The sequence below is a fragment of the Cryptomeria japonica genome, chromosome 3 (assembly GCF_030272615.1).
Source record: "Cryptomeria japonica chromosome 3, Sugi_1.0, whole genome shotgun sequence".
Classification (NCBI taxonomy): Eukaryota; Viridiplantae; Streptophyta; class Pinopsida; order Cupressales; family Cupressaceae; genus Cryptomeria; species Cryptomeria japonica.
This window is the reverse complement of record NC_081407.1, coordinates 527,280,041-527,424,219: the sequence shown is the minus strand read 5'-3', so window position 1 is coordinate 527,424,219 and position 144,179 is coordinate 527,280,041. Positions and strand designations below refer to the sequence as shown.

General features: G+C 38.0%; 1 protein-coding gene across 1 annotated transcript; it reads left to right on the top strand.

Moving 5' to 3' along the window:
• The first annotated feature begins 30,869 nt into the window (after nt 1–30,869).
• Nucleotides 30,870–141,570, top strand: LOC131075073 (ubinuclein-1). Its single transcript, XM_059217539.1, has 9 exons — nt 30,870–31,261; nt 39,589–39,684; nt 39,893–39,985; nt 40,118–40,194; nt 105,250–105,901; nt 106,947–106,979; nt 140,918–141,017; nt 141,139–141,248; nt 141,445–141,570. The coding sequence occupies exons 1-9, from the start codon at nt 31,106–31,108 to the stop codon at nt 141,568–141,570; spliced, it is 1,443 nt and encodes a 480-aa protein (XP_059073522.1). The 5' UTR covers nt 30,870–31,105.
• Nucleotides 141,571–144,179: the final 2,609 nt, after the last annotated feature.

Here is a 144,179-nt window from a genome sequence, read left to right as displayed (position 1 = left end):
ACTCGGTTAAGAGTGTATACAATAGTTTTGACCGCTTCTCTCCAAAACACTTTGGATACATTACTCTGTAATAACATAGTTCTTGTAGCTTCAACTATTGTTTTGTTCATTCTTTCTGCAATGCCATTCGGATGTGGTGTCCTCAGTGCTGACATCTGTCTCTTTATACCCCATTCATCACAATACTTAAAAAATTCATCAGATGTGAATTCACCACCTCGGTCTGATCTTAAACACTCCAAGTTCTTACCTATTTCCTTCTCAAATAGAGCTTTAAATGATTTGAATTTATTAAATGCTTCTGATTTCTCTCTTAGAAATGTTACCCACGTCATTTTAGAATAGTCATCGGTGAAGATCATGAAATACCTATCACCATAATAACTCTTTGTTCTCATAGCGCCACAAAGATCAGTATGTACCAAATCTAAAACACTCTCAGAAATACCATTCTTTCTCTTGAAAGAAATAGAGGTCATCTTACCGATTTGACGATCTTTGCATATCACACTATTCAGTTTGATTAGTTGTGGTAATCCTCTTACAACACTTGAATTTCTTATCTTAATCAGATTATCAAAATTAACATGACAACATCTTTTATGCCATAACCAACTATCATCCATTCTTGCAACAAGACAATTATTAACATTATTGTTCAAATGGAATAAGTTACCTCTAGTTTGCTTCCTGATAGCAATCAGTTCACCATTACTTCCAATAATTCTGCAGACTCCACTCTTAAATTCAAGCTAATAACCTTTATCATTGAGTTGACCAACACTTAAAAGATTGTGCTTAATACCATCAACCCAAAATACATCATCAGCATTACTCTTTACATTTAGAGAGATAGAACCTTGACCTTTCACCATGCATGGAGAGTTGTTTCCAAATCTAACAACACCTCCATCAAATTCATTAAGGGTTATGAACTAAATGAGCTTAGGACTGAACTGCTAAAGGATCAAAAGGACATAAGGAGTGCCTTGGATGAGGGAAACTTGCTACTTAGAAAAATCTGTCAACCTCATTTGTTATGTGATGATGTGCTAGCCAAGAAGCAACAGCTTCAAATGGACTTACAGTCCTACTTAAGCACATTCAAGAGTCCTTACGACTCCTTTGCAGCATATGGGCAAACCATTCACCGATTCCAGATCCAGTCAGCCAAGATAGAGCAAGAGATCAGCACAAGGTCTAGGGATTTGCAAGAGCTTCAACTGGTATTACTTCCACGACTGCAAATTCTCCAGAAATGTTATCTGAACCTGGATGCCCTGACCATCACAAAAGAACTGAGCATAATCTTCTTCTCTAAGATACTGAACTCCAATTTGATCCTTTTGTCCTTTCTGCAAAATAGACCTAATTGAGTATGAATGGCTAAGGACGCTAGGTCTTCTATCTTGCAATCAATATAATCTGAAATTCCTTCTTCGCCAAACCGGTACTGAGAGGGGGGGGTGAATCAGTACAAACACAAATACAATCCAAAACTGGTTTGACAGCAAACACTCCAAATGACTAATAAATAGAGATACCGGTAGAATAGAGTGCAACCAGTAATATCCAGTATAGCTCAATCAGTCATGAACCGGTCAATCATTAAACTTTTCTCTTAGCTCAATACCACATTATCATAATATTCACATGCATGAACTAGTAGACTTAACCATCAAATCTTCACAACAGTGAGTTCAATATGTTTTATAGATAGGCATAAAACATAGAACCTTCATGTGCATAATAGATAAAACAAAGCATCACAAGACCAAAGCATCACATATGACACACATATTTTTCACGTGGAAACCCAACTGGGAAAAACCATGGTGAGGATGAATACCCACAAGCTGCTTTTTGAACTCTTTAGAAGTCCGCTTTGTTAGGAGCCTTGTCTGATTAACATTACAATAGGTTCTGGTAGGAACCGATCCTGTTAGGGATCACCTGGTTAAGGGATGCCCGGTTAAGGGTAAAACCCAGTAGGGTCACCTTGTTAGAGGATTTTAAGATCTCAATAGATGAAAGGATCTCCTAAGCTTCTCTAGCTTATCAGAACTCGTTAGCTTCGAGTTACCTGGTTAAGGGATTTGAAACAAGCCGGTTAAGACCACCCGATTTAAGGGATTTTGAATCAAGCCAGTTAAGGCTACCCTGTTAGGGGATTTTACAACTGTTGAAGTGGTTAGAGATCAACAGGTATTACAATGATCTATTGACAGCACTCAATGCTAATGCAGATCTGTTTTGGCTCCTCTTCACCTTCTGCACATTCACTTTGCAGGTATCTCTTCTCTCCTTTGGTCTGACAAGAATCACGTATCACTTCCCTTGGATACACACTCACAACTTTTGCCAACAACCTCAGACAAAAACCTAACATCGACCTTATAGGGAACATACAGGTCGGTAGCAAAAACCCTAAACCCTAGACCTGTTAGGTTGAGCAATTCAAACGGTTCGATCCAGACCGTTGAATCATACTGCATTAAATGCACCAGTCTTGAGTTGATCTCAAGACATTCTCCATCGTCCATTATCCACCATTTTCATGGTGGCTGATAACCCATCACGCATTATCACCATTTGACATACTTCGTACATTCTCGAGGTAGATAGGAAAAGTCTTCTTCATGCAAGATCCTTCACGCGCACAGAGCTTACTTGGCAACACGATCTGTCCTCCATCATACTGCTAACTCATCACACAAAGATCACCGATTGAGTCACACAGACTTGAGGTACTCCAACCGGAAACCCCGAAGTGGAAGCTGCCTACCAACCGGTAGTCATACAGTGCTTCCATGTGTCGGTTCCATAACTACATGCCGGTTCACCTTGAACAAATGTGCCGCTTCACTTTGGCATATACTGGTTCACACATATGTCGGTACCTCTTTCTTCACTTATCACATGTGCCAGTTCACACTATGTCTCATATTGACATCAATGACAACATACAATATCATATGCCGGTTCACATAAGGCTCATGTCGGTTCACATAATGCCAACAATCTCCCCCTTTGGCATAAGGCTCATGCCGGTTCACATAATGCCAACAATCTCCCCCTTTGGCATTGATGGCAATATACAAAAGATATCTTCTCTGCTTCACATCTTCTCCCCATTTGCTACAGATATCTTTTCGCTTCACTCCTTCTCCCCCTTTGACAACAATGCCAAAGTGGAGGTACAATCATCACTGTTTCATCATGCTGCTCCCCCTGAGGAGTAGCATCCTTAAACACACCAATCAACCAAAGATTTGTCTATCCAGTACCTAACTAATGTGGAACACTCACTTTTAGTTCACCTCCTAAAGGGGCAATACCCCTAATTCACTTCAACAATGCACAAATGTTGTCTTTGGGAGAGGCTTGGTGAATATGTCTGCTAACTGCCCCTTACTGGACACATGCTCCAGTGCAATCTCTTTATTCTAAACCTTTTCCCTCAAGAAATGATACTTAAGCTCAAAATGCTTGGTTCTAGAATGTAAAACCGGATTCTTTGATATATTGATAGCACTTGTGTTATCACAGAATATACTTACCAGTTCAGATACAGGGATCTTGAAGCCTTCTAGTACATGCTTCATCCAGATTGTCTGAGTGCAGTTCATGAAAGCTACAACATACTTCGCTTCCACTGTAGACTGAGAGATACAACTCTGCTTTTTACTCATCCATGAGACCAGTCTACCACCAAGAAAGAATGCACCACCGGTTGTGCTCTTCCGGTCATCCACATTACCAGCCCAATCAGCATCTGTGAATACTTTCAGATTGAAATTATTGTTGTATGGGTACCACAATCCATAGTCAATTGTTCCCTTCAGATATCTAAGAATCCGCTTAACTGCACTCAAGTGAAATTCTCTTGGAGTTTTCTGGAACCTTGCAGTGATGCCAACTACATGTGCAATATCTGGTCTGCTATGCACTACATAATGCAACTTACCAATCATTGATCGGTATTCCTTCTCATCAACCAGTGCGGAATCATCCTCCTTTGTCAATTTGCAACCGGTCACCATCGGTGTACCAACCGGTTTGCTATCTTCCATGCCAAAAGTCTTCAACACCTCTTTGACATATTTGGACTGAGTGATGAAGATTCCATCTTTCATCCGTTGGATCTGCAGTCCAATGAAAAAATTAATCTCCCCTATGAGTGGCATTTCAAACTCTTTCTTCATCTCATTAGCAAACTCATGACTCATCTTGTCATCTCCTCCAAAGATAATGTCATCAACAAAAACTTCACAGATCAGAATCTGATCTTCTTCAGACTTCAAGTAGATATTGCTATCTTCACTTGTTCTTTCAAATCCAATCTTCACAAGATGGGAATGTAGGCGCTCATACCATGCCCTAGGTGCTTGCTTTAGACCATATAATGCTTTATGTAGCCTGCATACCATGTCACTGTCTTCAGATAGGGTAAACCCATCTGGTTGCTCAATATATACCTCCTCTTCAAGTACACCATTTAGGAATGCAAATTTTACATCCATTTAATATACCTTGAATCTCTTAAAAGCTGCATATGCAAGAAGCATACGAACTCCTTCCAATCTGGCTACAAGGGCAAAGGTTTCCCCATAGTCTTCACCTTCTTCTTGAGCATATCCTTTGCATACCAATCTGGCTTTATTCCTAATCACTGTGCCATCCTCATTCAACTTATTTCTGAACACCCATTTGGTGCCAATGACATTTTTATGCTCTAGTTTGGGTACCAAGGACCATGTACCATTTTTCTCTATCTGGTCAAGTTCTTCTTCCATTGCCTTGATCCAGTCTTCATCTTTATGAGGCTCTTTGAATGACTTAGGCTCAAGTTTAGAGATCATACATAAGTTTTCTCTGATCTTTCTTCTAGTAAGGATTCCTGCATCCTTATCACCTATGATCTGCTTGGGATCATGATTCAACTTGACATATCGAGGAATGGTCTTAATTGGTTCTTCTTGCTTTTCTTCATCCTCATCTTCATCAGTATCAACATTCACCGGTTTAGGAACACTGTAACTGGTACTAGGTTGAATGACAACTGGTTCCCAGAAGGTTGCAACCGGTTCATTTACAACTTGCTCACTGCCGGTTTCCTCAGTCTTCTCAGAGGATTCATCAACTTTTACATTGATGCTTTCCATAATTCTCTGAGTCCTATTGTTGTAGCACTTGAAATCTTTACTCTTGGTAGAATATCCTAGAAATATTCCTTCATCACATTTAGCTTCAAATTTGCCCTGATGTTCACTCCTCTTGATGTAACATTTGCTACCAAATACCTTAAAGTAGTTTACCACAGGAGTCTTACCGGTCCAATACTCATAAGGAGTTTTGTCCTTACCCTTTTTGATGAGTACCTGGTTCATAGTGTAAACTGCAGTGCTCACCGCTTCTCTCCAAAAGGTGTGAGCAACCTTTCCGTGGATCAACATAGTTCTAGCTACTTCAACCACAGTCTGGTTATTCCTCTCTGCTAGGCCATTCTGTTGTGGAGTCCGGGGGGCAGACAGCTGTCTCTTGATGCCAAATTCTTCACAATACTTGTTGAATTCACTGGAAGTGAATTCCCCTCCTTGATCAGTTCTGAGACATTTGATCCTTTTACCACTTTCCTTCTCCACTAATGCTCTGAATGCTTTGAATTTTCCAAAAGCTTCAGACTTGTCTTTCAAGAATGTGACCCACATCATTCTTGAGCAGTCATCAGTGAGAATCATGAAGTACCTATCACCCTGCACACTTCTAGTTTTCATAGGACCACATAAATCAGTATGCACAAGATCAAACAAGTTGTCAGCAGTGAAATATTTACCTTTAAAGGTTGAGGAAGACATTTTCCCCAATTGACATTCTCTACACAAGGTATTATCCAGTTTGCTCAGCACCGGCAACCCTCTAACTGCCTTGATCTTACTAGCCTTCACAATGTTGTCAAAGTTCACATGGCAAAATCTCCTATGCCATATCCAACTATCATCAAGCTTAGCCATAAGACATGTACTTATATTTGCATTTAGATGAAATAGGTTACCTTTAGTCTGCAAGCCGGTGGCTACCAATTTACCATCTTTACCTTTGATTCTGCAAACTCCATTCTTGAATTGCAGAGTGAGACCACTGTCACTTAACTGGGCAACACTTAGAAGGTTGTGTCTAAGACTATCAACCCAGTACACATTGTCAGCACTACTCTTTCCATTCAAAGAGATGGACCCTCTGCCTTTGACCATGAAAGGTGCATCATTGCCAAAGCGAACCACACCACCATCATACTCTTCCAAGGATAGAAACTTGCTCCAGTCACCAGTCATATGGTGAGAACAGCCACTATCAATGATCCACTCATTTGAATTTTCAAATCAGGAGACAAGAGCCTTCTTGTCTACCACATCTTCCTTTACAACAACAAACACAATGTCTTCATTCTCTTCATCTTCTAATTCCTCATCTGTGACACCTTCATCAACTGCCACAAAACAATTTCTCCAGTTTCCTCCTTTGAATTTCTTGAACCTTTCTGGTTTATCCTTGTTGTCACTATTAGGATAGTTCATAGCAATATGTCCTATCCGATTACAGGAGAAACATTTCAAAGGAAGCTTACCTTTGTATTTACCGGTTCCTTTTGGAAATCTCCTGGCAAGAAGAGCTTCAAACTCCATCAGAAACTCCTCATCCTTCATTTCTTTGTTCTGATTAGGTTTCCCACTAGTGCTAGCCTCTTTTCCTTTTCTGGATGGTATAGTAGAAGCTTTAAAAGTTGATTCTATCTTTTGAACACTACCATCAAAGCTGTTCAGCTCATAGGCTGTCAACTTGGCTATGATGGAGTCCAAGGACGCCTTAGACTTGTCTATTGATCTCAGCTCCTGAATAGCAGCAACCCTTATTGCATAGACCAGCAACAGGGATATCAGGACTTTACTGACCACAGTGGAATCTTCTATTTTGCCACCTGCACTCTTTATTTCTCCAACAACTATTTTGATTCTTATTCCATACTGTTGGATGGTCTCTCCTTCAACCATCCTCATGACTTCAAACTTTCCTCTCAAGCTCTCTTCCTTAGCCTGTTTAACATGCTCATCACCACCATAGATATTTTCAAGAGCATCCCATACTTCTTTGGGATTTTCCTTGTCCTGAACATCAATAAACTCAAGGTCAAATAGACTACTGATGAGGGCTTCCATAACTTGCCCATTTTCTTGTATCTCTCTCTTTTGGTCATCGGTGAGAGTACCGGTAGGAACAACATATACATTTTCAACATAACTCCAGTGTTGAACACCCATGCTTTTGATGAATATCTTCATCCTATCTTTCCATATACCAAAGTTTTCCTTGTTGAACTTTGGACCTTCCCTCTTCATCATTTGGCTAGGATCTTTTCCTTAAGCGGTTAAGCTTACAACACAGAGGACCTGGAAAGCTCTGATACCAATTGATAACTCAATGATGAACCACTAGTACCAAACCGGTACTGAGAGGGGGGGGTGAATCAGTACAAACACAAATACAGTCCAAAACTGGTTTGACAACAAACACTCCAAATGATTGATAAACAGATATACCAGTAGAATAGAGTGCAACCGGTAATATCTAGTATAGCTCAACCAGTCATGAACCAGTCAATCATTAAAATTTTCTCTTATCTCAATACCACATTATCATAATATTCACATGCATGAACTAGTAGACTTAACCATCAAATCTTCACAACGGTGAGTTCAATATGTTTTATAGACAGGCATAAAACATAGAACCTTCATGTGCATAACAGATAAAACAAAGCATCACAAGACCAAAGCATCACATATGACACACATATTTTTCACGTGGAAACCCAACTGGGAAAAACCACAGTGGGGATGAATACCCACAAGCTACTTTTTGAACTCTTTAGAAGTCCACTTTGTTAGGAGCCTTGTTCGATTAAGAACATTACAATAGGTTCTGGTAGGAACCGATCCTGTTAGGGATCACCCGGTTAAGGGATTCCCGGTTAAGGGATTCCCGGTTAAGGGTAAAACCCGGTAGGGTCACCTTGTTAGAGGATTTTAAGAACTCAATAGCTGAAAGGATCTCCTAAGCTTCTCTAGCTTCTCAGAACTCATTAGCTTTGAGTTACCCGTTTAAGGGATTTGAAACAAGCCGGTTAAGACCACCCGATTTAAGGGATTTTGAATCAAGCCAATTAAGGCTACCCTGTTAGGGGATTTTACAACTGTTGAAGTGGTTAGAGATCAACAGGTATTACAATGATCTGTTGACAGCACTCAATGCTAATGCAGATCCGTTTTGGCTCCTCTTCACCTTCTTCACATTCACTTTGCAGGTATCTCTTCTCTCCTTTGGTCTGGCAAGAATCACATATCACTTCCCTTGGATACACACTCACAACTTTTGCCAACAACCTCAGACAGAAACCTAACATCGACCTTATAGGGAACATATAGGTCAGTAGCAAAAACCCTAAACCCTAAACCTGTTAGGTTGAGCAATTCAAATGATTCGATCCTGACCGTTGAATCATACTGCATTAAATGCACCAGTCTTGAGTTGATCTCAAGACATTATCCATTGTCCATTATCCACCATTTTCATGGCGGCTGATAACCCATCACGCATTATCACCATTTGACATACTTCGCACATTCCCGAGGTAGATAGGAAAAGTCTTCTTCATGCAAGATCCTTCATGCGCACAAAGCTTACATGGCAACACGATCTGTCCTCCATCATACTGCTAACTCATCACACAAAGATCACTGATTGAGTCACACAGACTTGAGGTACTCCAACCAGAAACCCCGAAGTGGAAGCTACCTACCAACCGGTAGTCATACAGTGCTTCCATGTGCCAGTTCCATAACTACATGCCGGTTCACCTTGAACAAATGTGCCACTTCACTTTGGCATATACCAGTTCACACATATGTCGGTACCTCTTTCTTCACTTATCACATGTGCCGGTTCACACTATGTCTCATATTGACATCAATGACAACATACAATATCATTATGTCTTCATGCCGGTTCACATAAGGCTCATGTCGGTTCACATAATGCCAACAATCTCCCCCTTTGGCATAAGGCTCATGCCGGTTCACATAATGCCAATAGTGCTTAATACCATCAACCCAAAATACATCATCAGCATTACTCTTTACATTTAGAGAGATAGAACCTTTACCTTTCACCATGCATGGAGAGTTGTTTCCAAATCTAACAACACCTCCATCAAATTCATTAAGGGTTATGAACTTACTTTTGTCTCCAGTCATGTGTGAGCAGCCGCTGTCTATAATCCACTCATCATTATTCTCCATATGAGATACTAGTGGCTTTTTATCAAACAGTTCCTCCTTCAAAACTACAAACACAATTTCTTCATTATCATCTTCTTCTTCTGACTCCTCATCGGTCACACCTTCATCTATTGCAACATAACAGTGTTTCTTTCCCTTTCCTTTGAATCTTCTAAATTTTTCTTTCTTACCAGTGTTAGGTCAATTAGCAGCAATATGACCAATTTTATTACAAGAGAAACACTTCAAAGGTAGCTTTCCTCTATACTTACCATTGCCTCTTGGAAATATTTTTGCTAACAGTTCCTCAAGTTCCATCACTTGATCTTCATTTTCTTCATTTCCCCGGTTACTTCAATGACTTGTCATGCACTCATGATTTTGACATATATCTTTTCCTTTTCTAGCAGATGAACCGGTAATAAAAGCTTTAAAGGCAGATTTAGTAGATTTTGTCACACTATTGTCAAAACTATTTAATTCAAAAGTTGTAAGCTTACCGATCAATGAATCAACAAATTACCTTATCCTTTGAAATAGATCTGAGTTCTTGGATTGCCGATACTCTAATAGCATATTGAGGTTGAAGAATTCTGAGCATTTTGCTTACTATTGTATCATCTTCTATTTTGCCTCTAGCACTCTTAATGCTGCCAACAACTTCTTTGATTCTCTGACCATACTGTCCAATATTCTCTCCTTCAAGCATTCTCATGTCATTGAACTTTCCTCTCAAACTTTCCTCTTTAGCTCTTTGAACATGCTCATCTCCTCCATAGATTGTCTCTAACTTTTACCAAACCTCACCTATAGTTTCCAATCCTTGAACATCATTATATTCTGAATCAGATAAAGTACTTACAATAGCTTCTAGGGCTTGCATGTTATCTTGTTTTTCTCTAAGTTCATCCGGTGTCAAGAGAGTAGTGGTAGGAGCAACATATGTCTTTTCAACTTGCTTCCAATATTGTGCACCAAGACCTTTAATGTAGATCTTCATTATGTCCTTCTAGATCTTGTAGTTATCCTTGTTGAACTTGGGACCCTCTTTCTTCATCATCTTGAATTCCTCATAATATTTTCCTCAAGTGGTTAGGCTTTCTGCACACAAAGGATTAAATCTCTGATACCAATTGTTAATCCTATAATAATCTGGTTAATGTTGAGAGGGGGGGTGAATTAGTATTAAGACCAGTTCAACTTAAACTCAAAATCAAACTTATTTAAGCTTATCTCAAATCTGAAAAATATCTCAACTTCTGTAATCAGATCTAATAACCTCTTTACCAGATTTGCTTAACACATTAATCAAATCATTTACCAATACTTTCACCACCAAAGTAATCATATAAACTTGATCAATTACCAATTCATTAACCTTATCAATAAGATAAAAACTTTCTCAAACAACTTCTTATCAGTACCGGTGACTTCTGATAAACTTTTGATAAAACATCATAACCGGTTTCTCAGAAATAATGCATGAAATGAAATATAAACAAGAACATCACATGAAAAACATTCCATGCATGAACACCATAAGTTTTTGATGTGGAAACCCAAATAGGGAAAAAAACCATGGTGGGAGTTGGCACCCACAAATATGTGTATTCTTTCGAAGTATGCCCTGTTAGGAGCTTAGCCTTGTTAGAAGCTTACAATACACCCAGTTAAGAGAAGAACCTATTAGGAGTCACCCGGTTAGGGGATTTGTCTTGCAACTCGATTAGGAACTTGATGATATGTTAGGATCAACCTCGTGAGTGGATTTAACACTCTTTTGAGAGATGCCCTGTTAGGGGACTTAAATGATTAAGGCCTATTAGAACCTACCCAGTCAAGGGATTTAACTTGCTGCAACTGTTAGGGAATAACAGTAAAAAAATGATTTGTTTTCTTGCACTTCTCTCTTGCTTGATTAGATCCAATTATACAAATCACTTTGCAACTCTTAGGTAGAGTACACACTTCACTTGGATGGCTTAACACATTCTCTAAGACCACTGACTCAATAAACATTAATTATGTCTACAGAAATAGCCATCTCAATTAGGTTGGCCACAAAACCTAATTACATCAATAATTTATAATAAGATCATAAAAGATCACCGTAGATCGCTATCTAGATCATAACAACAAATTACAATGCAATATCAATCGTTGATTGATCATAACTCATCACAGAAATCCGATTTGTATCCTCAAAACATTCTCTAAAGCATTTCGCTGGTTTCAAAGAAAATCTTCCTTGAATCACGCTAAAATAGCTATTAAATCTTTCACGTGGGTTGTGTCATGTTACCAACTTTAAGTAGATTCAATGTCGACCACCGTCATAACATAAATAATTACCGGTTTGAAGATTTCTTCACCGGTCCTTAAACCCTACTAAAACCTTAGCAAAACTTCATCAGAAATTGAAACACGCCTTCTGGTAATCATCACAAGTTCCAGTTCCGGTCACATACATCTTTCCATCATACAAGTTCACCATCCAAACCGCAAATCACCAATCATTGCCAATCGACCGATCCAATCAAAACAATTATGCTTTATCGGTTAAAGTCCTAATTCACAGACTTTAGATCACTGCTAGTAAACCCTGTCTTCCGATAAACCAAATCACTTAGATGATAAAACAAAACATCAGGAACATCAGGAACATCATTTGCCAGCAATGACAACACAAATAACTAATCATGTCATATATTCATAGAATCTCAATCTCTTCATCAAAAATAGACTTCTATCCTTTACCGGTGCAGTCATCCAACTTCAACTGCATGACTTGATCTGCATCACTTATGCCAAATGCCAACAATTTTCCCCAAAGCCAAAATTCACAGTCTTAGTAGAAGATAATTCACCCCTACACATTGCTTTGTTGAAAGGAATCATCTTCAATAATGAATCTTTGTCATGCACAACCATGCAAGGCCTAGCTAAGAAAAGAAAAATACACAAATCAAACCCACAAAAGAAAACACTCATGAATGAAACCAAGGGATTCTAACTAGTTGAAGCATAGGCCCCCATTACCAGGAATAAAACAACCCCAAATCACAAAGGAAGTAGCCACAATGAGCAATAAAACCCCAGAACACAACCAAGAACACCAAAACACCGCCTTCTCCCCACAACATGACACTCTCCCAACCAAAGCACTCAAAAACACACCTCCTCCCCATAGAAAAACCAAAACTCAGAAGGAAAAACAATGGCTAGGGTTTGAAACCCTAGCCCACAAAATACAAAGAGTGCCTCTCCATCTTACTATTAATCAAGATTATCAACTTATAGAGTTTTTTGATTTTATTAAAGAAGATTAAAAAAGTAAGGCCAATTTTTAAGCTTTTAAACTTCTCAATATATTAATTATAGATTTAAAAAAAAATATTAATCCATCTATTTCTCACTAATCTTTATATATCTTAGATTTAAATATTTAACTTAAAGAATATTTTACTTAAACGGGAAAAACATTTCAAATAACATAACAATTTTGAAATTTTCTTTAAATAAATAAAATATATTATTTTTTAATTATTCTAATTTTTTATTTAATTAATAAAGAGGTTTGATTTATTAATAAAAAATTAATAAAATTGTAATTAAATTTGACATTAAAAAATGAAACAAAATCTTCATTTTTAAAGAGAAAACTCTTTATAAAATATCGAGGAGGAGGGACAATAAATGCAAATAAAGACCTAAAAATTGCCCATAGAATATTCTATCTCTCTTTATCTTTGCATATATCTCTCGGGCTCTTCTCTCTCTATATCCCCCTATTTCTCTCTCATTCTCTCTATCTCTTTGTCTCTCCATTTCTATTTGTATATCTCTACTCTCTATTTATTTGTATGTGTTTATCTCTTTGTCTCCCTCTCTTCCTCTCCCCCTCTATATCTTATGATATCTCTATCTCTCTCTATTACTGTATCTCACCATCTATATCACTTTATACCTCTCCTCTCCCCCTTCCTCTATGTCTCTTTATCTCTTCCTTTGTATCTACATATCTCCTTCTACCTTCCTTTCTCCCCTTTGTCTCTAGACATGTCTCCCCCTTCTCTCTTCCCCTCTCCCTTCCTAGATCTCTCTATCTATATTTATTTTCCTCTCTATCTCTACTTATCCATATTTGTTCTCCCTTCTTTACTATTTTCTAATCTAAACTGACAACACTATTGGTAGGAACTTGACACATTGCATCTCTTGTCAGATGTGTGTTCTATTATAAATTAGCTTTGACTTCTCTTCTCTTCTCTTCTCTTTATTAGTCGCCAAAGTAGAAAATGTTTATATAGTCAACATGGAACCTCTGCAAATGGAAATGATGGTGATCTTCATACCATCTCTTTTTTATATCTACATGTGTCTAACATAAAAGAGTTCTTGGCATCTTACAAGACCCTTGATTGCATGCCATTATTTAGGTAGCTCTACTATAAAATATGATCAAATTGAAGAATGTGTATCACATGAAAGAAGGAAAAAAGGGATCAATACGTGTTATTAGAGATATTATGGACACGGTAGAATATATAACCCTATTTTTTTAATACCAATAATTTTATTAGAGGAAAAGAGTGTTTTTGTACTTTATTGAAAGAGTGAATGAGAAAAATCCTTAAACATTGAAAGACATTCTATAAACTATTTTTATAGTTGACTCATTTGTAAACAAATTTAAATTTGGGAAAATAGTATGTTATAGTTTATTTCTAGCACAATAATGGCCACTAACTTGTTTTGGGTAATACCAATGAAAATTTCACACAAATTGAATCACTTCCTCACTTATAATTAACATTATGCATCATTCTATTATTGGCATGCCACGAGAATATAACAAGGCTTGAATCATCTAAATCCACAATGAAACCCTAGCAAATTATTTCCCTATGGAACAAATCAACTTCAGGTTGTTCTTTGTTAGTATACCAAATGGACATAGTAGTGTCCCATTTTTCTTTTATATGTTAACTTTTCATAATTAGCTCATTGATGAAGACACTTGACATATAAGTGAATGCCTCATAACTAATATTTTTTGTTATTCTATTTATATTGTGAGAAATTAACGTCACTATAATTTAATCTTTGTGAATAATTTTGTATAAATGTTTCCCATAATATAGACATTGAGTATTTAATATGGCCAGGAACAAGATTTTTTGTGTATACTATGTCATATAGGTTATGACATGTTATAATTTGATGTTAAAATTATGGGAATCTCTTCAACTATATTTTGATGACACGATTTTTATCTTCCTTGTTGTAATCATGAAATTTGTACACCCATAAAATTTTCCATCTAGTTTCAATACCTATTTTCATTTAATATCTTCATACAGTGAAGACTCATATAATATCTTAATACATTTGGTACATCTAGCTTCAATACTTATTTTGAAGTTGTCCTTCCAAAATAATTGGTAGAATATTTACTATTATTCTAAGTTGCATTACAAAAGATTCATAAGTGCACTAGTTTGATCAAAGGGAAGGAACAACATGATTTATCTCAAATTAATATTTAGAGGTATTTGATGAAGGATGAAGGATATGCCCTATATTGCATTGAGTATACTCCTAACTATAGTATACTTGATAAACAAATGCTTACTATCAAAGTATCATAATGATAAACATGAAATCGTCTATCTATCCATAAATAAATGATGAAATATTTATCTATAGAATGTAAAGTCTACTAAATATGCATGATTAAATTCAAATTTGATAAATTTATCATTAGCATTTTTTAGGAAATCAAAGACATTTGTTGTTCTATTTTTGTGTTTGATCCATTGTTTAATCATACTATTATGAAAAATAAAAAACCTTATATTTATCATTATAATGGGTGGCTATTTCCCTAATACTCTATTCGGGGAGCAAGCTAGAAAGAATAGCTCACTAGTTGCTTAAATTTTTTATGGATCATTACTATATCTTAGTAGAATGACAACTTTTTTCTTGAAATAAGAATGGCAAATTATTCTTTCTTATTTTTATGAAAATATTGTATAATCTCCTTCTTAATGATAATAATTTTACCAATACTCACAATGAATATGTGGAATACTCTATGCTCATTGAAAATGAAGAATACATATAAGTCATTGTGTTTTTTATTATTCCTACAACATGAATCATAGTTTCTTGATTATTGTGTTATTAGATTATTTTGGTGATTCTTTTACAGTAAATCTACCATAGACCATGTCTTTAAATTAAATGGTGAAGGTGTTATTACATGGATAGTGCAATACCTTTTGTTGAACACACCCGAAGACTAAGAGGGTGGGTGAATGTCTTTAACAATACTTTAACTATTTAATTCAATTAAAAAAACCCTAAATTGATTAGCAACAATGAAAGATAATACAATGAACACTAATGCACAAGAGAACACTAGATTTACGTGGAAAACATTAACAAGGGAAAAACCACATTGAGAAATCTCACACTATATGAATAAGTATTACAATTTTTTTTAAGGTTCATTGCCTAAGGAAGCACACTGCTTCGGGAAGGACTTACTTCCTAAGATTCACTATCTTAGGGCAAGATACAAAGGTCTCGTTAGGGAGATTCACTATCTCAAAGAAGGATACATGAAAATATGAATTACAATGAAGAAGCCTTCAACAAACATCATGGTCATTTAGCCACATGTCACATTGTGTGTTTTCATGCCTTGTCTTAGGATGATACTCTCACATTTCTAGTTCTCTATGTTGATGACTTGTTGATCATAGGGAGTCACTCATCCACCATCAAGGCAGTGAAAAATGCTCTAGATAATAGATTTTGGATGTCAAACTTGGGTCTTCTGCATTACTTATTGAGGATTGAAATTACTTAGTCATCTTCAAGTATCTTCCTTGGACAACCCAACTATGCACTTGATATGCTCTCCAGATTTCACATGGTTGATTGTAAGCCTGCACCGACTCTATTTTTATCAGGGGTCAAACTTGAGGCTAAGTTCTCTTCACCCTTGGTTGATGGCACTTTATACTGACAACTTGTTGGGAGCCTCATCTGGGTGCACCCATAATAGTGGGTTACACTTTTTTGGACACAATAAATTGACTCTTTTGTCCAAAACAAAATTTTAGCCACATTTGATCAAAACCCCCTTTCAATCAAATCCAAAAACACATTCAATAAAAAATTTGTATTAAGGGGGTTTGATAGAAAGGGGGCTCGATCGAACCCCTTTCTATCGAACATATGTTCTATTGAACCTCCATGTTAGAGATCTTCCCCCCAAACTCTCCTGGTTTTTGCAAATTTCTAGCCTTTAAAGCTCAAATTGGGGGCTCAAATAGATGAATTTTGACAAACCCAAATGCATGATAGTAGTACTCAAAGCGAGCTTTCCAATGATTATTATTTTAATATATATTGATTTTATTATGATTTTTTTTTAAAGATTAACTAAACATAGGTTTCACACCATATATCAACTTATGAGTTCAATGATTACGAAAAATAGTAAACAAGTGAAAAAAAAATCTAAAAAAAATCTATGCAATAGGTATTGAAGTCCTCTTTCCAACAAAAAATAATAATTTTGATACACACACAACAAGTTACGAGTGACCAAATGAACATATGTCAAAATTATAGTTAACTCGACTTCAAAAATTCATAAAATATAAAATATTAAAGATAATGCAATGAAACCGATTGCAGACATTATATATGGATGTTACAAAACTAAATTCGAAAGAATCACATTCATATCTATTTTAGAAAAAAAGTTATGCCATACCAAATGAGTATCACTCTTTAAAAATGTTGTTTTTTGTAAAAACCTAGTTTTTGAGGGAGATAGAAAAATGGAAACAAATTGATTCCAAAAAATTTCTAAAAAATATATTTAGAATCTAAACACAAAATTCCACAAATCACTAGTTCACATCATCTATAAATTCCTTACGGTTTAGCAGTAATAGGTGTCCGAATGTGAATTTATTTTTATTTTTTATTTTTATTTTTATTTTTATTTTTATTTTTATTTTTATTTTTTATTTTTTATTTTTTATTTTTTATTTTTTATTTTCTGAAAATGAATATTACAATGTCAAAGTTGGCAAAAAAGTGTAACCCACTATGTAGGTTCACCCATCTACTTAACTCATATGAGACCTGGCATTTCATATGTTGTGGGCATGGTCTCTAGATTTATGCAGGAGCCACATGAGTTGCATTGGAAAGCAGCTAAGTGGATCCTTCACTACATTCAAGGTACTCATAATTTAGGGATTCAGTATGCAGCAGGTGTAGATATTGACTTGGTGGGATATACAGATTTAGATTGGATAGGTGGTTCTCAAGATCGCAAGTCCACTTCAGGGCACTGCTTCTCACTTGGTTTCAGTCCAATTTATTGGTCGAGCAAGAAGCAGTCTACAATTTATCTTTCATCAACAAAGGCTTAGTATCGAGGGGTAGTTAATGCCACCACCGAGGCTATTTAGCTTCACTCAATCACCTAATCCAATCCAATCTTGTTGTGTAGTGGAGATAATTCCACATCCATATCAAGGACCAATCCAATCAAGCGAAGGAGGGGCACATCCTTGGCTTCATTAAAGGTCCAATACGAGGAACAAGAGAGACTACATGTGAAGGTATAATGGGTTGCTTCATGTTTATTCAAATGCTTTATGTGTATTTTGATTGAAACTAACCATTGGCTTTCACATTTGTTTTCCCTTGGTTCGGGATTCATCCTACAATGTGATAAAATCACTAATTTTGCTTAATTACCATTACATTAGGGAAAGATATGAATTTGATAGATCTAAGCCTAATAGACCAAGATTCTAATCAAATTCCAAGACTCCTAAATGGGGCTCTTATTTCCCTAAGAATTGAATTGAATTTGAATTATTGAAAGATTAGAGAAAAATAGTGAGTTACTGAAGCAATTTGATAGAAACAATAAGCTACAGTCGTCATACAAAGCCACAAACCTGGATCTAAGTAGAAGATGAAGGTTTAAATCTATTTCTAAAAATTTGGCCTTATTTTTTAGGACCGTTGTTGTGGTTTCCTTGGTCCTCCAAAATTTTCATCGTCCAAAGAGAAACCTGTTCGTCTCTATGAACCGTGTCAATCCTCTGAAACACACCTCTATACCTATTTTGGCACACAATGAAAAAGGGAAAATTGTTGGGAATAGGTGTAATGTCCCCTTTCTACACATGTACATAGAGATCCCCCCCAAAAGAAGAAGACCCCCCATAAGAGGAATAACCCCCCCTTAAATAGAGAGAGAAAGAATGAAGGACTAAGTAGCCCTTCTTGAAGTAGACACTTGTCACATCCTAAGCAAATATCAAATCAAGGAACTTGCTTTAGATGAAGGGTTTGGTGAAGATGTCCATAGTCTTCTTTGATGTAGAACAATACTTAAGATCAATGATATCTTCCTAAATTACCTCCTGAATGTAGCACATATGTATCTCAATATGTTTCATCTTCTAGTGACGAAGTGGATTTCTGGAGATCTGGATAGCACTATAATTATCCCAAAAGATGATGGTAGATTTTCTGAATGGAATACTAAACTCAGTGAGAATATTCTAAAGCCAAATATGCTCAGTGCTGGCATTAACTACCCCTCAATACTTATCCTTTGTCGATGAAAGAGTGGTTGTAGACTGCTTCTTGCTTGACCAACAAATTAGACCGAAACCAAGTGAGAAGCAGTACCCTGAAGTGGACTTGCGATCTTGAGAACCACCTACCCAATCTGAACCTGTATATCCCACCAAGTCAATATCCACGTCTGCTGCATACTGAATTCCATGATTGTGAGTACATTGAATGTAGTGGAGGATCCACTTAGCTGCTTTCCAATGCAACTCATTTGGTTCCTGCATAAATCTAAAGACCATGCCCATAGCATATGAAATGTCAGGTCTCATTTGAGTTAAGTAGATGAGGCTCCCAACAAGTTGTCGGCATAAAGTGCCATCAACCAAGAGTGAAGAGCACTTAGCCTCAAGTTTGACCCCTGATAAAAATGGTGTAAGGACCTGCTTGTCCTAACCCTAGTTAAACCAAACTTAAACTCATTGTTTTAATTAAAAATTAAATTAGAAATGATTATCAACATGCAAGTAATAGATAAGTAACTGAATAACCATGCAACTCATAAATAACATGTAGAAATTAAATGTGCATGCGAAAAATAACAAACTAAAATTACGCATGAGGACCGAATAGAATGCAAACCATAATTAGTTAAGATGTTGAGTTATGTGTGCGCATATGTAGCGTAAATCGTATGCATAAAATTATTACAAATTAAATTAACATGCAAAAAATCATAATTAAATAATCTACAAGATAATTAAATCTGACCATGCATGCATGCGTAAATGAAAACTAATCTAAGAAAGTAAATCATGCATGTTGGTGGGTTAGTATGTTAGTAGCTTTTTTTCTTCTTTTATTTTGTTAGTTACATTGCATGGTGACTTCCTGTCGCTTTACATCAAGCTACCTTATAGGTCCTTTTTCATAACTTCTACATGCAACCATTCTAGTCTTTACAATGAAATAAAATATACATCTTTAATTATTACATAAAATTTTATCTGGAATCTCTGACTTTCTTTGTCTCCAGATGTGTCGCCTCCGTTTGACCTGGATAACCTCCTCTTGCAAACCGGATGATAGACATATGACCCAGGCGTTTTATCCGCCCAACCAAATGAAGCATAAGCTTCCCGGTGCTCTTGATAAGCTCTCGTCCCTCACGACAGAGTATCCTAGCAAGCTGGTATCAACTGGTAGTAAAGGAATCCTGTGCAATCATGTAGAACTAACAACCCATCCTGGTTGAACTAACTACATGTGTTATGGTAGGGAGATAAATAAATAAATAAATATGATGGCCATCATTACCCAATTGGGGAGGTGAAGAAAATCACCCTTCCCTAGTTAGCCCATAAACAAGCACTCTCGTTCCATAATCATCCCTCATAGACAGAAAAATAATTAACCCTCTGCGGATTAATGTCAAAATAATATTATTATATGTTTTCTTTATAAATTTTTATAAATTTTCCCTTTATAATATAATTTCCTCAAATCAAAACTAAATTTTAATATTTTCAATAATTCTAAATTAAGAATCTCTATTTAAGTTAATATAATATTTAAAATCAATTCCTAATATATATATTAAATATTTTATTGCTTTTATTCTTTTCTTAAAAATTCTTAAATCAATCTTGAAGTTAGAATTTACCACTATCAAGACTTTCCAAATACAGTCATAATGCTGTAGTTGTTTATTAAAAACCCAGATCCCAATTTCTCTGAAATTTTCACAAAACTTAGAAATATGTAAAATGCAAAAACCCAGTAAATTTCCTAAAAACCCAGTTTCTATGTTTCAAGATACATGGAGTAGAAGGCGTTGACAACATAACTAGCACATCAAACAAACTAGCATTTAATCCACAATATCCAATTAGTCTCAGCAACAAAACAATACCAGTCAATCGATTTCATAGATAGAAGTCTTGTGGTAAATAAGAGATTAAAAACCTACCTCTAACAAATTTATTCCTTGTACTTAAATTTTTAATCAGAAATTATGACAAAAGGGACAATTTTTAAAGGAAAAGATCAAATTAAGACTTAAATAAAATATGTAAAATAAATGAACCTGGCTGTGAGAAAGAAGAATCTGAGACGTTTCCCAAATTTCAGACAATCTCTTCAATCTACCTTGTCGACTTCATAGCAATCACACGAATCAAGAAGCTCAAAAAGAATTGGAATGAATCAAATAAGAGATTTATCCCTATATTTATAAATATGAAATTCTCTAAAAATAAAATTTAACTGATTGCATGATTAAGTTCTAAAAATAAAACCAAATTTTTAATTATAAAATGCATGATTAGAAGTCACAAAATGATTCTTAAATTAAATCACAAATTTGTTAGCATGATTTTAAAGAAAATAATCTACTAATTTAATTATTTAGTTTTCATCATGCCTTGCATGTCATCTATATTTGTTTTTGCACAATAAATTTTGCATTATTTATTTTCTTACTATTTACTCATGCATTATATCTCGCATGTCCAAAATATAATTTATAATCTTGATTATACATATATATTTAAATTATTTTATTAATTAATATTTTAATAAATTCCTTGAATTAATCCCCCCCTTTTTTTATTAGTCCTCTAATTATTTACAAGATGTTATCTCTTTAAATAGCTTTTATTTATTTTATAATTTAATTGTCAAATAACTTATTTTTTTTTAATTGCTCACTTTTAAATAATTATATTATAATTAATTTCTAGCTTGATTGTAATATTAAATACTTGTATGTTTAATAATTTATCTTTATTATTATTTTAATAATATTATTCTATCATTTTATATTAAACTCCCTAATTTAATTTACTAATTGCTTATCTAATTGGGTACTTTGCACAAGGTTCCAATACTTAGGTTGCTATAGGCGAGCTAAAAAAACCCCTCCTCGGTCATATGTCTGCCTTCGACGATTAACCTGCAACTTACTCCAACTCAACAAAAGGTCGTCAGATCACGATAATAAAATGCATTATTCATATTATCAGGTTTAAATCTAATTAAAGAATTAATATCATTAATGATCATGATTGAAAATAATAATTCATCATCATTAAATAACGATATTATAAAATAACTAACCATCGTTAATGTCATTAAACCACAAAATACCATCTAACATCATTAAAAAGCTAATCAAATAATTACGTGTAAAATGTCGACAGTATAAGTATCTGGCATAGTAAAGTAAATCTAACTAGGGTCTAAGTCGGGTCGTGACAAATGGAGTCAGTGCAGGCTTACAATCAACCATGCGAAATCTGGAGAGCATATCAAGTGCATACTTGGGTTGTCCAAGGAAGATACTTGAAGATGACTAAGTAATCTCAATCCCCAAGAAGTAATGCAAAAGACCCAAGTCTAGCATTAGAAATCTATCACGTAGAGCAGTTTTCACTGCCTTGATGGTGGATGAGTGACTCCCTATGATCAACAAGTCATCAACATAAAGAACTAGAAATGTGAGAGAATCATCCTAAGACAAGGCATGAAAACACACAATCATGACAAGTGGCCCAATGAGATACAAGGGTAGGTAGAGGTAGGGGGAGAGGAAGAAACAATGGAAAGAGCTCAAGAGGCAGAGGTCATGGCAATGAAGATAGCTCCAGGCGAGCATACAACCAAGAGGGAGTGAGCAACTCTCAAAGTAGCTCCAAACAAGGCAGGAAGAATAATAGTTCAAATCATAGGTATGACAAGAGAAATGTAGAATGCTTTAACTGTCATAAGTTTGGGCTTATGCAAGAGATTGTTAGAAAAAGAAAGGTAATCATTCAAAGAAGAATGCTAATGTGGCTGATGTGAATCTGGTTGAAAATAATCAGTCCACAACTGTCATCATGTGCAACATTGGTGAACAAGGTAGCCTTGAGGTCTGGTATTTGGATAAAACTTGGTTTCAACAACCACATGAATTGTAATGAGATTTTATTCTCTTTTATTGACAAAAATGTCAAGTCTGAAATAAAAATGGAGTTTTGTAGGTCTGAGCAGTAGCTACTAGACATATTCACTAAGCCATTGGGGAAAGACAATTTTGAGAGCCTAACGAGAAATCTGGGTGTGGTTACTTTAAACGAATGAGTTCCAGACAACTTAGGAAAAAGGGGGAGTGTTGGAATTTTTTTTTGTCCTGAGCCTGCAGGTCTGCACCCCATGTATACTCTGGCCTATCTGTTAGGAGAGCTACAAAAAACAGTCTGGAAGAGATTGTATTGGGATCTCCATTCCAATAGCTCCTGACATGAATTGCAAAGACTGCAGAGAAGTTAATGAGGTAGACGAGATTTTGAATTTTGAATTTGGGGGGAATTTTGAGTGGAAAAAAAATGGACAAAAAGGGAGAACGTTCTCCAATCAGGTTGAGTCGCAAAGAAAGAGTTCTCTAGTAGAGAGAAGTGCAACTCCAGAGTGAGTGCAGAGAATTTAGTTAACAACAACAACCTGTGTGTGTTTTGTCAGTTGAGAAAAGATAGCTCTTGATTGTATGGTTTGTCAGTTGAGCAGTGATCGGTCTTGATTGTAAGTAGCTCGAAGTGAGCATTGATTTGTAATGAGCTTTGTGAAGCTACAATAGTGTGTAGTTGAATGCAGTTCTTGATTGTTGCCTAGTTTTTTGTAATCAATAGATTTTGTGTTTTAGTTTGTTTTGTAAATCATTTCCAACTTAATAGAAAATAGAAAGTTTGCATGTCTCCTTGTGTGTTTTGAGTTTATTTTTTGTGGGTTCATTCTCAGCTGTTTGGGGATTGAGACAACTGTCTCTGTGTGTTCTTGGGTCCGCCCATCTTGAGGATTGCATATTCTCTACAACTTAGGGACCTCTATCCGAATTCAATTGTAGGCAAGAGATAGACACAATGAGCCTGATAGAAAAAGACATGGTGCTTGCAGAACTTGACAATGAATAGCCAATACTAAAAAGTACTAAAAAAATGCACTTGATTTTTGGGGAAATCAAATCTGAACCCAAATAATCTTCAATTTGCAGTTAAAAAGAGTTTTACGGGATGAGAACTTTGCAAAGTCTTTCATTCAATTGGATACAAATTTCTACAAGGTGAGAATGCAAAGTCGTTCATTCAATAGAATCCCAAACAAAGAATATAGCACTAGTTTCTTCTACTAAAGTAAAATGAAATAAAACACAACAATTAAATGTTCTCGCTGTGTACATATTCTCCCCCCAAAAAACTAGCTGCAACAAATTGATGTTAAATCCACTGTTGTTTGAGCTGAACTGGCGCTTACTTTGCCATGGAAGAGAAAACTTTAGCTCTATGCGAACATAAAATACCTTGACAACAAAATTCATAATATCATCAACCAAAATATTATTTCTTAACACATCACTCTCTAAATAACCCAATGGCCTATTTCTCAGAGGGTGTTTCCTTGGCCTTCCCCTTTTCTTAGCAGGGTAAAACTTGCTTTAATATTAATAGCCAATTAATTGTTATCGTAACCTGAGACTGGCGAACTTCCTGAAAGATTGCATTGAAGCTCCCCCCAAATCCCTTTGAATCCTTCGTGGGCTTTTCTTACAAGTTTAGTTTAGATTTTAAAAAAAATAACCGCTTTCCTCTAGCAATTGTTTGAGAATAATTGCAGGTGAGGGTAAATGCATATCTTACAAGTTTAATTTAGATTGAAATTTTTTTTATAGGCGAGTGTTTCTAATTTTTTTTTTATTATTATTGAATATTATGAAGATAAAACAAATCAATATTAATCAAAAAGCAGGGATCCATATTTGCATAAATCTTTGAAACCTTAAATGCAAATATATAACAGTTTAATTATGCCTAAGAAGTACCTCATATGAGATTGGCAAAATCAATTTATCCATCAATGGTCCATGATGATTGAGAGAGAGTGCAAGATGATTGCACTATCTTTAATCATTGATTCACTTTCCGTCAGTGCATATTGATGTTTCCCCATCGTTGTCCCGTCATTGCCTACCCACTCAACACGAAAAATGCACGCATTCACAAGTTCGCTCCTCTTCTTTGTTTCATTTTTATTGTACAAATCCCTTAATTTATTGAATCATCTCACACTTGGCGCTCGATATGCCTTTCACTTTAATGGTGTGACTATTTGATGTGTAAATAATTAAAGTTTCTCCTCGTTTTATAAACCCTCTTCCGTCTAGCTCTGCAAAACGTATTTAGTATCTCACTGGCAGCATAAGCGGTTAATAGATAGAATTTCCTAATTGGTTCACCCTTGACCATGTCCTGATGGGAGAAGGGACCGGTGGCAGTGGGAAAGTATTATTTAAATTTTAATAAAGTACAAAATTAGTATTTTTTATTTAACTATTTATTAACTTAATAAATTTATCTTTTACTAAATTTATTATTATTTTCTTTTACTTATTCTTTTTATTGACATTTAAATTTGAATTATTTATATTTTTAATAATTATACTGTTTTTGATAATAAAAGTAGCCAAAAATGAGGGGGCTGACCCATGGGTACAATTAAAAGAACAATGGAAGGACCATTGTTAAATAATTGTACTGTTATTAATAATTATATTATCTTAATTAATTATAGTTTTTATTATATTTTATATTTTTGTTGATTAATTATATTTTTTATACATAATTTATTAATATTAAAAATTTAATAAAGTAAAAAATTAGTATTTAATTATTTAAAAATTTATTAAGTTAATAAATTTATTATTTACCAAGGTTACTATTATTTATTTATTTTTATTAACAATTAGATTTTATATATTTTGACTTAGCATTTTGTTTACTTTATTTTAATTTTTAGTTCAGATTTAGCTTTGAAATTTATTTTAATTTTTTATTTCTATTATATAAAACTTACAATAATTATAGATAAAAGTTATTAGTGGCTATTTAATTTATAATTATTTATGTCCTATTAGATTTCAATTATTGTAAAATATTATATTTTGAACTTTTTATACAATATTTCTATATATTTTATAAAATTTAATAATATTAAATATTTATGTTCATAACCAATTTTTAATTATTTATATTATGTTTTAATTATTTATTTTATAATAATAGAAATAATATTTCTTTACGTAAAGATCTTTAAATTTTTTTAATAAAGAATGTATAGATACAATAGAACAAATCAAATTAAATTGAACTTAATATGGTTGTTGGATATACAAATAAATCTAATGTTAATATGGTTGTAGTATGTGATTATCAACACACAAAAAAAGTCATTCTAAGGATAAAGGTTGTATATGTCTAGGAGGCCTTGACCTCATAATGTATCAACATTCAAGGACATATAATCAAAATAGTAAATAAGTACAAACAAACAAGACAAAAAAACATGTTGTAACTTAGTAAATATTCTACAAATTCTAGCTTACTAATTAATAAAATTGTGAATGACAGTCTAGACATAGTTACAAATATTGGAAATGTTTTGAGGGAAATGGATATATATGGAGAGAGATAAAAAGAGACAATAAGAAATATAGAGATAAAGAGGGAGACAAAGAGATATAGAGAGTATATAGGAAAATATATCCTCTCTATATATACGTATCTAACTATTGCCCCATCTCTCTCTCTCTCTCTATATATATATATATATATATCACTTCCTATATTTGTATCTCTCCATCACTCTATCTACCCTCTCTCATTGTCTCAATCTTTTTATCTATATTTCTCCCTTGCCCTCTTTCTCTCTCCTTCTATCTCCTCCTCTCCCTACATATTTATCTCTCTCCCTCTTTTCCCATATATCTCTATCTTTGCCCCTCTCTCTCACTCTATCTACCCCCTCCTCTGTTTCCTTGCCCTCTCTATTTTTCTACCTCTATTTCTCTCCCTATCTGTACCTATCTTTATCTCTCCCTCTCCCTCTACCTTTATCTATTTCTCTTCTCTTTCCTTTCTCCCTCTATCTTCATCTCTACCTCTATCTTCTTCTCTCCCCCCCATATCTAGATATGTCTCCCTCTCTTTATCCATCCATCTCCCTCTCCCTCTTCCTCTTCCTATAACTTTATATCTATCTATTTCCTCTCTATCTCTTTCTCTCCATATTTCTTCTTCCATCTCTCCCTGTATCTTTATCTTGTTATCTCTCCATCTCTCTTACCCCCCATCTCCATCCATCCATCCATCCATCCATCCATCCATCCATCCATCCATCCATCCATCCATCTGTACTTCTCTTCACATCCCTATCCATCTCCATCTTCTTCACTATCTCTATCCCTTATCTCAATCTCTTGGCCCTCTCCCTCTCTCGCTTGCTCTTCCTCCTTTTATTTCTTCCTCTTTCTATCCCTATCCCCCCCTCTCTCTATTACAAGCATAACATGTACATATTGGTAATGGAGTCTTATTATCTTCCTAGTTTAAAGGTTGTGCTTCAATCATTCTTAGACCCATATAAGTGAATGCATAATTGATTTCAAGCTATCACCTCTCCATTTACACTTTTTTTTGTACAAACAACATCGCTTTCTAAATGGCCTATTGATTGAACTCATGTACTCCACAAATATATGCAATAAATAGACCAAAATTTTTCCTTTCTGACTTTCCACACTTCTTCGGCGTACCCATTGCACACCAAGGTGCAATTGGTAGTTTTAAGGTTAATATGGAAATATAATGTTTATGTTCTTTTAAACAGTTTCAGTTTCATATGATAGTTATTTAAATATTTGATTTCATATAAATTTTTTTGACTCACATTTAATATTAAAATCTCTAGATTAAATTGAATGTTAGGCACATGCACAAAATCTTGTCTAGCCCTAAAACCCCTTTATTTTAAGTCCCACTTTTCATTTATAATGAATAGATTTAAACAACAACTATAGGGAGATTGGTTTCGTCTCATTTTTTATGTTTAAATCTATTGTGGTTGGACTCGGTAAAAGTTTCTACAAAACTTTCTCCTTTTTTCCCATCGACATCATTGAAGCACACCACAATTTGTGCAAAACCATGAGCTTAGTCACAACTTCATGGTTTACAAGTGTAGGTTTGACATTCATACATTGCAACATTAACCAATTTTTCCATTAAGAAATTAGTTTTCCACAATCCATAATCGTTATTGTAGTTATTTCTAGATTAGACTGTGTATGTTTTTTTGCATCAAAGTTTCATACACAATCTAATCCAAAATAACTATAATAACATTTTTTCTATGTTATAAGAATACATTTTCTCACGTATAATTCCTTTTCTTACCGCAGACTTTCACTTTTTCTACCTAATGTAATTTTAACATAGCACCAACTATACACTTATAATTTTATTTCACTAACTTCTTGTCTCAATGTGTAGGAAGGGAAAAATGAATAGGCAAAAAACTCTTTACAAGCTCATTCCATACTGACAAAAGAAATCATCAAGTACAAAATATTTGCAATTGAAAAGTTTACAATGCTTTCCTTCAATTAACTATAAACAAATCTATAATACAAACAAGGATGCAAAGCGTCAAGTTCCTACCATTAGAAGAATGAGAGTAATGGATAGAAATAAAGAGGAAGAGATAGCTACATATAGATGGAGAAATAAAGCTACATGTGGCACTATGATAGAAGGATACAGAGAAAGGGGTATAAAAAATAGAGAAAGGGACTCAACTAGAACCAAAGAGAGATAGGTAGACAAAGAGGAGAGGGGGGGGAGGAGTGAAGTTATTGTTATCAAATTTTAATTTAAGTAGTGAAATTGAATTTAAATTCCTTTTTAATATTTGAAAATGAATATTACAAAATTTTAGTTAAAATATTCTCATGGTTGAAAATATTTATTTCTAATTATTGAAAATGAGTGTTAGTAGAATATAAATAATAATGTTTGAAAATTTTATCCATAATTCAACTAAGATTAAAAATTTATTAGAAAATTTATATAATATGTTGATTGAGTTATCATGTCACTATATACATTGGAAGCTTTGTAAATGGATAAAAAAATTAGGTGGAAAACCTAAAACCATGCTAGTAACAATTTTTCCTAAGGTCCGTGTGTTTGAACCAATCACTTTAGAAACAAAATTATCCCCAATAATAAAATTCTACAATATAATAATTTTAAATTAAATTAATTAAAAAATATTTACCATTTTAAAAGAATCTAATTTTAATAACTAACAAAATTTTATTAATTACCATATTAAAAAAATATAATATACATATAACAAAAAAAATCTCTTTCTAATCTCTAACAATTGTAATCAAGATATATAGATTAAACTAATTTATAAATTTAATCTTTCAATTGCTTAAAAAAAAATTATAAAATGAAATTAAGTTAAAAAAATTGAAATCTTATCTAAAATTACAAATTCTTACTTTGTAATTATTCATTTTTAAATAATTATCTTTAAAAATTTTTCTTCAAAATATTTTAATAAAAAAATCGTTATAAAAATCAATATTAATTAAATATCCTTTAAAAAATTGATTTGTTTATTAAGAGATATAATAATTCATACATTAAAATATATTTTTATTATATTAATTAAATTAGCTTTTTAAAAAATTACTTTCAAATATTTTGTGTTGTAAAACTTAAGTGCAAATCTTTAATGAGTCTCTAAAGATTTAGATTGTGGCATCTAACTACATTAAAAACAAAACCTCAATGACCAATTACTATTAATATAAATGCATGTTTCTAATTAAAAAAAATACAAATTACTTGCATATATTTTTTACGGTGAAATCAATATACTATGTAAAATATTTATACAACAAGAAGTTAAATGAAAGTGTTATTATTAATTCGTTTTATATTCTATCATAATATATCTTCAATACAATCTAATACAATTGACTATTAAAATAAAAATAAATAAATAAAAAATTAAGATATATATTCTAAATCACATATTACTAATTACTTAAATCTTCAAAGAAAAAATAATACATTAAAATTCGATATATAATAAATTATTTAAAATTATAATGTTATAAATATAAATCTTAATTTAAAATATTTTTTAAATAATTAATATTCTTTTCTATATAATTATAAACTTTTATATTAATGTTTAAAAATAATAATTTTATATTCTAATTTTTAATACATATAATTATCATTGTAAATTTTTGAATTAATGTTTAAAAATAAATTATATTTATATAATAATTTGTATTGACTCTTAAAATTCTAACTCTAAATACATATGTTATTTTAAGTTTTGATCTGAAATTTATTAATTTCTCTTAAACAAATAATAAAAAGAATCAATAAAATAAGATTCTTGTTTTTCTCAACAATCTATTGTACTTATTCATTTATTTCACCTAGCCCATCGATTGCATAATTTAAATACCTAAATTTATTTTACCTAGCCCATCGATGGCATAATTTAAATACCTAAGTAAACTTACATTTTATTGAGTCATATGGCAAGTTCTTAATGCCGTGTAAGACACATGGAATTTAATGTTGTACTTTTTCCTGAACCGTGGTATATTTAAAATAGTTCCTCGAATTTTTTAACAGTTTTTAATCTTTTGTGTCAAATTTTGGAGGCTTACGGGTACGTCAATTAATTACAGTGTTTGCACAATATACTTAGAAAAATAATAATTGCTTATCGTTACAATGATTAATAGCTATTTAAGAATATGGTGGATGCATAAATATTCCTGCCATGAGAAAAACTAATAATTTTCAAATGTTTGAAAAATATTGTATTTATACTAAAATATATAAACAACAAATAATATATTTTTTAAACATATTAACTTCAAATGCATTTCTCTATCCACGTAAACCTTACACCCCCCTTTGGTGCAGGTGGTAGTTAATTACCATTTTTTACACATAACCACTTCACTTGTATGATAGTCATCGATCATTGCATTAAGGACACCTGTTGATCAAAATGAGTTCATTGCGAAGGTAAAAAGTTTCGAGGCACGCAATTTTTTCGTACCTTAAAAAATTAAGCCACTCTTATATGTCATCCAGGAGCCGAGTGAGCTTAGTTAGTCGAGGGGAAGGGACAAAAAGGAAAGAAGTTTGGGCGCGCGCTGCAGAGCGAATGAAAAATTGTTACCGCAGCGAGGGGCGAGGGTGGAGGGCAGAGGATTTCGGGCTTTAAAAATGGAGAAAGAAAGGAGAGGAACTTTTCGGCAGCGGTTTTTCATCGATTTGAGGGCAGGTGAAACGAATGTTATTTCCTGGAAGAAGTTGCTGAACAAGAGGGTCGTCACTTCTACCGTTGAGGAACCTCAGGCTCAGGCTCAGGCTCAGGCACAGGCACATCCATGTTACCGCCTTTGCTTGGCCTTTCTCCTATTAATCAATATCCAAGCTCTCTGCATGTTCCACTTTTCTCTCTCCATTTTATACAAACTCTATGTTGCCGTCTTCTGCTTAACACATTGTTACTAAAGTTGCGCAAATTTCCAAACTTGAAAGGTGCAGATTCAATCCAGAGAGCTTGGAGTGCATATCCAGCTCAACGTACAATATTTCTGACAGGGAAATTTGCGCAGCTTTAGGCAATACTAATTTTAATCAACAAGCAAAGCCAAACGATTTTTGTATCTTTCAGTTTTTGTGCTAGGATTTGATAATTGCTACTTCAAAATAATGGAACTGCGGTTATTTGTTCCGGTGAAATTATTAATGTAAAATTCACCACACTCAACGCGAGTCTAAACGACAAAACCATCATACGATATACAAATATCCAACATAAGAAAGGGAACGTGTGATATTGAAGCCATGATTCCACCTAAAACTTAAGTATGTTGGATTTCTAGTGAATATTCTATTGGAAAAAAAGTAAGAAATTGGAAGACCGGAATCAATCCACGTAGATTTCAGTTTGACTTTGGATTTCTACTCTAGATATCTTACTAGATCAAGAAATAGTAGTGGGAAGGAAAAGGTAAGTGTAGTTTTGAAAGTATAGAAGTTGGAGAGACTGGTTCTGGTACTAATCCCGGTAGATTTCAGGTTGAAATTAGCAAATATACAAAGTATTATTCCTTTAGGCATCCTGCTAGATTAAGTATTTATATTTCCGAGAAAAAAGTAAGTATGATCATGTAATAACAAGATTGAGAAGCATGCTAAAGCATTGGGGTGGCAAATTTGGACGCCTGTAACGAGAACAAGCAAAATTGTTTAACATTTTTTTTTATAGTTAAATGAGGGTTGTACTGGGCCTTGCAGAGCGAATTTAGAAACAACAAATACTGTTATAAAAACAACATGACCGGAACTTAATTGATTTCCTACATCATAATTGACTGTTCAACCAAGGAAATAACCAATGATTACGAGTGCCATCTGAATTGAATTTAGGTGTAGTTAACAAAAGTTTATAGAGAATTTATGCTTAACCACTGATATGGAGATTTGCCTAAATGATACTCTAAAAATCTGATATTATGCAAGTCATGGTCCTTAATGATATGACATAATTTTACCTATAAGAAAATGATAAAAGTAAAGCCTACAAAAAGAAAAACATACTGTAATCGGCAGTTACACTTCATGACAGAACATGCCCAGCCAAACACACAGCCAATCAGTCGTTTAAAGGAAGTCAGTTGGGGTAAGGCTGAGAGGGGAGCAAGGAGTCTCTTCATGTGTCTTTGGAGTCTGTTCATGGGATTTGAGTTTATATCTCGGTTTGCAATATTTGCGAATGTGCACTCGATTCCCATAACCGTGATTGTTCAAGTCATATTGGGAATTTTACTCCCGTTGCACTTTTCCACTCATTGCTAAAGTCCTTCTAAATCCTAAAAACCCTTCTTTAGTATGCAAATTGGGGTTTCCTATCGCATAAGGACGGTTTCCATTTCTACCATTGTCCATGCTATCCTTGTTTCCTTGCAAATGCCTAAATCAAATGGGCTTTTGTTTAACTTAAGCACCTTTTCCTTTTTGTGCAAATGTCAATGTCTTTACCAAAAGTCCACCATGCCCACGGTAAGCAGAGTCTTGTTTAATGTAGCACTATTTCAATTGGTGCTAGTGTTCTTGCTAAGCCCACTTTCCTATTGATGGGATTTCACTCCATTTAAGCACTTTTTCTCTTTTGTCTTAAAGTACTTTCTAGACCAGCTAGTGTGCCAAATGGGGTTGCACTTGATTTGAGCTTCATTTGTGTTTCGTCAAAATGTTCCTTGAGACCAAGCTTACTCACCTTGCTATTAATAAATGAACATTTTCCTTATGTTCTGAGTGATCTTCCAAACTTCAAAATCTTGTAGAAATACTGAACTCAGCATAAGTTTTGGCCCTCACTTTGATTTCATATCAAGCCACTTGACTTCCTTTCATTTCCCAAACATTGTGGATACCTTTGTGACCCATTTGCATTTCTCTCCTGTGCCCTAGCCACTATTTTGTAGACATCTGAGTAGTCAAAGGGTGAAGATGGTTTGCCATACTTTCAGTGGACTTTGTGTATGATAAAAGTAAATCATTTAAGGAAGAAATTGCAGAGAGTAATAGTGTTTGCTTCATGGATGCTTGTTTGAATTTAGTTTTTGCTGGTTTTGTCACCATATTCGATTTCATGGTGCTTTCTAAGTTTTGAATCTTGACAAGTATTTTTGAAAGGTTTGTGCTTGCCGATCTGGAAAATTTATCAATGTCTAAGTGGAGAGTTTAATGACAATTGCCATCCAAGAGTTTTGCTACGGGGTATTTCACTTTTGTTTGTATCACAAATCTTGTTCAAGATTCAACAATTTTTTGCCAATGTTCAAGCTCATTGATAAACCTATACTTGCAGCTTGGATTTGCGCAAGAAATCTTGGTTGCTTGTGGGTTTTCATTCTTTAGTTTTGTCTTGAAAGCTTGATGGCTTTATGAATTGAAGTTGGGCAATTTCAAATGGGTTTGAACTCGTGGGATTTGCAATTGTTCTTTCTTTAAGCAGCTCAGCAGATTTGAAAAAGGTATTGGAATTTCAAATTACATTTGCACAATTAGGATCCATTTGCACCAATTTGTTGGTAAATTATGGTTTCCACATGTGTTGTTCGCACAAAGGTACTCAGAAAGCCCAAATCCCCAATAAAGTCTATAAAGTGGACTTTTCACATGTATACGCACCTCAAAAGCCCACCTTCATTGTAGACACAAGGTTGCTTTCCAATGATAGAATTGGATTATGGTTTGAACGTTCATGACATCTAGACAATCGCAACATTTAATCCTGATATAAATAAATTTGTCATCAACACACCAAATGAGAGAGCTATCAAATGGTGGACAAGTAATGCTGTCATCCATGAAAAGCTTATTTATGCCAGCCTAGCAAGAGCAAAACACCATAGGTGATGTAAGCTTGCCGCATATAAAGAAATATGTTACTTGTAACCTTCATACAAACCATGAGGCTAAAACTGTCAGCAGGTGTCCAGGATAATGAAAGCGAGAGTATGAACAAGATATGTTGATTTGAGGGTGAAGTTAACGAATGCTAGTATAATGACACCATGACATAATATTAATGGTAGAAAACTTGCTGGTCTTTGGAGTTGCTTATGAATGTTTAGACATATCATAGTACAAGAAGAAGAATGATCCACATTAGTCCAGAAATGGGCTTATTGTAGGGGTAACTCAAGCTGAAGAGCTGAAGTGGTCATGAATTCTGGAAAAGAATATTTATGGAGCTCTATTGTTTGGTAACGTGTCTCCTACTTTGGTTAGTTTTGCAAATTACTCTTTAGAATAAGAGTGATATGCTGATTGCTAAGTTGGCTGCTGCAACTGATGATATTCCTATGAAGTTTGATGTAAATAGATGTCTAACTTTACATATATGATCTTTGCAAAAGGCAAAATGGTATAGGGAAATAATTATAGGAATACAAAAATTTACATGATTGCAATGACATACACAATTTTGAGGCATATAGTACTAAAGCAAATCCAACTGTTATTTAGATGAATGTTTAGATGATAAGAGAGGAAGTGATCATGATGAAGAAGATAGCGTGTAGTAAAGGATATAAATAAAAAGACTCAAGTTTGATAAAGTATTTTTAAAATACTTTAATATGTTATAAAGTCGAATGAGTTATAAATATAAAGTCACTTTATTTATGTCAAAAGTATTTTAAAGAAAGCCCTAACTAATTTCAAAGTTAGTTTTTTTCCACATATATTTAGGACTTTGTGGTACAATGCACAAATTTTGTAAGGAAAAGGAAATTGGAGACTCAGCTCATTTTTGGAGGAATATGAAATTGGTCCAAGAGTTTCCCACCAACAATAAATTTTGACCTCTGAAATGAGCTTAGGAAGAAATTGTGCATCACATGTAAGGAGCCATGGACCCCAAGCCATAAGTGCTTTGAGAAAAGTCAAGTTCGTCATTTAGAAGCGTATTCAGCTGATGAATCTGAATCAGAAAATTCAGAACAAAAAGCTGATTTGGAGGAGAACGAGGAGGAAGAAGCACCTAAAGAGTCTGAAGAAGAAAAGGAGAATGAAGCCACCCTTGTCCAGCTTTCAAGTTTTGAGAAGAATCCCTAGCTGATGGGAAGAAGGTGGTGTTGAGAGAAATGTCAAATTGAGGTCATCGTGCCATTACATGCAAAAGGATGGAGAGTTTGCTTTGCTTTGGGCAAGTTGAATGGGCAGCCCAATGCCATCATGCCTACCATTACTCAAGAAGAGAAAAGAGAATATCATCCAGAGGTGCAAGCATTGTTGACTAAATATAGTAAGGTCTTAGTGGCATACCACCTAGGAGGCCTCTTGAAAGAGGTATTGAGCATGTCTAGAAATAACTTTTCTTTTCTAACAACAAATGATAGTTGAACATAGTCGTAGCTATATCTAACCACTTTGAACCATTGATTAGCTCCCTAGGAAAATCTAGCTATGTGATCTTCGTTTTCTTCTTCTGAAAATATCTGAAATTTGAATTATATTTCTGGATTTTGATTCTTTGGCAATATAAACGAGCTAATATTGATAACTTGAATATTCTGATTTTTTTTTTTAAGCAACGAGGGTTCTATTGGGGCCCTCTCTATGGATATATGATAATCAATTACATATACAATGATGAGTGTCAAAAAAACACAAACCTTATTTTAGTGGCATTGGTTCAACATGCAAGCATCAAACAAAATCTTGGCCAAATGATAAAATTTTAATAGTAGTAGGCTAGATCATCAAAAAACACCAAAAGACAACAAAAAACTAAAAAAACCCTTTTTTAAACATTTACTTGTATGTATCCTGTCTGTAAACCCCGTTTCTTGTTGCCACAACCCAGATTAGTATTTTTTGGACCACTACCTCTTCAATTCCTTGACTACCACAACTAGACATTGTACCAAGATAGACAACTCTTAATACTATGAACTTGATACCATGGAAGACCTCAAGCCGTTATTTTGTAGGTTCCCATTCCTTGAGCTGAAAGATGGCATCATGAAAGCACTGGAAAGTTCTAGGTGACTGTGGTTGTGAGTGACCATCAAGTTCTTCACAACTTTACTTAAATATTGTAGTAAGTTTTGACCTCCTGCACTTCTCTGTACATTTGATAGTCTCCCAATGAGCAAGGCTAACATCTGCCATGGACATTGTGGCTGACAAACCTTTAGTTTCTTCCAACCAATTCTTCACTTTTGGCAGAATCGTATTACAACCTAAGATTTCCATGAGATATTACTGAAGTAGCCAGCATCTACGCTTCATTTAGAAACACCACAACTAATTGTTGGATAAAGTCCTCATGAATCGAATATTTTTGGACCTAAGAAACCCAAAATCTCCCAAACCCGAGCCACCCATGATGGTTTTGATGAAACTAGATGCTAACATGTCTTTGTGGTGGAAGATTAGAGCCAACATTTGGTTGAAAACCCTACCATTACACAAAGGGCCTTGAGGAGAGGCTTTGAGTTGTGGATGAGTGATAATAACACAATAACTGATAGCTTGCAAGAGAGGAGAAACCAGATATGCATTGAATCAATTCTTCTGCCAAAGCCTACAACCAACAAACCAAAAGAAAATACCTAGGAGAATCGTTTGGCACCAACCTTAATCCCTTTCTCATGCATTGACCATTAATACCAATGTTTTGGGAATGATGGAATGAACCATGAAAATAATGGGACGTTCATCCCAATTCCAAATTATAGAAGCTTTGGAAATGAACGTTGAGTGTATTAAAATCTCAAACATGGCTCAAATGCAACACGGATGTGGCATGTTAGTATTCACATGTTGTGGCATAGGCAATATTTTTTATTTTTAAATGGAGCCATGGTGGCTTTATAACCACCATTTCCTCCAAGCCCAACTAAAATTTTGGAGTGTACTATACAGTGCAGTAAAACCTGTCCAACATGTCTGTTGGCCAGGTCAGCTGCAATATTTACTTCTCTATAATAGTTTGATTATACACTTTCATCAAGTGACTTCTTGATATTGATCTCTTCCTTTAAGAGACTACAAAGCTTCTAGTTGCAAAAAGCTTTGTGTAGGCCGTTATTAACTTGAAGTGACTCCCCTTCAACCATAGGTTTCTTCAAACTAAATGAGTTAGCTTGTGATAAACTAGTAGTTATTGCTTCCCATTCAGCCTCATTGGTCATGCAGTTGCCCAAGAAGAGCAAGGTGCCACGAACAAAGTAAACTTTTCACCCCAAATGGTGAACTCATCATCCATCACAATGAGTTGATCGTAGAAGCACCATCAAAATTTACCTGTAAGTAGACCTTCGGGAGCCTAAACCAAACAGCCAAGTTCTTTGCAAGGTTTTTTTTTCTATACCAATTAACACGGGTATTCTAAATGCTAAATCAGCATACATATTATTTGTAATAAATTCCTTCCCTGTATTTTGGAACCAAAATTCATATCATTCCATCCTGTAGCATGTGAAGAGATCTTTCCATCACCACAAATGAGACAAAAATGAAGCTTGGATGCAAAAGTTGTGATAAAACGAATATGTTGGAAAAATAATGATTTGAGAAACATGACAAAAACCCCAAATGTCCCTTTGCAAAGTAAAAAATCTAGTTTTTGTGCCCTAGAAGTCCTTTAAAGTAGTTATTATTCCCTTGGGATTCCATGCATCCTTCTTTGGAGGTCCTTATATTGTTTCAAAACCATAGGCATGTGATGCCAGAAGTTTTCATTTCAAACCCCAGCTTGGGAAAATTAAAATCATTTTTTACATTTCAACAATTGATAAAAACACCTGTCATTGCTAGCACCCAAATTTGGAGATGACTTAGTTTTTCTTTCAAACTTAATGGTCCCTGATTTTGAGGTTGTTCTTTTATTGTTAAATCCTATATGTGTCTTGTAATGATGCTGAAACAACTCTCTCTACTCTAGACGTCCCTCTTATGCAAGAAAAGGCTTCTTTTGCCAACTAGGGAATACTCTGCTTTGAAATGTTGTGCGATGATGGCAACCTTAACACAAACCTTTGACAAAACTCTTTTTGAAAAACCCTCCAATAGAAAGGGAAAACTTCTTCCTGGTTATCTGAGCAAGCAAGTGTTTTGTGGAATGATTCCGGGTTTTACCTGTCTTCTTTGTAACAATGGAGAGTCTCCTCTGTCATTAGTATTTTCCCCTGTTGAAAATTGTACATTTGCTGATATGATGATACTTTTGCAATTTTAATCAAAATGGCCCCATACATCAAAAGTTTGTGTTCGAGGGAGGAGTTTCAATTTTTTTTTACCTTTAGAAAAATGTTAATTTTTTTGTACTTTATAGACCAAATATGCATGCTTATCGCAAGATTGATGAACCTACAATTTTCTACTTTTCTGATCAAAAGTGCATTTATGATGGATATTTGTCAATTTTGCATATTTTTTTTGTGTAGCTCCCTATTCAAATGTGCTCTTTTTACATTTGGATGCCATTTTTTGAAATTTTTGAAGAACATATCACTAGAAAGACTGAATGTGTATCTTGGACACATGCGATCATATTAGGATGACCTTGCTTCATGTCAAGGTTGCTCATCAAAACTCTTTTTGGCCAGTTCATTCTCAGATGGATATCATTAGTATCTGTATTGGCACTTTTGTTCTGATCAATCAGATTGCTGGTACTTTTCTAGCTCCTGAATTCAATACAAACTAGTGCACTTTCTTCATTTTTTCTGTCCTATTGGTTCTACTGGGGATTCCTTTTACCATGGGCCTCATGATTGTTTTGTAATACATGGCTCTGTATCTACTGAATTACTCAAGGTTTATCTGATTGGATTACCCTTTTGAAACAAGATTCTTTTGCTTCTTAGATCTAGATCTAGGTTTAGCTTCAGGTCTATTTTGTTTGTTGAAGTCTTTTGGAAATCCTGATTTGCTATTCTAACTTGTGCTTTGAGTCTCATAGATGTAATTTGGTCATTCATGGACATAATATCATTATTTATTTCACTCCCTTCCATTTGCTCTTTCAGAAAGATGTTATAAAATGACAAGCAGTAATAAAATTTGCTGCTTTTATTTCATATAGAAATTCATATATTAGCTTTGTATAATATACAGTGTGCTAAATTCAGTTTAAGAAGAAAATGTGTATTTAACTAAGATCAGTTGGAATGCTGCAGGATTGCATTGGGGATTCAAAATTACAGAAGAGTGACCTTCCTCCGCCTGGTAACCGTTTTAGTGCTGTTATTGAGAGGATTGAACATTTATACAGGGTGATATATTTGAATCCTCCACTTTTATGGATGCATTTATATGAAAAAGTGATTACTCTCTGCCTAATTGTGTGGGGAACAGTTTTAAGTGCAAATATTTGTAAATGCTAGGCACTTGCAAATCAAAGATCTTTGTGGAATTTGGTTGGTTTTTTCTGCTAAAGTTCTTAAAGAAACCGGTGAGTTGATTTTGGTGTTAGTTTTGCAGGGGGATTCAAGCAGTCATGAAGAAAAGCTTGATGATGTACCAGATGATGACCAGTATGACACAGAGGACTCTTTCATAGATGATGAGGAACTGGTATGTTTTAGTAATATATTTAAGAGTTCATGATTCCAGTGTTACTGCGTATGTGGCAGTTTCTAAATTCTGCCTTATAAGGATCTATCTGTCTGTAAGATCAAAGATTTTAACTATTTCTTTTTCTTTTAGGATGAATATTTTTCAGTAGAAAAGTCAAAGACAAAGCACAGCGGTTTCTTCATCAATAGAGGGAAATTAGAGAGAGTGTAAGTTTTTTCTTTTTTCAGTTATTAAATATATATTTTTAATATTGTATTTGGCCTTTCTTTTGCATCTGAAGGGCTTTGCTTTTTAAGACATTACATGTATATGTTTTGTCTGCACCTATCATAAATTGACCCATGGTTTCTCCTTTTGGGAAGACTGTGGACAAATTCTAATAGGTTTGTGTGAATTTTGTTATCGATTTCAAGGATATAGAAACAATGCACTGATGTCAAAGGCATATAAAAAAGAGTCCAACCATTGATTATTAAGATTAATGTCATTGGTCTATAATTTTTCTAATGGAGAAATAATTTTGTGTCATCCATTACTGAATTTATGGAGATAGTCTTCACACTCTGGCCACATTTGACAGTGCATTTTGATGAACTTCAGAGTAAGTCTAAACAGAGATATTAAAATGATCCAAAAGTAAGCCGTGACTACAAATTTGTGCCGTGATAAAGTAACCATGAAAAGATGATTCGCATTGTGGATAAAGCAGTAAGATGGAAGAAGACGATACACCCATAATAAGTATCTCGATTTGTTTTTGCTGTAACAAGTTTATGTTTACTGATAAAAGTAATGAAGTCAAATCAAGCCACTTCAGATTAGTGAGTCATTATTTGTGATGGAAGCTTTCAGCAGTGATCCAAAGATATACACAGAAGACAGTGATTTGGTTGCTGTGGCTCTTGCAAATTAACGTGTGCTCAAATTCTTAAGAGTTGATCAATACACAAAACAAGTAAGTCTTATGGCTCAGGTGTATATTGGATATGATTCCTATCAAGAAGAATTGTCCAACAATTAAAATAAATAATAATGATTTGTTAAAGACTGTGATCAAGTAAAAGAACGACTTCTAAAAAAGATTGTTTAATAAGTGAAGAGATACAATTCATAAGAATTAAAATGGTAGGACTTGTTAATATATGAAAGGTTGTGATAATTAAGACGCATTCTTAATATGTTTCCAAAAGATACGATTTAAGGAACAAGTTGTTTATGAAATTAAGGTTGAAATGTCATAACCGATAAAGGTGGGTATGTTTTGAAAGAATACAACCTAAGTTGCCAGATTCTTCTAGAAAATCGCAGGGTCCTGGTTTGGTTTTGTCGGACTTTTGGTCTGTAATAAATTCACTCCAAATTCGTCCAGGGTCCCGAATTTGCCCTGTGGGTTTGCCGAGAAGGACCCGGGGCGAATTTTGGGGAATTTCCAGCGGATTTCAAATTCAGCGGTAGAACCTGGGCCGAATTTTGGTGATTAAACACGTTTTTTAAATTTTTTTAAAAGTTATTTTATTGCCTATTTTGGTCAACTCGACCCTCCAACCCTAAAATAGACCACTAAAAAAGCCAAAAAGGTAAAACATGTCTCATTTGTGCATTTGTGAATGAAAAGGAAAACTTCTTGGCTCCACTGCTAAACTTTCTTGTTTGCTTGCCATTGCTGAAGGAGTGTTGAAGGGTGATTGTTGCATTCTCTAAGCTGGTTTGTGAGCTATTCCTACGTGGTTGTGTTGATGTGTGTTTTACGCACATATGAACACAGAATAAAATACCAAAGTATTTTACCCTCTCTTGAACAAAATCACCTCAGATGCTAAATATCTGATCAACTAAGATGATTCCAAGGTTTCTACGGTCAGTTCTTGACATGTGGGTAACTCAATGGCTTGATGTGATATGCTATTTTGACTTGAGGACTTACATAATTGTTCGGATCAATCAATCTTATCATGGATTTGGAGTTGGAATTTGTGCGAGAAAACAGGGATTTCATCGGGATAAAGTACAATTTTGACTTGAATCACCTCCTAGGAGCAAGAAAATAACCCCTAAAGGACCTCTTGATGCTTAGGCATGAAATATCACCGACTTATATTCATTTAAACTCAACTACACTCAAAATCCAGACTTAGACACAATTAGGATCACCTAGACTTTTAACATTTTACACGCACTTGATCCTATTCAAAATTAAAAAACCCTAATAGCACTTAGGCATGATCATATAAAAACTTGAGACTCGAGCATTTGAAAGCTCAAAATTGCCACCCGACTGCCAAAACTCTAAACTAACACAACACAAAAAGCGAGAAAGAGGGGGTCCCCGTTTGCAATGGGGTGATGTGGGAAAAGATAATAATCAGACTTACACAGCAAACCTATGACAGTCATATAGCAGATTAGAGGAGTCATTCATAAACAAAAGTTTGTATAGAGGTTGGTGCCTCATTTTGGGTGAAGTTGGTGATTCATATCTTGTAGGTTGGTGCCTACATTCGAGTGGGAGTTGGTGCTTCTAGTGGGTTGGTGCTCACAAATCAGTTTAAGGGTTGGTGCCTCTAGTAGGTTGGTGCCTACAAGTATTGTAAAAGAAAACATCATATATATGTATATAAGAATTCATCCTCATTTAAGTTTTCCTTAAGTTCTTGATGTTCAATGTGATGATCCAGCATATGCACTGAATAAGTTTGCTAATATATTCTTTAAAATTAATGCTCTTCAAGGTTATTGTGAAATCTTTTAGGATATCAAATATAAGCATGATACATTTAAGCCTTAATTATTTTTTGTCAAGTTCACGATCAAATAAGAATTTGCTTGGTGTTCCAGTTGGCAATAAGGATATCTCTGATTGCGTTGATTTGATTTTTTAAAAAATGTTGGAAAGGACGGGAATCAGGTTTATTTTCAATTGCTTTGAAATTGGTGTATACTGGCACAACAAAAAATAATGAATTATTTGTAATTTTCATGTAGAAGCAGTATTCATAGTTACCCTGATGGAAACCGGATAGCACAATCAACAGAAATTTTGAGTTCAAATCAGTTGCATACAAATTGATGATTTTGTTATTGCCAGACTAGAGGGAATAAGGACAAGATAATGGAAAACTTTAAAGTCACACTCACTTGCGATTCTTTTGTTACACCTTTAATTGCAAATGCTTAGTTTATTGGGTGGTACTAATCCAATTCCACCATTTAATTTGGGACTAGATAAATATATAAGAACTTGGAGCGGTGGTGGGCTTGTTGCAGAACATGACCTTTATCATGCAAATCTCTACTTTGGTCTTTGTTGGATGTTAATATAATTTGTTTCTTTCTTATGGGGTCTTCATTGGCCCTTTTCTCTTAGCTCAATTGCTGGTTCTTTTTATCAAGGGGCATTATTTTTATATGAATTTGTATATATTGACTTTTCTATGGCTTATTACCCTCTTGTTATGTATTTTGTGCTGTTAGTTTTAGTTTTAAATGCTTTATTTTTTAGTTTTAGGCATTGTTCCTAGCACGCTGTACTTTTAAGTCCCTGAGATGTACTGGCAATTTTTTTTGTTTTTGACAATTGATTGACAATATGCCAATACTGATATATATAGTTAGCAATACTTGTTGATTTGTTCAACTACATTACTCAAACCGGATTTATTTAGAAGATTGTTGTTTATGTTCAATTGTCAAACTACCAAACAATTGTGTGTAAAAGGGAATTGCTATTGTTTAGAGTGGACTTGAGAATAAAGGACTCACCCCTGTTTTTGGAGTGAACGTGGAAATAAGGAAGACATTGGTTCATCAAGAAAAAGATTTAAGATTTCAAAAAGATACCTGGCTGCCACATCTGCCACCAATTGCACCTCTTTGATTAACTGTCCTGTCTGTATGCTGGCGGCAGCAGTTGTGAAGACTATCAGAGGTCAACTTGCTTCATTTGCAAGAGTTTTTTGTTTTCACAAGAGCTATTTAAAACACTTTCATTCCAGCCAATAATAAAGGTCAAAATTTATTCCAGTTTGCAATATTTGTGGATTTGTTCAATCACATTGCTCAAACTTGAATCTCTTCATAAGAGTGTTGTTTATGTGCAATTGTCAAACTGCCAATAGACTTGCTAGAAAAACATGTTTTGCTCTATTCTATTGACAAGTAATGCATTCTTTGATGCATTGGAGGACTTCTCCCTTGAGTCCTCTCCAAAAGAGCCTATCCCTAACTCGCTAATAAGTCTTGAAATATCCTGGGTGTGACAAGTAAGGGTGTATCATGGATAACCCTCAACGCTTTGCTTTTGTTTATTTAACTGGGACTAAATAGATCTTATCCTCGTAGAGGATGAGATCATCCACCACCTTATACCTGTCATTTTGTATTTTAATTTCAAGGATATCATTAGTGAAGTCATTTTTTGCATACATTGCTATTATCAACATTTTCCAATCAACGGTTATCATAGACATAGAACATAAATAACATTTATTAGATAAACTTTAAAGCATCGACTACCACATTATTTTTTCTTTTTTCATATTCTATATCAAAATCATAAATTTGGAGCATGCAACCCACTTTTGTGGCCTGTCATTTAAGTCCTTTTGGTTGAGGAAAAATGTAATGTCCCCGATATAATTAAATAGTCAATTTAAATAATTTATTGTACGGCCCCGTACTTAATAATATCTTTCGGGCCCTTTTTATTAATTAGTTATAAACTTTTTGGTGTCGGCCCGTTTGTAACCCTTCGAGAAACTTCCCGGCGCCCATTTATAAGGCCGAGTTTGGCATTGTTGTAGGCATGGTGAATTTGATGTTTTCTTTGTGTTTGCGAATTCCAGCTGTAGTTCCGTTCTATTGCAGTTTCGGAGGTGCAAGATCCTCCCTATTCTGTATTTGCAGTTTTAGTGGGAGTACCTCCTCACCCTATTCTGCTAGTGGTTCAAATCTGTAATGCCTTCATTTGAAGATACATTTGTAATCGAGTTCTAGATGAAATATATGTCCTCAGAGTTTTTCTGTGCACTAAACTAATATAAATATATATATATCCGAAGAGTATATCGCGTGTAACTTTGTTGCATAATTTGAGTAGTAACTTTCGATGGTTGGCAAATTACACAAGGATCAAGAAATACTTATCCTGCCAAAGGTGTAGATCTGCCGAGAGTGAGACCCACCGAAGGTGTAGTACGCCGAGAGTGAAACCTGTCGAAGGTGTAGTACACCGAGAGTGTAATCCAGTATGCTGAGAGTGTAATCCTGCCAACAGTGAAAACCTGTCGAAGGTGTAGTTCCATTGAGAGTGAAACTCGCCAAAGGTGTAGTATGCCGAGAGTGTAATAAAGTACATTGAGAGTGTAATCCAGTATGCTGAGAGTGCAATCCTGCCGACAGTGAAAACCTGCCGAAGGTGTAGTTCCGCCGAGAGTGAAACCCGCCGAAGGTATAGTACACCGAGAGTGTAGTCCAGTATGCCGAGAGTGTAATCTTGCCGAGAGTGAAAACCTGCCGAAGGTGAAATTTGGGTACCGTGCGGTTGGGTACATTACAGTGGTATTAGGGCCTGTAATTCTACCAGCCTGTCGGGTAGTGGATGCAAAGCGAGCTCAAAGTATACACCAGAAGGAGATACTGTTCTATGGATAGAATGGGGGATCCCGATGCTAAAATCACGACATTGTTGAGGGAGCTAGCCAGAAGTCAAGCTGAGCTCAATGAAGCTATGGTCAAAGGGGAACAACGACAAAAACTCGTGGAAGAGACATTGCAAAAATTGGCAGATGGTAGAACAAATGGGGAACACAATGGACATGGCGATAATTCCGTCACGGGAAGGTCTAACACACAACGCTCATATTCTCGACCATTGATGCCGACATTTCCCCAAAGAACAGAAGCCCCTCGTAGGGAACGAGAGCCCACTTTTTAGGAGATGCAGAGGCAGTTGAGACAAGATTGGAGAGATGCGGATCTTGAGGGGGATATATCCTTCAAGGATTACGTAGACCTACGGATGAAATATTCGGATGGCAGGAGTCGTGGCTACTACAATGATGATATCAAACGGAAAATTGGCAAGATACACTTATCATCCTTTGATGGGATCGGATCAACGTCTGTGCGAGCATGGGTACAGAAAGCAGATACCTACTTCCAGCTCAACCCAATGCCTGAGGATGAGGCGATCAAGTTTGCAGCGCTTCACCTGGAAGGAATCGCTCACGAATGGTGGCATCACGGTATGGTCACTCTCGGTCACGATCAAGTAACTTCATATGTCGATTTCACGGAGAGACTTATAGATCGCTTTGATGGAAAAGATCCAGAGCTCAACTTCAAGGAATTGGCTCAACTGAAGCAGTTTGGATAAGTGGACAGTTACATTATAGAGTTTCAGAGACTGTCAGTGCTGGTGACAGACATCTTGGAAAGGAGACTAGTTGTGTTGTTCATGGATGGGCTGATGGAACCTCTGAAGGGTTGGGTACATTATAGTGGTATCTTCAATAGGTATGCCTCCATTCAAGGCACTCTATGGTTATGAGCCTTCGTCATTTGTAGATTTGGCATTAGGTGATAGTCGTGCACCAAGGGCCAAAGACTGGCTACAGGAGAGCTTGGATATCCTGAGGTCTCTCAAGGACAATCTAGAGAGGGCTCAGAATCAACAAAAGATGTATGCCGATCGACATAGGGTAGAGCGGAGTTTTGAGGTAGGAGATTTGGTCTACCTCTGGCTGCAACCGTACAAACAATCTTCCCTAAAAAGAAGTGGTGCCGAGAAGTTGAAGCCACGCTTCTATGGACCTTACAAAGTGGTTCGAAGGGTGGGTGAAGTTGCCTACGAGTTGGAACTTCTCGAGGGAAGTCGGATTCACAACATTTTTCATGTCTCATGTGGTTCAAGGGTTTCAACCCCAACACGCTCATTGAAGCGATTAAGAAGGCTCATGACATGGCCACCTCATCTTCTTCCACCAAGAGTTACTCGTATGACAAACCACTCCTCGCCCCAAAGGAAAAAGACAACAAACCCCATTTGAAGAAGCCATTATTGGATGAGGCCACAAGGCAGGAACTTAGGAGGAAGAAACTCTGTTTTACCTGCAGGGAGCCGTGGAAACCAAGGCACTGATGCTTAGGCAAGGGAAAGATCCACTACATTGAAGTGGTGTCCGACGACGAATAGGAGACTGAGGAGGATGGTCAACAAGGCACTTGTTGATGTGTCTTTTGTACATGACCAAACACAGAATAAAATACCTAAAGGTACCTTATCCTCTCTTGAATAAAGCTTCCCCGAGTGCTGAAGATTTCGCAGAAGGATCAATCGGAGCAGCTCCAAGGTTCTGATATGTAGGTTCTCTACTTGAGGATAAGCACCAGTGGTCGTTGTGTGTGCTGTTTCATCAAGGGGCCTTACGTACTTTCTAAGAAAGCTTGTTCTTGCAATTACTTTTCAATGAGGAAACTGGATTTTCCTAATATTAACTAATGTTTCAAAAAAAAGGCAAAAGATAGGGGATTCAAGAGGGCTATATTAAACTAGGCCTAAGAATGACTAAATGGAGAGTGATCTTGGTGAAACTCTACCAATCTCAGTATTGCCAAAGAACAACAACTCTACTGGAATCGGTGCTATCTTCTAAGGGATTTCAATGATTTTCGAATCATTAATAGAAATGGATACTATCAATAAGATACATACCAATATCCCAAATAATGATTGAACTCTTAAACTATTTCAATATCTCCAGTTGACCACACAAGGCATGCTTACAATCAGTAAGGGGCTAGTGGTTTGGACTATGAGTTTTACCAAAAGATCAAACACAACATTTGTGACTCAATCTAACTCTAAAATCTGAGTACTATCTCCACTAAGAGTGATTCAAGAAGATAAACAACCATGTAAAAAGCCAAAGATTGCAATAAAACACCATAACTTCAATATTTCATTGATCTCATAGCAAAATATAACAACAATTGTTCAACTTTCTCTCTTCACTACTTTTATCTCTACTGCTAACAATCTTATTCTTCTTCTCTCTTTTCTCTAACTCTTTAAAATGAATTGAGTGAGGGCTTATATAGCACTCTCAAATACAATGAACGACCTTGATCTAAAGAAGATCAAAGGCTGAGATTTTGACACCTAAACCCTAATTAGGGTTTGTTACAAAAATGACCCTATTTAGATAAGTACTATCATTTCATAGCCAATAGAAATTGGCACAAATAACGAGGAAACATAGCCCAATAGGAATTGAATTGCGACATCATTTCATAACAACTTTTCATCTAGAATTTTGTTCCCTTTTCTATGTTCTTTTCTAGCATATTCAATGAATCTGGACGTAATCCCTTCAATCTCTGCAATGGGAATCTCATGCAGGTTCTTCATCCACTCTTCCAAGTGAAGGACTTGATCAAAAGCTATGAGAAGGGTCATCTCCCATCCATGCTCTAGTTCTTTTGTTTTCTCAATCAGGAACATAGTAGCATACATTTGATCTCGTTGCTTTTCTATGATCATGTTCTCCTCTTTGCAAAAAATAACCTTGATCCTGTCTTCCAATTCTTGGACATCCACATCTGTTTCGATCTCTATCCTTCTATCAAGGATTGTACATAATACATCAAACACCTTATCCTGAATAGGATGGATAGTATCCTCTACTCGGCTGCATCTACTATTGATGTCCTCAAGTAGAACTTCCTTCATTTGGAGCAAAGTTGACCATTGTAGAAGATTATGGGTTCCTCCACCAATTATCTTCTCTTGTGCTAAAACCTGTCTTGATGTCCTTCTTACCATTTGTAATACAGGGATGACAATATCTCTAGTATGAGTGAAGGCATCCACAGTCACCGCTAGGTTATGAATGATCTCAAGGACTTGCATAGCTCTGTGGATTGTCTTCATCATTCTTGCTACAAATTCCATGGCTACTTTGTAGGATTCATCAATCCATGTACTCATGAGTTGGGCTAAGTTCTTCATCTTTTTTGCCTCATTTATTGACTCAGGAGGGAGTGCCTGCAAGGGTGAGATTGCTGGATCCTGTCTTCTTAACGGCTGATTAAGGTGGCTAAAATAATTCCTCCAAGCGTTAACCTCCTTTTCCAGCCTTTTATTCTTTTCCATTTCTTCCTTTAGTTTATCATTAATTGCTCTCACTGAATCGGTCGCTTCTTCCATGGCTTGCTCGGAGGTAAGTGGACCAAGATCAAATGTCTCTAAATCATATTCTTTTGCCATTATCTCATCCTCATACTTGTCTACTGCTGGTGTAGCTACCTGTATCTTCTTGGATCCTGCATCATCTCTAATTACCTTTGACATCTTTGTAGCCTTCTTCCTTTCGATCTCTTCTTGAGAGTTTCCTAGAAGACTTTCCAAATCAAATACTTGCTCTTCATCTTCAACCACAACTACCCTCATAAGTCCTTCTTTTAGCCAATCTAGAATGGAAGATTTTCGCTCTCTTACTTGTATTTCCTCAGGCAAAGGTCTCTCGGCTCTGAAAGGAGATGTTGCTTCATCATCATTCTTTTCTTCTTGTTGCTCATTAGCGCCAACTTGGAGAGGAAGAGACCGACTTGATGAGTGCTGAGGTGTTTGTCCTTTGCCTTGTTTATCATTCTGCACTGTGGATTCCATAGACTCATCTACTTCATACACCTTCTCTCCTTGATCCTCTCCTTGGCCTAGCTCCTTTTCATGTCTAGAAGAAGTACTCGATGGATGATCAGGATTCACCTTTTGTTTCTTCTTGGATGGTTCTCTCTCTTTTCAGGTCCCTCCTTCCTCTTTGACCCCTTGGAATGAGAAGTGTTCTCACTTACACTCGCTTCTCCTTCTGTTCTTGCTTCTAGGCTGAATGTCATGGCTACATTTTGTTCCTTCAATTTTTGATGTTGGACATCTACCCATGTGCAAGTACAATTCAAAACTGGGTCCATCAATGCTCTTAAGTCTGCGACTTCTTGCTCATTCTAATCTATCTCCACTTCTTTGTCTTCCTTCTCATAGGATGATTGGAGATATCTACCACTGTCTTGTGCTTGATCGGCTACTCTATAAACTTTACATTTCTTGATAAGATCCAAGGGTAATCTAGAATGCATCTTTCTTTTCACCTCCACATCATCCTGAACATTCATCCATAAGTCCTCTACTTGAAACACATGTCTGTACTTCTTCCCAATTGTTTCTTCCATATGACCATGAGGATCAAAATTCTCTCTTGAGGCAAAGGATGTGAATGAATACAGAGATAGTTCCTTTTCTGCATCTTCGGCTGCTTGAGAATTAGGACACACTTCAATTGAATTTCCCAGTGAAATAGGTATGGGGATACCATTCCCATGCTTATGTCTTGATGCTTTAGCACAAGCCGCCAATAGTCTAGTCACTTCAAGTAATATTATTCTATCCATAGGATACCTTGGCAACATATAAGGAGGTGAAGGACATCCATGGACCCTGATGTAGGTGAATTTAGGAAATTGAATGAACCATGCACCATGTTTCTTCATGAACTCCTGTGCTTCTGGAGATAGTCGTTGGTGAATCCCTCCTTGCAACGTCCTAGTGATATACATTGTGAAGGTGTCATTGACTAGCTTGTAGTAATTCTTAGGCGGATGATGCAATTGAGCATAAGAATCACATACTCTTATCTCTCCTATCCCTCTCCCAACGACTCCTCTATGTGGTAGCCCTGCATACTCAAAACTTCTGACTAAAGAATATATAACATATGAACTCATGTGGAATGACCTAGTAGGGACTAGCCCTCTCAATTGCACATCTAGGTTATTGCTAATAATTCTGGCTCAGTTGAACATTCCTTTTCCTTGGACGATCACTTGAATAAAGAAGAACATCCACTTGTCGAAAAAGAAGGCTTGAGAGGCACCTATAACCGGATTGAGCATGGTTATCAAGTCTCTGAATTCTTCTTGGAAATCAATTCTGTGAGGCGTATTGGGTATCTTATTCAAGCGAGGCCTACTCTTGAGTAACCAATTCTTATTGATGAAGTTCAGATAGGTATCAGGGTCATCCTCATAGATAGACCTAGCCCCTTCTAAGCTCTTGTAGATCATATCTCTCTGTTCTGGAAGATGAAAAGCTTCACTTATAGCTTCTTCTGAAAGATAGGTGAGGACAGTTCCATCCTTGGCTACGATTGTTCTTGAATGTGAATCATAGTGTCTGGCACATTCGATCATTAGCTCATGACATTTGACTGCGGGAGGGAAGCCTGCGGCCTTGATGATGCCACTCTCAATTATCTTCTTAGCTATGGGTGATGGCTTGCCGATGTAGGGTGCTTCTCAAAACTTCTTCACATTGAAGTTCCCTAAGTTGGTGTCGCCAATACTGCTGCATTTGGAAATGATCCTTGTCTCCAAATCGTCATTCTTTTGATCTTCTTTAATGAGAGCCTGCCGGGTAGCAGATCCACTTGCCTTGGGGATCGCCATTTGCTACCTACAAAAAGGCTTAAGTTAGGTTTAGGTATAGTATCCTAGATAGGTGATTGGAGATCTTTCAAAGAAACAAATGAATCCTCAATTTGAAAATAAAATGATAAACCACTAAAATTATGAATTTTCGAATTGACATCACTGTTGACGTGTATTTTGTACACTGTCAAACACAGAATAAAATACCTAAGGGTACCTTATCCTCTCTTGAGTAAAGCCTCTGAATGCTGAAGATATCGCGAGAAAGGATCAATCAGGGTGACTTCAAGGTTCTTCGTTGTAGGATCTCTACGTGTGGATAAGCTCTCTGTGGTATGATGTGATTTGCTGGAATCACAAGGGGACTTACACTTGATGACTGAACTTCTGATTTGCTTTGAATATTGCTGGAACACAGGATTTTACTAGCTTTAAAAAAAAAGGAAAAAAAGACGAGGGCGAGGAGAGGATCTAATCCTAATACTAAGAATGTAGGAGCAATGAATGATCTTTGATGAAATTCTAACTAAGTCTTGTTTTGACATCGCTGGACCATCTCCACAAGGTTAGTGCGATCTTCGAAGGAAAGCTTTATGATGTTCAAATCATCACTACAGGCATAGACACCATCAGGTTGATGCATATCAATGAAGAAGCGACAATTGAAGTTGAGCTTAAGCTGAACGATTCCAGTTGACTATGCAAGGCAAGTCTGCAATCAACAAACTGCTAGTAGTATGGATATACGAATTTCACCATCAATCAAGCACATTTCTTCCATTTATCTAATCATCTACCATCTAGGATTGAAGATTCAACAAGAAACCATGCATATTGCAAGAAACGACACACTTCACCATTACTTCAATGAACATGGAGTTTGTTTACAATCAATGGCAACAATTTCTTGCCTTGTCCTCCTATTCTACTCTAATTGCTAGACTAATTCGCTATTCTAACTACTCTCTATTCACTAACTCCTTTCTAACTCTCTAACTTACTTTCTATTGCCTTTACAAATGAAGAGCTGGGGCTTATATAGTGTCCATAATACAATTCGATGGCTAAGATCAATTTGAGATCAATGGCCAAGATCCAATAATGAAAACCCTAATTAGGGTTTGTTACAACCATTACATAACATTTAATGCTCGACCAATGAAATAATTGTATTAATTGGACACATGTCTTCTCTGGAAAATTCCACCAATGAATAGCCGGGGTAGGTACATCGGAGTTTGTGCCACCTTCCATGAGTTAGGTACATTGAATCTGGACATTGTTGAGGTGGATCAATCCGACTGGAGGAGTGATGACTGGGATGCCACCTCATTTGACACTTGGTTGATACTCAATTTGGTAACGTTGAGAAGTTAGCCTTAATTAATTCTTCTGGAACTATCTGCTTCTTCAACGAACCCTTTGCTCTGACTTCTTGTGTCCTTGATTTGCAGGATGATGATGTACCTCGCCTTGGAATACTGGACTGGAAGAGGTTGCCCTTATCCTGATGATGCTGGATCGAAGAAGGTCGTCCTTGTCAATGCTAGACTGGAGGAGGTCGCCCTTATCCTTGCTTGATCTTCTTGGAGGAGACCGTCCTTGATCTGGCTTGATTTTCCAACTCCGGGATCTCCATTTGATGCCTACACAAAATATTAAAGTTAGTCTTTTGAGCATCAAACCTCAAAGCATGAAATTTAAGACCTTTCAAAGGTAAAACTTAAGATATTAATTTGAAAAAAGTCATGATAAATCAAGAACTATACATTTTCAAATTAATTATGAATGGAATTTGGATCTTCAAGACTTAGACTTTACAAAATTGCAATGGGATCACAATAAGTCTTGAATAAGAACTTCAAAAATGATTCTTCATACCTTCCCTTGAGTATTTAAGTACAAAACCTTGAAAAATGAAGGAAGAGGACCGGATTTTGTTGGGCAAGATTTATAGCCCTCCCTTGGATGAAGTACGCCTCCTTTAGCCTTCAAAAGAGCTTCACCTTCCACTAGCTTCTCCAAAATCTGGAAATTCGCCTCCAATCTAGCAAGAAATTCGCCTCTCCAATAGCCTTCAAGATGAATTTCGCCCTCCTTAGTCTCCACACTTAGTAGAAATTCGCTCCACTCCAGCTAGATTTCGCACCTTCAATTAGCTCTCCAAATTCGCACTTGAAAGGATGATTGAATGATTTGAATGATGAAAAAACACACCTCCAATATATAGAGCGCTCACCTTCCACTTACCCATTCCATGCATGCCTAACTCATTTTTGCAAGGCAAAATTGATTCTCCAAAGATTTTCGCCCTGGTCCCTTGGAGAGGGACAGGAGCGATTTTGCAATTTCAAACTTATCCGTCCTTTGCTAGCCTTCCAAATTATCTTCAACGGGCTAAACATGCCTTATTCCATTCATTTCAATCACAAAACTTGCTTTGTCCTTGCAAAAAAAATTGCACTTTTGGAAAATCGCTCTGGACCTTCAGCAAGGGACAAGAGCGCCTTTTGTCATCTTGGTATATTTCCTTGCTTGTGGACCACTTAAATTATATTCAACGCACAAATCATGTTTTCCTTAATCTCTTCAAATCATAAAATCATTTTGATCTTGCAAAAAATAGTGCAAATTTGAAATTCAAGCTCTGGTCCTTCAGTGAGGGACAGGAGCGAATTTTGTCTTCTAGGCCAAAATGCTTCATCTTTTATCATGAAATGTCTTGGCTAGGGAAGATTTCATCTTGTTTCACGCTATGAATAAAAGTTCAAGTCCAAGAAAGGTCTAAAAATGTGTATATAAAGAAAATCGCTCTGTTCCTTCAGTGAGGGACAGGAGCGAAATTACCCCTCTAGGCAAAAACTCCATCATTTCATTGCTTTAATCAAATCTGGATGCTTTATCGCGTTCATTTCGTCCTCCACCATGCCTTTGATGTTTCAATTTAACCAAACAAGGTCAGGAATGACTCCAATAAGCTTTTTCGCCCTGGACCCTTGGTGAGGGACAGGAGCGATTCGCCTTGGACCTCCTGAGAGGGTTAGGAGCGAAATTCGCTTTGGATCCTCAGTGAAGGACAGGAGCGAAATTTGACTTTTTGAACTCTCTATCAGGATAATTTTTATGGAATATAACATTTAAGTATAAATTCTTATACTTTAAGTTATATTCCATATATACTTTCAGGATGTTTGAGAGTGGTTTCAGACCTCCAGGAGTTATATTGCAAAATCTAGTTTCTGGAGGTGTTTCAGTTTCCAGACTTAGTCAAATTTCAAGATCAGGACATTCCAGACTTACCCAAAATTTCAGGATCAGGACTTTCAAACTTGCTATCCATGTGATCCCCTTGGCGACACTCAAAATGCAAAGGCCAACTGACAAAACCCTAAAAAACCTAAAGAACAAACCCTAGAAAGCAAAAAGCAGGGGTCCCCATTTGCAATGGGGCGATGTGTGAAAACGTCACAACAATCACCTACAAATCAAATTAGATTATTGAAGACCTAACCTTAAGAAGATTGACATAGAAATTTGAATCAGATCTTTAATATACCTTCCAAAATCAGATTGTACATACCTTATCCTTGATTTCTAATTATCAACCTAAAAAGATGGATAAAAAGGGAGATTGCTGCTAGATTTGCCTTCCTTCCAAGTGATATTCAAAGGGGGTTAAAAGCTTCAGGTCTCCGCTTCAGGTTCGCCTTTGCAGATTCAGGCCTTGCCTAGCCTTCCTAGATCAGATATTCGTCTACACCTGCTGCAATTCGCTCCTCCAGTTCTGCTCCTAAAGTTCGCTTAGGAAGAAAGTATGAATGTGTTGTCCTCATTTTTGTTTTAAAAAATGAAGGACCATTCCATGAAATTTTTGTGAAAAAATGAAAATTTTTACTCTATGGCATGCTTCTCGAGGCAGAATTTCGACTAATCCTTAGACTGGCTTAATCCTCAGTCCATCCTCGAACTACGTTTCGAATTTCATCGCATTCTGGATTCGTTTGCTATGCCTTTCCTTCAATTTTGGGTTTTTTCTCCCTGATTGCAGGTGGAGAATTTTCCTTGAACTGCAAGTTTTAATGATTTTCATTGTTTTGGTCTTTGTAGGAAAATTTTTAGCTTATTACATGTGCACTTTATTGAAAATAAAAAACTTGCTTTTTATTTCCCCTTTGTTGTTTTTGTTGTTTTTTGGCTTTTTTAGTTAAAATAGGGATTTTTTGGTTAAGTTACAAGTAAACTTGTAATTCTTTCCAAAAACCCCTACTTTAATGGTTTTTACATGTAATAGGGTTTTTAAACCCCTATTACATGTGTGCAAGTAAATTATAATTTGTTGTGGGGATTTTATTTCCCCTTTGCAAGTGATTTTAAACTTGCATCTCTCTCTAAAAATCCCGATTTTGCTTATTAAGTGCATTTTTGACATTTTAAACTTGCTATTTGGTCAAAAAATCCCGATTTTTGCTTTATAGTTGAAAAAGTGACAATTTTAAACTTGTTATATCCTCCAAAAAACCTGATTTTCATTGTTTCATGCAATTCGAACTTGCTATTTGTTCCCAAAAACCTGATTTGCAAGGAAAAACGTTTTTTGAGGATTTTTAGCAAATTTTTGTGGAGAATTTGTTGGAGGAAGGCGTTTCGGATTCCTTCCTATTTTCATGCATTTGTAGACACTTTTCACGCCACATGGAGGTTAAGTTTGCTGGTTTCTTGCTTTATAACAGCAAACACGTTTTTGCCAAAAACCTCGTTTTTTGCCATTAAAGATGCCACGAATCAGCAAACTTATGAATTGTTTTGGCTTGGTATGCTAAGGCGTAGAGGGTAGAAGGAGATTCAAACATCTTTCACGCCATTTCCCTTGCATTTGTTGCCACGTTTATATATGTAAGGCGTTTTTGCAAAAACGTGGCTAGGGTTTGGCATTGTGGATTGTCTCTATTTATTGGATTATTTTCTTCATTCCAAGGTTGATTGCATTTTTTGGAGAGGCATTTTTCAGTTTTATGCAAGGTTTGTTTTCCTTTCTTTCTTTCTTTCATTTTCTTATTTTCTTGTTTTCTTTGTTTTCCTTTCTAGTTGTAATTTTGTAAATATGTTGTTCTTCCCCCAAAAATCGGTTTTGTGAGAGAGATTTTCCCCTTGATATGAAATTCTTGAATTGCAATGTTCTTCCCCATTTTCCCTCTTTACTTGTATTCGGGATTTTAAATCCCGATTACAAGTTGGATGAAAATCATTGTTCTTCCCTTACGGTTAAAAGAATTTAACCATTTTTGGTTAAAATTCCAAGTTGAAAAGATGTGAAATACCCTCCCTTTCGAAATCGGGTTTTAAAAACTGGATTACATGTTGAAAAGTTCTTCCCGTTTTCATGAAAATGACATTCCCGGATTTTCCCCTTTCTATTCATTCATGTTTCCCATATCCGTACTTTCCATTTTCATCATTTTCCGCAAGTCTAATTCTCATTTTCCATCCATTTATCCATTTGCAAATTTACAAGTGTACTTGCATTCGGGTTTTAAAAATCCGATTGCATGTATGTTCTTTCCAACTTGTATACTTGCAAAAATTTCCCCAAGATCCGAAATTGGTCAAAGTCAAGATTTTCCCATTTCCATTTATTTCCTCTCTTTCTCTCACAAAATCGTGAAGTTCAAGGATCGAAGTTTTTCCCATTTGAAGAAGGAAGAATGTTATTTGCAGCTGAATATGACGTTGCCTTAACACTTTTAAGTCTTCATCACAGTATTCCAGGTTTTCAATCAATGTCAGATTTGTCGTCATCTCCAGTTCCAAAAAAGATGAAGTACAAATATGACAAGTATCAGAATGAGGTTGCACCTTCCCAAGTGTCTTCCCCTTTGGATCATATCAGAGACATAGAAATAGGGCACGTGGATATGTCAGAGTTTGTCAAGAGGGTGGAAGATCCACAAGATAACAATATGTAACGGCTGTTGGACAGCCATATCCATCATGCATCTTCCTTCCCGGTAGCTGCCCTAGAACCTGAATTTGTTTTGGCTTGCGCCCATCATTTTGACAAGGAGATAAGAGTCATCAAAAATGATGATGGTGAAGCAATAATCCGCCTTGATGTAGACACAATCGAGAAGGTCTTCAGAATACCTCCCGCACCTGTTTACATGGAAATTTCCAAAGAAAGTGCAGCTGAGTATTACGTGAAGAGAGAAAAAGATTGTAAACGACATATCAATAGGTGGATCCAAGATCCACGAGCCTCCTTCTCAAGGTGGGCTAAGTTGTACCGCTGTAATTTCAAATGGGAGATAGGAGACACCATAACCCTTCTCAGCAGGATGATGGGCCTTGAACATTCTAATGTTTTTGAGCCTTGGATGTACCAGTTCATCATGTTCATAAGGCAGTCTCATCATATATCATGGGGAGAAGTCATCAGCGATGCCTTGTGTGAACAACTTGCAGCAGTCCCTTCCACCATGACTTTCTACATGAACTCATATTTGGTATACTTGGCAGCATCACTTAGACACTTTCCAGGTCTTTCTACCAAGGGTAATCGCTCACTTATACCAGTTTTGGAATATTATGATCAGTTGCCTTTGAAACCCAGTAGACTGCATTTCAGAAGAGTCCAAGATGCATTCTTCGGTTACTTCATGTGTCAGTTTGACAGAACTCTAAGGAACAAAAGGGTATCAGATGAGGCATGGGAAAGGGTGAGCAAGTATGGATGTTTGTTTCTACAGTTCCCCACCTTTACCTAAATGAGAATCGGATGCTATAGTGGTCAACCATATATGCTTCCTAGATACCCAACTGATAAGATCATTCTTATGGAGTTGGGAAGACAGATCATGGCTGTCCACACTCATCAGTCTGCTAGACACAAGGTTGGAATGGGGATCTCTACAACAAACCCATTAAAAATTGGCCGGTATTCTCTTGTCACATCCGTTAAAGCTAAGGCCATGGAGACTGAAATGCAGGAAATTAAGCTCAAAAGGTTTAAACCTAGAGCTGATTTTGATTACCGGGGTATGAAGGACAAGATCAAGAAATCCTTTGTGCATGTGCTTCGCATTGAAGACATCTGGGTAGATCTATGCACAGAGGTAGAGGTTCTAAAGATGGATTACTGTAGGCTCACTGTTGAGCAAATTGTTGATTTGAACTTGGTGGATATCCCACAAGGGATGATTGATGATGGGCACGTACTTGATCCTGAATATATTTCACGAAGGGTTGAGGAAGCTCCACTTCCTTTAATCCAATGGTCACACAAGGAGTGCATATCTATTCTTGAGAGATTTCAGCCTATCTTGGCTAACACCAATGCTTGGCTGAAAAGTAATGCTGTTAGACTCATAAAAATCAAGATTGGAAAAGAAGATGATTCTCCGGGGCCTCTTGGATGTAAGTCTGAGATTCAGGTTGACAACAAGGAAGGTGCATCATCTTCGGGCACAAGGATCAAGTTGCGAGTTAGTAGGGCAGTAGTGCTTCCTCTTGAGGAGACGACAATTCGTGGGAAGGAAAAATAACGATTTCATGTTCAGGTGGTTGATCTAGATAATCCAGAAGAAGGGCAGCAATCTGATGATGCTCCTAAGTCTCCAGTTTCAGACTCACCTCATGAGATTCTTCCTCCAGTTTCCATTGAGACGCCCCTTTCTCCTCTTGATTTGCTTGTGGATGAATCTCCTCAGAATGCCATTCCCATTTCAGCATACGAGCCACCTCCTGATCATCAACAAGAGAGTGTGTTGGAAGTTCCTGAGGATATTCCTACTTGTATCCAGTTGTCAGAAATTGATACTTCCACTTCTGATTCTAAAGAGTTTATGAGGCAATCTACATGCCCATTGGTAACTGAGCAAACCGTGGTTGCTGTCCAAACAAATATTCCTCCCAGGATGACCACGGTTATTCAAACAAAAATTGCTTCTCCTTTGCCTACAGCTGCTACAGAAGGAGAATTGATGGCTTTACCTCCATGGCTTAGTTCTTTTACTCCAAAGAGGAAGAAGCAAGAAATCTCACCTGATGCCTTTGATTATCAGCAACTAAAACAATCTAGATCTAAGGTTGCTAAGAAGGCCAAGACTATCTCCAGAGTAATTGTTGACAGCAACAAGATGAAAGTAGTTGAAATTGTTGAACCCATTGCGGATAAGCCACTTGAAGAAATGTTGGCTGCTGATTACAAAGTTACAAGGATAGAATTGGGTAAGCAAACGCATGAGGTGATTAAACATGATGCTCAGTTTTCCGTAGCTTCGCTGGTACAACGATGTGATGAACTTCTAGCAAAGAAAGACAAGCTAGAAGAGGAAAACCGACAACTTATGGCAGCTGTTCATAAAATCACAAAACCTGCTGCTGAAGGGAGTAACTCCATAGGTTCTTCTGGTTCCCAAGAATCAATTCGTGGAGTGGAAAGGGCTGCTCAGAATGTACAAGCATTGGATTCCTGGGTTGATCAACTTCATGATCTATGTGCATAGGTGATGAAAGACATTTTTCAGATGATGTCTAAGTTGGAAACCATTGAGGAGAAACTAGATCAGACTTTCGATACTTTCAAAAAGAATCTGGAAAGTGTTGAAAATAGTTTGACAATCTGGCGCACCATGCCTCAATAATAGTTGAGTGTTCTACAGGAGCATGCCATCATCTCTTCCAGGGTCATGTACTTGGAATTTGAAGAGCTTTTGGAAAACAAGGCCCTTGTTCTTAAATCCCTCATTGAGGAGATCGGTGATGCAACGAGATTCCGAGGTGAAGTTTTCCGAGATATTGTCTCACATTGTGAAAGGGCTTCCTGCAACATATTAAGTCAGGATGGAGACCTAATTCCAGAAGAAGAAGTTCTTGCTGATTTACAGATGAGGATACATAATGAATGGAGGAGCGAACAATTCTCGGCCGCTTCAATTCAAATGTTGATGAAACACCAAATCTTTTTGCATAAAATCCAGTCCATCCTGGATAAAAACAACTTTGCGCTCCTCCGATGTCATGATACTATTGTGAAGACCGTGGTTGTTGCCAAGAACACCCATGAACCGGATCCCGATGAACTACAAATGATCATCCAGAAGTTTGAAGGATTCGTGTCTTCACGTGCTACAACTTAAGTGTTTTTCAACACTTAGTTGTATTTTTCCATTTTTGTAGTCTTTAGTTGTAGTCTTTTTTTTGACAAGCTACATGTAAAAGTCTTCTTGTAAAATGCAAGTTAACTCATTACTTGCACTTTTGTAATTACATGTAAAGCAACTACAAGTTGTGTTCAATTAGGACTGTAGTTGGAATAAGTCTTAGTTAGTTATTGAATAAGTCTAGGTGGTTGAGAGAATCTCTCAAGTTAGTTAAGATCCTCCCACCTTTTTCTCAAGGCTCCTCTTCTATACATACTTGAGGGGTCTATTGTAATTTTTATCTTTTGGAAAGCAAGCAAAAACTCTGCCAAATTTACAGCAAAGAAGTTTTTGAGCTTTCATGTGTGAATTCAAGAATTGAAAGGAATAGAAGGAAATTGCTCAAGCTGAGTCTTTGTGCTACATACTTGAGTTTGTGTTCTATATTATCTTTCTTGCAAGTGTTTCTTAAAGAGCTTAATCACATCTGATTTGCAGTCTTTGTGCTGCAAGTAGTTGAGGTTAATATAGATTAAAATAAATATTTTGTTGAGAGAAGCTGCAAGTCTTTGTGCTTTCACTTGTTCTTAGGAGAATTTAGGAGTAGATTTTGTGAGAAATAGCTGTAAGTCTTTGAGCTTATACTACTTCCCATGGTTTTAAGTAGAAAAGAATAAGATATCCCAGTCTTTGAGCTGTTATAATTTGTTCTTTATAGCATTAGTATAGAAAAGGGTAGATAGGACTTCACATAATCAAGTCTTTGAGCTTGATATTGCTATCCCGTCCCGAAGAAGTGACGGAAGTCTTTGCGCTTTCAGGAAACTTTATTTCCTTTCTCTCATTTCATTTTGAAAGTGGTTACTGCTGTTTATATCAAATCGCTATCCTTTTCTGTGAAGAGAAAAGGATATTGTCTTTCTTGAAAAAAGAAGAAAGATTGCTGTCCCATCCTATTTTATTTTCAAAGTTATAGTTAGATAGGGGGAGCCTTCCCTTAATTAGGATTGTTTTACTCACACGCTGTGGTTGAAACCACAATTTTGTATATTTTCCCAAGTGTACAAAATTTTCAACCAACAGAATGAATGATTAATGCTTGCAAAATTACTTTCCTTTATATGGCGCTTTCATCCTTTTCCCCAAGAGGCCGACCTCTTAAATAAACAAATATAATTTAAAAAATTCATCTCCAAGGTGGCCGACCTAGCAATAAAGCTTAAAAAAATATAATTAGGCAGCAAAGAGTGAATTTTTGAATTTTAAGGCTCAAAGATCAATTTTAGCCCATTTGACAAGTGTTTAATCAAGGCGGATTTGCATTATTTATTCAAAGTGAGGTTTGATTAGCAATTTAGGAGAGGAAAAATATGTCTTGAATGTGACCTGCTTGTGAATCTTTTGAAGAGACATAGGCAAGTCTAGGAGATGTTGAAGTAGTCTTCAAGATTTAATGTTTGCCACTTTACTCCATTCACTCCATCTTTCCATTATTTCACCATTTTGATCCTTAACCTCTTAATGTTTTTGCCATCATGAACTCATAATTTGCCTTCAATCAAGGTGAAAAAATAAGAATTCCAAAGGACTTCGCCCTGGACCCTTTGGAAGGGTCAGGAGCGATTTTTATGATTAGGTCCAAATTGCATCATTTCTTTACTCCAAATTGCTCCCCAAGGTAAGCATATACTAGTCTTATCTCTTCCAAAGCCTAGGGATTCATATTCTAGCCTCCATTATGAGCAAATTATGTGATCTTGAGAATTTCGCTCTAGACCCTTTGGAAGGGTCAGGATCGAAATTCATGTCTTGCTTGTTTTCTTTCACTTAGCTTCATTCTCTATCCTTTAGGTCATTAAGAACAAGTCCTTTGGGCTTCAAACTTGATTGGGAATGCACTAGCTTGCAGTCTGGAGCAAGGAATAGTGTCTGGTGAAGAAATTTGCTCTGGACCCTCTGGAAGGGTCAAGAGCGATTTTCTTCCTTTAGTTTGAATTCTACTTTCTTCTTACCTTACTTAGTCATGCTTTTCACCTTTAGATTCTTCTCTCATGAAGACAACACTTGTTCTGTCCTTAGGAAGGCCTGAAAGGGGAAATTCGCTCAAAACCATGGCCAAGGACAGGACCTATTTAGGATTTCGCTCTGGACCCTCTGGAAGGGTTAGGAGCGAAATCCATGTTCTAGCTCAAAATATTCATCATTGGTGGCCACAAGCCATTCAAAGGCATGCCTAGGGGTATCTCCAAGCTCATTTCACCTTGATCAAGGTTTTTCTTGACACAAAATTGGAAGAAAGAATAGATTTTGGGAATTTCGCTCTGGACCCTTTGGAAGGGTCAGGAGCGAAATTCATGTCTTGAGCTCATTTCTTCATTTTTTCAACTCCAATCCACCTCAAAAGGCAAGGACACATCACTCCACTCCCATCAACGCCATAAAAATCAAGGATTTGACCTTCTCCAAGGGGAAAATAGGTGTTTTCAAGAATTTCGCTCTGGACCCTTTGGAAGGGTCAGGAGCGAAATTCAAGATTTAGGCTTGATTCTTCATTCCCTTCGTCCTCATTCACTTCCTAAGGCAAAAACATGTTGATTTACTTCCAAATATGCCCAAGGAACTAAGATCTTGGTCCAATCAAGGAAGAAATGGGTGTCTTCTTGGAATTTCGCTCTGGACCCTTTGGAAGGGTCAAGAGCGAAATTCATGATTTAGGGCAAAATCCTTCACTCCTTCACATTCCATCACTTCAAAAGGCAAAGACACGTCCATTTACCCCCACTATGTCCAAGGAACAAGGCTTTTAGTGTAAACAAGGAAGAAAATAGGTGTCTTCTAAGAATTTTGCTCTAGAGCCTTTGGAAGGGTCAGGAGTGAAATTCATGTTCTAGGTTGATTTCACACTCCATTGCCTCAATTTTCCTTCAAGTTTGATCAAACTCACCTCTCCTCACCACCATCAAGTCTATTTGCCATCCACTTAGCTCAAAATCCTCACTTTTCAACGTCTTAGGCAAAATAGGGGGTCAAATTGAGGATTTCGCTTTGGACCCTTTGGAAGGGTCAAGAGCGAAATTCCTACTTTAGGTTGGTTTTCACTATTCCATCACCTGAATCCACTTTTCAAAGGCAAGAACACATCAACGTCACTCCAAACATGCCTTAGAAGTCCAAAACTTGGCCATAACAAGGAAGAAAATGAAGGTTATGTGAATTTCGCTCTGGACCCTTTGGAAGGGTCAGGAGCGAAATTCATCCTTGAGCTCGTTTTACACCTCCTTTTTTCCTTCCATGCCTTGGACATAACTTCTCAAGCCTCCTTCAATCATCATCCAGCTCAAATTGGCATTCATTTGAAGATTTTGTGAAAAAAATAAGGTCTTATATGAATTTCGCTCTGGACCCTTTGGAAGGGTTAGGAGCGAAATTCTTCCTTGGGCTCAAATCCTATCTTCATTTTTCAATTTTCTTCACTCAAACAAGTGTTTTGCCTTCACTCAAGCCTGGGAATGGGTTAGCACCTAATTTGGGTCAAGGTGGAGTGTCTTGTAAAGGAATTCGCTCTGGACCCTTTGGAAGGGTCGAGAGCGAAATTCCTATTCTTGGCTCAATTTACCTTGAATTTGACTCGACTTTGCCCCAGTCTCAACCCTTTGATGCATCTCCCTTCATATCCTTGCAAATTTGCTCAACTACTATTTGACTTAGGTGATGACTTGGTCCTCTATGAAATTTCGCTCTGGACCCTTTGGAAGGGTCAGGTTTGAAATTCATAATTAGCTCAAGTTTCTTGACCTTTTCCACCCATTATGCCTTAAATTCACCTCCTTGAATATTCTCTTTGTCATTCAAGTCTATTATTTGCTTACTGGCTCCATTCAATCAACTCCGACTCGACAAAAGACAAGACTCTGACCAAAAAACCAACAACCCTGACGTATCTTGACTCAAACCTTTTAACCTCTTTGCACAATCGATACATTTTCCATCTCTTGAAAGGTAAGATCCTTCTAAGATTACATCAAGGTTCAAGGCAGACAACACATGACTTCCCCAAGGTAGGTCAAATTTGGCTTTGAAAGAAACTCTAGGTGAGCTCTGCGAAGGAAACCCTAACCTACCTAGCCCAGGCGACCACTAACTCACTCAAAACATCTAGTAAGCAGAGAAAAACCTAGCTAAGAGAAAGCAAAACCAAAAAAAGAAGAGGGGGGTCCCCATCCTGATGGGGCGATGTGTGAAATGGTCACAACAGTATTGAGGAGGCTAAAGTAAACATAAACCGTGCAGAGAGAATTTCCACACTGGTACGGAGGGGAGGTGCTATCGCGACACTGGCAGGAACTCCAAGGTGCAGTACATTCCGAGTACGTGTCACACTCCAAGGACATCGGGTTGTAGTCATGCTCGACAGTGGGGCCACACTCAAGTTCATCAATTCATCACTCGTCACCTGGAGGGGTTTGCGAATGGAGGAACACCAAGGGTTTGAAGTCAAGGTGGCGGGAGGAAATCTCTTGTCATGTACCCATCTGGTCCCACAACTAAGCATCACAATGGGAAATTACATAGTAACCGATGATTTCTTTGTGGTAGATCTGGATGATACAGATGTCATATTGGGCATTCAATGGATGGAGACCCTCGGCCAGTACACACAGAGCTTCAAGAGGATGGAATTCTCTTTTGAAATGGATGGCAAGAAGGTGGTACTAAGGGGAATGTCCAATGGTGGCGTGAGGGAAATTTCGGCCAAACGGATGGAGGCAATCTTCAGACATGATGACATCATCTGGGCGGCACACTACTTGGTCTCGAACAAACCATTATGTGGGCAACATGCATACTACCGGGATGATGAGCTTCAAGCAGTGTTGGGCAAACACAGTTTGGTTTTTGCAAACATTCCACCTGGTATTCCCCCACACCAAGGTTTTGAGCACGCCATCGAGCTGGAGGAAGGAGCCAAGCCTGTTATCACCACACCCTATCGCCACCCTATCACCACCCTAAGAAGTTTAAAGATGAGATAGAGAAGACGATCCAAGAACTCCTCGACAAAGGATGGATCAGGCCCAATGCTAGTCCTTTTGCATCCTTTGTAGTTTTGGTAAAGAAGAAAGACGGGTCCCTCAGGATGTGTGTCGACTAACGTGCATTAAACAAAAGGACTATAAAAAATAGATACCCCATCCCCAGGATTGATGAGTTGTTGGATGAACTACATGGCGTAGTTTACTTTTCCAAAATCAATCTTCGCTCCGGCTACCACTAGATTCGCATGAAGGATCAAGATGTCGAGAAGACAACTTTCCGTTCCCACTACGGACACTACGAGTTCTTGGTCATGCCATTTGGGTTAACCAATGCTTCGACCATTTTCCAGTCCTGTATGAACCACATTTTCAACAAGCAACTGCACAAGTTTTTGTTGGTGTTCTTCGATGACATACTCATTTACAGCAAGACGTGGGAGGAACATCTGAGACATTTGGACGAAGTATTAGGAATCATGGAGTCACATTCATTGTTTGCAAAAAGGTCCAAGTGTGAGTTTGGGATGACTGAAATCTTGTACTTGGGTCACGTCATTAGTGCCCGAGGAGTTCAGGTGCACCAAGAAAAGATTCAGGCAATCCTTGACTGGCCTCCACCCATGAAACTTTCGGAGTTGCGTGGATTCTTCGGACTGTGCAGTTATAATAGAAGATTTGTGAAAGGATTTTCACAGCTTGGAGCACCATTGACAAACCTAACGAAGAAGGGAGCCTTCCATTGGGATGAGCAGGCGCAACACACCTTCGACAAGTTGAAGGAAGTTATGAGTACATGTCTGGTATTGGCACTACCAGATTTCACTTGACCCTTCGTCCTGGAGTGCAATGCATCTAGCGAAGGCATTGGAGCCGTGCTAATGCAAGACCGTCATCCCATCGCATTTAAGAGTTGTAAACTCTTGAGAGATGAATGACTGTACTCAATCTATGATAAGGAGATGCTCACCATTATGCATGCGCTGGCCAAGTTTCGACAGTACCTCGTTGGAGCAAAATTTGCTGTGCGGACAGACCACAACAGTCTGAGATATTTTCTGGAGCAGAAGGACTTGAACGAACGACAACATAAATGGGTGAGCAAAATTCAAGCATACGACTTTGACATTGAGTACGTGAAGGGGAAGAATAATGTAGTCGTCGATGCCCTATCAAGGGGGCCTGCCATATGTTCTCTATCATAGATCTCGGCTGATTGGAAGGCACACTTGTTGGTCGAATTCTCCAAGAATTCATTTGTGTGCCAATTGATGGACGACCAAGTATAGGATGACAGGTACAAGGTGGTGAACGATGTCATTTACAGAAGGATCAAATCTTTTTGGTACCCGAATCAAGGATGAAGGAGAAGATATTGAAGGAAGTTCATGACTCACCTCTTGCAGGTCACCTTGGGTACCTCAAGACATATAGGCAAATTTGGGAAAGGTTCGCATGGAAGGGCCTCAAGGATGATGTACTGCAGTATGTACGGGAATGTGCCACTTGCCAACAGAACAAATCTGAGCACACCTTACCGGGGGGGCTACTTCAACCTTTACCAATACCCAATCAAAAATGGGAAAGCATCTCGATGGACTTCATTACGGGACTTCCCAAAGTGCAAGGGAAGGATTGCATTTATGTCTTGGTGGATCGTTTGACCAAATATGCACATTTCTTTGCCATTTCCATGAGATGTCAAGCGGCTCAGTTGGCCGAGTTGTTTTTTCAAGAGGTGTTCCGCTTATCTTTGGAATAGTGATTTCCCTTAAATTCTAATCCATATTGTGCATTGTAAAGCTGGTTAGTAGTACTAACAACTATCTAATTGGATTATTGCTCTTAGTCCCACTGCATAAGTGGAAGAGGTTGGCTTTGCCGCCTATTTGGAATATTGTAATATTGTCCTCCCGCTGTATAAGCGGTAGAGTTGATTGTAATTTCATTTCTAGTCGTCCCGTTGGATAAGCGGTTGAGTGATTGCTTCTTCAGTTTCTTGGCTGGTTTACCGCCAAGTGATCTTTCAGTATTCTCATTATCCCGCTGAAAAGTGGAAGGGGCTGGCTTGCCCCCCAAGCATTGTAATATTTCCAGTTATTTGAAGCTAACGATCCCCCCAACACCGTATGCTCTCACCTTCCCATATTGGGCACTTGGTGATCAAAAAGTGGAAGGGTTACAATTTCAGCATTATTGTATCTTGATTTCCTAACCTTAACGGGTTCTTGTTGTGATTGTAACTGGAAATAAGTTGGAAAAAATTTGTGGGGATAATACAATTTGTGTGAAAGAAGATGAGAGTTGGAATGCACTTACAGTAAGTACTTTGAATTTCTTGAGTACAATTGGTTGCACTTTACTGAATGGATGAAGTATGTGCTTTGATTCTGCTTAGATGCATACAAACTAGCAACCTGTTGAGGCAAAGTTAGAGAGTTAGAGTTATACAATTTAAAATTATAAATGAAATTTCAAATGCAAAAATGTTTTTTTAATTTGATAAAAGAAAAATTTGCGATAAAAATTTGATCATAAAAGGTTGTAGGCGGGGGAATTCTTGGTCATTGAAGTATCATTAACTGTGAGCACCCTTCTTAAACTTGCCATGAAGAGTTTCAATAGTTTGACCATTAGAGTGTACAAAATCAACAAATTCACTTATGACTTCACCTTGCAAATCAAGATTAGGGAAGAGTCTATGGAATGCTGCCTTGTACTCTTTATTGACTTCAAAATCTCTATATAGTACAATACTTGTCCACACAAAAAGGATCTCAGCACGACTTAATGTAAAGGCAAGAAAATTTAGTAGGGTGGTCGTGCTGTTCCATCTCTCAACAATAATTGTGTACTTGTTTAAAGCAAGTTTCTTTAGGATCTTGCTTTTTCTTACTTATGTTGTTCTTCTGCTCAAGCATTGAGTCAATGCCATCTTATATTACTTCCAAGTAAGGCCTATGTATGTTAGTCTAATAGATCATACTCAAAATGGACTCAACAAAACTAATAAGATGTTTGCCTACAAATTCCTCATCTTGTTTAGGATAATTTACTTAATGTTTTCTGCTCTTTCAATGTCACGTTGCCCCCATATGGACTGTAATGACCCAGGCCAAATTCTGTACCAACTTTTGCACTTTTTTCCAAAGATTGCAGAATGGGTATTTTATCAAACAGATTGAATGCAAATGATTATGAAATGTTTTCTGTTGTAGTATGTGACTGGTTTCAAATCAGTTGTTTCATTACAAAACACTTATGATCTTGGAAGAACATACATCATTAACATTTATTATAAAATGAAGAATACGTACTTTGCTGTCCTGAACAACAAAATACAAGAATATGAAAGCTATAAGTCTGTCCACGTCAGTTCAGCTGTAGCTAGTGCTTTTATGATTGCAATACTCACTTCTAACAGCAGTCAGATCCTCTTGGCTGCTATAGCAAATTCCATGTTGACTCTTGCTGCCCTGATAACCCCAAGAAAACTCTTGCCACTGACTGAGATGAGTGCAAACAGTGACTTGAAAGCATCTCAGATCTGCACTAACTTAGTAGCTGTTTATCCAACCTCCATAACTCCAATATGCTGCTAAAAGTCCATACTTTCCCTTGCACTCAAATTCGGGTAGCAGTACCAGAAATCAAACTCCCTACGTCTCCTTGTGGCTGAGTGTGATCGCCCAAAACACCCATGAACTGCTCCTTTAACCTTGCATTTGGCTTAGTCTAGCAATGGTAACCAGGAAGGAAGTTATCACTACTCCAAACATACACCCTAACTTCCAGTAGCAATCCAATCACACCATTCATTGGAAGAGATAGTTAATCAACCAGCATAGCAATAAGAGAAGCAGCCAGGTATATACCTCTGAATTGCCCTCCAACAATGCCAATGGCTCACGCCTTGTGAGGCCCAAGTTAGTGCCCAATGATACAAGGAAATGGGGGCCAACAAAGATAACATTAATCACCCAAGACCTCCTTACAATCCAACACCAACCCTCTAGGTGAATTGGTGGCTAGAAAAGAAAACTCAATTGCCCAAAATCTGAGAACTTAATCAAAACCAATCACCCTGTCCTTTTGGCAATCCTCTACAAAACTCTATCAATTTGTAAATCCTTGAAAGACTTTACAAATTGATTGTTAGTCATATTTGCAAATCCTTTCCGTGCAAACTAAACCATGAATGGATTTCACCATATCGGCTAGGGAGGGTCTTTCACCATCGAATTTGATCTTCACTGTAAGGTTTTCATCCTAGTGCTGTACTTGACCAAACCTATTCAATTTCCGCAACTGTAGTTTTCAGAAAATAGCAAATATCTAGAATGAATGCAAATGAGACCCTTCAACCCTTTTTATAAGCTCCTTAGAAACTTTCTAGAATTCAATATTTTAAATCATCTTTATAAAATAATAATCCTCATTTCTTAAAAAAGTGAATTTATTTAATTATTTGACATTTATGACACTATTATCACTTTTACATTCACTTTGTAATTAATTTGAGTTGTCTTTTAATATATTTTTAAACAACTTACGATTAATTATTTTCTGCACAACTAGTTGAAAGTACGAAAAATGTAGGAATAGTCCGGAAGTGAAAATTGAAGGTGCCAACATACCTCTTGAGCTAAGGAATTTTCTTTATCAGCATTTCAAAGGCAAGATCAAAAAGGCTTTCTTTCTTTCGTGATTTGATGCATAGATGGCACACTCGCCGAAAACTCGGCGAGTGACAAAAACTCGCCGAGTATTTGGACCTGGCGAGTAGTAATGACTTCTACTCGCCAGGAAAACTCGCCGAGTTTTTGCCAAAAACTCGCCGAGTTTTTGGCGACACTTTGCAATCAAATATATCTAGAATCAGCTTGTTTCTTTTGTGTTATCATTTATTGACTCATTGGATGCATCTTCTCATTAAATTTTGCAAAAAAAATGCATTTTTTATTAAAATTAAGCGTGTTTTTACGTTGCCGAGTTTTTCGCCGAGTTTTTCCGAGTTTTTCCCGAGTTTTCGCCGAGTTTTTTTCTCAGGGGCTTGGCGAGTCGAGCTGAGTCGCGAGTAGTTCAACTATGATTTGATGTATACCTTATCAGCCAAAATAAAATGACTTTGAAAATTGAATTTTAGCTACAATCTCAGCTTGTTCTATCTCTTTCCCTAATAGAGTCATAAAAAAATGTCAGTGTTTTAATTTATCTCTTGTGAGATCACATAATGGAAGAATCATTTTTCAAATTGTAAGGGGAATGCCCCACGGACCTAAGCCTAAAACTAACTCTAGAATAAATAACAGAATTTCAAACAATAACTTTGGAAAAATGAATAACCTGGTCAAAATCTAATAAAGTCTCTAACAATGTTTAGTATAACTTTTTGCTAGCTTTCCAACACTTTAAATGACATAAAATAGAAATTATATTCAAAAGTTATGGTTTGCAGAAGTAGCTCTTCAAAACCCTCTCAAGTGCATCTAAAAGTATTAATAATTTGCAAAATAAGTAGAACAATTTCACCTCTGATTTGGGCATGCCAAAATATCCTCTCTTGACTTTAGAAGAGGAATCTAGATAGTGAAGATCCATATGCAGCATTAAAAAAAGATATATCAGTTTTCAGCACTTCGGGAGAGATAATTCTAGTAGGTGATTTTAATGCAAGGACAGCCAACAATCAGTCTATTTAATTGTACAACGAAAGAGGAGACAACCACCCTTTATAGTTAGAGGAAAACGGGGACCAGCTTTGGGAAATGGCTTCTCAAGATGGGAAAGGGAATATGTTTGATTTTGGAGCAGAGCTTCTAGGTATATGTAGCTTGTATGATATAGTTATTTGTAATGGTATGAAAAGTTGGCCAAGGTCCAGGGGTATTACTCGTAAAACATGCAATTGGCAAAGTGTAGTATATTCTATTTCTAGACTGCTGGAGTTCAATATTGGCAGCTGCCCCACTGAGCTAGAAATCTGATCACATGCCACTTCTTGTTAAGTTTGGTATCCACACTAACAACCTTCAAAGAGGAAAGAATTAACACTCACATAAGAAAGCTCATCCTCAAAGAAAAATCATCATGAATCAACAAAATTAAACATCCACACTAACAACCTTCAAAAAGGAGAGAATCAACACTTGCATAAGAAAACTCATCCCTATTTGTCAGTGTGTTGGATCAGCATCTTCAAACAACAAAAAATGACATTTCATGCAAGGAAAACAAGCAAGAAAGACTACATTTGCAGCAGCTTGCCAGTTCCTTTAATTCGCAAGTCACTAAAGGTGTGCGAAAGATCTCGACTTACGAACGGGGTTCAAAACACTTTTCTGTCTAACCATAGGTATGATGGAGATTGCATGGCTGCAAAAAGAACCTTCAAAAAGAATGAATCAGACAAAGAAAGCAACAAAAACTATGAGAAACTGATAAAATCTTAAAAAGAAAGCTATGTCATCTCAAGAAGGAAAGAGTTAATACCTTTGTGCAACACAATCCCAAAGGCTTTTGGAGAGAGCTGCAACAAAGGAGAAAACAAATAGAAAGTGATATCGTGGATGTTCAATGGTTGGACTATGCAATGCTACTTTATGAGCCGGTACAAGATAAAAGGTAGTCCTCCCATAATTAGCACTTCAAGCGAACTCATCTTGGTGGAAGATGTCAAACAAGGTATAAAGAAATTAGCAAGTGGTAAAGAACAAGACATTGATGGGCTATAGGGTAAATTCTTAAAGTGGGGAGTGGAGTTTCTTGATCCTCACATTCAAAAAAATTTCAGCAATGTCACTCAAAGAGGTTGCTCGATGGAATGGACTACTAGTGCGTTTATCTTCCTTCACAAGAGTGGAGATCTCAATAACCCATCCAACTACCATACTATTATGATCAATCCGCTTCTTGAAAAGCTTTTTGGGAGTATGATGGAGTGCAGAATCAGAATTTGGGCAGGAAAGGAGGAAAAAAGAGTGAAAGAGCAGGCTAGATTTAAACCAAGGCATTCTACCATCGACCATTGCATCACTCTTAGACATCTTATCAAATGTTTTTGGAACTTCCAAGCAAGTGAAGCCTTTTGCTGTTTTGTGGATTTTAAAAATGCCTTTGACATTGTGCCTAGAGACAAACTTTGGAAAAGAATGGAGGAACTGTTGGCAATTGACACTCATCCAGTAATCTTTGATGCTTGATTTATGGTCTAGGGTTGTCATTGATGGCAACTCTTCTTGGAGATTCGATCTGGGGGTCGTGATTCATCTTATCCGGAAGTTGGAGTTAACCGGTATGCTGTTTATTGGTAAAACAGGGTATCTTGGTAATGTTTTGGTCCAACGATGATTGCAGTGTTTTTGGTGATTGCTTTTGTGATCTCGGTGAATGGTAAAATCCTTAGGAAGCATGTGAGTACACTTTTTTTGGTCCAGTGCTATGTTTTGTTTGAGATTGAAGTCGACTTGGAGCTACACGTTACACTTCTTGAAGCCGACTTGAAGGAGATTGCTTTTGTGCTAAGACCGGATATGTAAGATCGAATTGGCGATTGTTTTTGGTGGTAATAATGGTGTGGTGATATGTTTTGGTGCGATTGAGCGCAGTTTCACGTGCACACTTTGCTTTCAGACAATCTAGTAGCTGACTGAGACAGTAACAGAGTATTTAGTAGAGCGGAGACAGTCAGAGATTTAGTGCTTAACCGAAACTCATTCTTGCATAGTCAGATTCTTCTTGAGAGTTCATTTCATTATATTTCCTCATTGTAATCAAATTGTAAGTCAGTGAGACTTCCCTGAAGGTTGTAGCCTTCCGGGCAATTGTAATTGAGCAGTGAGCTCTAGGCAGTGAGTTTGAATGCAAGTGTATTCCCATCTATGTAATATTTATGTACTCCTGGCCATAATATATGAATATTGTGGGTTCCAGCCCCACCGTGGTTTTTCCCTTTTCGGGTTTTCACATAAAAATTCTGGTGTTGTGGATTTGTGGATTATTTGTTGCATGTTTATGTTTTTTTCTGTTATGCATTGTTAACCGGTGGATAAAGAAAAAGTTTGTGGATTTGACTTCCGGTAGATCACTGATTCACCCCCGCCTCTCAGTGATCCCTAATTCTAACAATTGGTATTAGAGCCTAGTTCCTCTGAGGAAGCTTAACCGCTTGAAGAAGATCTGGGAGATTGATTCAATGGATTCCGGTTTTCAGAGACAACTCAATGTGGCACTTGAGGGTCTTGATACAGCTAGAAGTGAGATCTGTACCTTGAAGAAGAACCTGAATGCTGTTGATGAATTCATTAGTGAGCTAAAGGATCAAGCAAGTATTTGTAGAGAAAAGAGGAAGGAATTAATGGACAAATTGAAGGAGAAAGAAGATTAGATCATGGAATACCAGGACAAAGCTGATGAGGCTGACAAGCTTGAGAGAGAGAATGCTGCTTTGAAGAATGAGATGCAATCCATTGTGATGAGGCTAACTAAGGAGACTAAGGACCGGAAGAAGAATGAAGAGAATTTGACACAATCATTGAAGGAAAGAGCTGATAAATGCTTCAGGCTTACCTATGAGAATGATCAGTTGAAGCTTGAGTTGACACAATCAAGGAGTAATGGTCAAGAACTTGAAAGACAGATTGCTACCTTGAGGGATGAACTTGCTACTGCCAATGAATACAAAGACAAATTCAAAGCTAGTTCAGCAAGGCTTGATGAGATGCTGGAAAGTCACAGACATGGAAAGGATATGCGAGGCCTAGGATTTGAGAAAGGTGAATCCTCTGGATCTGGACAAGGCAATGCAAAACCTGATCAGAAGAAGAGCAAGAATCCTTTGGTAAGACAACCTAATGCTCATAAATTCTCATAAATTCAATGGTAGATGTTTTACTTGCAACAAGTTTGGTCATATGGCGAGTCAGTGTAGAAGTAGTGTAATGCCCCGCCAGGAACCCCGAAGGAAAACCCACAACAAGGGTGAAACAATTTTTTTTTTTTTAAGTATAAACATCATAAGTGCATTTACACAACATGCATGATAACACAAGCGGAAGACTTACACCAGAATTCCTTAAGGGTTACCTATGAAGAATTAACTTCAAGAATAAATTCCACAAAATCATAAATCCACATATGGATCATTAACTCAATGATCACAAGAAGCCATAAGCAAATAAAGATTCATCATAGAAAGATTGAAAGGATACAACATAATTTCCACTTCAATAAGCATTTACTAACATCATCAAGGAAACTTGATAAAAACATCCAAACATAGGATTATATTACTCTTCCAATACATGGCTTCTCAATAAACATAAAGGATAGATCTCATCCAATTACAAGGTTACATAAGATCAATATTACAATGATACAATGACCACATAGGTCTACAAATACCAATAATCCGAACATCCGATGGGAAGTGGCACTACCACCCGACCATGTAATTCCCAAAAATGGAATCACCCCACCATGCTAGGAGATCGCTGAGGACCCTCAAACAAGCATAAGCATGACATGGTCGACAAAACAATACGACTCCATGACAGCACAATAAGACTCCATAAGAATCCAGGTGACTCAACTTCACAAACACAAGTGAACTGACATCACAAAACACAAGTGAACCAAATGAGAGAGTGTCATCGCATAGCTTAAGATGGTTACCCTGGTACAACCTCCATAGGTCCTGGCTCACTGTCCTGGCAACCTCTCCCGACCGTCCGGTTCCAACTACGTCTCATACGGACCCTACAAGCCTTTCGTGAAGACAAGGTGGTTGGTTTGCCATTCCAGGCCTTCTCGGAACATTATGAGCCCTGTACTAGCACTCACCTATGCACAAGGTAGAATTATCTTTATTAATGTTATGATACTACCCACCTAAATAATTCATTAGATTACCAGTTATTATCTGACTTTCGCTGGGTCGTAATGCCTACCACTTTGGGTGCAACCCCCAAGCGAAAGCCACTCTCTCAAAGGACACTACACAAGCATGGTCACTCCTCGAGGACCCTATGGCGAAGCAGACAACCATAACACCACTATCAGAAAGAAGTGGTCAAACAAGGACATACTGACTCTTGTCTAACCATAAGGCAAAGACACTACATGGTTAAGACAACGGAGCCAACATATATCACTTGGTCAAAGATACCAATTACACCACCACAGGATGACTGAACCACAGACCAAAATATCACAATAAACACTTGCAAGGACAGCTAAATACATCAAATCCGCACTCAGACAATCTTTGAAAATATCAGCATCATAAACACTTGCAACATCATTGAATGAAAATTAAATAAAACACTCCTTTTCAGCAGTCACATCTAATCAATTTCCAAATCAATATTCCAAATCTACCCATTTGAATCTCTAATTCATGCCTTAATTTTCATTGATAAATTTATTAACCACATAATAAAAATCACATGAAACTCACATTGCATCACGCAATACCACTTTAAACATTCCATTTATAAAATTTAAGTTCTTAACACAAACCGGTTTGGAGACCTGTGAGGGCTCAAAGCTAAGCGGGGGTCAAACCAACCCGCGGTAGTGCTACTGCCGGGGCAACATACACCACTTACCGGTAGTGCTGCTACCACTGGTAACACTGCCACTACCGACCGGTAACACTTACCACTTCGAACCAATGACGCTTACCACTTCGAACCGGTGACACTTACCACTTCGAACTGGTAACACTTACCACAAGGAACATTCCATTTCCAGAATTATTTCACGGGCACACACAAAGAATGCCAATTTCTAAAATTTCAAGGAAGAGTTTTACCAGCAAGGTGAATGGTGAAATAAACACACTGGAAAGAATGACTAACCAAATCTTGACAATTTAGAAACAAGGAAGCACCCAACCAACCCAATCTAAAGTTCATTCTTTCAAAAGAAGAGGTAAAGCAAGAAATTGATTTCCAAGAACAAAACACACAGCAGATAGAGAAATGAACCATTTCTTTCCTGTAAGCAACCATATGATTTAGGATTCACAAAATCAACAACCACAGGCATTCTTTCTTCCATTTCAACATTCTGAAAAGAATCTACAGGCATAATACATAAATTTCCATACACAGGAAGCAAACTGAAAATTTGAAAAAAACAAATTCAAAACAAGAAGGGAACCTCCAACCTTGAAGCAATTAGCAAGTAAAAGGGATGAAGAAACTCCAGTCTTGCAGCCAGGTTGAATTTCCAGCTCTTTCAGGAAGTTTTTCCATAATTTTCTCTCCAAAAATCCTCTTCTCCTCCTGCCGTGAATCCCCAGAATGGATGCCCAAAAATATCTTTTAACCCAAGCTTCTAGGTTAAAGTTTTTCATCCAATCAAATTTAAATATTTTAAAACTAAAAGGCAATCAGATTTATTTCTTTCCCAAAAATAATAATTCTTTCCAATGATTAAATTAAAAGGCCAACTGGCAAAATACAAAGGAAAGCTTTTATTTATTTATTTTTCCATAAATACTCCCTTCAACATAAGTATTTTACCTTTTTAAATGGCTAGGCAATTTATTTATTTCACAAAAATATCAATGCAACTTTACACAATAAATTAAGCCATTTAACCATTTAATCTAGCAATTCATCAATTTAATTAAATCAATAATCACAGAGCATATTAGTTAAATGATTACGCCAACACAAGATAGCATCATCCATTTAAATTAAATAACCATTTAAATAAATGGAAACACGCAAAACCAAGACAGATCAAATGACGACTCTCAAATGACCAAACCAAGGCACCATGACACGCATAACAGCCAGACGGGGAAACACAACCGACTGACAACACTCACATGAGTGTAACTGCGGTCAAGCTAGGGTACAACAACTATCTCCTCCACTCCCATCGGATATATAAGACATGCTCAGACCTGCGAAACCAGGTGGAGTCAATACCTCGTACTTACCCGGTACTAGTACTTGCAATGTCTTGCACCAAAGAACCACACGTGCATATAGACCAATATATATATATATATTCAGACACGACACGCACACCGATGAAGGAGAATCGTGACGTTCTCTGTCTCACCGGAGTGAGAAGGAAAATCATCCCCTCGCATCCCAATACACTTGCAAACACGCAACATATAAATAACGCATCGCAATATAAGGGCAAAGTGTCAGTCCATGATAATGATCCATAAGAATAACATTACTCATAAGCATTGAAATACTGCATAAAATCATACACCATAAATCCAGATAAAGCATGAAATAACATCGCATAATAGCCGAATCAAAATACAAAAATGTTCCACAGAACAGACATTGAAGTAACTCAAAACATACAAAAGAGGCTGATCGAGGAGGGGTACTACAAGTACGATGAATAATGGAATTATGAACAATATGAATAATGTTCCTACCTTTACCGATCAATGTTTCATATGCAATAACTTTGGACACAAGTCAAATATGTGTGGAGCAGTAATGAATAACTTTCAAAGCAAGAGATGCTATGCTTGTGAAATGTTTGGACATATCTTGTAATGTCCCCTTCTCTGTAGTGATTAGTTCAGTGGTCCATTGGCCTATTCCGGAGACCCGTAGGCTATTTGGAAAGGAAAATTAGGGTTTCCAACTTTTGTGGAGTTCTGCTCAAGCTTTTTAGGGTTTACCAGGAGGGAATTCTTCAGTTCTGTCTATGGTTTCCTTTTGGGTTTTTCATGAGCTCCAGGGTGGCATAACATGCATTGGATTCTTTGGTGAAGTGAGAACTTACTATTTTTAGTAAGTTAGGGTTTGGCTGTTTGGATGATGTTGTCTTACTGAGCTTTCCAAGCTCTTCCTCTGGGTGCAAAGATCATGATTTTCGGAGAAGTATTTCATGACTTACTATTTTTAGTAAGTGGCAGTATTGAGCGTTTCTATTTTTAGCAGTCCCGGATAGGGTCCTAATTCAGCATAGTTTTGTGGTCTTCGTCGCACAGCGTCATCTTTGATTTTGATGTTAATCAGTACCGGAGTTATAAGTTATTGAATTAAATATTATTTCCTTATCCTAAGGTTTAATATTTAATTATTTTATTACTGATTAATTGTGTTTTGGGTGACTTAGGGAAAAGGATAAATATATGCTACTAATATTATTATTTCCCTTAGTCAGGTGGCGTTGAGAGTGATTAAACATGTCATGTTTATAATGTTTTAATATTGCAAGTTGTTCACCTAGCAAAAGTTCGAACTTTGCCTAGGGAGTTGGGAATAAGTAGACGCCATTTTGAGGAGACATGTTTAATTAAATTCAAATGTGTTTGGCGCCTTGGAGGACATGTAATTTGGGCGTATTTGTGTGCATTTGCATTTGAATTTGGTGGAGCAAGAAGTTATAAATAAGAGCCTTGGGCTCTCATTTGGATATCTTATGAAATTGCATTGTTATGTTGCCGGTTTGGCGATTGGATAAGCAGAAGGGGCTGACTTGCCGCCCATGCATTGTAATTTCAATTTGATTTATGGTGCTAACGATCCCCGGAACACTGTATGCTCTCACCCTCCCATATTGGGCTCTTGGTGAACAAATGGTGGAAGGTTTCCCTTTCAGCAGTTTGGATTATTTCTCTATCCTTAACGGGTTATGGTGTTTTCTTTGTAAATCTTATTGCAAAAATCAAAAAGAGTTTATTGGGGATATTACATATCTCTAATCGGTGCAGGACAAGACCAAATCAGATGAACTTCAGACCTATGAATAATATGTCGTTTGTAGAGCATGCAACAAAACCGGTCATATTGCAAAATTCTGCAGAAGCAAAAACAGTGCTCCGGTTGACAAGAACAAATCAAATGAAAAGGGAAAGGAAAAAGTAGATGAGATCAAAGATTAGCATAAGAAGATGTGGGTAAACAAGGATGAATCTAAGACAGATAATGGATCTGTACCTGATTCCGGTGCAAAATCTTCATCCGGTAACTAATGCTTTTGGCCTTAAGGGGAGGCAATCTAATGCAAATCTTGCAGTACCCCTTGATGAGATCTATAGTCGATGGATTACAGATGGTAGGAATTGAGTTTCAGTTGATATCTGGGATTCAGATGGCTAATTCTAGCGTTTGGTAGTCGAACAGGGCATCCGGTTGGATATTTGAGGTGCATTTATTTCAAAGTGAAATTAGGGTTTGCAAAGTTGAAAGGGCAAATAGGAGAATCATTCTTTACTTTGCGAATAGTGTTTTTGAGCTGAAGAACAAGGAGATTAAGGTTTTCAGGTGATCAAGGTTTTCAGGCGATCAGAGATGTAATATCCCAGTAATTTTTGTTTTGTTTTTTTAATAGTAAGAGTTACAAGTAAACACACCAACCCGTTAAGGTTAGAGAAATCATCCAAACTACTGAAAGGGAACCCTTCCACCTTTTGTTCACCGAGAGTCCAAGCTGGGAGGGTGAGAGCATACGGTGTTCCGAGGATCGTTAGCACCATAAAACAAACTGAAAATTACAATGCTTGGGCGGCAAGCCAACTCCTTCTGCTTATCCAGCAGGATAGAAACTAAACTCTTGGCGGTAAACCATCCAAGGAAAACATGACAAGAACTGAAACTCAATCACTCTACCGCGTATTTCAGTGGGAGGACATTACATTAAGCTATCACTCTACCGCATATTTAAGCGGGAGGACCATTGTATTGAACTTATCACTTGACCACTTATTCAGTGGGAGGACCGAGTACAAAAAACTGAATTACAAAACTTAGAAGGCGGCAAGCCAACCTCTTCCACTTATGCAGTGGGGTTTACAATTAAGAGCAGCAAGAAGGGATGATCAGTACTATTGAAACAACCTTACAAAATAGAGATGAGATGAAAAGAGTAATTGCAGATTTCTACAGCAGGAATATAATTTTCTATTACAACTAATCTGCAGGCTGAAAGTACAATTCAACATCCTATGGAAACACCAAAATGCTCATAACTCCCTCATTTTTCACTCAAATCAATTCAAATCAATCCCAATCCCACAATATAACACTAACAACAACATCCAATCCAAACTACAACCCAAACAACCCACTATTCATTTGGCACACATCCCAATGCAAGTGCAAAAACCCACGCTATACCTGGGAAGTTCGATTTTATCTAGTAAATTCATTGCTCATTTAAAACTGCTAAAAACTCACACATTGTATCGCCATGGCTAGGAAGGAAGGATGAGCCGGTACCCAGAATGATGGAGTCGCCTAGTTAAGAGGTGTGAGCAAAATATACTTCCAGCAGTCCCGCGACCAACAATTAGAAACACCCAAATCCATCATAGAACACTCCATAATCTGCAACTTATTCACCAATCAGCAATAAGAATACAAGGACACAGCTGTATGTGTGAAAAGTACCTGTATCTGTAAGCACACCACTTCAATCAAGTCATTACATGCATGGTTAATCAGATATAATTAATGAATAATAAACCATAACAAATCGACCCATTGCCTTCTAAAAGATGCGAGTATAAGATTGCTCTCAGATTATAAGCAATACTAGTAACTAGACAACATCAAGATGAAGTATTTTATCTATATGAACATGATGAATGCTAGATGGATGCAATATTAATCTAAAAATATTTTTGCAATATTAAACTAAATGATTTAATCAATATGAAACAATTAATATGCAATATCTCAATGAAATCCTAGAGCAAAAACAGTATAATAACAATATATTCTCCAGCCTCTCTTTGAATGAGAGATGAGCCTGAATTTATAGAAAATTCAGAAAGAAATCAACGGTTGAGATCAAATGATGATGAGCGGTCAAGATTTTCCAAGAGGAAGCACAATCCAGGTGAATTGACGTGATTGGATGCTTTTCTCAGTTTTAAAGGAAATTGAACTAAAATTAAGATTAAATCAAGAAAAAACTAATTTAAAGGAAATTGAACTAAAATTAAGATAAAATCAGGAAAAAACTGATTTATTATCTATTTCATTCAATTTTAATATTTAATTGTTTTAATTGCTTTCTTTGAGATTATTTATCAATTTTTAATTTGTTTTTTCAAGATTATCTCCAATTGGTTTATTTTCTCAAATTTTAATTCTTTTTTGTCAATTAATTCCTTTTTTGATTTATTTCCATTTTTGAAGATTTGTGCTCATAATTGATTTATTTAATTGAATTAATTCCTCTTTCTTAATTTGTTTCCTTTTTTGAAGATTTATGGCAATTTGATTTATTTAATTAAATATGCTAGGATATTTAATTAAAATAAATAAGATAATTATTTAAAATGATTTACTTGGAATAATTAATTAATTAAATAAATATTTAATTAATCTTGGGTGATTGATTTTGCCATGTGACATTTGATGATTAAAGAATTAATTGTGTGCTCAAGATTGATTTAATTGTCTTTGGTTAGGACCTTGGTGATGTTGTCGAGATTAGGGTCTCATGGTTTAGATGACCATTTTTAGGATATTACATTTGCCCCTCTTTGAATTAATGTGCAAGCAGCACGTTGGTTCAAAGAATGTGTGATGTCTAGGAGATACTAGTTCTGAACTTGATTGATCACAAACTAGATGAAAGCGAGGTGTTTAGCTTGATTCGAAGCGACAAAGCTGAATGAAGTCTGATTAACGTGATACCGTTCCAGAACTTGATTGAACTTGGGAACGATAGAAAACAAAAGATACCGAACTTGAACTTGATTGATCAAGAAGCGGATCTTACTGATTTAGAACTTGATTGATCTAGACATAGTGAGTGATGATAAAAATCGATCTTGAACTTGATTGATCAAGATACAATGAAGATAAACTGTTCAGCTTGATCAAGAAATGAATACCGAACACCTGCTTAGATTGAGTGTGATTAACGATACTCTTTAAACCCTTGATTGAGTTTAAACGAATAATCAGCGTGATGAAAAGCGATGAAACTGATTAACGTTAAGAGATTAATTTAGATAAAAGACAAATATCAGCTTGATATGAAGCGATGAAACTGATATGCCCCTAGAAATTGATTTGATTCAGATGATCGAGAGATCTCAACTTGATATAAAGCGATGAAGTTGAGATGCCCCTAGCGATGAGGATTTGATTGATTTTCTTTAGTTGAAAAAGATTTTTGCTCGACCTTCGATGAAGATTTGAAAATTTTCCTCGACATTTGAAGATGTGAGGTCATAAGGTCACGAGGATGCCCCCTCGGGAGCGAAATCGAAAGATAGCGAGGGTACATGATGATAGGCAATTTTGAGCGATGATAAGTTGTTTGAGCACAAATTGATTCACAGGAATTTTGAAAATTTTGCATTGATTGATAAGAAATTGAGCGCAAATTGAAGAAGAGAATGAGCAGCTGATGAAAAAAGCGCTAAGTGGTCCAAATTTTGAAATTGACTAGCAAAATGATTTCGATTTTCGATTTCGATCCTGAAAATGGACTCAGGACAGCCGATTTACAAGCTCGTGATTTGATTTCATTGTACTTGTGTTGATTGGTTATGAGATGTTCTATATGCTTTATTCTATATGTGTGCATTTCTTTTTAGTATAGATGAATGAATGTGAATGAGTATTGGTGTCTATTTTTCTTTCTTTTCATATGCAAATAAATGAATGTGAATGAGTAATGAGAATGAGTAATGCAATTTTTTTTTGTTTTTCTATGCAATAAGATGAATGCAAATGAATGATAGTGCATGTATGAATCTATATAATATGCTTATGTATGCAGCTAAACATCTCAAAACACAAGTACTCGATCAGAGAAATGATGAAAAGAGACCACTTAGCGAAGAAATGATGACGCTCCAACTCTCATTCAGCAGACAAAGAGGAAGCATTGTTACTATACCGAAATCACTTCAAATTCACAAAATGCAGAATGAAATGCAAGATGAGATGCAAAATGAGATGCAACCTAAACCTAGTCACTGGACCTTGAAAAGCTTAATTGTCATCATTGAGCGTTTTACAATTATAGCAGGCAGAATAGAGTTCATTTCTTTTCATGTGCAATATTAATTATCTTGTCGGCAATGACCCTTTTTTTGTTCATATCCTTGGACAAATTACGCATGGACCCGGATTGCACAATAAATAAATTTCCTCAAAACAGACAAATAAATGATGGGAACCTCCCTGCAGCATTCAAATAAGCGGAGTCGAGGTATGTGTGGCGATTTCACCTTGATGTGAAGGCTCTTATCACAGACACCCAGTTAATTTAGATGTTCCCAGATCATTGGAATCATTCCTTCAAGCAGAAAACAAAGAAAATATTATGCCCCCAATCCTTGCTCCTCTTAGTCACAATAGACTTCCTCGAGTTACTCAGAGGGATAATAATCGAAAACCAATATAAAAGATAGCACACAAAGAAAATTTCCATGCATATCTCAAACAGTTTAGTGATTGTTTTCCGTTATGTTGTTTTGCTTGTTTACCCAGTGATAAAACTCTTCAGTAGTCAGGAGACAGGTAACTGACTCGGAGTGGACGACCAGGTTTCACTGACGTAAGATTTACTTGACTGACACGGCTTAGGACATGTAAAGTGCTTTGTCGATTACCCTAAGACTATGACAATGATCGGTTTCAAGCCATGAGGGTTCCAATGAACCAGGATGTCACGAAAGTGACCAAAAGATATGTACAAGCGAAAGCAAAGATGCATGAAAGCAGGAATGTCAACGTTGTGTTGATAGATGGAGCGCTTGAGTACAAGAGGCGCCTGTTTGCCAGGTTTTCACCTGCTTGGCAGAGATGCATATATATTTTTTTACCAAGGTGCCTGTTTACCAGGTTTTCACTAGGGCATTTTCTCTTTTTTTTTTTTTTTTTTCTTCTGTTTTTTTTTTTTTTTTTTTTTTTTGAATTTCTTCAGGACTTTTTCTAATTTTTATGATTTCTTGAGGACTTTCTGATTTTTAGGATTTCTTCAAGACATTTTCTGATTTTTTATGATTTCTTCAGGACTTTTTCGCCGCATAGGCAGCTGGAGCCGAAAATATTTAGTTAAAGAATTTCTTCAGATGGATGGTGTTAATCGGTTCGCGGAGCTGTTTTCCTTCCGATGTTGAAAGTTGATAAGCACCAGAGCCAAAAGTTGCAGTAACGATATAGGGACCCAGCCAGTTGGGTTCAAACTTCCCTTTGTTATCTCGAAACTGTTGATTTTTAGGATTCTCTCTTAGAACTAAGTCATCAACCTGAAATTCTTGGCGTCGAACTTTCTTGTTATATCCTCTGGACATCCTCTTTTGATACACTCCGAGATGATCAAACGCCACTTGCCGACGCTCATCCAGCAATTCGAGCTCTTGCAATCTAGATATTCTATAGTCTTCATCAGTAACAAGACCTTGCAAGGAAACTCTTAGAGATGGTATTTCCACTTCAATAGGTAGTACTGCCTCAGACCCATACACCAATGAAAAAGGTGTAGCCCCAGTAGGTGTTCTGATACTTGTTCTATAAGCCCATAGTGCAGGATTGAGTTGCAGATGCCAATCCTTCCCGGACTTGTTCACTGTTCGGTGCAAGATAGTCAGTAGGTTTTTGTTAGATGCCTCTGCTTGTCCATTACCTTGAGGGTAATATACTGAGGATCAGTGTTGTTTGATTTTAAACTTCTCACAGAGTTCATCTAGATCTTTGTTCTTAAACTGTCCTCCATTGTCTGTTATAATTGATGAAGGTATACCATACCTACAGATGATATAATTAAGAATAAAGAGAGCTACTTGTTTGCCAGTGGCTTTGATGAGCGGAATCGCTTCTACCCACTTAGTGAAGTACTCAGTGGCAGTGATACTGAATTTGTGGCCGTTAGATGACGCAGGATATATTTGACCAATTAGATCAAACGCCCACTGCTGGAAGGGCCAGTGTGTCAAAAAGGGTATGAGGTCTCTTGCTGGAGCATGAATAAGGTGCCCATGTAGTTGACACTTTTCACAGGTTTTAGCAAATTTTATAGCTTCTTTCTCCATGTCTGACTAGTAGTAGCCAGCCCTTAGTAGTTTTCGTGCTAAAGTTAGACCGTTCGAGTGAGATCCGCAAACACCTTCATGAATTTCGGATAATGCGCGTTGAGACTCCTCAGTTTCTAGACATCTAAGCAAAGTATTATCTAAACCTCGCCTAAATAGGTCGTTAGCAATGATGACGTACCGTGACGCGTTTCGGATTAGGTTTCGTTTTTCATTTCGGGAAAGATTGGCAGGGACAACTTGGTCACGTAGGTAAGAGTAAATGTGACTATAACGAGATGAGTCATGTCCAATAATAGAACAGACTACCTGGGACTCGAGAGAATCATAGGCAGGGTAATGTAACTCTTCCACCAGGAATTCAAAACGAAAGTTAGACTCCTGTAGCTGTGGTATAGATGCCAGAGTGTCCATTGCATCCGCTTCTCTATTTGCTGTTCTGAGAATCTGCTGAAATGATACAGAAGTAAAGTATTTCTTGAGATCATCCACCATCCTCTTGTAAGGCATTAGTTTCTCATCTTTCGTCTGATATAGGTCATTAATCTGGTTGATAATGAGTTGAGAATCTCCATAGATGTGTAATTCCACGATCTTCCACTCAATGGCCAGCTTGATCCCATTTACCAAAGCTTCATATTCTGCAATGTTGTTTGTGCAAGGGAAGAGAAGTTTGTAAGCTTTTGGAATTGAGTATTTCTGGGGAGTAATAAATAGTATCTCGACACCAGAACCATGTTGAGTGAAAGATCCATCAAAGAACATCTTCCATGATTGTTCAGTAAGGTGCATGATTGATTCACCTGGAAATTCTATATGCAGAGGTTGATCGGCTTCAAGTGGAGCTTCAGCAAGTTGGTCTGCAATAACTTGTCCTTTGACGGCTATACGTTCCGCATATTCAATGTCAAATTTTGTAAGGACCATGACCCATTTGGCCAGTCTTCTCGTGAGCGTTGCTTTACTGAGAAGATACTTGAGTGGATCAATCTTGGCTATTAGCTTAATAGAGTGTGTCAACATATAGTGCCTTAATTTTTGTGATGCAAAGACCAAAGCTAAGCATGCTTTCTCTATTATGGTATAATTCATTTCATATGACACCAATGTTCTGCTGATGTAATAGATAGCTCGTTCCTTTTTATCGTTATCTTGTTGTGCCAGAAGTGCCCCCAGTGAAGTATCTGTGGCTGATATGTACAGGATCAGTGGCTTACCTTGAATCGGTGGCATTAATATGGGTGGATTAGAAAGATATTCTTTGATCTGTTGTAAGTGTCGTTCACAATCTTTATCCCAGTTGTATTGAATCCCTTTCCTTAATACCTTCGTGAATGGTTGAGCCTTGTCAGCTAGCTGAGATATAAAACGCCTTATGGACTGAAGACGGCCTTGTAGACTTCTCATCTGACTGATATTCTTGGGTGGAGGCATGTCCATTATAGCTTGGACCTTTTCAGGATCAACCTCAATTCCCTTTTTTGAAATTATGTAACCAAGTAATTTTCCTGATGTGACTCCAAATGCACACTTTTTTGGATTTAAGCGGAGCTTGAATCTTTCCATTCGATCTAATATGAGGCCTAGCTCTTGAATGTGTGTAGATCTCTTCATAGTTTTTACCAGGGTGTCATCTACATAATCTTCCATGTTTTTATGCATCATATCATGGAAAATAGTGGTTACTGCTCTTTGGTAAGTTGCTCCTGCGTTCTTTAGACCAAACGGCATAACATTCCAGTAGAAGGTTCCCCACGCACATGTGAAAGCTGTCTTCTCTTGATCTTTAGGTGCTATCTTGATCTGATTGTAACCAGAGAATCCATCCATTAATGAATACATCTCATTTCCAGCAGTCATATCTACTATCATGTCAATGTTGGGCAATGGAAAATCATCTTTTGGACATGCCTTGTTGAGATCCCTGAAATCTGTGCAAACTCTAATAGATTTATCTGCTTTTGATATAGGTACTATGTTGGATATCCATTCTGCGTAGTCTATAGCTCTGATAAATCCAGCTTTTAGCAACTTTTCTAATTCAGCCTTGACTAATAGTGCCACATGAGGATGCATCTTTCGGAGTTTTTGTTTGACTGGTTTAACTCCTGGCATAATAAAGAGATGATGCATGATGAGATCAGGATCTAGTCCTGGCATATCTGAGTATGTCCAAGCAAAGTTGATCTTCTTTTCCAAAAACAGATTACTGAAATCTTTTAACGCTTCCGTTGACAGTGATTGAGTTAAATGAATGATATGCGGTGTCTCTTGACTCCCAATGTTCACTCGCTGAGTTGGCTCGATTAATATGGAAGATCTCTCCTGGAAGTGACTCGGCAGTATATCAAGTACCTCACCTTCAAGCGCCTCATAGAGGTTTTCACCTTTGGGTACGTCCTTTATTTTCTCTTTTTTAGAGTCTGATACCGCCACAATGTGATTTTCGCCATTAGATCTTTTATTCTTATATTTCTTGTTTTTGCGACTAAGATACTTGATATCTGCTTCAGTCATGTTTTCATTCTGTTCGTTGGTGGAAGAGTACATGGGTTCAACTGCATTGAGATAGTAGGCTAGTGTATAGTCATTAGCAAAGGTAGGTACATTCAAGGGTTGGTTATAAAGGGTGCAATCAATCAGTTCTGGATGTATTAAGGGTAAGGTTGGAACAGGCTCAAGGGAGTTCACGGTACTATCATCATTGTTTTAGACCAACCAGTCGAGTTCTAGAAGACTACCTTGCGTATGTGTCTTGAGACCAGGAAGAGTCACGACACGATTATCGTCATCCATGTTAGTATTTATTGGACCTAATTCAACCGACCTACTTCTAGCGTCGTCACCTACTTCAGACTGGGCTACATACCGTGGTATAACAGTAGACAGCATCTCATTGTTCATGACAGAGTAGTCATAATGTGTTGTTGAATAGTTGTTGTCATAGGTAGAGCTCCTGTTTGAGTCATCAGAGTCATAGGATGGAGTTGCTGACTCATCTTCAAGTGGTTTAGTGAAGGTATATATAGTATCAACACCCACATCCTTGATGTTGCAAGTTCCTTCTTGATTTGGTTCATTGATTGCTTGCATTTGACACACTTGTGGACATGACTTTGATGATTCTGTTAACCCCTGTCGTCTGTTCCATTCAACTTGTTCTGGACTGATGACTGGTTTTGTTACTGTAGCCTCTAGTTCTTCTTGTGTAGTTCCGTACTTGATTTGTCCTATCTCATTAGGAAGATTGGTAGGTGAAGGACTTGCTTGTGTCCTTTCTTTCTCCCCCTGTTGGTCATAATCTTCTTGTCGTTTTAATCTGATTTCATCTATTTCCTTTTGCATTCTTAGGCGTATTAGCTCTTGTGCGTCATTTGTAATATCACTGAATTCTTCAAGGGTTTATGTAGTAGATGTATCTGAGATGTGATCTGGACCCCATTCATATTCATTTGAATCAGTTTCTGAGTTATCTACTTGTTGTCTACCAGTATATGTGATTGGAATGTTCAACGGTGCAAACAATTCTTTGATTATGTATATTTCGTCCCTCATATCCTCTGGGGCGTCTACTTCATGTGGTATCATAGCTGATATAACTGGAACTTGATTATCATCTGTTTCCTCTTCCTGGGTGGGCAATTCTTTTTGTTCACCATCACATTCCTCCTGATTTTGTTGAGTATTGATCTCTTGTATTGTTAAAGGTATTACCTTTTTCTTCCACTTACGCTGATGGCGAGGTGAGTGCTTCTGATCTAATTGCCTTCTTGGATCACATCCCAGTCCAGCTTTATCATTGACAAACTTAGTTTGTAACTGAATGGGTTCAACAATACCTTGTTGACACTTGCCTAGAGGACCGGTACCTGAATATCCCATGCGTTGAAGCATCTTGTATCCTGGACCATATTGTGTCGGAGAAATCTCACAATGTCGTATTTTTTTGCTTGCATTGTCTTCTTTGAAGAGCGATTTGAGAACATCATCCTCTTCTATTTCACCTGCAAGAGAAGTAGAGGACTGTATAAAGGTGCCATCATAAATGATTTTTGGAGCTGAATTTTGTGGCTTCATAATCTCTGATGGTTTTCCTGACTGTCTTGGTGATGGAGGAAGAGACGTTAGTGAGAGTATAGGCTCTATCTTGTAGCCATCCATGCCAGTGTTTGTGATTTTTAATTTCTTTTCTAAATCTCTTAGCAAAGATTCCGAACTTTCAGCTGCAAAAGTTGCTCTATTGTTAGGAACAAAAGCATCAGCACCCTGCGTTAACGCATTGCAAGTATAGCTTGCATCGGCCGGAATACTGACTTCAACTCCATTATGAGGAAATTTCAGGCATTGATGATACGTAGATGGTACTGCTTTCATGTCATGAATCCATGGCCTACCTAGTAAGATATTGTATGAAAGAGGAAGATCCAAGACCTGAAAAATGACATCTCTTTCCACAGGTCCTACTCTGATTGGTAATAGTACCAGACCCTTAGAAGTTCTTTCTTCTTCATCATACGCCTTGATTGTTATCTTCTTGGTTGGATCAATAACATTTTCAGAGAATCCCAGCTGTTTCAATAGATTGTAGGTACAAATATTCAACCCAGCGCCTCCATTTATCAAAACACGTTTAACGCGGTGTTTATGGATCATGGCTTCAATGTGTAATGGCTGGTTATGTGGATGACTCAGTGAGTTATCATCTTCTTCAGAGAATGTGAGATAATGGGGTGAGGTCAAGTGACCCACCATAGATTGAAACCGATCTACGTCTAAATCTTTAGGGACACTGGTGGTAAGTAGAGCCTTGTCTAGAACCTCTTTATGAGCAGAAGAGATCTTAAGCAGTTTTAAAATAGAGATTTGAGCATTGGTTCTCTTCAATTGTTCGACAATACTATAACCAGGGGAAGACGATGAAGCTGGTTGTTTCGATTTAGCCATGATTGTGTCTGTTTGTCTATTTGGCAGTTTTGATTTCGTGTGATCAAAAGTTGGGGGACTAGCTCCTGGGAGAGAAATCTTCCTTTGAGCGCGAGTCACGACATTAGCAGTTTGTGCTTGACTTTGATGATCCTGAACTATGATCACATTGCAATATTCAGGTTGGGCAGATTCAATCATGTTGATCACATTATCGTGATTAGTGTAAGTATAATTGACTCTAGCTCCTCCCTTGGATTTTGAGGATTCTCCTTGTTCATAATTAGGTAAGGGATCTTTAAAGGCCTTATGATCAGCATTAGTTGCATGATTTCCAACAACGATCTTGCCTGCGTCAATGAGATCTTGGATCTCATGTCGGAGTTTCACGCAGTGGTTTATGTTATGTCCCTTGTTCCGATGGTATTCACAGTACTCGTTTTCTCTCCACCATTTGGGTCTAATTTCTGGGTCATATCGTCTGGAATTGTTTGGCAATGTTATCAAATTATTTGCCAATAAAGTTTTAAAAGCCGATTCGTATGACTCATCTAGAGGAGTAAACTCACGCTTAGGTTTTGAGACCCAAGGTTTGTCTTTAAACCACTCTCTTGTCTTCTTTGGGGGATTCTCTGTTGTAGTTTCAGCTTCCTTGAGTGCTTGTGTGCCACTGGCCAAGTTAAATATTGTGGATTTTGTTTTTGTTTGGACAGTATCTACCACCCCATCACTAACGATGTTCTTCTTGCTATCTTTGCCATATTTCCAATATTTACTCTTTTCTTTAGAGCTAGGACCCTACGATGTTTCTTTCCAAAGTGATATATCTCTCTTTTTGATAAGCACATCTTCCATTCTGAGGGCGTTATCTACCATTTTGTTGAATGAAGTGTGTACTTGCATCTGGACACTGTATTTCAATTCAGGGACTAAGTTGTTGACGAAGATGTCCATTTTCTCAAGATTTGGGATAGTCCGTGAATATCTAGAGAACATCTTTCTCCATTGTTGGAGGAAAGTGAGAAAGGGTTCTCCTGTCTTTTGTCTGGTGTTGCAAAGCTCTATCATGGTGACTGGGTGACGAATGTTGTAAGAGTATTGTTGCAAAAATAGTTGGATTACCTCTTCAAACGTTTTTATTCCTTTGGGTAGGCTTGCGAACCATTCCATTGCTTGACCCCCTAAACTTCTTGGGAAAAGACGCATGAGATACGTTTGATCGTGCATGAATTCCATACAAGCGACACAAAACTCTTTGACATGATCTTGAGGATCTGAGGTACCATCATACTTGTCAAATTTTGGGATCTCGACGCGTGAAGGAAACGGAGACATGTAAAGGTTTTTGTCAAATGGGAATGGGCATATTGTGTCCAGAGAATATCGTTTTGGTGCTTTGTCTTTGTTTTCTATTCTTGTGACTGCAGTTTGTAATGCTTGCATTTGTTTACTCATTTTTCCCCATGGTGTCTCTTCCTCTTTAGCAATGAGGGTCTCCACATTATAACCAGTAGGGAGTTTGGCACCTTGTTTTGCTAATTCTAGGAAATAGTCTTATTTTTCCCTAGCCATGATGACCTTCATCATTTTCCGGAATTCTTTATTATTCTGACATCTATGTACTTCATCTTCAGGAGGTTTAGGAAGCTCAGATTCAGTTGATGAATCGCTGTCAGTAGCATGATTGTTGAAGTCGTCATGAGTATTTTGTTTATTAGGTTCTCTTTCTTGTCTTTCCCTAGACATGGTGGGAGATGGGGGCTGACCACAAATTGGTGTGTCGTAAACTGGTTTATTGTAAAAGGGGTTTTCCACAAAGGATGGATTGTCTTTTGACACAAAGGGTGTTTCTTTTTCTTTGTCCTTTTTGTTGCGAGAACTTCTGGTTTGAACAGGCATTTCTAACCGACAGGACCGAGAGCGAGATGTGTTGCAGAAGTCAAGATCAAATTGTAGCTAGTAGTTCATTTTAATGTAGTGATTGAGAGAAGTAACTTAAGATTTGGTCTGGTTTCAAGAACGATCTATCCTGTGTAAGACGTTATCCAAGTTGACTTAGGTTTGATAAAATGTTCGTTTGAACTAGCTGAGAGATGATCGACAAAATCGCGCAACGCAATTGCAGAGGTACACTATCAAGGTTGTTTATGCTTAAGAGGATGATGACCAATTTTAGGCTTGTTGGAGACTATTTTAGACAATTTTGACTATTTTGACTGACAAGATCAGGAATTCGTATGACAGAGGATTGGACAGAGACGAAATTCTGACAGACAAAGTTTCAATGACCGACGACTACCATTTTATGATAAGGATTGATGTTTCGATGACTGACAGAGACCAGTTTGGACACGGATAGAGTTTATCACTGAATTGTTTGATATTGTTTCATTTGTTTTCTCCAGTTTTAGTATTTAAGTTTTAGTTTTAGGGATGAAAACATAGAAAACACGCAAGATATATAATAATTCAATCACAACACGCTAACCCTATGGAAGTTGGCTTAGAGAAAAAAACCTTTGCTTGCTGACTTAGGTACACACCCAATAGCTAATCAGAATACGGCCGCTGATTCTGACGCAATGGATTCTCAACGCCGTATTAGTTGACTCCAAACGCTAATGGGGGCACGATATGGCAAGTGTCTTGGGAGAGTTACTATCTCTCTTGCACAAAGATTATCAACCTTTCGGATGTGAATCGGGTAGCTTCTATTTTATAGTTCTTAGTCAAGAATTCCGTTTGAAATTACCCCTTGAAGTCATGCAAGCATGATTGAGGCCTATAGTCCAACAAGGTACCGAAACAAGATGTAGTCACGTAAATGTGATTGAGACCGCGAGGCCCTACAAAATGCTCGATATGAGAGATCTCAAAGAGAAAACTCAAATAATCCCATCCTCTGAGACTTTAATCACCAGAGGCCTATTTATTATAGTGAGTTGGAATGCTTAGGTCCAGCTGTATTCACTTGGGTCGTTCTCATAGGGTGATTACTTTTTGCCACTGTGACAGGCCTCTAAAGGTACACAAATCTCAAAACTTAGAAAAAAGCTTCAAGGGTCTAGATTTCTGATTGTCTATAAAAGACAAGAGCATACTCTCCTACCTCTTAGAGTTTTCTGAAAACACGAAAGACAGATTTGTTCTTTAACTAGATAGCAATTTAAGTGCCTAAGAAAATACTAAATGAATACACAATGTTTAGTTGATTCTCCTTAGGCAACCTACAAAACCAATATGTCAGCAGTCATTTTCTTCTTGATTCTTTGGCAGGCGTATGTTTGATTGATAGATTCTTTGACAAGCGTCCTGAAAACATTAAAATCCCAAAATTAGTTTCCAAAATAACATAAAAAATAATTATCAAAAGAAAATTCTAGCATGCAAACTATAACTTAAACTAATCTAACAAGAATTTCCATTTTTTATGACTATCCTAGTTATGACAGTTTTGATAGTACTTCACTCTGTCATTTATAACGTTTGAACCCAAGATAATTTGGAAAATCGCTTCAGTGGAAATGTGGGAAACTTGGTTTTACAAAATATATTAAAATTTGGGTTAGATCCAACGGCTCAATAAAAAGTTATACTATCCGAACCGAGACCATTTTTGACTGTCACAGAAAAATAAGTAAAATGACAGTCCTGCACTCTGTCAATCATAACTTTCAAACCCAAAATCTTTAGGACAATCCCTTCGGTGAACCGGTAGAAAACTTGATTTTAAACAACATATAAAAAATTGGTTGAGATCCAATGGTTAAATAAAACGTTATGCTCTCCAAACCGAGACCATTTTTGACTATCATAGAAGAATGAGTAAAATGACAGTCCTGCACTCTGTCAATCATAACTTTCAAACCCAAAATCTTTAGGAAAATCCCTTCGGTGAACCTGTAGACAACTTGATTTTAAACAACATATCAAAAATTGGTTGAGATCTAACGGTTCAATAAACCGTTATGCTCTCCAAACCGAGACCATTTTTGACTGTCATAGAAGAACAATAAAAAAGAAAGATTTTTATTTGCAAATTTAACACATGTTTATTAGTTATAAAAACCAAACATTAAATTTGTTCAAGAAACATTAGAAATCTTGTAGTTGTGGGTTCGAGCCTCACGGTGGGCGCCAGAAATGTGTGTGTGAAAAGTGAACCTGTATCTGTAAGCACAACACTTCAATCAAGTCATTACATGCATGGTTAATCAGATATAATCAATGAATAATAAACCATAACAAATCGACCTATTGCCTTCTAAAAGATGCGAGTATAAGATTGCTCTCAGATTATAAGCAATACCAGTGACTAGACAACATCAAGACGAAGGATTTTATCTATATGAACCTGATGAATGCTAGATGGATGCAATATTAATCTAACAATATTTTTGCAATATTAAACTAAATGATTTAATCAATATGAAACAATTAATATGCAATATCTCAATGAAATCCTAGAGCAAAAACAGTATAATAACAATATATTCTCCAGCCTCTCTTTGAATGAGAGATGAGCCTGAATTTATAGAAAATTCAAAAAGAAATCAACGGTTGAGATCAAATGATGATGAGCGGTCAAGATTTTCCAAGAGGAAGCACAATCCAGGTGAATTGACGTGATTGGATGCTTTTCTCAGTTTTAAAGGAAATCGAACTAAAATTAAGATTAAATCAAGAAAAAACTAATTTAAAGGAAATTGAACTAAAATTAAGATAAAATCAGGAAAAAACTGATTTATTATCTATTTCATTCAATTTTAATATTTAATTGTTTTAATTGCTTTCTTTGAGATTATTTATCAATTTTTAATTTGTTTTTTGAAGATTATCTCCAATTGGTTTATTTTCTCAAATTTTAATTCTTTTTTGTCAATTAATTCTTTTTTTTGATTTATTTCCATTTTTGAATATTTGTGCTCATAATTGATTTATTTAATTGAATTAATTCCTCTTTCTTGATTTGTTTCGTTTTTTGAAGATTTATGGCAATTTGATTTATTTAATTAAATATGCTAGGATATTTAATTAAAATAAATAAGATAATTGTTTAAAATGATTTACTTGGAATGATTAATTAATTAAATAAATATTTAATTAATCTTGGGTGATTGATTTTGCCATGTGACATTTGATGATTAAATAATTAATTGTGTGCTCAATATTGATTTAATTGCCTTTGGTTAGGACCTTGGTGATGTTGTCGAGATTAGGGGCTCATGGTTTAGATGACCATTTTTAGGGTATTACAACAGCTAGGTATTATCTTGCAAGTACGAAACTGAGACTTAGCGAGGAAGCCAACTTCGAAGCTCAGATTTTCAGTAGCCAAACCGGCAGCATAACGATGCAATTTTCAAAGATGATGCAAATGGAAGCTTGTTGTGACGTATTCACACATCGCCCCATTGCAAATGGGGACCCCTACTTTTTTCGTTTTGTGGGGTTTTGCTTTTTGGGTTTTTGGTGGTTTGTCTGTTAGCCTTTGCTTTTTGAGTGTCGCCAAGGGGATGACTGGATAGCACGCTTTGCCTAAGTCGGGGAGTGGTTGAGCAATTTGGCTAAGTCTGGAATGTCCTGATCCTGAAATTTGACCAAGTCTGGAAAACTGAAGAATCCTCCGAAAACTAGATTTTGCAATATAACTCTTGGAGGTCCGAAACCACTCTCAAACATCCTGGAAGTATATATGGAATATAACTTAAAGTATATCACTTATACTTAAATGTTATATTCCATAAAATGATCCTGACGGAGAGTCCAAAATGTCAAATTTTGCTCGTGACCCTTCCAAAGGGTCCAAAGCGAATTTCGCTCCTGACCCTTCCAAAGGGTCTAGAGCGAAATTCTCCATAAGACATTCTACTTTGACCAAAACCTAAAACTAACGCATTCCTAGGCTTGAATGAAGGCCAAAGCACTTGTTTGAATGAAGAAATGCGGAAAAATGAAGTCAGGATCATGGCCTAAGGTGAATTTCGCTCCTGACCCTTCCAAAGGGTCCAGAGCGAAATTCATATTTCCTTTATTTTTCTCCTTAGCTTGACCAAGTTTGTAGACTTTTGAGGCATAATTAAGAAGGTTTGATGCAACTTTGCCTTGGAGAGGAGATTTTAGACCTTGGGATGATGGATTCTAGCCTCGGAGAGGAATTTCGCTCCTGACCCTTCCAAAGGGTCCAGAGCGAAAATCCTTATAACCCTTATTTTCCTTCCTTGTTTTGGATGGGCATTGGTTTATTAGGCATTGTGTGTGAGTCTTGATGTGTTCTTGCCTTGAGAAGTGTTTTGAAAAGTGAGGATCTTGTCCAAAAATAGGAATTTCGCTCCTGACCCTTCCAAAGGGTCCAGAGCGAAATTCTTCATAAGCCACATTTGCTCCCTTGTTTTAGATACCAACCTTGTTCCATGGGCGAATTTGGGAAGGAAAGAACATGATCTAGCCTTTGAGAGTATTTAGAAGTTGTGAAAATGAAGGATTCTAGCCAGGAAAGGAAATTTCGCTTCTGACCCTTCCAAAGGGTCCAGAGCAAAATTCATCATAAACCTTGTTTGTTGCCTTGAATGGGTTAGAAACCTTGTTCCTAATGTGGAGAATGATCTAATTTTGCCTTGTGAGGTGGTTTGAAGCTTGAAAAATGAGCAATCTAGCCTGGAATGAGATTTTCGCTCCTGACCCTTCCAAAGGGTCCAGAGCGAAAATCTTCTTAAAGCTCATTTCCTTTTGAGTTTGGCTAAGTTTTGATTTGCAGGGTATCTTGGAAGGAAGGTTAGACATCCTTGTTGCCTTTGAAGGTTTGAAAGCATATGAAAATGAAGGATTTTGGACCAAAAGGGAAATTTCACTCCTGACCCTTCCAAAGGGTCCAGAGCGAAATTCCAAAAGCTCTTATTTTTGCAATGAAGAAGGTCAAGTTTTTGATTTGTTATGACATGGATGGAAGTGAAATAACTTGTCTTTGCCTCTTAAGGTCGTTTTGAAAGGGAGAAATGAAGAATCTAGCCCTAGTAAAGATTTTCGCTCCTGACCCTTCCAAAGGGTCCAGAGCGAAAATCAACCTAAGACTCATTTCTTGCCTTATTTGACCAAATTTTGATTTGCAAGGCATTTTGAAGGGAAGAGTAGACATGTTTGGACATTGGAAATCTTTGAAAGCTTTGAAAAAATGAAGGATTCTAGCCAAGAAGGTGAACTTCGCTCCTGACCCTTCCAAAGGGTCCAGAGCGAAATTCCTTATAAGCCTACTTTTTAACCTTTCTTGGACATGAAACCTTGTTCCTAGGGCAATGAAGGATGAGATTCTACCTTGCAAAGAAGTTTCAAGTTGAAAAAATGATGATTTTTGGTCAAGAATGAAAATTTTGCTCCTGACCCTTCCAAAGGGTCCAGAGCGAATTTTCTCAAAACCTCTTTTGCTATCAAGTTTTTGCTAGGTCAAGTGTGGGATAAGGTAAAATCAAGAGGAAGTTGCCCCTAAGAGTGACTTTGAGTTGCTAGAAACCATGAAAGATGAAGGAATTGAGCCTAGAAATGATTTTCGCTACTGACCCTTCCAAAGGATCCAGAGCGAAAATCCTAAAAACCATCTTTTCTTCCAAAATTTGAGCAAAGTCAAACCTGAACAAGGGTGAGAGAAGTCATTTGGATTGCCTTAGAGTGAATTTTGGTCGCCAAGAATGCAAATTTTGAAGCCAAATGAGAATTTCGCTCCTGACCCTTCCAAAGGATCCAGAGTGAAATTCTTAAGATCACCCTTTTTCCTTGCAAATCAAGTCAAGATTTTGATTTTTATGACCTGGAGAGGAGTGAGGCAAGGTGTTCTAAGTCTTGGAGGTGATTTGAAGTTGAAAGGATGGTGGAATAGCCCTAAAACAAGATTTTCGCTCCTGACCCTTCGAAAGGGTCCAGAGCGAAAATCCTAAAATCAACCTATTCCTTTCAAATTTATGCTAAGCTATGCCTATACCAAGGTAAAAGATGCCCTTGTGATTGCCCTTAAGTCGATGGTTGTCTCCAGAAGTGATGATTTTAGGCCAGAAGAGGAAATTCGCTCCTGACCCTTCGAAAGGGTCCAGGGCGAAAATCCTTCAATCACCTATTTTGCCTTGCAAAATCAAGATAAACTTGGGTTGGATGAGAGAAGAAAAGTGTTTCCTTGCCTTGTGAGGTGGATTGAAGTTGAAATGATGAAAAAATGAGCTACAAACAAGAAATTTGCTCCTGACCCTTCCAAAGGGTCCAAAGCGAAAAACACTAAAACCATCTTTTTCTCCAAATTTTGTGCTAAGTCAGGCCTGGACTAGGGTGAGAAAAGCTATTTGGAATGCCTTGGAAAGATGTTTGATCTTCAAAAATGTGAATTTTGAGCTAAAGTTGGAATTTCACTCCTGACCCTTCCAAAGGGTCCAGGGCAAAATTCTTATAGGGTTTGTTCCTGGAGAAAATCTTGGGCAAAGTTTCATGTTAATATCTTTTTGTTGATGATTTAAGTTGAAAATGCTATGTTGAAATGAATTTATCATGTGTCCTTAATCATCTTTTGGTTTGTTTTGGCAGATGAAAGAAGACCAGGCCAAGACAAGGACGACCTTCTCCAGCCTAGCATCAACAAGGATGACCTTCTCCAGCCCAGCCTCATCAAGGACGACCTCTTCCAGTCCAACATTTGAAGGAAAGACAAGGTGGCATCCCAGTCATCACTCCTCCAGTCGGGTTGGTCCACCTCAGCGTGTCCAGATTCAATGTACCTGACTCATGGGAGATGGCACAAACTTTGATGTACCTACCCTGGTTCTCCATTGGTTGAATATTCCAGAGAAGACATGTGTCCAAATAATGCAATTATTTCATTGGCCAGAATTGAGTTTGTTGTAACAAACCCTAATTAGGGTTTTCATTGTAAAATCTTGGCCATTGATCTCAAATTGATCGGAGCCATTGAATTGTATTGAGGGCGCTATATAAGCCCTGGCTCCTCATTTGTAAAGGCTAATAGTTAGTCATTAATAGCTAGAAGGTTAATAGTTAGTTCATAGAGGTTAGAATAGCTAATGATTAATAGCAAATAGAATAGCAGTTAGAGTAGAATAGAAAGAGAAGGCAAAGATTGTTGCCAAGATGTTGTTGTAAAAGACTTGTAAACTTCATTGAAGAAATGGTGAAATCTATGGGTCGATTCAACAATTTGCATGGTCTCTATACTTCTCAGATTTGATTTCATGTTATTAGATGAGTGGAAGAAATGTGTTTGATTGATGGTGAAATTTGTATATCCATACTACTAGCAGTTTGTTGATTGTAGACTTGCCTTGTGTAGTCAACTGGAATCATTTAGCTTAAACTTAACTTCAATTGTCGCTTCTTCATTGATATGCATCAGCCCGATGGTGTCTATGCCTGTAGCGATGATCTAAACATCATAAAGCTTTCCTTCGAAGATCGCACTAACCTTGTGGAGATGGTCCTGGGATGTCAAGACAAGACTTAGTTAGAATTTCATCAAAGGTCATTCATTGCTCCTACATTCTTAGTATCAGAATTAGATCCTTCCCTCGCCCTCATCCTTTTTCCTTTTTTTTCAAAATCTAGGCCAGTGAAATCTTGTGATTTCAGCAAATCAGACGTTCAGGTCATTGAGTGTAAGTTCCCTTTGATTCTAGCAAAATCACATCATACCACAAAGAGCTTATCCACGAGTAGAGATCCTACATAACAGGAACCTTGAAGCTTCTCCAATTGATCCTTCTGCGATATCTTCAGCATTCGGGAGCTTTATTCAAGAGAGGATAAGGTACCTTTAGGTATTTTATTCTGTGTTTGGTCGTGTACAAAATACACATCAACAAAGCCCAAGTCTCATATTTATAACTTCACTCCTCAAATCCAAATGCAATTCCTCCAAATTCAATGCCTTGCATTTGCATTTCATTCCACTACATGTGGACCCCCAAAAGTGGTGTTATTTCCCATAAGTCAAATCCCACGCCCAAGGCATGGACCCACGATATACTTTGGCCAATATTTAGAGATAAGTCACAAAATAATATTTCTTTCAAATAATTCGACATCTCCTTAATAAACATGAAGCTCGCCAAATACTTAGGAAAAATATGGACATTAATCCCAAATATAATAAATCAGTAGCAAAATCAGATTAATTAAATATTAAACCTTAGGATAAGGAAAATAATATTTAATTATGTCGCCAATGACTCCCGTACTGATTATTATTACAACCAGGATGAAACTGAGCCCAGACGACCACAAAACTGCTGCAGAATCAGAACCCTATCTACTACCAAAAATAGAATTGTGCCCCACAACCACTTACTAAAAATAGTAAGTCAAGAACTAATGCTCAGAAAAACATGATCATCGCGTCCAGAGGCAAAACATGGAGAGCTCAGTAACACCAAAATGGCCATTCCCTGCCTTACTAAAAATAGTAAGTCCTCGTTTCATCAATGCTGGACCCTCATTCTTCATTCCACCTAGCCTACGGGTCTCAGGAATAGGCTAATGGACCACTGGAAGGTCATCAGTGAGAAGGGGACATCATAGTCCGCCCTCCCCAAAATAGCCTGTCCTCAAGCAACTGTAAGGCTGGATGCAATAAAATCTCCTCATTTTCCCCCGTAGCATCCTCTTCTGGTAGATTCTTCCATTTGACCAAGTACTCCCGGGTCACTCTTCTCCTCAAAGATTGTTCCTTGAATTCAAGGATAGCTTCCGGAACCAAAACCAACTCTCCCTCCTCATCAAGCGGAGGTAACTCAACTGAAGCAACAACATTATGTCCCAGAGCCTTCCTAAGGCGAGACACATGAAATACATTATGGATCTTGCTGCTTGCTGGTAATTCCAACTCATAAGCCACTTCTCCGACCCTTCTGCTGACTCTGAAAGGCCCATAGAATCGAGGCTTCAATTTCTCAACCCCACTCTTCTTGAGAGTAGACTGTCTGTAGGGCTGGACCCTCAAATAAACCATGTTGCCCACCTCAAAGGTGTGCTCAATTCGCTGCTGATCAGCATATAACTTCTGCTGATTCTGTGCATGCTGGAGATTGTCCCTCAAAATCCTCAGAATATCTTGACTTTGCTGCATCATATCCTTTGCCTGAGGGGTTCTTCTATCACCAAATACCAAGTCTACGAAGCTAGGAGCTTCATAACCATATAGTGCCATGAATGGTGACATCCGAATGGACATGTGATAGGAGGAATTGTAACAATATTCCCCTAGGTGAAGCCATCTTACCCATGTATTCTGCTGCTCCGAGACATAGTTTCTAAGGTAACCTTCCAACCACTTATTCAATATCTCGGTCTGCCCACCAGTTTGAGGGTGATAATTGGTGCTTGGAGTGAGCACAGTAACACACAATTTGAAAATCTCCTGCCAAAAAGCACTTAGGAACTTGCTGTCCCTATCACTCACAATGTTCTTCGGTAACCCATGTAATCTGAACACTTCTCGGAAGAACACTTCAGCAACTTGTGCTGCTGTAAAAGAGCTGGTGATGGCGAAAAAATGAGCAAACTTTGTAAGTCTATCCACCACCACATAGATACTATCCTTCCCTTGAGCCCGAGGCAGCCCCGTGATGAAATCCATGAAAATACTCTCCCATTTTTGACTGGGAATAGGCAAGGGTTGTAACAAACCAGCAGGTAGAGTGTGCTCATCTTTGTTCCTCTGACATGTATGACACTCTTTAATGTACTTCAAAACATCACTTTTAAGTCCTTTTCAAGAGAATCTCTCTCGGATCTGCCTGTATGTTTTGAAATAACCTTGGTGACCAGCAAGGGGGATGTCATGGAAAGTCTTCAAAATCTTCTCTTTTAACTTAGATTCAGGTACTATGAAAATTCTTCCCTTGTACAGTATCAATCCCTCAACCAATTTGTACCTTTCATCATGAAAAGTACCTTCTATAAGGCTGGTTGCAAACTGATTTTTGGCATAATCAGCAAGCAATAACTCTCTCCAATCAACAGTAAGCTCGCAAAGTGAGCTTCAATGGGGTCTCCTGGATAAGGCATCTGCCACCACATTGTTTTTACCCTTAACATACTCAATATCGAAGTTGTAAGCCTGTAGCTTACCCATTTTTGCTGTCTCTCATTCAGATCCTTCTGATGCACGAAGTGTTTAAGACTATTGTTATCAGTCTTAACAATGAATTTACTCCCCACCAGATACTGTCTGAACTTTGCAAGGGCATGCATTATGGCAAGCATTTCCTTGTCATAAATGGAATACAGTCGCTCAGGATCTCTCAACTTTCTGCTCTCAAAGACTATAGGATGCTTATCCTGCATGAGGACCGCACCAACACCTTCTCCAGATGCATCACACTGTAGCTCAAATGGCTTGGTGAAATCGGGCAATGCTAAAACAGGGTAGGAACTCATGATCCCTTTAAACTGCTCAAATGTTGTCTGTGCCTTTTCGGACCATTCAAAAGCTCCTTTCTTTGTGAGATGTGTGCAAATCAAATTCTGCAGCTGTAGCGCCATTTTCAGAATTACCTTGGGATGCGTGCATCACATTTGAGGCTTCCAAGTTGCAGGTTTGAGGTATTGGATTGGTCACCTATGTTATATTAGTCATTTGCATTTGATTTGGTGTGATTCCGGATAGCTTTGAGAAAGTTATGAGTTTTTTGGTGTTTCCGGTAGTGGCTGGACAATGTGTTTCTAGCTTGCAAAATTAGAACAGCAATAGTGTTTTTATGTTGTGTGATTTTGGAAGTATTTTGCTTGGGATCAACATTAAACATCTTCTCTAATCCTTTATCTCTATTTTGTAAGATTGTTTCAGTAGTGATCAATCATTCTTGCTGCAACTTATCTGTATTTCCCATTGCATAAGTGGAAGAGGCTGGCCATGCCGCCTATCTTTGTTTGTAATAACGTCCTCTTGCTGAATAAGCGGTGGGGTTGATAGTAATTTTCATTTTAGTCCTCTCGTTGCATAAGCGGTAGAGTGATTGCTCATTTCAGTTGTTTGTATTGTCCTTGGCTGGTTTACCACCAAGTGATTTTAGGATTTTCCATTACTCGCTGTATAAGCGGAAGGGGCTGGCTTGCCGCCCAGTATTGTAATCAGCATCTCAGATTTGCATCTAAGATCCCCTGTCACTGTATGCTCTCACCCTCCCAGTTTGGGCTCTCGGTGATCAGAAAGTGGAAGGGTTACTTTTTGTAGTGTTTTGGTTATCATTTTCTAACCCTAATGGGTGCTTGTGGTGCTTGTAATTGTTAAAATTAAAAAAAAAATTTGCTGGGGATATTACAAGAGGGGACACTTTGGTCAAAGGATTTGGGTATTGAGATGGGGAGACGGACAAATTGCAAAACTACACCACAACCTTTTCTTTTGACTTGGCAATTTTACGAGATTTTGTCGTAGAGATTGCTTTTTTAAGAAAGTTTAAATTCTTGATTGGTTGCAAACATATGAACTGATAGAAGCCACTGTTTGAACCAGAAAACCCTTTGCTATATTTTACCACTGACTGAAATAGATCTGGAAATTTTTTGGAAAGCTTGTTGCACTTTCTGGGTTACCCGATCCTTATCTTTATCTCCAATACTCCAATACCTTGGAGAATAATCCTCAAGGCTTTGATACTATATGAAACAGGTTCCACGAGATCTTAATTTCTTTCAAGGGAATTAGAGTAGGAGGTGAGAAGCATACAACTCCATTATTATTCTATGGTGGGGAGATCTTAGATGCTGTCCTCAAATGTATTGGTACACTGTTCAGCCTTAGAAGTGACACCTCTTCTTAATTATCTGATTTTCTTAATACCTCAAAAGTCTTAAAGCTGAATGTGCTTGCATTACAATTATCTCTGTGTCTTCAGATTTTGATTCTGAAAAACAAATACAAGACTTTCATTTTCCTATTTTTACTAGAGTGACTGTTAAGGTTCCTGGAGTTTTTGTCTGGCTCTGCTATCTTCTCTATGTTCAATGTTGTTCTGGGATTTACAGAAAACTTGTTTTGTACCATCACATGATTTTGTATTGTTCTTCAGCCTCCCAAGTGGTCCTCCTTAATGATCTGACTTCATTAGTGGCTTAAGGTTTTAAATTTAAATCTGCTCATATCATGATTACCTTTGTGTCTTAAGATTCTAATTCTGAAAAACAAGAAGACTTTTTTTTTCCTGTATTCATAGTGGCTTTGTTATGGTTCCTGGAGCTGTTGTTTGGCTCTGTTATCTTCTCTATAATAAAGTTTGTTCAGAGAATTACAGAAAACTTGCATTGTAGGGGTTCTGCTGCACTCCCAAGATCTTGTATTACTGCTGTCGATTTGTTTCTATGTATTAGTGACTCTTACTTGACATTCCATACATTTTTTGGAAGATTTGCTTCTCCCTTGATTAGCATTTGCCACATTTTGAAATGCTTTGTTTTTAATATTATTACTTTTGTATTATAAGTAGTACGCCATATGTAATCCAGAATTCAGTTTTTTGCAGGTTTTCTATGTATAGCATTAACTGAATTTCTCAGGCTTACCTCCTTTGTCTCTTTGAATTCATGCAATTAGCAGTGATCATTTATGCCTTTTTTATTCTTGTATTGGTCTTTGGAGAAATGAAGGGAAAGATCAAAAATATTTGTGGCAATTGTATTTCACTACTTACCTTTGTTCCTCAGGAATGAACCTGCTCCCTCACTTGTGCGTGCTCCCAAGAAATTTAAAAAGAAATATATCAAGAAGACACCTGTTGACAGATGCATTGAGAGGATGCCAGTGAAACTGCCGAAGATAGGTAGTGTTTGCATCAAGGCAGCAGCAAGAAGTGTGCCTTTAGCAACATTGAAAAATTCAAACTCTGTATGGGACAGAACATTATTTGCAGGTGGTGACAGTTTAGTTCATAAGCCCAGTTATGATCAAGATGTTGAAGTGATCCAAAGTCAAGGCTCTACCTTTGGATTTGGGCCATGTAAAATTGACAAATATAAGAGAATTAGTAACAATGAAGAGGCATCTATTACTGTAGAGGTATCACACAAGAATTCTGCCAAGAATTCTGCAGTTAAGGACGAACGAAAACCAAAGGGTGTGCTTGTTAGATCTAAGGATAATCTTGTAAAGGGGGCAAAGTTGCTTGAAATTAATGATAGCATGAATTCAACCAAGTCAGAGAAAAACATTTGTCGTAATGCAGATTCTCAGATACGAAAGTCTAACAAGGATGCAAGCGTAATGACAACTTCTAGCCAATATAAAATAACAGAGAAAGAAGATGTTGATTTAAGAGATGTAAATAGTTTAGGAAACAAGCTTCTGCCGTCAAAAATTGTAAGTTCCATATTTTGTTATATGGGATTCTGATTAACTTATTTTTACTTGCTACTCGTGGGTTTTGAGATGATCATTATTGTTGCAGCCTGTGGTTGGGGCATATTCTTGTAATTTGGGTATATGCTTTTTTGTAAATTCTCTTCAAAATTCTGTTAAATTGTTTGTTCACAAATTTTCTTCTTTTTCTTGTGAGTTTTTTTGGTTCTATTTTACTTTTGGAGTTCATTGTTCTGATTCTCTATTGATTGTTTCTCATCTCAAGGTTATAAAGAGGCAAGCTTGAGCTTCTTCTTACCTTGTTCTGTGTATGTCAGCATTTGCTGTATATTTAAATAGATGCATTAATGGGTCACAAAGATGTATAGTTTATTATGGCTGTCAGTTTTACTACCTTACCTTCATTTCTTTTGATTAGATATTAGTATTCCTGCATGAAATTACTTGTTTTATTACTGAAAGTCACTGGAAAAGGTCATTGGGCACATCTCAAATTATCTTTCAGTTGGATATATGTGAATGAAATCATTGAATTCACCTTTTCATGTGTATTTGTGAATGGATTGCATGTGATGTGAAAATGTCAATATGGTTCTAACTTCTTATCTTGTTTTCTGTGTGGGTGCTTCACGTTTAGTAAAAATATTTTAACATAATACAATATCGAAAATAAAATAGTTGACATCATACTTGAGATATGCTAGTTGCTCTATAAATCTAAGGTTTTTAAATATTATATGCAATGGCATCTTTCTAGAAAGTGGGCCTCAGTGTTACTTAGATTTTTTCTTGTCATATCAAACATAATAGGGTTGTAAGAAATTTACGTCTCGGACAACTTGTTTTGACTGTTGATCATATTATTATTATCCATCTTTTATACTCAGATTAACTTATAGGTTTGTGTAGGGAAGTTAAACTTAGATCTAGAATCTTGCAGTGCTTTTGCAGTTTCTCGTAGTTCCTTTTACTTTCTTAAAGTATTGTTTTTTATGTGGGTTTTTCTGCTATCTTCAATTTTGTGACCATTTTATATTGTTACCAGGCTCATGGCACGGGGACTACTAAACAAAGAAAGGTAAATGTAATTATGATTAACAAAAGTTTCTGTTCTTCAAATAGGTTCAACCCACTTGTTTCATACATTACATTTGCATTAGTTCTTTTGTTTCCATTCTTGAGTTGTTAGGCTGTATTGTTAGCTGTCAACCATCATTAAGGAATCTGATATTGCTTGTTTGAAGTTGAAACAGTTCAATTTTAGAGATGTAATGGTTTTAAATATAGTAAGGCAAACTGAAATAACAAATTTTATTTTTCAGTTATTTTACATTAGTTTTTCAACTTTCTGCTAATTTTTAGTCATTCTCTATCTTCTACGATTTCTTTTTATAGAATTCTTCAAATAAACAGGTAAGGATCTATTCTTCTTAGTTAGATTTGCATTATGTACAATCTCTTATATATGATGTTGAAAGTGTGGTTAAGGACTACCTTTATATAAAAAGTTATATCATAAACACTTAATCATGTATAGCGCATAACGAATTGCATAAACATGAATCCCATATTTGTACATTCCTATCGGAGAACTGTCACACCAAACTTTTTTGTGTTTCTGTTCAGATATCATTGAGGAAGTAATTCATGTTTCACTTCTTTTATATATATGGCACTTTTGCTTTGATCATTAGTAGTAGGTTATTTTTTACTGCTAGATAAATTTCCGCCCTTTAAGGTCTCTTCATTAATGTATGATCCAATAGTTTGAAATATTTGTGAATTTCTGTTTAAGGATGCTATTTCAGTCTACTTTTAAAAAAGCATTTCATGGTTTTTGCTGATGTGCTAAGCCAGTCTCCCTTATTTGGAAAACACAGCAGCATAAATTCTTGCTTTGGTGATTGTATTGTCCCCTTCCGAGTAGCCCAAGAGACTATTTAGCCTATCTTATTACTATAGGCTAAAGTCCGTTGTAAGGTGTAATGTCCCCATTTTTTAGGTTCTCTATGTAAAATTCCCTCTTATTTTTTTTCGGATTTCAAGCAGAACAACATTACAATGCACCCGTTAAAGTTAAGAAATATAATTCCAATGCCACTGAAAGGTAACCCTTCCACTTTCTGATCACCAAGAGCCCAATGTGGGAAGGTGAGAGCATATGGTGACAAGGGGTTCGTTAGCTTTCTAATCCGCTGGAAATTACAATGCAATTACAAAACTGGGCGGCAACCCAGCCCCTTCCACTTTTCAACGGAATGAAAAACACAAACTTGGCGGTAAACCAGCCAAGGCAACAAAGCATAATATAACCAAATCATTCTACTGCTTATGCAGCGGGAGGACTTTTAAATGAAACTATCACTCAACCGCATATCTCAGCGGGAGGACAATATCACTCAACCACTTGCTTAGTGGGAGGACAAAACTAAATTACAAACATACAGGCGGCTAAGCCATCCTCTTCCACTTGTTCAGTGGGAAATACAACATAGAATGAATTGGTCAGTACTACTGAAGCAATTCTTACAATGATAGAAATGTGAAAGGAGATAGAGTGAAGTACATATCTTATGAATTCACTAACACATTCTAACCAATAATACTACTTGCTGTTTTGAAATCAAATACAAGGAAAACGCAGAACCAGCCATCTCGAAACCCACTAAATTGCTTGTAACTCACTCAAAACCCCATAGAATCATGCCAAATCAGAAGCAAATGAAGCGTATGACATAAGCAAACAAAACAATACCTCGAAATTGCAATTGAAGAGTGCCAACAACAATGCACGCATCCCAATGCAATTCTGGAAAGGGCGTTTTTGCTGAATAGTTCAATTTGCAACTAAAAATTGGAGAGTTCTCCAAATGCCACACAAATATAGGAAAAATATAGTCTCTCCTGTACGCTTCCAACGAGCCCTCACCCAGAATGATGCATTTAACACATAGGCAGCTACGAGCAAAATGCACTTTCAGTCGGCACACACCAGAAAACTAGTAGCACACAAATCTTCACCAACACACCCAAAAATCACCAAAAATCTCACAACTATGCACCACAGCTAGGAGTGATGTCTCACACTCGAAACCGGAAGGAAGGATCTAGGAGGTATTCACCCTCGAAGAATGTCTGGAGTCATTCCGACAGCATAACGATATATTATCTCTGGATGCCCAAATGAGGAGCCCAACCTCTGTTTATATAGCTTTTCCAATCTGAAATTCAAATGAAACTGCCTCCCAATTTCGCCTCATTCCAATTGCATTTCATTTCATGGTGGACCCAAAGTGGCGCCCACTTTCCTAAGTCAAAATCACGCCAAGGAGAGGGGCCACGATTTTTGGCATTATAAACTTTTTTTTTTAAATATAAAGAATGAAGTCTCCTTTTAATCTCCAAATAAATCGCCCAGGCATGACTTAGGAAAAATATCATATTTTGCACAATTTCCCATAGCATCAATAAGTAATAAAATAATTAAATAATAACCTTAGGATAAGGAATAATATTTAATTAAATGGCTTATAGTTCCAGTACTGATTATTAATGGAATCCAGATGAGGTTGAGCAATGAGGATCACTGAATTGTGCTGGGATAGGACCAAATCCAGGATTGCCAAAAATAGATTGCCCCAAATTGCTACTTACTAAAACTAGTAAGTCATGAAATAATGCTCCAAAAATCGTTATCTTCGCAACTAGAGAAAGAGCTTGGCGAGCTTAGCAATTTTGTACCATCCTGACAGCCAAACCCTAACTTACTAAAAATAGTAAGTTCACATTCCACCCCTGACAAGTCTGGTCGGAACTCCAAGGAACATGGGAACCCTTAATTCACCTTTCCACATAGCCTACGGGTCTCTGGGATAGGCCAATGGACCACTGAATGCAATATCACAAGGAAGGGGACATTACAATCCGCCCTTCCCAAAATTGCTTGCCCTCAAGCAATCGCAAGCCAGGATGCTGTAAAACCTCATTCTCCCAAGTAGCATCCTCCATCGGTAAGTCCTTCCACTTAACCAAATACTCTCGAATGGTTCTCCTCCTCAACAATCATTCCCTAACATCAAGGATGGCCTCAAGAACTAGCACCAATTCTCCCTCTTCATCCAAAGGAGGCAAATCAGGAGAGACTATCACATTGTGCCCAAGCGCCTTTTTGAGGCGTGACACGTGGAAGACATTATGTACTCGGCTACTCGCTGGTAGCTCCAACTCGTAAGCCACAACTCCCACTCTCTTGATGACTCTGAATGGACCATAAAAACGTGGCTTGAGTTTTTCCGCTCCACTCTTCTTGAGAGTAGACTGCCTGAAGGGCTGAAGTCTTAGGTAGACCATATCATCAACCTCAAATGAGCGCTCAATACGCTGCTGATCAGTTTACAACTTCTGCCGATTCCTGTGCAATCTGGAGGTTGTCTTTCAATGCCTTCAGAATGTCCTGACACTGCTGAACCATATCCCTAGCCTGAGGTGCTCTACTATCTCCAAACACCAAATCAACAAAGCTAGGGGCCTCATAACCGTAAAGTGCCATGAAAGTAGACATCCTAATGGACATGTGATAAATGGAATTGTAGCACTATTCACCAAGATGTAGCCATCTTACCCAAGCCTTTTGCTGTTCTGAAATGTAGTTCCTCAAGTAACCCTCTAACCACTTATTTACTATCTTTGTTTGTCCATCTGTCTGGGGATGGTAACTCGTGCTTGGGGTTAGCACAGTACCACATAATCTGACAATCTCTTGCGAGAAGGAGCTTAGGAACTTGCTGTCCCTATCACTCACAATATTTTTGTTTGCCCTGTGGGGTGTGTTATTAATATTGCATATCAATAGTCAGATGATAACCATAGGATAGAATAGTAACCAAAAACTTAGAGCAATGCTTTCATTAATGCCAAAATGTCTAGTACATTAATCATTCTCTCCCTTCGTGTATCCAACAACAAGTACAAGAGCATATATAAGACACGGTCGAGGGTTGCGGTTACCACCCGTGGGGAACCGTCGTGCAACGGACAACTACCCTTGACAACACTAACATACTTAACCAATGTAGCTTAACAAGTAGTACAAGCCCATTTTACGACCAACATCATCCCCCCCCCAAGAAAAGTCGTCTCCGGACGACAAGGACAAAAATCCGGGACTAACACAACAAAATCACTGAGAAGAAGGCGCTGAGGGGGCGTCCCTGAAGGAAGGAGTTGCACCGCCGATGAAGAAGATGCAGGAACTGCTGACGCCAGTCGAGCCCGGAACTCATACACTTGTTGCGTCTTCGCTTGAAAACCCTTTTCTACTACCATCCGATGCTCAAGTGCGGATTTCACCATTATTGCTTCCGCAAGTTCTTTTTTTTCCTTGACATCACAGTCCTCCTGTGCCTAAACCAAACTTGTCTGCAAAACACGCTTGTCAGTCTTAGCCTCCACCAACTGCTACTCAAATGATACTATCTGCCTAGCCAATTTGTCCTCGATAGTCACCCGCGCTGCCCTCTTGGCATCCAACTCCTGGGTACGCTGAGCTAAGTCTCACGCTACTACTGCCTCCAACCTGGTGGTCAGCTCCTCCCGAGCCCTCTGTGCATCCACCAAGGCAACCTCACGTCCAACCGAGACATACTCCGAGTTCCTCAAAGCGTACCATTCACGCCTAGAAGTGGCCACAACCCTTTGGCACAAAGGCTAGGAGACGCCTCAAATCCTCCATTACACTCGCCAAAGGCTAATAACGGAACTGAATATGTAATGTCCCTTTCTCCGTAGTGATTAGTTTTGTTGGCCGTTAGCCTAGTTTGGAGGCCCGTAGGCTAGTCGGGGCAGAAATTAGGGTTTCCTATTTTCTAGGAGGATTCTTTGGTGTTTTCAGGGGGTATATGTGAGAGTATGATAGTTTGGATTCTGGATTCCTTCTGGGTTTTCAGAGAGCTTTAGGATGGTTCGACATGCATCTGCATCGAGTGACTTTTTCCAGACTTACTATTTTTAGTAAGTGCGACGATTGCTCAGAATGTGGTTAAAATCACTTTGGAAACACTTACTATTTTTAGCAGTATGCTATTTTTAGTAAGTACCATTTTTAGCAGTTCTATTTTTAGCAGGATGTCAGCAGGCCTATTTAGATGGCTCTTTCCGGCAAGTCGATTTGAGCAGTTGGTCTTCCAGCATTTTTTGGTGCTATTCTTGGCAAGGATTCTGCAGCTCAACTCAGTGGCTATTTCTAGCAGTATTATTTTGGCAGGATCTTGTATTCACTCAGATGACTATTTTTAGCAGTTCAGTTCAAAGCCCCAACTCAGTTCAGTTTTGGTGATTTCCAACGCTTCACTCTCCGACTCAATTTGGCAATAATCAATATTTGAGGAGAAGGTAATTTTAATATATTAATACCTTAGGCATGAGGTATTAATATTTAATTATTTTATGGATGGACGACTTAGGAAGGGAGAAAATATTAATTTTGTCCTAAGTCTTTTTGGGCGAATTATTTCACCTTCTTTTTGGATGCCAAAGTGCAATTTCATGAATATTATTTTTTGAGCCTTATATTTATCAAAAGTGGCGATATGGATGAAAATGTGCTTAAGTTATAATGTTTTTATGTTGCAAAGTGTGGACCAAGGGAAAAGTTCGAACTTGAAGACTAGGTGGTGGATTTTCATCTTGGGTGCCATATACTTTAAGGAAATGAAATGAAATAAATCGCTAAATGTGAGTGGAATGAAATGACATGTGATTTGGGCGAATTTGGAGGCATTTGCATTTGAATTTGAATATGAATTTGAGCCTTCAAAATCTATAAATGAGAGCATTGGGCTTCTCATTCATTATCTATGAAGAAAATTATAACTAAGTGCTGCCAAAATTTGGAGTGAAGCTTCGGGGAATGCATACCTCCTAGCTACCGCTTGGTTTCTTGCTTGCAATACAACAACTAATTGAGCTTGTGACTGCTCTTCATCCAGAGGAGTAGATTTGAGGAACAATGTTGCAGATTTGTGTGTTAGTTTCAGATATTTTGGAGTTTTTTCTGAGTGTTCATGTTGTTGGTCGCGGTGTGTGCTGAAGCATGTTTTCGTTCGTAGCTCCTTGTGTGTGCGTCAGGTCATTCTAGGTATTCGCTCATTCATCTCCTATGTCATGGACAATTCATCTTGTAAGTTTTCGTTGGTTTTCTTGGAGTATTGAATTTTATTATGCAAGTCGAAGTTTTCTGCTGTAACGCCTTACGTTGGGAGTGCTTTGGGTTGCGTGTTGAGTGTTTGGGGTCATATTGCTGCTGTTTTCCAATTCGTACTTGGTCGCTCAATGCTTGTTGTTGGTTTGGGTGTGTTCTTGGGTGATTTGAGTGGGTTTTGAGTGAGTTAGGAGATTTTTGGTGTGGATTAGTGTTGCTGGTTATGCATTTCCAGCCTGCTGTCATATATATCAGATTTTTGAAAGTTGGATTTTGGGTATGTTTTTTAGAGTGTGAGTAGATTGGGTGGTAAGGTGATGACTGGAGGTGTTGTTGCAGTTGTCAGCTCATAATAAGCACTTGATGATCAAATTTCATATTTATTGTAATGCTGGTTAGTAGTACTAACAGCAGCATTTTGGCTTTGTGCTGTCCCACTGCATAAGTGGAAGAGGCTGGCTTAGCCACCTATCTTAGATTAGTAATATTTCTTATATTCAAAAATCATTGTAATGGATTTGTAAAGCTGATTAGTAGTATTGATAGCTATCTTTCAGATTTCTTATTGGGTTCCCACTGCATAAGTGGAAGAGGTTGGCTTGGCCGCCTATCTTGAGTTTGTAATACTATCCTCCCACTGAACAAGCGGTGGAGTTGATATTAATTTCCATTTCTCGTCCTCCCGCTGCACAAGCAGTTGAGTGATTGCATTCTTCAGTTCTTTGGCTTGTCCTTGGCTAGTTTACCGCCAAGTGATTGCATTGTTTTAATATCCCGCTATATAAGCGGAATGGGCTGGCTTGCCGCCCAAAGATTGTAATCATTTTCAGATATTGGCATCTAATGATCCCCTCGACACTGTATGCTCTCACCCTCCGAGATTGGGCTCTCGGTGATCAAAAAGTGGAGGGTTACTTTCAGCAGCATTTGGTTTTCATTTCCTAACATTAATTAGTGTTGTGTTGAATGTAACTTTGTGAAAAAAATTAACGGGGATATTACAGAATAACTCCCTGGTGCCGTACGACTTCGCGTGCTTGCAATGCCTTCCCTCAAACTTTGTTTGTTGGCAACCTCCAAATCCGTCTCCTTCTACAGCTTATGGCTTCCTTGCTAGTGCTTAGCTTCAGGCTTCTTTCTTACAGTACGGACTTCTCTGATGCCCTTCGCCCAACTCAAAAGTGTATTGTAGCTCAAAAATAAACGCACAATAGATTACACCGACTTCGACAAAAGCAGAATAGGGTGAGGAGCTGTCAGCGCATCTTTTCGCGTGCCATCACCACCGTTTATCCCTGTCGTGTTGTGGTATTTTTCCTTTCACCCTTTTTTAAAAAAAAAACCGCTGCCGTCGTGCTCCTTCAAGCCTTCCTGTGGTGGTTCCACCGTACGGTCTCTTTTTCTTTCTTTATTTATTTTTTCTGTTTCTTTGTTCTCTTTTTTTTTTTGAATTTAATTTCCTAATCTAATTGTCCAGAGAGTCTTCGGCTCGAGTCCTGTGCCACTGGGATCGCCCTTCATCCTTCTCGGTTTGCCTCGCCCGAGAGTCTCCCGCTTTGGTCTCGTGCCTCTCGAGTCGCCTGCTCGGCCTCTCGGGTTCCCCTCCGGATTCTCGGGTGTCCTTCCGACCTCTCGGGTCCCCTGCGCGCTTCTCGTGGTAGGGTTCAATTCGGACCCGTTGATGGCAAGTCTATTTTCAATGGCCATTCGAAGACTTGGAACCATAAATTCTACAGGGACCACGGTCTCCTTCCTGTACATAAGAAGAAGAAGAAGAATAAAGATTTTGAAGGCTGCGACCTTCCACACAGGGTTCCAATCGTTGCCGACACGAATGATCTTGGGATTATCTACGTTAGCGAGGTTTGTCTCCTTCAATTTTACCTCTTGATACTTGATGGGTTCTTCCTTCGGGAACTGGTGTGCAGTGGTGTCACTCACACGAGTGTCTCCCTTCCAATATTCTTTGTATTCCAGCCGGTACACCTCCTCTATTATTTGCTCTGGTTCCTCTACTTCGAGCCTGTAGCTCTGGAACATTTCGTAATCCTCCATCTGCCAGTGGAAGAGCCCGTTCAATGACCCCGTGTCATCCTCAGAGCACTCTCCTAGTTTGAGAATCCCTTCTTTGTTGGGCTCCATGCAGCCCCGTCCTTCGTTCCTCAGGTTGCCTTCTCCTTCACCCTCCGATTCCGAAGATGATGCCAGTTCCTCACTAACCAATTGCATCCCAAGGTCTATGATAAACTTCCTTCCTCCATTCTCCATAGACAGAGTGTTCTTCTTCCAGTTGTGGGTGGCCTTGGCTGCCACTAGCCACCCTCTCCCTAAGATCGCATCATACCCTTTTTTCTTTAGTGGGATTACCACGAAGTCCAGTATGAAGGGTTGCGCCCCGATGGTAACTTGCTAGCCCATCAATGTCCCGATGGGTTTGATTCCATGCTGATCTGCTCCCAATAGATTGAATGTAGATGGCCACAGTGTCGGCTTCCCCAGCTTCCGCTAGGTTTCTTCTGGAAGAACATTCACTCCTGATCCACCATCGACGATGGTATCGGTTAGAATGGTGCCAAGGATACCCATCTCCACAATGGCCGGGTTCCTTCCAGTGTTAACTGCCAGCAGCATGGGGTCTATTGCAGACCCCCCAGGAACATCCGTGCGGTGGTTGGTATTGGTGCGTGGTTGGGAGAGATTATGCGGCAACGCCGTTCGTAATTAAGGCATCGTTTGGAGGAGGTCGTGTACCTTCACAGGCACTTCCAGTTTTAAAATTTGATTTAGTATAGCCTCCTCCACCTCCAGTCGGCTGGAAGTACCCGCCGTACCCTTTGCCTTCACCCTCTCTCGTATCTCTTTCTCAATTTTTTCTCGTGCTTCCTGTACCCTTCGCTTCTCCGTCTCCGGGTCTGGGCACGTTGCTTGTCTGGCTTGGGCGCGGGTTACGACCAGTACTTCCTCTTCTTTGGTTTCCTCGATATTGAGCAAGTTGACGCCAGACTTCGGGCATGTGGCGTCTTCGTGGTCTCTCGATCCCCACCATTTGCACAAATATTGTGTGGCCTCTCCCTTCAGGCAGTCTTGGGCGAAGTGCCCCCACTGGCTGCATGCTCTGCATTGTATCATCGGGTGGCCTTTGGAGTCGCATTGGATCCGGCTCCTTGTATTGTTATTGTTGTTATTGTTGTTTCGTCCTCCCCACCGGTTATCTCGGTAGCCTCCCGATGTTGCATTGTTGTTCGCTTGGGAGCTGCCGGTACCGCCCGATGTAGTTGGTTGTTCCTGCGTAAGCAATACTTGCTGGTTTTGTGTTTTCATGTTGTAGGGGCATTCCCTGGTGGGATGCCCCATCAACTGACATATATCACAATAGGCCTTCTTTGGGCAGGAGCCTTTCGTGTGGCCGTTCGTCTTACATTCCGTGCACCAAAGCTCCCCTTCGTCGGTCTTGCTCGGACCTCCCTTCATAACCTTCAGCTCTTTCATCATCGTCAGCATGTCCTTTCGGAGGGCTTGCACCTTTTTGCTGGACTCGCCATCGCTGCTGCTTCCCTCAAAAAAGTCATCATCTTCGGACGAGCTATCCTTCTTTTTCTTCTTGGATGTCTTGGTCTCGCTCTCGAGATCCATCGCTCTATTATATGCATCTTCGTATGGGGTTGGTGGAACAATTTTCATCTTCTTCCGGATGGAGTGTTTCAGTCCCTCCACAAACCATCTCTTTTTCAACCCATCCGCTGGTTGACTCTCTATTTTCCCCAACAGTTCCTTCAGGTGCCTTCCATAGGCACGAACTGATTCCTTTTGTCCTTGTTTCATACTCTATATCTCTGCCACTATTTCATTATCATCTTGGAGTAGGCGGAACTCCTTCTCGAAGGCTTTCCGCAGCGTGTCCCATGTGGCCACTGTAGTTTTATCAATATCTGAGTACGAGTCGATGGCAACTCCTCGTAATGTCGCTGGAAATTGCCTCGTCCATTTGTCCTGGTCCGTGACACCATTGGCCGTCCATATGGTTTCGCAGGTTCTGCAGTGCCTTACGGGATCCTCCTTCCCATTGCTGGTGAACTTCGGCAGCTTCTGCCTATTGGCCATTGATGGGGGTCATGTCTCTAGAGGTGGTTGTTTCTGTCGTGCACCTGCACCACTCCCACCCGCGCCGATGGTGTTTCCTATTTGAGTGACTGGGGGTACGGTGTTTTGTACCTGCGTGCTTGGTGTGATGGGTCCCAAGAGGGGGTCCTGTCTGCCGTGCGCCTATACCTCCTCCGCACCTACGGTCGTATGGTTGCCCTCTCCTCCGTTCTCACCCTCGTCCGTTGTTCGCTCCCTTCGGTGTTCCTCTGTGCGCGGTGTAAGGGATAAATTCCTGAACTGATCCCGGGTCTCTTCGACCAGATCTCTTCGTAGCCTTGTTTCCTCCAAAAATTCTTCGTAGCTTCACACCATACGGTGTTCTGGCGACACGTAGAAATCTCCTTCGGCTTCTGCTCCTGCACCCTCCGTAACACCTCCTTGGTTCCCTTCGGGCAACCCTTCAGCAGGTCGTCCTTCGGCAAGTTGCCTCAGCCTTCGTCTACGTTCTACTTGTTGTTCCAGAATCAGGGCTCTCTGTGCGGCCTCCCACTCCTCCCTTTGTGCCTTCTTATTTCTATCCTTATTTAATAAGTTGGGCATTAATTCTCGTACATAATGTAGGAGTGTTCTTTATTCTACCCCTGAGGCTCAAGGTTCAAGTTTCCCCTTCGCCTCTTGCCATCATGCTCCGCTTCTCAGCGACAATTGTTTTCTTTGTACTGTCGGAGAACCTGTTGGCGTCGCTCCTCACAGGCAATCTCCTCTAGGCGGGTTCGCTGTGCCAGTGATGCCTGTGCAAGCAACCGGGGGAGGTGGCTCATCAATAGATTCACTGCGGGGCTAACTTCCAGTGCGGTCCACACGGCACTTGTTGGGACTTCAGCCTCCGTGGCCTCTCTTCGGACGTAGGTCTCGATGGCCACCTGAAGCAGAATTGAGAATTCCCTCGTTGCAGTGTCCTCTCCATCGTAGAGTTCCGTTTGTGCGTTGTCGGCCTCTGGGTTAATCTCATCGACGGTTAGGCCCATCGTGTCCGTACGCCATCTGCTCCTTCCTTTCCCGAGTATGTCTAGGCAACGGTGCCAGGTGTTTGCCCCGTGGGGTGTGTTATTAATATTGCATATCAATAGTCAGATGATAACCATAGGATAGAATAGTAACTAGAAACTCAGAGCAATGCTTTCATTAATGCCAAAATGTCTAGTACAATAATCATTCTCCCTCCGTGTATCCAACAACAAGTACAAGAGCATATATAAAGACATGGTCGAGGGTTGCGGTTACCACCCGTGGGGAACCGTCGTGCAACAGACAACTACCCTCGACAACACTAACATACTTAACCAACGTAGCTTAACAAGTAGCACAAGCCCAGTTTATGACCAACAATTTTTAGGCAGCCCATGTAGCCTAAACACCTCACGGAAGAACAAATCAACAACTCGAGCTGCTGTAAATGAGCTAGTGATGGCCAAAAAATGAGCAAATTTTGTCAATCTATCCACCACCACATAGATACAATCCTTCCCACTAGCCTTTGGCAACCCAGTAATGAAATCCATAGAGACACTTTCCCATTTTTGACTGGGAATTGGCAATGGTTGCAATAAACCAGCGGGTGCTGTGTGTTCATCTTTATTCTTCTGACAAGTATGGCATTCCCTAACGTACTTCAAGACATCTCTCTTCAACCCTTTCCAAGAGAATCTCTCTCGGATCTGCTTGTAAGTCTTGAAAAAACCTTGGTGTCCAGCAAGGGGAATGTCATGAAAAGTTTGCAAGACCTTCTCCTTCAACATCGATTCAGGTAGAAGAAGGATCCTTCCCTTATACAAAATCAATCCATCAACCAAACTGTACTTTTCATCATGAAAAGTGCCTTCAACAATGCTGGTTGCAAACTGATTTTTGGCATAATCAGTAAGCAATAGGTCCCTCCCATCAGCAGTAAGCTCACATATAGAGCTTAGATGGGGTCTCCGTGAAAGGGCATCTGCCACTATGTTGTTCTTCCCTTTCACATACTCAATGTCGAAATCATACGCCTGAAGCTTACTAACCCACTTCTGCTGCCTTTCATTCAAATCTTTCTGGTGCATGAAATGCTTAAGACTGTTATGATCAGTCTTAACAACGAACCTACTTCCCACCAGATACTGCCTGAATTTTGCAAGGGCATGCATTATGGCAAGCATCTCCTTGTCATAGATTGAATATAGCCTTTCAGGCCCTCTCAGCTTTCTACTTTCAAAGACAATAGGGTGCTTGTCTTGCATAAGAACTGCACCAACACCTTCCCCTGACGCATGACATTGCAGTTCAGAAGGCTTGGTGAAATCTGGTAAGGCCAAAACTGGGCATGAGCTCATGATTTCCTTAAACTGATCAAACACTGTTTGTGCCTTTGCAGACCACTCAAAGGCTCCTTTCTTAGTGAGATCTGTGAGGGGGGCAGCCAATCGAGAATAACCCTTCACAAACCTTCTGTAAAAACCGCATAGACCCAAGAATCCTTTTAAATGAGTTATATTCTCAGGTGGTGGCCAATCAAGGATAGCTCTAATCTTTTCGGGATCCACCTTCACACCCTTTGCATTGATGATGTGCCCCAAGTAGAGCAACTCCCTCATTCCAAACTCACACTTAGATTCTTTGGCAAACAATGATTCAGACTCTAGAATGCTAAGAATTTCATCTAAGTGTTGCAAGTGCTCCTTCCAAGACTTACTGAAGATGAGAATGTCATCGAAGAATATGAGCACAAACTTCCTCAACTGCTTCTGAAAGATTCTGTTCATGCAGGACTGAAATGTGGTTGGAGCATTAGTCAAACCAAAAGGCATGACTAGAAATTCGAAATGCCCAAAGTGGCATCTGAAAGCAGTCTTCTCCACATCAGAAGCCCTCATTCTGATTTGATGGTAGCCCGATCTGAGATCTATCTTGGAGTAGTACACAGCACCATGCAGCTCATCAATGCTCGGAACGGGGTACCGATTCTTGATGGTTTTCTGATTTAAGGCTCAGTAATCCACGCACATACGCATGGTCCCATCCTTCCTCTTCACCAATACAACAGCCGAAGCAAAGGGGCTCTTGCTTGGCCTAATGTAACCCATGTCTAGGAGCTCCTTAATGGCTTTCTCAATCTCATCCTTCTGCTTCTTTGGGTAACAGTAAGGAGTAATCATGATAGGCTTAGTACCCTCTTCCAACTCAATGATGTGTTCAGTATCGCGCTCAGGCGGCCTACCTGGGGGTGGAGTCTCAAACACCGTGCTCCTCTTTGAAATCAAAGCTTGAATGTCTTCAGGATAGCTTCTCCTTTCTTCAGATGAGTGGGATGGCATGACCATATACTCAGGAGATCTTCTAAGTGGCGGATTTCCAAAGACCTTGCTCTTGTCTGTGATTAGAGTTTGAATATCAGTAGTGTAGCTGCCCTTGTCTTCTAATGGGTTTGATGGCATTAACACACATTCTGCTGCCCACCCTACTTGGTTATGACGGATCAGCCTCTCCATCCTCTTCAAGGATACAATCCGAGGACCCCCACTAGACATTCCTCGCAAAACCACCTTCTTCCCTTCAGTCATGAACTTTAACTCCATGGTTTGCAAGTTAAGAGTGATCTCACCAAGAGATCGCAGCCACTGAATGCCTAGGACCACATCATCGGTCCCTCCAATATTGACAACATAGAAGTCATCCTTGACTTCATAATTACCAAGCTTCATTGACATGTTCGACACCATCCGTTTACAACAAATTGTTGATCCATCAGCCACCATGACCTTGAAGTCTTCAACATCATTAGTGATAAGACCTCTCTTGGCAACAATCCTAGCATCAATGAAGTTGTGAATTGCTCCTGTATCAATTAGAGCAACAAGTCGGTGCTCTCCCAATGCTCCTCAAACTTTGAATGAATCATTCTTGTGGAAGCTAGAGAGTTGGGCAACTATACCCTTATCATCTTGATCACTTTCAGGCCCTTCTAGAGCCTCTTCATACTCACTTTCCTCCGAATCAAGCTGCTGGTCTGAATTTTCAGAATCTGATCCATCAGTTGAATATGCTTCCATTTGCCGAGCATTACCCTTTCCATGGCATCTATGACCCAGAACCCAAGGTTCCTTGCATGAGTAACACAAATTCTTCCTTCGAAGTTCTTGACGGAGGTCATCATCCATCCGGGGAGGGAACTTCTTAGGCTGATTAGAAAATTTCTTCTTGTCTTTACGAAATGGGAAAGGTTTTGACCGAAATTTAGACTTAGGGGCAGCCAACTCCATGCTTCTAGCCTTCTTGATTGCATCAGCCAAGGTGGGCGGGTCAAAGGCTTTTACCCAACCTCTCAATGGTTCTTCAAGTCCTTTAGTGAACATGACCACCAGTCTTTTCTCCGAGATACTACTAACCATAACTGAAAGATTCTGAAATTCAGTTATGAAGGTGTCCACAGAACCCTGCTGTTTGAGTTGTGCTAGCTCTCTAAACTTCACCTTCGGATCGTTGGTATCAAATCTTTCTATCAACTTGGTGGTGAATTCAACATAGGTATGGATCAAGTTGTGACCAAGGGCGATCAACCCATGGTACCACCATTCATGAGCAGCTTCATCTAGGTGCAAGGTGGCGAACTTGATGGCCTCTTCTTCGGGCATGGGTCTCAAGGACAAGTAGTTGTCCAACTTCTGCACCCAAGCTCTAGCCGTGCTCACACTGCTTCCATCAAAGTGTGCTAGAGTGACCTGTTACCTATTTTTCGCTCCTGGCTGAAAAATAGGTTGAGAAATGCTAGCATGAACAAAAGAAGCTAGTGTATACTTTTTCTCTATTTTGGTGTTTTAAAGATGATGTTTCTAAGTACTTTCATTCTGTAACAACAAAGAAAAACATTTCATTGCAAAAGAAAAGTATTTTATTCATATTCAAAATTGCGTCCCACACAAGGAGCCGTGGGACTAGCTACGTACATCCAATGCAGAAAGGAAATATACATATATGTATGCAAGTACACAAGAAAAAATAAGGCATGTCAGAAGTGGAACCAGTCATTGCCTGAATGACTGGAACAGTTGAGAGACGCTCGTCGTAGCCTTTGTCTTGCTGCTCCACCCTGGTCCGTTGATGTTTTCCTTCTGATATCTGCAAAAAGTTGAAACAAACAATGTGTTAGAACATTTTGTTCTAAGCAATAGCTGGCTGCATTTCTGACATATGTACTAATGCACGCATATATATATATGATCCCTACGTACATCAGATGCATATAGCTCGCATCACAAAGGAATCTCCAAAAGGCAAAATCAGATCAAAGGAAAGTCACCATGAATATGCATTTTTGCTAACAGGTTTGTTTCATGTGCAGGAAAGGAAAAATGACAGCTTGCTGTTTATGAAATTCACTAAGATGAGTGGAGACGAATGCGGCTCCCACAAGGGTTGAGCCCAGCTCATGTGAGGAAAATCAAGGTTTAATACAATCAAATCATGTCAGGGCTGGTGATAAAGGGGAGAAGACGTTCAAATTCTAGTCATTATTCCATTTGAAATTAACAGTCTTTATCCTGATTTGAAATTAGCAGGGGTATTCTATACTGATGATTTTGTCAAAACAGGGGGTGGAGTTAAAGTCAGAAAATATTCAGATTGTGGTACTAGTTGCAAAACAATGGCAGCCATTGTTTAAAGATAAAGTCAGATTGATAGGAGATCAGTCACCTGGGCCACACCAGGATGTGGAGTAGAAATTTCAGCAGTCTAATCCTAGAAGGCAGTGGTCAAATCCTACTCTCAGGAGACATTCCAAACCTCAAGAAATTCATTGCAAGGGTGGTAAAACTCCGGAAAACAAGCCACAAAAAGAAAGAGGAATCACTTGCTTGTGACTTGCAGCCTACTATAGTTCAAGGAAAAGATGAGAATCGGTCAACTAGCCTCGAAGTTTGGACTCTCAGCCAAACACGTGGAAGCCCCAAGGAGGATGAAGCCCTGCTCACAAGTTCACTTCAGCCTTATGTGGGTGTGGACAATCAAGAATCAAACCAATTATCAGATTCCAGCTACATGCGAGGTATGATAGTCTACAGTGAGATTGATTTTCCTTGTTTCATACACATGATTACACTAAGAAATACTTGTTAAGATCAGATGACCAATATTGTCTAAGAGAGCTGATTTTAGAAACTAGGAGATTGCCTAATAGGAAGGTCCTACAATTTGATAATGAAATTGGTTTGTCATGGGTACTTCACCATTGTGGGGTTGGTTGGAGGCAAATAAAATAACAGCTAAGGAGATGCAGGTATGTATCAGTTTTATGACAAACTAAGGCAGCTAAGAAAAAGTGTATCTTCCAGCTGGACACCTCATAGACCAGCACTTATGGGGATACAACCTACTCTGGAAAAAGATGCAATTAAGTACAACGAAGACACTTTGAAGAAGCATGCACATGATTCTAATTTTCTGAAAGTGACCAGTAGTCCTTTGCCATCACATGAGCCTTGCATTGAGGACCACTCAAGAATGGATTGATAAGTATGAAGTTAAAGATGAAAATTCAGACTTCTCACAGTCTGATTTTGCATCAGCAGTTGAAAAAGAGCTTGAGGTAAATGATCCTACTCTTTGTTGTGGCGATATTCCCTTGATTGAATATGATGTTGACCTACCTTCAAAACGTGAGTTTTGTGGAAGACAAGTTACGAAGGAAGCTGTTTTTAAATGGCATGATGCTGAAGGCAAGTCAGAACATTTGTTTGAAGATGTTAGTTTTCAAGAATCACATCACTTGGAAGGTCAAATGAGGGTAAACAAAGACATGATTATTGTTGTCCTGGCTCACGTTGGTGACACTCATAAGATGCTGGCAGCTTATTTTTGGAAGACTCTAGGAGGACACAAAAGCCTTGAAGGAGAACTATCTCTTGCATTTTTACAAGTATTCAATGAAGCTTTGGTTGTGATGAAATTAAATTATATACACCTACTTTGGATAGAGATCATTGCCTCTAGCTTGATGAGATATATTTTAATACATTAAGAAGAAAAGAAGATGAATCATCTCTTGCAGCCACACCTGAGGAAGAGGAAAATAAGAAAATAGTAGACGGGATGGAGGATCTTCAAAGAGAAGAGGATTTAGTTTGCAACCATTTTCAGTTAGATACTTCTTTTGGACCAGCCTTTGTTGAAGAGCAGCTTCTTAGTGAAGAAGTTACAATGAAAGCTCAAACTATGATCAAAGATGAAAAGATTGTTTATACTCCTTCTGGGCCATCAACTGATAGTGGTGCATGATGCTGCCCTAAATTCAGAAAATTCAGAAAATTCAGATTTTTCAATCATTGACAACAGTACTTCAGTTGACAACCTGGAGGAGAATGGTTTTGGGTGTGGTACACACTTTGGCAAAACAAAAATCAATGGCGCACCTATGAACATGACAGCCAAGAGGATGGAGGCTTGAATCAAGCTTGAAGCATGTGATTTTCAGTTACAGACATATCTTGGTGCAGCACTAGATGAAGAACCTTCAACAAAGAAGAAAGGAGTGTTTAAGCTCTTGAGGACACTACGGAAAGGTATGACTGCCATTCTAATTTTTTTTGCTTGGCAACAAAAGTCCCTCGCCTTTGCATAATCATGAGGTAGCAGCCACTTCAAAGAGAATAAATGTCGAAGGAGTCTCAGGAAAAAAACCAAAAAATCAAACAAGAGGTTCGAAATAAACAAGGACTTCGTTCTGCTGGCCAGAATGAAATTGCCAATGAAGGTGGGCTAGAAGAAGGCGGCTTTGGTACTAGGAGTTTTTCAAAATTAATAAGACAGAAGTTCACGAGCAGATCAACCAAATCCCTTCCATACTGAGATACACACTTTGGGGAACCCTGAATATTTGCAGGAAGTAACTAAAGCTGGCAATACAAGTAACATCGCCCTGCAAAGTGCAGGAAATGAGTCTATGGAGACAGACAACATAGGAACACAATATGTAGTAGTTTCCGATAGTAGAGATAGTGAGGAGGTTAATGCTAATAATTGGATAGAGGAAGTAACTCCAAGTGTGCCGCATGCAGGTGCATCCAAAGGGACAGTTCAGGAAACATCTCCAGTGATATCTATAATCTCAGATAACACAAACAGAATGTTTGAGCATCAAAACTATTGCAAGGACAAACAGAAAGATGGAAAAACACAGTATTTCGAACTATTTTTCTAATATTTATGATAGAAAGGGGAAAAATAATCCTGCAGTACCAAGGAACGAAGTTTTTCAAAAAAAAAAAAAAAACAACAAATCACATAAGTGGATTTTCTCAGAAAATGCAAGCAAATGCCGAGCAAGTTCGTGCCATGAAATTTTTCAGAAAGACAGAGAGGAAAGCCATACATATTACAAATTTAAAAAGGCATTTTTCTTCCAGAATCGATAAAAAAATGGCGGACCTGTGCAGCATAGCGGATGCAAGGTGAAAGGAGCGCCCAGCAAGCAAGGAAGCCAAGCTTCGAACACCCAGAAAGTACCCAGAAACGCAACAATTTTCACAGCGGCTCCACAAAATGAGCCCGAAACCAGCAAATACGAAGAGAGAAGAGCCGGCCGTAGGAGAAACAGAGGCCCAGCGCTCAAAAATGCGCCCAGAACAGAGAGCAAGTCGACATTTTTCTTCTTCCACGCCCAGCTCAAACCCTAAGCGGCGCCCAGAAGGATGCAGAGCCGTTTCCAGAATTGTCGAAAGACAAAAGTGAAGAGTCAAATGAGCTTTTAGGGTTATTGTTTCCCTAAAATATCTTCACAAAAATCGCCTATGTTTCCTTCGCCTTCTTTCTCCTCTCTTCTATGCCACGCAATATGCATGGAGGCCATGTTGAGGTTCGCATATGCCTCCAAGTGATTTTAATCACTTTAAAAATTTTGTAAAATCTTTGGCTTCCTAAGTGATTTTTTATCACTTTGTCCCCTTGCAATTTTCCTAGCATGTTAACTTTTGAAACTCAAAAATACGCCCTCAAGCATATAAACAAATGTTTTTAAAGTTTTTTCTTTTTATTAAAAAATTTATTATTTTTTGATCAAACATAGGTTTGATATTATTTTTATTTTATATTTAAAAAATAATAAAATATAATAAAAAATTTTATTTATTAAAGTGTTAATCAAACACTTTTTATTAAATATATTTTTTATTACACTTTATTATTTAATAAATAAAAATAATAAAATTGTGTTATTAAAGTGGTTTATTTATTTTATCACTTTAAATAAAACGATTCTATTATTTTTATGTTATTAAGACTTTTAAATATAAATAAAAATAAAGTCAAACAAATGTCTGACCAAATAATAATAAATCTTTTTTTTAAGAAAAAATCACTTTATTAGATATTTTTGTTTGGGCAAAGGGAGGGATATTTTTGCATTTATGAGGGCTTGCAGGCCTGTCAGAGACATTTCAGGAGCTTTTATGTTGCATTTATGAGGTTTTATGTTTGCAGAATGGATGACTTAGCCTTTTGGCTCAGGTTTATCCCTTTGGAGATATTTTTGAGGCCCAAAAAGTAGGGTTTTTGAGTTTGCTCGACCTAAAATGAGGAGGTGGAGTCTTCTTGATAACTTTGGAAAAAGGCATATATACTGGGAGCCTTCATCTTTGTAAGTGTTCTGATTCATTCATCTTGGAGCAGACTGTAATTTTTTAGTTCTCTCTGCAGGAAGGGATGTCTTTGTAACACATTTTCAGGATTTATAAAGCTTGGTGATACCTGTTTGGCAAGGATAATAGCTTGGTTTGCTGCTCTACTTCTCATCTTTCTTTGTTACTGCATCTTCAGGGTTAGTCAGTTCTTTGGTGGTTGGCTTTTGCCCCCCCTTAAAATTTACATCTCCTTTTGATGCCTTATGCAGAAACATATATACTACTTGCAGGTCATAAGCTGTGTTTTAATGATTAATAGTCTTAGGTTGTAAAAAAGGATTTTTTCCATCTTAGGACTGTGATTATCCAGCCTGTTTATGAAACATTGATGCAAGGGTCATGAGTTGTTGGTCAGTGTAAAAAAGAGTTTATTATCATTGTTGTACTGTGTGTCTTTTGCTTAGATAGATTCCAAAAAAGAATACCATCTGGTGCAATCACCTTAGATTCAATTTTTAGTTTTACATTTTCTCCTCCTTACTCTTTTCCCTGAAGAAATTGTTAGTTTAGGTGCAGAATCTGAAAAGAACCAGCTTACTCTGGAGGTTCACTCCATTTTTTAGGCAACCCACAGGCCTAGGAGGGTTCCCATGTGTCACAAGCCTGCTGAGTTGATAGCTTAGCAAACAGGGGTGCAGGTTCAAGTGATAACATGACCTTCCCAAGGGCCTGTTGAAAATCCCTGGGAGTGGAGTAACGATTATCATATCTCCCTTCCCTTCTCTTCTTTTGATTAATGTATTGGTCAATAGACATAGCATTTCGAATCTCTTGGGGTAATGCTGCATACTCCACAAAGCTGGCCCGAATCTCCTCAGCTACAGGAACTTCCACTTCAGGAGGCTATGTTTCCCTTGGAGGGAAAACAGGTTGCAATGGCCTAGTCACTGATCCAACAGGCATTCCATTACCATGGCTGCCATTGTTGCTGCCATCTCCATTACCACCGGAGTTGTTGGAAGTATTGCCATTATTACCACTCATATTCTGATTTGGATCTTGATTATGCCCTCCTCCAGCACTCTGCCTAAAGGTGGCTATCATCTGGGACATCATGTCCATCATAGTGTCAAATTTCTTCTCGATTTTCTCTACAGCCGTAGCTGTTTCACTCTGTCCAAAAAGTCTTTCCCCCATTGAATCTGCTGAGTCCACTGAATCAACTTCCTTATCTCTGTTTCTCAAGACTTCTGTAAAAGTCTCTTCAAGAGGCACTGCAGGAATCTGATACTGCTGGCATCTCTGTTCTCTATTGTAGTAGCAGACGTCTCTGTCACTCATGGAGAACTCTGTTTACCCTGACTTCACAAGCTGGCAGGAAAAACTAGCTCTGATACCACTGTAAAATTCCCTCTTATTTTTTATCAGATTTCAACCACAACAACATTACAATGCACTTGTTAAAGTTAGGAAATATAATTCCAATGCCACTGAAAGGTAACCCTTCCACTTTCTAATCACCAAGAGCCCAATGTGGGAAGGTGAGAGCATACGGTGACAAGGGGTTCATTAGCTTTCTAATCCACTGGAAATTACAATGCAATTACAAAACTGGGCGGCAAGCCGGCCCCTTCCACTTTTTAGTGGGATGAAGAACACAAACTTGGCGGTAAACCAGCCAAGGTAACAAAGCATAATAGAACCAAATCACTCTACCGCTTATCTAGCGGGAGGACTTTTAAATGAAACTATCACCCAACCGCATATCTCAGCGGGAGGACAATATCACTCAACCACTTGCTCAGTGGGAGGACAAAACTGAATTACAAACATACAGGCGGCTAAGCCATCCTCTTCCACTTGTTCAGTGGGAAATACAACATAGAATGAATTGGTCAGTACTACTGAAGCAATTCTTACAATGATAGAAATGTGAAAGGAGATAGAGTGAAGTACATATCTTATGAATTCACTAACACGTTCTAACCAATAATGCTACTTGCTGTTCTGAAATCAAATACAAGGAAAATGCAGAACCAGCCATCCCGAAACCCACTAAATTGCTTGTAACTCACTCAAAACCCCATAGAATCATGCCAAATCAGAAGCAAATGAAGCGTATGACATAAGCAAACAAAACAATACATCGAAACTGCAATTGAAGAGCGCCAACAGCAATGCATGCATCCCAATGCAATTCTGGAAATGGCGTTTTTGCTGAATAGTTCGATTTGCAACTAAAAATTGGAGAGTTCTCCAAATGCCACGCCAATATAGGAAAATTATCGTCTCTCCGGTACGCTTCCAACGAGCCCTCACCCAGAATGATGCATTCAACACACAGGCAGCTACGAGCAAAATACACTTTCAGTCGACACACACCAGCAACACCAGAAAACCAGCAGCACACAAATCTTCACCAACACACCCAAAAATCATCAAAAAACTCACAACTATGAACCACAACTAGGAGTGATGTCTCACACTCGAAACTGGAAGGAAGGATCTAGGAGGTATTCACCCTCGAAGAATGTCTGGAGTCATTCCGACAGCATAACGATATATTTTCTTTGGATGCCCAAATGAGGAGCCCAACCTTTGTTTATATAGCTTTTCCAATCTGAAATTCAAATGAAACTGCCTCCCAATTTCGCCTCATTCCAATTGCATTTCATTTCATGGTGGACCCAAAGTGGCGCCCACTTTCCTAAGTCAAAATCACGCCAAGGAGAGGGGCCCTAATTTTTGGCATTATAAACTTTTTTTTAAAATGTAAAGAATGAAGTCTCCTTTAATCTCCAAATAAATCGCCCAAGCATGACTTAGGAAAAATATCATATTTTGCACAATTTCCCATAGCATCAATAAGTAATAAAATAATTAAATAATAACCTTAGGATAAGGAATAATATTTAATTAAATTGCTTATAGTTCCAGTACTGATTATTAACGGAATCTAGATGAGGTTGAGCAATGAGGATCACTGAATTGTGCTTGGATAGGACCAAATCCAGGATTGCCAAAAATAGATTGCCCCAAACTGCTACTTACTAAAACTAGTAAGTCGTGAAATAATGCTCCAAAAATCGTTATCTTCGCAACCAGAGAAAGAGCTTGGCGAGCTTAGCAATTTTGTACCATCCTGATAGCCAAACCCTAACTTACTAAAAATAGTAAATTCACATTCCACCCCTGACAAGTCTGGTCGGAACTCCAAGGAACATGGGAACCCTTAATTCACCTTTCCACATAGCCTACGGGTCTTCGGGATAGGCCAATGGACCACTGAATGCAACATCACAAGGAAGGGGACATTACACTCTAGCAGTGCAATTGTTGCTGACTTTGGGTTTGTGTTAGCATGATGAGGGGTAATTTGATGCTACCTGTGAGCTCAGATGGTTTTGAGGAGTCATATGATGCTTTCAGATATTATCTTTGGTCTCTGGTTTGGGCTTTAAGATTCTTGGAGAGAGTGTCTATTTTTAGTAAGTCACCCAATTACGTCCTTTTATCATCTTTTATCATCTTTTTTCACTTCTATGCAGTCAGATTTCAATTCTGATGCTTTTCAACCATTTCCACTAATTGGGTGTAATATTGAGCTATATTTAATTATTTTTGCTAAGGGTGTCTTTTTAATTTATTTTATTTATCGAGCACCTGAATGTTATAGCTCATTGGAAAGAGAATGGAAATTTTAAAATGATGGAACGCTTAAAAATGACTATGCCAGAAATGATTTAAAAGTAAATTAAATTACTTTTTGGAGTTAAAAGGCTTAATAAATTAATAAAGTGATTTTAAAAGGGAGTTTCTGGAAAGCTCCCTAAAAAGCTTACAAAAAAGGGAATTGAGAGCTCATTTGGTATGTTGAGTTCATTATATTTGATATTTCTCTCTCAATAAACCCTATGTGGTTCTAGAAATTTGAAGAAGACTAGCTAAGGTAGCATAAGATCTATTGTGGCTAGTATTTGTTGGAGATATCTTATAGGTATTTCATAGTGCATTTTAGTTTGGTTTTTTTGAGTGTTATTTGAGCTTCAAGAGTTTTTGGAGACATTTTCCAGTGCTGGTTGTACCATTTCAGCTACTCTGAGATTCCCATTTTTGCTCATATCTATGAAAATAAGACATTATTCAGGGTATTGTCTCAAAGGTTTTTTTATGGCTAGGCGATGAGGATGTGTTGTGCATTATGCACACCCCATCCCTGTTGCATGGGACCCCCCAATTTTGTTTAATCTGCCCGATAGAAGAGAGAAACCCAATGAAATTCGCTCAGAGTCCCCATTGAACCTGAATTCATTTTGTGTCAAAAGGGTAAGCAAAACTAAAGTCGTGTGATTTCCTACAAAAATTTGCGAGGTAGGGAAAATCTCGGTGTTTTTGGAACCTTTGTTATCGCTCCATATCGACTTTGCAAATGCCTCCTAAAGCCCGAAATCCATAAAAGAGGGGTATTTGAACAAAGTCAAAAGTCGCGCAAAGAGGCCCAAATGCCCGAATTTCATATTGGGGAGGGTGTTTAGAAAATCACACGATGTTGTTAAAGTATCTGAATTCCGTTAAAGTGAAAAGGGCGTTTAAGCATTTCTCATACTTTTTTTCCAAAGGCCGAATTGGCAAACACCCAAAGGGCCAAATAAATTCGCTTAAATCAATCAAAAAGGCCGAGTTTATATCAAGCCTTGTGATTTCACTCTCAAAGCCGATGTTGGGCAAAATGTGAGTTAAAAGTCGCGCATTCTCTTCAGACAGCCCGAAATTTACAACTTGTAAAGTTTGCATTTCATCCAAAACCCGAGTTTCATAAGCAAAGAAAGGAGGTTCAATAAAATCGCGCCAAACCACCATTTTGGCTGAAACTGAAGAAAACCATAAGTCGCGCGAAATCTCCAATAAACCTGAAAATGTGAGAGTGAGGGTGTAGAGAAAAAGTTTGCGCTTTCATCCAAAATCGAATGAAATTCGCTTGCAATCCCAAGTTTTGAAGGGTCATTTTTAGAGCCCGATTAAAACCAAGCCCTCAAACTTCACGCAAATTGTCCAATAGTCAAAATTGCGCCATTCTTTTCATTTGGCCAAAAATGACAAAACTCTTACATCACGCAAAACGGCTTATTAGGCCGAAAAGGGTGAAATCAGCTTAAAACGTCGAAATGAACAAAGAGAGCTCTCAAACCAATTGATCAGGCCGAAAATCAAAAGGCTTTCGAAATTCACAAAATCGACGAACAAGCCAAAAAGGGCAAACAAGGAAATAATAAGTCAAAATCAAGAAAAGATGGTCAAAAGTCTTAATTCCGATTTTTGACAAAAAATCCCGAGTACATCCAAGGAAATAGTTCGCAAAAAGCCCTCCCATTTTTGCCGATAGAAGTCTAGGTAAGAAATGAATAAAATTCGGACTTTATTAAGTTAATTCGCCTTAAAGCAGCATTCCACGGGACGCGTCCCCCCCCCCCCTTTTGGGCGCGTCCCCCCATCAGAAACGTCTCGGGGACGGGGACACGACATCCCCCGCCGTCCCGCCACCGCCACCCAAGCGCCGCCGGGACACAGAGACGTCCCCGCGCCCCCGTGTCTCCCAGGGAGACGGGGAGACGTGGAGACGTCTCCTTGGGAGACGTCTGGGCGTCTCCTTGGGAGACGTCTGGGCGTCTCCCAGAGAGACATGGAGACGCCTCCACATCTTCTTGGGAGACGTTTGGGTGTCTCCCCGTCCTTCGAGAGACGTGCAAACGTCTCTCCAAGGACGGGGAGACGCCCAGACGTCTCCTGTCGCCCCCACATATATGCAATATTTAATATTAAAATTTAAAAAAAAAGTGACTTTTTAAGTTTTTTGAGGGTTAAGGGGTAACTCTAATTGGACGTGGGCCAAAAGAAAAATAACACCCGATGCCTTTAGAAAATAATAAAAGTATTTTTGGCCTCGCGGGGCGCTGCCCCTCGACCCCGCCCTATATCGCGACAGGGAACGCGCAAGGGGCGCTGCCCCTTGACCCTGCAAGGGGCGATGCCCCTTGACCCCAACTTGGGGGTGCTGCCCCCAAACCCCCGTTGAAAAATATAGGGGGAAACCGTGCCGATAGAAGTAGGGAAAATCTAACCTCCGAGTCTGATTAGGCTCCATATAACAACACAACTTAGAAATCTTGGTATTTAGATTTAGTATTTCAAATTTCCTATAGTCTCATTTGAAATATAATTCTTACATTGTAATACTGTCATACATCTTTTCAAAACTAGTTTTTCAAGTACTATATGTATATGTATAACTATATCAGCACCACCACCCTGCCACCCCCCCCGCCGCCGTCCCCCCGCCGTCCCCAAACTTAGGCCCTTGGTCCCCCTGTCCCGGAAACGCGTCCCCGCGTCCCCCCGTCCCCAACGCCCGTGGAACACTGCCTTAAAGTGCCCAAAAATAAAATCTCTCAAGTTCACGCGAAGTCTTTTAATGGCCTGAAAAGGGAAAATCGCGACATTCTAGTTAAGTATGACGAAAATGATAAAGGGAAATTCAAGTCACCCAATATCCTTTAGAGGCTGAAAATAAAAGACTCAAGTCATGCAATTTGCCTTAGTAAGCTGAAAATCCAAAGCTAAAAGGCCAAAAGCAAAAAGGGGAATAAAAATCGGCACTCTTAGTGGTTAAACCGGTAAGAGGGTTTGACTGTGAACTTAACCGGTAAGGTTAAAGCAACCAGAAGCAAAAGAGAACTGCAGAAGTGAACCAGTAGTGTTCAAGCCAGCAAGAAGATAACACAGAGTGTGGTGGTTGTGAGTGTATTGTAGAGAAGATCTGGCAAGCACAGAACAGAGCAAGGCTAAGCCAGTAAGTAGAGTAACTAGTATTCAAATGCAGAGTCTGTCAGAGGAACAACCAGTAGGGCTTGAGTCGACAAGTGAGCAGCAGAGACAGTAGGAGGCAACAATGAATGAAGCAAAGTGTGAACTGACAGAGAGGAGGCTGAGTGGAAGACAAAAGGTACTACCGTTAAAGCTGAAGAGAAGGGGAACCGGTAGAGAGTTTATTCATAAGTGGTTACAAAACTCATTTGTAACCAGGCTATTACTTTTGTTTTTGATATCATGTTTTGTGATCAGTGAGTTGGTGCTCGGTGCAGGGGTTGTAGCTCCTTTGGGTTGGTGCCCATAAACAATAGGGGTTGGTACCCATAAACTATCAGGGGTTGGTGCCCTAAAAGTTGTAATGCATTGTTTTGATTGTGAGGCTGGATTGGAGCAGTAGAGTCCAATAGCATTTCTCATCGAGGTTTTTCCCATTTTGGGTTTTCCTCGTATATACCGGTGTTATGTGATGTGCCTTTGTGTGCCTTTGTGTGGTTGCATTGTGTTGTCTTGATTTATCTTACCGGTAGGTTTACATGGTCCTTAGGTTGTTAACCGGTAATCACTCTTAGGACTAAAAGGGTTAAGAATTTTGAAATCACTGATTCACCCCCCTCTCAATGACATCTTGTGTCCAACATGGCTGAGCGGGTTTAAATAGAACACATGCACTAATCTTGGAGTGCATTTGAAGCTGATGTTTGCACAAACATTAGGTCAGCTGTATGTTCTTTGCTTTGTTTTACCTTATCAAACATTGTATCTTTTCCTCAACAAGGCTGACCTAGACCTTTTACCCCCCTTGAGTGGGTTTGAAAGGGCTTTATGCACAAAGACATGAGCGCATTTAAAGGCCTTACATGTATAATTAGAGCGCATCCCTTGTAGAAGCTTGCACAATTGATGTTGGCATTTAAGAAATTAGTTTTAACTTACAATGTCGGCTTAATAGAGGGAAATAATTAGATTGGAGCCCTACAAATAAGTGTTGAGCGCTTACTTCAACAACGCCACCTCAAATTCAATCAATTATTAGCTTTTCTCTGATTATTAGAGCTTCAAGTTGGGGTCTGATTTAATAGGCTCTAGGTTTAAGTGAATTTTGATATTCTGTCAAGGATTGATTTATGTTTCAGGTCTGATCCGTAGGTTTTAACTTGATTCCTGATTATTTTACAGGTCTGATTTGGGAAGTTTTACCTCTGACTTTTCATGTTTTCTGATCTAATCCGCCTGTTCCTAATGCGCACTAGGTCTTATGTTTCCTGATTAAGGTCTGATTTTTTGAGCAGATTCAAGGCATCCCAATGCACAAAAGGAAGAGTGCACTGGAGGTGTAAGGCTGCACAACAAAGAAGAAGGGCAGGATTTCATGGTGCTTTTGTACAAACCCAGGCGCATATGCAATGTAGGCACACACAATATGAAATGATTGGGCGCACATGATACCTATGTGTGCACAACTTAAAGTGTTGGAGTGCATTTAGATGATGTGATTGCATAAAATCTTGTGCTAGAGAGCATTTGGATAGAGTGTATGCACAGTTTCATGGGCACATACTACATATCTTATAGGCGTTCGAAATTCATTATTGGTGTAGGCAAGCGCATACACATGATGTAATAGGCATTCCATCATTACATCATGCGCTTGCCTATACCAATAATGGGTTTTTGCTTCGAATGCCTCATTTGTTCAATCAAATTATCTTGCACACATCATAGATCATGATGTAAATGTAAAACTTATGACCCTATGACTATGCTCGTAGTTCTTGGTGGAACTACAAGAAAAATTACCCCTTCTAGCTTGCATAGCCATTCCAAACAAGAAACCCTAAGTCTCTGCAAACTTTAGCAATCTTAGCAAGATTTAGTAATTTGGTAACACTGACAACTTTCCTTTCCCTATGACAACATTGGCAACCTTTGCATTTTGACAACTATTCTCAACTGACTGAATCAATCTCCTTTCACAAGCAAAGGCTAATGACCGAGAAACTACTGCCAAGCTAAAACTAAACTGAAAGCACTAAGCTGAAAAGAAATAAAGTGGGGGTCCCCATTTGTAATGGGGCGATGTGTGAGAACATTACAATAGTACCATGGGCTAGTGACTTTGGGACATGACAACATAACCTCCTATGCAGATTTCACATAGAAATTGATAGATAGATTTGACAGGAAGGTTTTGGAATTACATTTTAGAGAGTTGGCACAACTGAAATAGGTCAGTTCAATAGATTCCTACATTTCAGAATTCAAAAGAATTTCAGTGATGGTCACAAATGTGTCAGAGCATAGATTGATTGTGCTATTTATGAAGGGACTATCAAAAACACTGTGTGGTTGGATCAAGGCATTTGATTCTAACTCCTTACAAGATGCCATCAAGAGGGCTAGAAACATGGAAAGTTCAGCCCCTGGAAACAAATTTCAGCCCAAACCCTTCCAATAGAAGAAAAAGAAGAAACATATTTGGATGATGAGGCTCAAAATGAGTTGCACGAAAAAAAGCTATGTTTCAGCTGCAAGGAGCCTTAAGAACTGAAAGGGTAAGCTGCATTATATTGGGGTAGTATCTAATAGTGAGGAAGAAGAAAAGGTAGAAGGATTTCAAGGCAGCAAATATAGTGATTCAGATGATGAGCATATGGCAAAAGATGAGCATTCACCTAAGGGTGTGAAAGGTGGGACCACTGCTACACTTTCTGGTATACCTAGATTTAACTCTTTCAGAGTTCATGGAGTTCTATAGGGGCAACATGTGACTGTTTTAGTGGATAGTGGGCAACTCACAATTTTATAGATTTTGCATGGGTGGTTAAGAAGGACCAAAAGAATAACACTTTGACGGCTTGAATGTAGTTGTGGCAGATGGTTTCTTGATGTCTTGTACTAAATGAGTTCCAAAACTAAGTATTGCCTTGGGTGACTATGTTGGCACTGATGAACTCTATGTCATTGATTTGGTGGAAATTAATGCTATCTTGGGCATTCAGTGTCTTCACTTATTAGAGAAGTATTCTCAGAATTTTTTGACCTTGGAGTTGAAGTTCAAAGTAGGTGGGAATAAGGTAGTTCTTTGGGCAATGTTCAATGGTGCACCCAGGATTGTTTTTGCAAGGAGAATAGAGAGCATTTTTAGACATGGGGATGTCGCATGGACAACATAGTGTTTGATTTCATCCAAGTCACCTACAACTAGCTTTAATCAGTATCATGTGGACATAAAGTTTGTGTTGGACAAGCATAGTTTGGTTTTTGGTGTTTTCCCTTAGGAAGACCTTCAAACAAGGGTTTTGAGCACGTTATTGAGCTAGAGGATTCTAAGTCTACCATCACCACTCCTTATAGGCATTTGAAGAGATTCGAGGAGATAGGAAAAATCATAAAGGGGTTATTGGATAATGAGTTGTATTAGACCCATCTCAAATCCCTTCGCTTCTTTAGTTGTTTTGGTGAAGAAGGATGAGACCACGAGGATTGTATAGATTACTGTCTTAAGTAAAAAGACCATCAACAACAGGTACTCTATTTCTAGGATTGACAAGTTGTTGGATGAGTCACGGTGTAGCGTACTCGGAGATTTATCTTTGATTAGGGTATCATCAGATCAGAGTGAGGGAGCAGCACATTTATAAGACAGCAATCAAGTGTCGCTACAAACACTATGAGTTCTTGGTGATGCCTTTGGGTTGACTAATGCCCCTGCCACCTTCCAATAGTGTATGAACCACATTTTTAACAAACAATTTTTTGGTATTCTTTGATGACATACTCATATATAGCAAGACTTGGGAGGTACATTTGAGACATCTTGATGAGGTTCTAGGTATCATGGAGGCACAATCCTTGTATGTTAAGGCTTCCAAGTGTGTGTTTGGAATGACTAAGATTCTCTAATTGGGGCATATGATCAATGCCAATGGTGTTTAGGTACACAGAGAAAATTTAGGCTATTCTAGATTGGCCACCACCGAGGACATTTACAAAATTGAGAGGATTCTTTGACTTGTGTAGTTACTATAGGAGATTTGTTAAGGGGTTTTCTTAGCTTGGTGCACTTCTTATAGATCTCACCAAAAATGGGGCTTTCAAGTGGATGGATGAGGTTTAGCAGGTATTTGATAGACTTGAGGAGGTGATGAGTACTTGCCCCTTGTTGACTTTACCAGATTTCTCTTGGCCCTTTGATTTGGAGTATGATGCTTAAAGTGAGGGGATTAGAGCAATTTTGATGCAGAATAGGCACCCCATTGCCTATGAGAGCTAGAAGCTCTGAGATGTGGAGATATTTTATTTAGTCCACGACAAGGAGATGATTGCCATCATGAATGTGTTCGCAAAGTCCATACAATGTTTGGTAGGTGGAAAATTTGTTGTTAGAATGAACGATAAAAGCTTGAAATACTTCTTGGAACAAAAATATTTAAATGATAGATGACAAAAGTGGGTGGTAGAATATTCTTGATTCTTGATCTAAGATGTAGGAAAATATTTAAATGATAGATGATGTTAGCTACCACACGGATTGAATATTCTTGATTCTTGATCTAAGATGTAGGAAAATATTTTGAGAGCCATTCATGATACAACTCTTGTAGGACATCCAGGGTACTTAAAAACATACAGGCAGGTCAGAGAGAGATTCTCATGGAAGGGTCTAGAGGATGCCTTGCAGTGTGTTTGTGAATGCATGACTTATCAATAGAACAAGTGAGAGCACACTTTCCTAGTACGATTGCTACAATCATTGCTTATTCTAGAGGAGAAGTGGGAGAGTTTATTTATTGATTTTATCACTAGTCTAGCGAAGGTGTAGGGAAAGGATTGTATCTTTGTATTATTTGATCGATTGACCAAATTTGCTCACTTCTTTGCCATCTCATCAGAGTTTAAAGCACCACAAGTTGTAGATTTGTTTTGTAGAGAGGTGTTCAAATTCTATGGATTGTTGAAGAATATTATTAGTGATTGGGACAACAAATTTTTGAGTATCTTTGATAGGAGATATTTAGATTGGCCATCATAGAACTGATCTCAAGTACCAACTACCACCCACAAACTGATGGACAACCAAAGATTGTGAACAAAAGGTGGAGGGATATTAATAGAAGGATTGGATTAGATGGTTGCATTTGGGCGAGCACTGTTACAACACCACCTATCACATGTCGATTGGGATGAATCCTTTCAGAGCCTTGTATGGATATCATGCTCCATACATAGCAAGGCTCCCAAAAGTATCGGATTCAAGAGAGTTAGGACATCCTTAAGACACTTAAAGATATAGAGTGCCTAGAATCAACAAAAAATATTTGCAGACTAGCATAGAATTGAGCAAAGCTTTGAGATGGGGGACTTGGTTTTCTTGCATCTTCAGCCCTATAGGTAGTCTTCCTTGAAGAAGAGTGGTATAGAGAAGTTGAAACCTCGCTTCTATGGCCCTTATAAGATTATTCGAAGAGTGGGCTAGTAGCATATGAACTTGAGTTATTGGAGAAAAGTAGGATTGATAATGTGTTCCACGTATAATGCCTCAAGAAGGCATTAAGACAACATATTACATTGTCACCTGAGCTTCGACCATTGGACGAGGAGGGAAAATTGGTATTGGCTTTTAAGGAAATTTTGCATGTCAAGAGGAGGTTGAGGAGAAGAGTAATTAAGCAGCATCTCATTAGATGGAAAAACTTGCCCATTGAGGATGCCACTTGGGAAGGTGATCAAATTTTCAACATCGTAATCTACAATTGCTTGAGGGCTAGCAATTTTAGGAAGGGAGGACTGTAATGTCCCCTTTTGAGGAGTAGCCCAGGATACTATTTAGCCTATCTCCCATAGGCTAAAGTCGGCAAGAAGGGAATAGTTTAAATTAATTATTTAATATTATCTGACAAAGTACATTTCAAGGGTAATTTTATTTAATTAATTTAATAAAGTGTTATAAAGTGATTTAAGTGAAATATTAAAATTGGAAATCATAAAATCACTTTATTTTTGGAACTTATATGAATTATTTTAAGCAGGAAATTGGAAAGGATTTTGAGAATGTTCTATTGGTTGGATAAAAGAACATTTTGGAGTTCATTTTTACTATGCTTGGATTTACTTTCTTCTATGTGGATTTGAAGAGCTTCTTGAGGAGCTAAAACCTTGGGATGAAAACCCTATGGTAGAATGGTTTTAGTAGTGCAAGATTCTACCCTAGCTAGTTGTAGGAGGAATCATCCAGATTTCTCAATTGAGTTTCAAAGATTAAGAATTACAAATATTTGTGAAGTCTTTCGGCAAAGACAAATTTCAGAGTATTATTGCCATCAGATATGGATGCCATGTTTATTATTGATGATTTGTTTGCTGTTAAAGGAGGTGCTTATTGGTTGCTAGCTACTAGTCACATGTGTTAGTGAAGATTGCTCTAAGAGGATGTTAAATACTTGGTCGATTGGGAGTGCCATTCTCTCCTTTTTTGGCCGCAACCTTCATACCTGGTAGCGCATGTGAAAAAGGGCAAGTGTAAGCATTATAGGAGACATTTGGATACTAGGCGCTGCTGTGAATATTTGGGGAGGGAAGCTGCATAAGATACTGCTCTCCTTCTTGGTCTAATCTCCATCAAAGCATGCCTTGGAAACCACTAAGCTGGACATCTGAGTGCAGAGTTTGAAGGGCAGAAACTTGAAGCCGTTTGTGCATCGATTCTCACCTTTCATCTAGAATGTATAAATCTGCAACATGACCTGAAGTTTGTGGAAGTATCTCAGGCATTTCTATCTGCTGTAAACAATCTGAGACCATTTATATTGTGAGGTGATTGCACTCTCAGAATTATTTGGCATTTCATGGTGTTTCAACCCTGTCATTCCAAGATCAACAATATCTTAATAATTTCTGCGATTGAATCTTCTCAAATGATTTGTTTCTAAATAAGGAAAAGGTCAGACATAAAACTTATTATTTCCTTTAACTTTCTGCAATACGTTTACATTCAGATATCTTTGTATCAGCAGCACAGATTGAGATATATTTCAAATATCATATGCAATGTCATTGCACTATAATCCTGTGCTAACTTGAACGCATAAAGATGAATAAGAAGAATTTATCATTCTAAGAACTATGCAATCAGTTGAGCATTGAAATTAATGAGCATTTTGGGGTGAAATTTTGTAAGGGATTTTACATTGATCTATATACTTATCTTTTGCATTTTAATAGAAACTCTTATCATCAGCTCCTAAGGAAGACAGTATAGGGAGGCCTAAAGATTCAATGCTGGAAAGATCTTTCCAAGATTTGGAAAAGAGTGTTGCAGAATGTAAGTCTATGAATTCTTTTATCTTGTTAGGTGCAATCCAGCATCCTCAATTTACATCCTCAACTTATCAACCTGTAATGTGACGAGCAACATGAATCTTGTTTATTGTCAATTGTAACAGTGTACCCAACTATGATAAACATTCAAGAGAAAGATTGGTCATCACAAGGAGCAAAAAGACGGTTGCCTACACTTGTCAAACAGAAGCTTGCTAAAGTAGCAATATTAGCAGTATGGAAGACACTATACCTTTAAACCACCGATTGAGAATTTAACATTGGTTCTTCTTTTGTCATCTACATTTTATTTTTGTGTACTGGCACATGCTATATTTTAATTAAATTTAAAATATTTTGTTTCGAAAATTCAATTGATAGCTGCACAAATAGCTGGGAAGATTGATGGAAATTTTTGGTTCTTAAAGCAGATGAACCAAGGGAAATTATCAAATTTATTGATTGATCGTCTTGTGAACATTGTTGGCCATACAATACAGCTAAAGATATTGAAGGTCAGCAAAATAACTTTCACTCCAGTGAACATTGAATTATAGTTATGAAACAACTTATGCAATATTCTGAAATAAATTAGGTGCCCTTATTTTATATTTTTCAAATTTGTCTCTATAGGAAAAGTAATATTTACTATATCCAAATATTCATGCCATAAAGGCATTAAAAAATAAATCATAACATGCAATTGAGGCACGTAATGGCACCCCCTGTGCTAGCCACTCTTGGTATTTTATTCAAACACTGGAATTTTATCAAACAGTTGTCTTGCAATTGTTTACTGTTTTTTCTGAATAGTGACTCAATTTACCATGTATTGATGTGGTTTATTGTTGACAGAAGAGTGTTTTCAGTCTTAGTTTAACTTAGAACTCATCCAAAATAATACTTGTAAATAATAAGGATCAACTGAAAATAACTGTTATTGTTTTAATTAACACCAGCAATGAAATCGCACCTTTCATTAACATCAGCAGATTGTAGCAGAGAAATAATCTTCAATGAAATGACACCTTTCATTAACATCAGTAGTTTGTAGCAGAGAAATAATCTTCAAACTGAACTAGTTCGAATCAGAAAAAATACATCCTAGACGTACCAGTTCACTGTCACAATTTGATATCAGACTGGGCTAAGTCTACATTCAACTGGGGTTCGCTGTCTCAGTTTATATCAAACTGGGCTAGTCTTCATTCAACTGGAGTTCGCTGTCTCAGTTTATAGCACACTGAGCTAAGACTTCATTCAACTGGACCACGCTCTGTAGCTGCTTTTTTATGTACGGCACCCTCCTCTATAAATCTCAGACCTGTACGGTGACTTGTGCTGTCCAAAATCAAGTACGGCTACCCTAGTAAGCTCCTCATACATGTACGAAGCTGCTGTAGAGTATGCTGGGCTGTACGGTACTCCTGTACCCATCCTGGACATATACGGCCCTCCTAACCTTGACCAACCAGTTCAACCTCCTCACCAAAAATTATCAGGGTTGTACGGCAGTCTTGGCACTCCAAAATAGATGGTTTTTGCAATGAATTAAGGTAGTACACTCACCAATGAATCTTCAACGAACCCTACAAAACTACTGCGAACTCAACTGGAAAAAATTACACAGCTGAAGCAAATTGTTTTTACCTTTCCTCCATAAAATCCCCAAGCTATATCTTCCAATAGTGTAGGGATTGTTGGCTAAGAGGGATTTCGTCCTCAATGCCCAAAAACTCTAGAATTAACTTCCAGAAATCACCATTACCAAGATACACAATTTCCAAGATAACACAATCAGCATTAAAAGCTCTTATTTATAACTCCAGTTGGGCACATTTCCCAATACACCATCAATGTGGGATAAAGAATATTATAATAAAATATTAATATCCCCTTATGTCTCCACAATGAAAGGGAACTTTTAATTTTTCCCTTTAAACATTAGTCCCAACATTAAATAATCACTAAAGTTAAATATTTAAATTTAACTTTAGGAACTTAAAATTTAGTCACCCAATTAATTAATGGCTCACTAAATTGGCAAACCTAATGAAGAATTAAATGCACCAAAATACTAACATCCAAAAATGTTTCAAATATTTCAAGTCATTGAGCCGCAACTGACTTACTATAAATAGTAAGTATCTGGAAACCTTGCAAAAACACCTCCGATTGGCCTGTAACTGAAAATGCCTTGGCCAAATCTCTCACTGATCCCTATAAAGTCCAGGTTAGCCCTCGGGGCCAAGGAAAAATGGGTTAACGACACATCATCTGATAACAGGCTAAAATGGGGACATTACAAGGCAGTAGAACATCTGATGAGACAGTCATGTGGGCTATAGTAGTCACATAGTCTACATCTTATTTTCATAGTCTTTTGTATTTTGAATATATCTTTGAGTTTATATCATATATTTATTGTATGTCTTTGTTATTTGAAGTTTGAACATACTCTGTGTGCCTATCTTCTTGTATAAGCTTCCTTGTTCTAAAAGCTGATTGTACATGCATCTTTTGATTCATTTCCTAGAAGCTTCCATTTCTTTTTTGTTTTGTTAGAGATTCCTTTTGAGAAGTTTCATTGTAATGCTATTTGATTCTATTAATACCTAATACAATAATGTACAACATGTATGCACGTGGCTAGTTCCTTTGTACTTTTTCTTCCTTGCAACTGCAGACCATGTAATGTCCCCCCTTCTGTCTTGCACAGTATTACCTTCTTTACAATCGCCTTGATAAATGCACCTATACATGAGTTAGAAGATTCCGTACAAACATATATATATATATAATCACAAAAGAATATAAAGAGTATCTATTTCCCATCCTACTCCCCACCTAATCCTTGGGAAGAGACTGTAATCAGGTTACCGAGCTCTTTGAGTAAGGATCTCTTGGGGCTCTAGTTGCCTTAAAGGTCATCCTAGAATGGTCCTTAAAGCTACCTCACCATCTTATTATGCCTTATCTCTTCCTCAGACCTTATGGGTACCTTATACTTCGGTATACCCATCCTTACCCTTATAATCCTTGGGGAGAGATTCATCTCTTCCCAGGCCTTATGGACACCCTATACTTTGGTGTATCCATCCTTACATATGCATATGTCATTTATTACTAACAGTATATACTAACCTTCAGAGATGTCTAATCTCTG

Coding starts and splice junctions, on each gene's coding strand:
- LOC131075073 (XM_059217539.1), top strand. CDS start 31,106: ATGGAGAAAGAAAGGAGAGGAACTTTTCGGCAGCGGTTTTTCATCGAT. Junction 105,902..106,946: donor AGCTTCTGCCGTCAAAAATT/GTAAGTTCCATA, acceptor TATTGTTACCAG/GCTCATGGCACGGGGACTAC. Junction 106,980..140,917: donor GGACTACTAAACAAAGAAAG/GTAAATGTAATT, acceptor GCATTTTAATAG/AAACTCTTATCATCAGCTCC.